Source organism: Balaenoptera musculus, chromosome 8, assembly GCF_009873245.2.
Source record: "Balaenoptera musculus isolate JJ_BM4_2016_0621 chromosome 8, mBalMus1.pri.v3, whole genome shotgun sequence".
Lineage (NCBI taxonomy): Eukaryota > Metazoa > Chordata > Mammalia > Artiodactyla > Balaenopteridae > Balaenoptera > Balaenoptera musculus.
Genome location: NC_045792.1, coordinates 18,324,936 through 18,469,114, shown reverse-complemented (window position 1 = coordinate 18,469,114; position 144,179 = coordinate 18,324,936). Strand labels below are relative to the sequence as shown.

At 39.0% G+C, this 144,179-nt stretch overlaps 3 protein-coding genes and 1 long non-coding RNA gene across 17 annotated transcripts; 2 read left to right on the top strand and 2 right to left on the bottom strand.

Moving 5' to 3' along the window:
* Nucleotides 1-693: 693 nt before the first annotated feature.
* On the bottom strand, nucleotides 694-33,081 carry ZW10 (zw10 kinetochore protein). The gene is made up of 16 exons (XM_036861633.1): nucleotides 32,895-33,081; nucleotides 30,266-30,400; nucleotides 25,575-25,676; nucleotides 25,304-25,381; nucleotides 24,635-24,794; nucleotides 22,982-23,134; nucleotides 22,363-22,554; nucleotides 15,176-15,339; nucleotides 14,089-14,271; nucleotides 11,058-11,296; nucleotides 8,927-8,998; nucleotides 6,678-6,847; nucleotides 5,705-5,835; nucleotides 5,002-5,133; nucleotides 4,002-4,204; nucleotides 694-1,296 (listed from the first exon to the last, which is right to left on the bottom strand). Exons 1-16 carry the CDS (start codon nucleotides 32,997-32,999, stop codon nucleotides 1,176-1,178), a joined length of 2,340 nt encoding a protein of 779 aa, XP_036717528.1. The 5' UTR covers nucleotides 33,000-33,081; the 3' UTR covers nucleotides 694-1,175.
* Nucleotides 33,082-39,123: 6,042 nt separating this feature from the next.
* Nucleotides 39,124-39,798, top strand: CLDN25 (claudin 25). Its single transcript, XM_036859726.1, is given in 3 exon segments — nucleotides 39,124-39,164; nucleotides 39,166-39,466; nucleotides 39,469-39,798. Coding segments are annotated over 3 exon segments (672 nt in total).
* An 11,951-nt stretch (nucleotides 39,799-51,749) lies between these two features.
* USP28 (ubiquitin specific peptidase 28) lies at nucleotides 51,750-108,236 on the bottom strand. Of its 14 annotated transcripts, XM_036860173.1 has the most exons (27): nucleotides 108,124-108,236; nucleotides 96,482-96,574; nucleotides 94,690-94,767; nucleotides 93,571-93,703; nucleotides 86,606-86,711; nucleotides 85,525-85,684; nucleotides 80,242-80,328; nucleotides 79,386-79,523; nucleotides 78,371-78,444; nucleotides 76,751-76,830; nucleotides 75,340-75,488; nucleotides 73,456-73,583; nucleotides 70,770-70,865; nucleotides 67,569-67,748; nucleotides 65,328-65,545; nucleotides 64,294-64,364; nucleotides 62,660-62,888; nucleotides 60,601-60,795; nucleotides 59,869-60,008; nucleotides 59,522-59,707; nucleotides 58,420-58,515; nucleotides 57,547-57,725; nucleotides 57,366-57,444; nucleotides 56,479-56,558; nucleotides 55,789-55,912; nucleotides 54,136-54,331; nucleotides 52,811-52,986 (listed from the first exon to the last, which is right to left on the bottom strand). In XM_036860173.1, the coding sequence occupies exons 3-27, from the start codon at nucleotides 94,756-94,758 to the stop codon at nucleotides 52,811-52,813; spliced, it is 3,369 nt and encodes a 1,122-aa protein (XP_036716068.1). In that variant the 5' UTR covers nucleotides 94,759-94,767; nucleotides 96,482-96,574; nucleotides 108,124-108,236. The 14 variants fall into 14 exon arrangements, with proteins under 14 accessions (XP_036716063.1, XP_036716067.1, XP_036716072.1 ...); XM_036860170.1 differs by lacking the exon at nucleotides 96,482-96,574 and having other exon boundaries at nucleotides 108,124-108,235; XM_036860175.1 differs by lacking the exons at nucleotides 96,482-96,574; nucleotides 108,124-108,236 and adding an exon at nucleotides 107,722-107,874.
* A 924-nt stretch (nucleotides 108,237-109,160) lies between these two features.
* LOC118899445 lies at nucleotides 109,161-114,694 on the top strand. The gene is made up of 3 exons (XR_005020948.1): nucleotides 109,161-109,455; nucleotides 110,589-110,648; nucleotides 113,878-114,694. It is a non-coding gene; the product is annotated as an uncharacterized LOC118899445 (long non-coding RNA).
* The last annotated feature ends 29,485 nt before the right edge of the window (nucleotides 114,695-144,179 follow it).

Here is a 144,179-nt window from a genome sequence, read left to right as displayed (position 1 = left end):
CCAGACAGCATCTCCTCCAAGGCACACAAAGATCCCACTCTTTACCCTCTTTTCACAAGTGGAATTCCACATTTCAGGGTGAAGAGAGACAATCCAGAGTCCTACAGAGAATAATTTTAATAGAATATAAACCTCCAATGGCTGCAAAGAGTTAAAAACACAGAAGGTTGAGCTGAAGGATTACCCACATCCACCAAATAAAAGATTAGGCTACCGAACCCAGACTTAGCATCTCATGGCACATACATACCCAAGGAACACTGCAATTTAAAACCTTTGCCATTTGATAAGGTACAGAAACAGTGGAATTTGAGAAGACAAAAAAAAAAAAAAAAAAATCCAACCAATAAAATAGAATTTAGTCCGGGAATTCCCTGGCAGTCCAGTGGTTAGGACTCCTTGCTTTCACTGCTGAGGGCCCGGGTTCAATCCCTGGTAGGAGAACTAAGATCCTGCAAGCCACGTGGCTCAGCCAGAAAAAATATATAATTTAGTTGAAATAGCAAAAAGTGCCAAAAATTTATACTGAAAGAAATGTTAAATTATCAGATAGTGTCATGAAGAAAGACGGTAAGTCAGTGAGTCCTCTGTGAGGATCATAAATGTCGATAAAAAGAATGGCACAAAAGATAGGAAAACTTGATGGTCTCTTTTGTCAAAGTCCCCATGTTATTAAAGACACTCACCCTTAACTCTGAAAAGCATTATTTATTGGAAAGAAATATTGAAGGAAGTCTTCTTAATTCCTGCAAGACCAATTTATGGTTCCCTTGCCCTCCAAAATATATCTCCCATCTCTCACAAATTCTTTATCCTGACTCTTGGAATGACCCGGATTCCTTGATCCAAGGCCAGGGCTTATATTTTCAATGGATACAGTTCCCAGAGGGCCCTGGAAGCAACATGAAACAACGTCACCCTATAGTTTCTTATCAAGGGAGGGTGGCTAAAAAGACAACAAATTGAGGTGCTTAATTTGACATCTTATCCTAACATCCAGTTCTTCAACAAAACCTCATACAGGCCAGGAGGTAAGGCGTTCTTAGGTGAAATCAAACTTCCATGATATATCAGTTCACCAAAACCAACAGGTAATTCCAAGAAGTCTTTGAAGACTAATTACGCCAAGAAAGGAATCCACCTGCTCAAGACACAGCTTTCTCAGGAAGATGGAGCTATTTAATCTTGGCAAGGGCAGCCGCTCTTCTTTCTGTGTTCTGGAACAAGGCACGAATTAAAGCTTTTACTTCACTGGAAGAGAACGCAGCAGCCAAGGGCCCTTTTCCATCTGCCCACCTGCAAAATGAAAAACACAATTTCTATTTCCTATTAAGTATAAGCCAGATTTTTAAATTGCGTACTTGATCCCAAAAGTGTATTTGCTTAAAATGGAAATAAAACAAATCCTGGCATTCTTCCCCTTCTTTACGAATCTACCAGTCAGTACCTTTGACATCTTCTGCTTCTTGGCTGCATTTTGGTAACAGCATAGACAGACTAAGAGACCAAGTTAGGAAGATAAAACTGTTCTCCCTCATTCTATACTCACTAAGCCCGTTTGAACTTGACAATTATGACCACATCCTCACATGGTTATATAGAGTAATGGGATCTGTAACTACTTTAAAAAGTGAACCACAGGCAACACATTTTAACTGACAAAGGATAGGTATAAAAAATACATATGAAATCACAAACAACCCCGTAGAATAAAGGGTAAAAAATATGAATAGCTCAGAGATACAGAGAACAAACCAGTGGTTACCAGTGGGGAGAGGGAAGCGGGGAGGGGGAATTTAGAGGTAGGGGACTAAGAGGTACAAACTATTGTGTATAAAATAAGCCTCAAGGCTATATTGTACAACATAGGAAATATAGCCAATAATAACTATAAAGAGAGTATAACCTTTAAAAATTGTGAATCACTATATTGTATACCTGTAACCTAATAATACTGTGCATCAACTATACTTCAAAAAAAAAAAAACCACACAGAGTCCCAATATAAAAAAAATATAAACAGGCATTTTACAATAGAAGAAAAATGATCACTAAAAAGATTCTCAATGTCATTAGAATTTAGGGAAATATAAATTAAAATGACAATGAGCTACCATTTCATAGCAACTAGACTAGCAAAAATTTTTAAGTCTGATAATACCAAATACTGGTGAAAATGTGAAGCAACAGGATAAACCATGAAATATGCATCTGTAAAATAAATAAGTCACGGGCAGGGATGTAACATACACATGAGGAATATAGTCAATAATATTGTAACAACTTTGGTGATGGATGGTAACTGATCTTACTGCTGTGATCGTTTCATAATGTATAAAAATATCAAATCACTATGTTGTACACCTGAAACTAATATAATATTGTATGTTAACTATAACTCAGTTTTTTAAAAAACTATGAAATATTTATATAATGGAATATGATACAGCAGTGAAAATGAACTACAGCTACAGATACCTTCACGAAAGAATTTTCTGAACAAAAGAAGCAAGTTATAGAAGACTCCATTTAGGGATATGTGCAAATGTGGTAAAACTATAAAGAAAAGCAAGGAGATAAATAACACAAAATTCAAGATAGTGGTTACCCCTCTGGTGAGGATGATTTGGAAAAGGGTACATAAGGGTCTTCAAAGGTAGTGGTAATATTTTTCTTAAGCTGAGTAATAGGTACATGAACATTTATTTCACTTTTTTTTTTTAAACTGTGAATATATGTTATATATACTGTACTCTTTCATATGTATATTTTATAATCTTTAAATGTTTAAACTACACAGCTGGAGATAGTTTCCTTGGTAAAAAAATTTTTCTCAATTAGTTATTGTCCTTATATTTACTGAAATCTCTAGGAGGAAAAAAAATCTTCCTAGGCAGAAGAAAAGAAGCTGAGATATATCAGTATTGTAATTTTTCTCATAACAAAGAATTAACGATCATTCTTGGGCTGCAAGCGGGCCCTTTAACAGCAGAAAGAAAAATTCTTATCTGCTGCCCTCTGGAGTCTTACCTGAAGACATAACTCACTAAGGACTTGTAAATAACAAATGAATAAATCAAATTTTATACTAAATGTAGTCAGAGGTATTTTGATGTGATTTTTTTTTTCAAGCAAAAAATCTCATTTACCTTGTTTTAGAATGGATAATATTTGCTGGGAACAACTCAGACACATCTAGGACAACTAGTCTAATGTAATTGGGCATCTATAATAAACCAAGCCAAAGTAGATAGACAAGTAGTTATAGGGATGGATATGGACCTTAATGCCTATTCAGTGAGTTCCCTACACAAGGTATGCATGCTTGTTAAAAATATACCAAGACAATAATAAAAGCATCCAAGGATGTATAACTAGCCCACATCTATCCTGTTTTTGCACAGTATTAATGACCTTCACACACTCAGTGTGATACGACATAGCATACAATTACAGAGCACAGCAACATTAACTGATGGTATTGAGAGAAAACATCATCTACTATATTTAAGAAAAGATGAATCCTTTCTACGTGTGTGGTGCTGAATCTCTAAAACTACTTTACTCCCTGCAGAAAAACTGCTGGTCAATCAAACAATGGTTTGATGCTGAATATTCTTACAGATAAGTCACTTCTCTGTTAACATATCAAAGCCAAACTTAAAATGCATCCACTGTTGATTAAAATGGGCAAGAATTTCCATCCAGGTGTCAGATGGCTGTACTCCTTGTAAGTGCAAGAAGTACAAGATCATACGTACAGCATGACAAAACAACATGCTCAAGACCAAAATAATAGAAACAAGAAGTCTTTACGTTATCAAAAGTGGTCACAAGATCCACACTATGACAGACCATGCAAAGGCCCCACCGACTGCTACTCAATATGAAACTTTCCTGAGTAATATTAAGAAACAGAGAGAAGCACTGCTCTTAATGGCACTAATACTCTTTTATAGCTGTGAAGAGATATATAAATCCTATAGAAGGATTTTACCCACCGATCCCCAATTTCTTGCAGGCTGGCTTGTAACATTATCATCAATTCTTTGAATGGCATCCATTTTGGCACGTAGACCGGAACCTCTTCTTGATATTTCTTGTTCTTGTTTTCTTCAGACAGAGGTGCAAATACTTGAGGTCCTTCATCCATCACTGTTTTGCATAAGGAATACAATCTATCACCATCTTCAGTAGAGATGTCCTGATTTTGCACAAAGGGAACACAACAGAACAGAATTGGGCCAGCTTAGTAGTAAGTAAAAAGCACATCTTTGGTGTATACTATTCAGGGGGTCAGCCACAGCAAGATGTTTTCCAACCAATTTAGCACGACTTACTAGACACTAGATTTCATCAGTTCTGACAATACTCCTAAAGCTAGAATGACACAAAATATGTTTCAACAGATTGTCGGTAATTTAGTTTGCCTGCATGAAAAAATCCATTTCTCCAACAGAATGTGGTGCAGTTTGCTGCAAAGCAGGGATTGTTATCACAAGGGTTTAGCCAGTCTATACTTTAGAGGTATCAGTTGGCAGAGTCCAGGCAACTTTCCCGTAGGACCACACATATAGTCCCAACCTCACCAGTGTGTTGGTAACGTGGTACCTGCACAAGGCTGCATTTCACTTTACTAAATTAAATTATTTAGTTCACGTACATGTTACGTATATATGACTTCATACTTTACATTTTGGGAGCACTGCCCCACTTCCAACCTCCTCATTCATAATTTACACAGATGCTAGATGGAGAAGCAGCGTAATCCTACTTTCTCATATAGGTATGAAAGAGAGAGATTAGCAAGTCTCCAGCAAAACAGAATTAAGATAAAAGTGAAAAAAATAACAGTATAATGAGTTAGACATGAAACATGAACAATTTCTTCCACCATCTGTGTTGACTAAAAATGAGACTTCAACATCACTTCCTTAGGAAAGTGACAATCTGGAACAAGAACTGCATCTCAAGTCTGGTGAGACATCTAATGGCCCTTACCTCTAGGGCAGTGATTCTGCCAATGATCTCAGAAATTGTTGTACTGAGTAAAGTCCCCATAGCCTTGCAATATATGTTCACTGGCAGGACATCCTGCCACACAATTCCAAGTCTCTTTAGTTGGTGCAGTACCTGTCAGAAGAATACAGATATTTACATGGAAGAGAGATTGTTACAACTCACATTTTTCTAGATTTACATTTATTGTGTGCATGCTTGTGTGTGTGTGTGTGTGTGTGTATGGGAGAAGAGGTGTTATATCACGGTGAGGTAAAGTAATCAGGAACATGTGCTTCTTGAATATTTCACCCTAGTGATATCTCTGCTAGATGAAAAACTGACTTATTCTGAGGATGGGAAAGCTAGTAGAAAGATAAGTCACTTAGGAGAGAGAGGCATTTTTCTAAGATGAAAGCTAGTATTTCAAATTTCCCAAACCTAAGTTCATGGGTTAAATACTTGCTATGACAGACTTATTATTCCCATCACTAGTGGCTTGATGGGAAGATAGCTTCCTGTTGACTTGGTGGGGTAGGGGAAGGGAAAGATCGTAAACAAGACTGTAAAAGGTAGCCACATTTTCCAATGGGAGTTCTGGGGAATGAACTGAGCTACCTGTTACATACTCTTTGCTGCTTAAAAAACAAGGTGGGGAGCATCTAAAGAAAGAGTACAAATTCCAGAGGGAACAACAGCCTCCCACCTGTCGGACTGCTTTACTTGCTGCAGAATAATTGTCCTCATCGTCCATGTTTGAAAAGTTTCTAGCACTTGATAATCTTTCCAGAAGTTCTCCTTTCTGTGCCCGCATTTGGGCCAAAAAACACTCTGTCCCTATAATAAGAAAAGAGAATAAAGAATTCTAAAAGTTGTTCAATTACACAGTGCAAAACCAGGGTGGAAGAGGAGAGACAAGCATGAACCAAATATCTGATTTTGCCTATTTGAAAACAACTGCTTGTTAGATAACATCATAAGGTTGCCCTAAGGTTACTAGAAACATCACTTCTAATACATTAGCCAGTCCCTCCAAGCCCACCCTCAGGATAGTAAGTCTTTTCCAACAGTTTGTCCAGAGTCAGATAAGAAAAACTGCTTATACAGCAGAAGTAACTGCTTATTTTTCTGATATATCTACACCACCTAAGGGAAAAGTCAGGAATTGAAAAGCTAAGTAAATCATATAGATTCTCTGCTTTTCTTAGGCTATCATTACTGACTTACCCCACATTTCATTTCTTTTGATTTTTAATAATCAGAAGTAAAGCTAAGAGAGGTAGAAGAGAAGGGAGCTAGTTTGAGGTTTTGCAAAAGAATAAGCACTGTCATTAGTGAGCTCTTACCAACAATGCTAACAGAATTGTCACACTACATCTTAGCATGTGTCACTCTACTGACATAACTCTGATTTGGTGAATTCACTGCACACCAGCAATGCAGTCTGGAACACTAATGTACCATGAAATCACATCATGAAAAAGTAATGCTTTCAAAAGACTGCATTCACTTTATAAAACTAAATAACTGGGAACACCTGCAAATTAAATGCCCTCCCACTTTCCAACACAGCTCAGGACCACCACCTAATTTCTAACTGCTACATTCATAAATTACAAAGATACTAGTCTGATAAGCTGCATTATCAATATGATTCCTAAATTTAAAGTATCAGTTACCAAGTCTCCTGAAGCCAGGTACAAGATCCACAAAAGTAGTAGTGCCATCACACAGAATGGGGGCAAGACGTAATCTGAACTGATGCCCGAGGGTCAGCAAGTGGTGAGCAATATACATACAGTTGTTATGGTGAATGGCAGCCAACTGGGGCAGTTTTTGAAGGTTCTCCCTAGGTCAGGAGGAAGAGTAGGAAAAGAAAGAAATCTCCTGTTATTGAAGTTGGGGTTGATGAAAAGTTACTCTTTTAATGTATTTCTAGGTGTTAATCATTGTCTACTGTATAAATGCTGTACATAACAAGGCATAACCTCATCACTCCCACTCCCACTCAGTCACTGAGGTTGTTCTGCCTGCATGGGACCTTATCCTTTAAAACTATCCTAGTGATTAACAAAAAAGAACATGGGAATCAAGATGTTTACCTGTGTCAACTCTTTATACTAGAAACCTGGCATAGCTGTACATCATAATTCCCTTGAAATCTAACACTGATAAGTCTGTGGAAATACAGGTTTGCTTCCCCTTTCTCCAAATTCCCATTTCATTTGTATAATGAAGCACTCAACTATTTTCTAATTCACTAGTTTTCAAAGCTGGCTACAGATTAGGGTCACCTGAGAAATTTTAATATCAAGACACTTAGACTTCACCCCAAACAAATTAAATCACAACCTCTGAGTGAAGCCAGGGCATTTATATGTTTTAAAATCTTCCCATGTGATTTTAAATTTTCATAGAAGATTGAAAATCACTGCTCTAAGTCTTCTGCACATATTAGTCTACCTACCCAGCTTGGGAAGAGATCTTGTCTTATACCTCTGCTACATATCCACTAGCAGTCATTCAATTAATACTTCCTAGTTTGCTGATTCAATGTCAGGCTGGAATATACAAAACTGGAAACTAACAATCTAAGACAGTTGTCCTCACTTTGGGCTACACATCAGAATCACCGTAGGGCTTTAAACAAGAGAGATGTGTTGAATCTTAAACCATACCTATAAATCAAAATCTCTAGGGGTAGGGCCTAAGCAAATATATATTCTTAAAGGTCCATAAAAGACTCTAAAATACTGCCAAAGCTGCGAACTCTAATCTAGAACGGCGGTTCTCAAAGTGTGGTCCCATGACAAACAACATCAGCATCACCTGGAAATTTGTTAAAAATTCTAGGCTTTACCCCAGCCCTACTGATCAGACACCTCAGGCATGGGATCCAGCAGTCTGTAGTTTAACAAGGTTTCCTGGTGATTCTGACACACACTGAAGTTTATAAACCACTGGTCTAGCATAAAGTTCCCAGATCATACAATGCGGAAAAAGAGGGAAATCTAACTCCACACCAGTGTGAACAATGTTTCTAAGCATGAAAACCCCTAAGCCAACTGTCTCTGAATCCCCAAGGACGTGGCTATTAGCTGACCCGAAGATGTTTTTTTTCCTTTACCTAAGTAGAAAGTGAAATAAAAGTTTTAAGCCACAGCAAAGAGAATACAAATAAAAATAATGTTTACAATAAATAAGCTGTCTTTTAGAACAAAAACAATAACTGGTCCTACTTAAAAACATCTCAAATGTTCAAAAATCTGAACTAAAAAATACTACAAACAATAAACTGATTTTTTTCTTTGAAACCAGAGTCCTTGACTAAGGAATAGCTTTGTTGACATATTATTTAAAACATTTGTAAAAGTTATCCAAAACACTTAATTTGGATAACAGAGAGAACTCCTGGAGGCTTAAAGTTATGAGTAACTTCTCAGATTAATGTTAAGAGAAACCTTAAAAAACCAAGACATTAGGTAAATACAGCTTAAGATTGCTAAGAGCGGCTGATCGACAGTTAAATAGCAATCTCTTGTGGTATTAAGTCTGTAAAGCTATGAATGCCAAAGGAAAATGTGGGATGTTTACTGGAAGCAATATGGAGTGATGGATGACCTTTTTGTTTTGTAACCAAATAAAGTGAGGCAGTTCTGCAAGTACCTACCATCAGTAACAGGGTAAAGTCCTTTTGAGTCTTTAAATCTGTGTCACCTACTATACTGCAAGATTATAGTACCCTTATTAATTTATTAATAAATGACCAATGTCCTTTAAACATGTAATGTAAATGTTTAGTGCATTTTATTGTGAATTTTAGTAACCAATTATCTTTGGTGGGAATATAAAATTACTGGTTTTAACCTGACTCACAAACATTTTTGACCTACAATATTACACAGAAGTCAGACACAGTGGCACATACCTGTGATATGTTGGTACAACATCATGGAACAAATGGAAGATATTCCTCACTGAGTAGAAAAGTTGAACAGCACTAAAAGGAAAACACAGTTTCAACAGAAATGCATAAGGATATATTGGCAATGAGAAAAAAAATTCAAACTCAGTGCACCTGAAGTGAGAGTCAGCAGCTAAAACTACAGCTGGAGAGAACAGCTGCCTTGGTCACTGCTGAGAACACCATTCCTCTAGATGGCATAGATTCTCAGCCGGTATTCACAAACTACACTGCAGGTCTAAAAACCTGGACCCATTAATAATATTAAGAATAGCAGCATTCAACCCAAAGCCTCTTTTCCATTTATCAATTTGTGTTCTGCCAGTACCCAGAGTATCCCTTCAGTAACAAATGGAGCTAAGCCTCGAGCAAATGTCACCTACTCACTGACACACTCTGCAAAGGGCAAGGTATCAATAAAGGCACTCACTGGTGCTGTCGGAACCAGTTTGCCTTTCAGCCTCCACCTTCCCTCCTTCTCACCCCAATGTAAGGAGATGAATCAACATTTCTAGGATAGAATCCAACCTCAAGTTTTCTTGCCCTTTAAATCTGGTCTTAGAACACCTAAAGATTATTATTAAACAGCACTTAGGAAGAGCAAATATAAGGTTTGTGTAGCTTACTTCTACATAAGAATATCTTAAACTATGTACCTTGAATACATCACAGGAATTCCACGAATAATTTTTAAAAATTAGTCATGGTCACTATACCCCAAAACACTGTTATAACTTGATTACTATGATACCTGACTAAATTATTTCATGTTATTTTTGTTGCATGTGTTGCTGTTTGAAGTTTGATAATAGGAAAAGTGAGTTGTTATAATGTAGTTGTGTTTTTGTTTATCCTGTTAAAACTATTTTTTTGGTGGGAAGAATGTCCATAGACATTCAGTATACAAAAATATTGTTTGATATTCTCTTAGGAAAAATTGCCTTGCATCCCTAACTTCTGGTCTGGTACATTTCAAGTGAATGCCATGTAATGAAATAGTCACTCCTATATTATTCTGCCAAAGGAGTGCATAATTCCTTTTACATGTATTTTTCTTTCTACTTAGATTTAAAACTGGATGGACTTGTGAATATAATGATTCATTAAAGTCATGGAAGTATCTTAGTGAACATGTTCTTTCTAGAGCAGAATGAAATAAAGGGGTTAGGTTGTACATGGAGATAAAAACTGAAACTCCAGAAGCCCATCGGAAGACGCAATTTAAGTCAAGCCCTAATTGAAACTGTTTTCTACTATGAGGATGAAAAGTAAAAATACTACTACACACAGATCCAAACTAAAGAGGCTTTTGTAAATCTGCTCTATAATCAACTTGGGGTACTGGCTACCGGCTACCATTTTCTCCTCAATTTATAAAGTTTAGGAGTAGGGGAAGAGCCTACTAAACAAAAAGAGATTCAGTACAAATGTGCAAGTATATGGATTGAGTTTGGGTACCTTGAATACAATATTGATTAGAAGAAATCTTCTTGAAAGGGAGAAATCAGAATGTTGGTGCGTTCCATTCTTTTCCTTCTACCTTTGGCTGCCCAACAAACTATTATTGCTTTAAAATTAACATTTAAAATGTAAATTAATTAGGGCCTAGATTTCAAAAGGTAAAATGAACGTCAAGCTAAAGGGCCAGAGCATGCTGAAACAGATGGTACAACTATCACTAAGACCACCACCACCAATACTGATAAACATCTGAGTATTAATTATTTCCCAGGTAGCATTCTAAGTTCTTCACAAGCACTTTCTCATGTAATATCATTGAAGTCAAATAAAGTTAAAAGTAAACAAAAATTAAAGAGCTTTTCGTTAAAAAGTGTTAACAGTTTTTAATGTCAAACCCATTTGTCCATCCATACAATGCTTTTATTTCTTATACCTTGTTGTAAGATTATGTTATTCTAAATAAAAGTTAATTATCAATACATACCTGTGTACTATACTTTTCTCTAGGGAAAAAAATATTAACTAATAAGATAAGAAAACCCAAAGAATTCCAGTTAATTTTCTTAATAAATGTCTAGTTTAGATATACATTTAACCAAGTCATTGACATTTTCAGAGGACTCAGAACTCGTACCATTGATCACTGCTAGTTGTTGCCTCCAGTAAAGTCTGATAGGCGAGTTCCATTAATTTCTTCACAGATTCACTGATGCGGCATGTGGGCAAAGAAAAGGAATGTTGGTCCAACGTATTTTCAGGCTCTAAATTCATCACTTCGTTGTACTGAGTTGTGGACACTTTCTGTACTTGTAGCTTGTCATCCTCAGCAGGACTAGGTAAATCTGGCACACTTATCTTAGAAGCAGGAGTAATCTAAGAGTCAAATACAGAAACAAAGAAAATGCATTGTCCTTAGAATAATCCAAATGCAAGCATACAGTGAGGAATAAGACACCAGTTGCTTCCATGATGATTAAGCTGTGGATCTACAGAATAATTAAAAGATTTGAGTAAACAGGGCAGTACTTTAATGACTACTCAATCTTGGGTGAAAGCACATCATAAGAAATAAGCAATCCCTTTACTGTGCCATTCTTCTAGTTCTTCTGTGCACTCTCACTCTTGGTGGAAACAGCAAAGCTGTGAAACTGGCCCAAGACTTCAGGTAAATGAAAGGACCTTCAAAAATCTTCTTTCTCAGATTAGACTATTAGATTAACACACAACAGTATGACTTGTGTTCCACTGTCATTGAACAAATTATTTCCCACCAGAAACATGTGTTGGCTTACTCAAAGAAACAACACATTCAGGCTAGCTTATACTGCTCTTAAAAACAAAATTCCAAACAAAAACCAAAAAAGCTTCCCTAACATTTATACAGAATGAAAATACCCAGACTTGGTCAAGACTAAAGGAAAGAACACTAGGCTTCTAGCTTGAAAACATCAGTGATATTTTCTACCCTAACTTTTAACAAAGTCATTTAACCTCTCTTGACCTCAATTTTCTCAATGTAATATGAAGAAACTGCACTACAATAATGGTTTTCAAACCTTGCTTCTCAAAGATGCCTCAGGGGCCAATAAAAGGAGAGATTAAGCAGGTGGAAGCAGCAGGTTCCTACTGCAAGAAGAGCAGTTCTGCTCTGCACATACTGGACCTCTACGGAAAATTTCTGACAGAAGAAGTCTAATATTAGACTAATTATTAGTCTAATTCCAAGTCTAAGTAACTTATTAATTAGTTAATAATTACTTAGACTAATTATTAGTCTAATTCCAAGTCTAATAAAAATGTTTAAGTCATCAGACTTGCCATCTGTAAAATGGTATAATAATGTCTACTTCATAGGGCTGTTAACGACATTTAAATGAGAATACAAACATCACAACTGGGAGAGGTGCTGCTGGCATCTAGTGGGTAGAGATTAGGGATGCTACTAAACATCCTACAGGACAGGCCCCCAGAGCAAAGAATTATCTGACCGCAAATGTCAACAGTGGCACTGCTGAGAAGCTCTGATCTAGGGGAAGCTACATCATTAGGATTTGGGTACTTGGGGGGAAAATACAGTCTTATAAAATGTCAGAACTAGTTGAATAGGGAGCTCAGAGATTATCTAGTTCAATTCTGCCATATTACAGAAGAGGAAAATGAGGTCCAACAAGGTTAAAAGATTTAGCCCAGAGTCACAAAGTGATCTAGTAACAATCCTATTTATAACAAGGAGTTATAACAGAGTTAATGGGATATATATTAATTCATTTACCAAATATTTACTAAGTACATAGTAGTATGCACCAGGTATTTTCTTGATGCTACAGATACAACAGTAAACAAAACAGTAAAGAACAAAACAAACAGGAAAAAAAAAACAACCAACCCTGCCCTCATAGAGCTTATTTTCTAGTGGGGGAAAACAATAAATAATTCATATAGAATATTTACTGATAATAAGTGATATGAAGAAAAATAAAGCAAGGAAAGAGTACAGGAAATAGTGGGAGGTCACAATCTTAAAAGAGTGGTCAGGAAAGGGAGGAAGTCTGTGGTAATATTCCAAGCAGAGGGAAGAAGAGGTTCAAAAGTTCTGCAGCCGAGTCGGCCTGGCAAATGAGCAGAGTGACTGAAGAGGAATGCAATAGGAGATGGAGTCAGAGAGGCAAAAAGGGGACAGTTCACAGGAGGCCGTGCAGGCCACTGCAAGGCTACTGGGTCTTTCTCTGAATGAGATGGGAAGCCACTGGATTCTGTGCACAAGAGTGACATAAGTGATATTCATGTGAAAAAAACCTGCAGCCCAGTTCCCGGTACTGAGTGCATTTCGGCTCCCTTAACAACCCAAGATTACATCAAAATGTGTTAATATCTGTGCACCTCAAATGGCTAATTTAATATTTTACTGAAGTGGACACTATAACAGGGTACCTACCCCCAGGAAAGTGGGGGATGACAGAAAGGACAGAGGGAGGAAAAGTGCGGTCCTCTCAGCGATAACAGATAAATGGCTGAGGAATTTTCTATTAAGGGATTACTTTAGTGTAGGTCTTCTTTTAATCTAAGTAACACCTTACATTTGTCAAATATTATTTTATATATGTAAGATGTTAAAAAAAATACACAGAATTATCTAAGGTCAAAGGAGTAAATCACCCTCAATGCAAATTAATTTGTCCACGGATTTTACAGATAATTGTTTATACAATACAAAGAGCACATCTTTTTGTTTGTTTTTATTAACTTCAAAACTAGCACCTCTATTAGCCTAACCGATAAAGTCAACATTTCACAACAGGATATAATCTCTGGATATAACAATACCTGTCACGAAATTGTATACTAAAAATTCAAGTGATAAAGTTGAGAAAACTCTATAGGTTGATATACTCTCTGATTTCAACAACAGTAATCTATTACATTCACGTAGACTTTTTTAATTTATACAATGCTTTTATGTGCATTATCTCATCTGGACCCCGCAATACCCTATAAAAGAGGTAGGAATTAGGGCCCCTTTTAAAGATAAGAAAACTAATGTTTAAGAAGATTAATAACTCGCCTCAATGAGCTCAGCAACGGTCAGTGCTCTTCCACTCTACCATAATCATCTCAAAAATGAGCTGCTTCCTAATACAAGGTAACACCCTGTAACCCCCCAATACCTTCACAGTGTTGTGAATCTCAGAGGTCATTAGGTTTCTAGCTGCCACAATCACATCCTGACACTTCTTGTTAGCAAAATGAGAATTGATGTTACGGGCGTATTTCAGCAAATCAGTAGTGCTTCCTTTTAAAAAACTCATCTCCTTTAAGGCATTTTCAAATTCTTCAGTGGACTGTATGATCTGAGAAAGAAACGCAAGAGAAAAAAAAGGAAAAGAATCAAATACATATGTTCCTTTCCAATACTAAAATTTCAAATCCAATGTATAGGAAAGAACAAGGACCAGCTGGTCATTTAAGTTTTAGAAAAGACCATCAATTACTAGGTATAAAAATATTATTCATTTTTTCTAGCCTTAAATTCATTAGGAAGAGCATCTTCATTAGAAGTTTTGGACTCTGCTTAGTAAAGGTGCAAACATTTTTAAATAAATAGACAGAAGGTCCCCCCTTATCCTTGGCTTCAGTTACCCACAGTCAACCATGGTCTGAAAATATTAAATGGAAAATTCCAGAAACAAACAATTCCTAAGTGTTAAACTGTGTGCTGTTCTGAGTAACATGATGAAATATTGCGCCGTCCTGTTCTGTCTTGCCCAGGATATGAATCATCCTTTTGTCCAGCATATCCATGCTATATACACTACCTGCCCATTAGTATAGGAAAAAACATAGTACATATGTGGTTCAGTACTATCCACAGGTTCAGGCCTTCGCTGGGGGAACTGGAACATAGCCCCAGAGATAAAGGGGGACTATTGTGCTTATTGTAGTGTTTGAGCAAACACTAAAAAGAAGCCAAAAAGTAGTGTCACATAGTGGCTACTACAGCTGACACAAATAGAAAAACAATTGATTTTCAAAAGTATCTTACTAAAGAAAATGTACTTAATAACAAAACATACTTCCCCACCCAATCAAAAGGTAGGAAGCCAGAAGAGACATGAAGTCAGAGGGAATTTGCCTCCACACTTTATGAATAATTTTCTTAAAGATGTCACTAAAGAACAAAAGATCTCCAAGGTAAACAAATGACACCAACAGGAACCTATGGTCTCTTCAAACCTGTGACACCTCTGCTCTTACCTCTTCATACTGCTGTAACTTGCTGCTATTTGTTGGGATAGAATAAACCAAACAATTTTTAATGAGGCACTCGGACAAGTCCTCCCAGATCATGTCACCAAGCATCTCAGCCAATATGATCTTAGATGTTTTTTCATTTTCTACGTCAGCATCAAGAGGCAAATCTGAATTCAAAAGAAAAAGTTTTAAACAAGAAACTATTCACAGTCTGGACATATTCTCAAATTCCCTAGTTTTCTAGAATTCTTTAATTTTAAGATGACAGGGAAGAAAACAGCACGAATAATTCTATAGCTATCTCAACTGACTACATGGGAAAAGCATGACACACAATTATTATTTTATTTTCACTGCTCAAATGAATCATCTGCACTGTATGACTGCCTGTTCTCTGTAACAATAAGGTATTAAGCCATTTACATTATAATCGTCTACTGCTAATCTACAGATCTGATTATATGAAGCACTCAGAAGTTCTGCATACCAAGTTGAAACTAGTTTCGAATAAAGTCCAAGTTCTCTAATAATAAATATCCTTTTTTCATCTCTGCAAAGGATCTGAGTGTTTATCCTAAGTAAAATATCAATAAACACCTTACATTATAGCGTAATATCTAGCCTACCAAACAGAATACTTCGGTATCTCTTCCACGGTATATTTTATGGTGGCTTTTTCTAACACATTTTGAGGGAGTTATATTTAGAATATATCATTAATTAACTAAACAATATATAAGAACCTTAAAAGAAAGTGACCATATTACCTCAGAGCCTTGAGATGTCTTACAATAGCTGAAGTCTAGGCCTGCACTGTCCGATATGAGAGCAAACAGCCACATTTTGCTACTGAGCACTTGAGATGGGGCTGGTGTGACTGACGAACTCAATTTTTTTTTCATTTTAAGCAATTTCAAATTAAGTTTAAAAATGGAAGCAAGGGTGTGTGGTTATAATGGGTAGCACAAGGGAGCCTTGTGGTGATAGAACAGTTCTATATCTTGATTGTGGTGGTAGTTACATGAATCTACACATGTAATAAAATTGCACAGAACTATTCACACACACAAATGAGTGCAAGTAAAACTGGAGAGATCTGAATAAGCTCTGTGAATCATACCAAAGTCCATTTCCTGGTTCTGATACTCTACTATGGTTACACAAGATGCTAACATTGGGGAAAACTGGGTGAAGAGTACATGGGACCTCTGTACGTTTTTTGAATTAAATTTTAAACTAAAAAACAACAGAGGAAGTAGCGTAAAATACTTTTCTGTTAAACACAATTTTGTTGCTTTGAAAAGACTATGTCTCACTTTAACCATCGCATCATGTAAGCTACTATGTATACTGTAGTGCTCACATCAGGCATGTCTATCATTTCTAGTATTTCATATAAACACACCTTCGATGCAGTCAGTGTAAACAGATTCATTCCACTCGAATGACTTTGTTTTCCTATGCACCAATGTAACACTGTAATGCATTTATTTGAATATTTTGCACATACAGCACAGGTTACAGTGATACCTATAATAAACTGAAAACGGTAGTAAAATTGGAATGCTTATTATTTTCACTATGATATATTTTTCTAGCTTAAGAAAATGACTATAAACAAACTTTTAAATTTAAAACTAAGGTACACTATTGATGCAGAATCAAGTGAAGGTGCAGAAGCTAGAAGAACAGTAAAGGAAAATACAGACTGGAAGAAAATATGCCACAAATTTTACAATAAATGGCAGCTGCAGCTTGCTAAAACAGAGCAAAACAAAACTTTTCTTGCTGTGCAAAAAAATTTTTGAGATGATAAAGCAGACAATATTAAGAGAAATTTCAACAAATACATTAGGAATTTGTCAAGTTTCCTCTCAAAGAAGAATTGACAAAATTAGTCACCTGAAATCACAATTAAATGTCCAACCAAAAATGTGATTTTAAGGGGATCTGAGCTTGTAAATTTAGCTAACGATAAAATGACTTGGTAAAATCATTCCATACATTTTCTCTGTGTGTACATTTTGGTAGCAAATTTATGCTGGTTTTTAAAAAATTAATTAGGGCACTTATCCATCTTTTTCTACTGACCAAAAGAGCTTGATTATCTAAGGGATTATCTGTAATTTGAAGACTACCTAGAATGTAGCCATAAACCGTATGTGCCTGATGGTGGCCTTTTTAGTGGAAAATCTTTAACAACCTTTCAAATTTCTTCTACAACTACTTATATGTTCAGAGTCTCTATTTCTTGGTAAATTTTAGTAATGTATACTTTCTAGAAAATCATTCATGGCAAAAGCAAAATATGCTTGTTGTGACAAAGCCAACACCACTGAAGTTTACAAAGAAAAAGCCTAATTTTCCCTCTCCATACCCACAAGCTTATCTCTCTCTCTCTGTGTCCAAGTAACCAGAGTTAAGAGTTTGGTTTGTATTCTTCCTCCCTTACATTAATAATACACACACGCACACATGCACGCACGCAGACACATGATATAGACTAAACTGTGTCTCCCACAATTCATATGTTGAAGCCCTAGTCCCAGTGTGACTGCACTCAGAGACAGTGTTCGCCTTTAAATAGGTCATAACGGTGGAGCCCTAATCCACCATGACTAGTGTCCTTTTAAGAAAAGGAGAGACCCCAGGGATGAGCATACAGAGAGGAAAGGCCATGTGAGGACAGTAAGAAGGCTGTCTGCAAGGCAAGGAGATGGGGCTCAAGAGAAACCAAATCTACTAACACCTTGATCTTGGACTTCCAGCCTCCAAAACTGTGAGAGAATAAATTTCTATTGTTTAAGCCACACAGCCTGTGGAACTTTGTTATGGAAGCCCTAGCAAACTAATATAACATTCATATAAGGGGCTACTTCCTTTTTTATAAAATGGGTTCATGCCATAGATTTTACACGTAACTTTTTTATCCCTTAAAAATAGATCGTGGCCATCTCTGAGGTCACTGTATCTAGCTCCACTTCATTTCTTTTCAATAGCTGCACCATTCTTCAAATGATGCACATTCCAGTATGCAAGTATATACAGTACTCATACATGCAAACATATACACTGTTGATATCACATAGTAAGGAATTAAAAAGTGGGATACCTGGGTCAAAGCGATGTATATTTTAGCATAACTATAGAGCTGCAGATTACTTTCTAAAAAACCCACAGAAGCAATGAAGGAGACTACCTTTCCATTTTCTTACCGTAAGTGTCTTACACAGATCTTTGAATTCTGTCAACCCTAGGGGTGGAAAGTTCTACTCTGATGGTGTGATTTCCATTCCACTATTAGGGAGATTAAGCAATACATATTTTTAGGTTTATTAACAACTTGCACCTTTTCTTCCATAAACTGCCTATTCATATTCTTTACCCTTTTTCTGTTATTATATTCTCTTTTTCTTTGGAAAAAAAATCTTTGTATTAGCTCCTTGTCTGCCAATGTACTGCAAATATTTTCTCCCAGTATAATATTATCTTTTGACTTTGTTTATGGCATTGTTTACCATACAGAATTTAACATTTACATGTAGTCAAATTTATCAATCATTTCCTTTATGCATTCTGAGCTTCCTGAGAATATTCAAGTCTTCTTGTAAATTTTCTTCTAACATTTTTATTGTTCTACCTTTTGCATATAGGGCTTTAATTTATCTGGAATGTATCTCTGTATGAAGTACGAAGCAGGAATCTAACTCTGTCTTATTCCATATAGCCAATTTTGCTAGCACCATTATTTAATAAACTATCTGTCCCACTGAACTGAAATGTGACTTTGATCAAATGGTAAATTCTCATTTATTCTTGGCTCTACTTCTGGACGCTTTTTCATTCCACTGATCTTCTTATGTCAAGAACACAGTTTTAATTATAAAATTCTCCAACTAGTGTTTTGCAAATCTTTATTAGCAAGTCTCATAAATATATTTTTTGATGTAAGCTCTAGAGTAATTAATTTGTCCAGTTGGAAAAATATATAACAAGAATCTGATTGGGAATGTATTAAATTTATACATTGTTTTGGAATGAGTTGACAATTTTTTGAGACTGTCTTCTAATCCACGATAGCCTCCCCTTACTTTACGCCCTCAATAAGTTTTATGCTTTCCTTTACATGTATTCTTCCCATTCTTATTAAACTTATCTTTTAAGAATTTCATAGATTTTGTTGCCATTATAAATAAGATATCATTATATTTTATTTATAACTGATTGTTACTAGTTTGGAGAGAAACTGATTTCTATAGATTTATACTGTACCTAGACAACTTAGCAAATGTCTTACTAATTATGAAAGTTTTAGCAGTCTTTTGTTCTTTTAGGTACACAATTACATCATTTACAAGTAAAGATAAATTCTTCTCCTTACTTTAATATTCATACTTATTTTCTCTTCTTTGCATCAGCCATAACCCCTAAAACAATGTTAACGAATATTAATAATAATGTGCATTCCTGACTTAAAACTGATTTTAATGGAAATAAAGTTTTTAATCCTTTTATAGATGCTTGTTGCTGGCTTTTTAGAAGCAATTAGCTTCAAAATTAATTACTTTAAAAATATCAATAAAGTATAACATAATTATGCAAAGTGGTCTGTTATACAGCTGTATAATTTACTTCATCATTTCCCTATTCTTCAAGATTTTATGACTTTCCAGTATTTCAATATTATAAGTAACATTATAATGAACATCCTTATACATAAATGGTTTTATATATTTAAGATTATTTCTTCAAGGCAGACTCCTAGAAGTTGAAACCTTGGTTTAAAGGATATAAAATTTTAAGGCTTTTTATATAGTTTGCCAAATTATTTCCAAAAGAATTTTTTTTCTCCTCTTTTAAAAGGTCCTTTGCTGTTGGTACAATGATGCTTAGTAATACAGAAAACTTGGGAGAAAAAAATACATATTTAAAAGATGAAAAGAGCATAAAACCAAAGACAAACAAGACGAAAGGCAAAAATCTTTATGAAGTTTCAGAATAACTAAAATCCAAAGAAAGTAGAGGATTCCAAAAAGAACTAAGGCCACAAAATACGATCCTCAGGTTTTATTTAGGGCAAGAAGATGAAGGAAGGGAATACTGACTGAAAGATATTAAAGAGATTAGAAGAGCACCTAGCAACAGTGAGTTGTCTTCTGCTCTGAATATCCTAGGGCTAAGAAAACTGGCAAATAAAACACTAGGTTGAATACTTAAATGGACCAACGTCAAACTGGAAAGAGGTTTCTACTGGAATTCCCCTGAGCGCCCTCTGATCTAGCCCTATCCTAGGTAATAGTACCATCACTGACTCAGATTAAACTGTAAGAAAACATGATTATCAATTATGCATTCGATATGAAGTAGAAAGGACAGTAAACACATTGTAAAATTTTATCAAGTAAAATTTAACAAAGATTAATGTTAATGCCAAAAAATCAAGTACAAGATGGGAAAGCAGCAGTTTGCAGTGAGTATGACATAGGATTTTCACTGACATCAAGCTCAATAAGTTAACTGTGTAATGATAGGCTTTGGCTATACTAACAGAAGCAGGAAACTGAGAATGAGGGTGTGAACACTCCCATACTATTCTGAATTGGTTCGGACTATACTTAGAATACTTTGTTCTGTTTTGAACACCATACTTTAATAATAGGACTAAGGAAGAAATGAAATATATTCACAGAAGATCAGTGAAGATAAGAGGGACTTAAAAAACTATTTCATTAAAAAAATAAAACTAAAGATGTTTTATATTGGTGATAAGATGTAGGCAACATAATAACAGCTACTATAAAGAATCTGAAAGTCCATCATGTGTAATAAGAATTCGACTTCTATACAGCTCCACAGAGTAGAAACAGCATCAGTAAAGCAGATATTACAGGGCATATATTTTGAACATATTTTTTAAACAACTACCCTAAAGATTTAATTTCCAAAATGGTCATTTTGGCAATAGCATTTAAGAAAGAAGATACAGTTTTTTTGAAAAACCAACAAACAAAAACTTCATAGTACTCAGAGTCGCCCAGAGGTAGGATGGAATGCCTCAAGAGGAAGTAAGTTCCCTCTCACTAAAGGCGCTCAGGTTTGTTATATGACCAGTTGATGGGAGAGTTACAGAGGAGAGTCAAGCATCAGAGACATCTGTATTGGGTCACCTTTCTAGTTCCTTCCAATCCTTGGATACTTTGCTTACAACTTGTTTTTATATCTAATAAAAATAAGGGTGTATTATCTCCCTAAGTAAAGGAATAAGAAGAAAACTACCTTGGATTTTTGTAATTTATGCAAGTCTTAAAATTTTTTATTCTCTGCTGTCAAAACTAGAAAGAATTCCTTGCTCTACATATAAATTTATATATAAATAAAGAATGTCTGTATGTATATAACTGAGTCACTTTGCTGTACAGCAGAGATTGGCAAAACATTGTAAATCAACTGTACTTCGATTAAAAAAAATAAATTATTTATATATAAATAAATTATGTGACTGCCAGGAAGGCATACAAACAATAGCAGCATTTCTTTTTCATTTCCTCCACAGCAAGAATGCTTAATTTGACTATTCAATAAGACAACTGAGAATAGCAAAAAGAAGGTAAGTCAAATAGACTAAAAACAACAGTATTATAACCAAACACCAGAAGAAATTTTACTTTTAATAGTGTGACAGCCAAAAAATGACTCAAGCAACACAGAAACTATTTCAAGGGTGAATATATAAAGATCTAACCAGTAGGCTGAGATGGAATGAAATTCATTGCCTATGTTAAACCTATTTTGTTTATATCAATTAGGTTGATGGTGATTTTCCCATCGAAAGACGTAAAACAGCACTTGGTTCATTTCTGCTTCTCCTACAACTAAAGCAAGAGTCCCAAAATGTGATGTTCCTAGAAGTCCCATGAGGGAAATGCATCCCAAAATTCAACTAAATATTACAAACACAGACTCTAGGGCACCACTAAGGACCCTACTTGTCAACACAGGGCAGAGAAGGAATGCAAAATAGAGCAAGAAATAAAAAGGTAACTACTTTGTTCCCATGACATAATTTACTCACGTCTGATCCGCCATTCACTCAGATTGCTGACATTTTTATCCACTTTAAAATAATATTTACTTTCAAAAACCATATCGACTTCTCTAAAATATAAAAGCACTGCCTTGGGGATACATACCTAGAAGTTGTTTCTGGACCACTTCCAGGACCAGTCTGATCTTGGCAAAAACTTCAGATGGCGATGGATGCTCCAAGTCAGTCATCACAGATTCAAAACGAATGATAATGATGTTGGGTTGGCTTTCTATCACAGCAAAAAGGGATGGGCAAGACGCCAGAGGCCTAAGGATATACTTCAGCAGCATCTGACCTGAAAGTTTTATGAACACTCATAAAAAATAAATCACTAGAAGACACTTCAAAAAAAAAAGATCTTCGAGCCTGACAACAAAAATACATACACCATGACATTACACAACACCCATTATGCACTGCAGGTTTTCCCACTGAAGTTTCCCAGATTGTCTACAGATTTTTATTTAAATTATTCAAAAAATCAAATAAAATAAATACCAGCAGCTACTTTAAAAAAATAAAAGAAGAAAAGAAAAAAGGAAAGGATCTAAGCCCTTAATGAAAAGTGTAATATTTATACAATTCCACTTGATAAATCATGAAGCCAAACCCTATGATCCATCATCAATATTATTCAGAGAATACTGATAATTTTTCTGTCATTCCTTTAACAATGGACCTTCTGAAATTTCATGTAAATGAAACAAAGTATTATGCCTTACCAAATGACTTAAGCTTGGTATGTAGCTCCCCAAGAAGAGAAAATGCCAAGAGGACAGAACTGATGGATGGCCCGGGGGTCTTCTCTTCTTTCTGAGATTGTTCAGTGCATAAATGAAGTTCTGTTTGTAGGCAAGATTCCAAGTTGCTGATATCTAAGAAGAAGGGAAAAAATATCAGCTGTCTCAGCAATACAAGATGTTCCCATTTCTATTCCTGAGAGCCCACTGTCTACTAAGAGTCCTAAATATGTGGTTTTACTACAGTACACTTCTAATGCAATCAAATATTAATTACTAAATACATGTCCTTGGCATCACTTTAAAACAGGAAATTACTTCCTTTGATATGTTCAAAGAATCAAACTGAGTGCCAAAGTAAGACGATGTGCATACAATAACTGCTTACTAAATATGTGTTGAGAATGGATAAACAACAAGGTCCTACTGTATAGCATAGGGAACTATATTCAATAGCCTGTGATAAACCATAATGGAACAGAATATAAAAAAGTATGTATTTATATTTATAACTGAATCACTTTGCTGTACAGCAGAAATTAACACAACATTGTAAGTCAACTATACTTCAATTAAAAAAAAGAATGTGTTGAATGACAGAATGAAGGCAAAGAATAAAAAGTGAGATCCTAGTTTCAATTAAAGCCTCCTATTCTATGTTCCCTCTTACGAAGTAAAGAGAACAGCCTGCCAAACAAGTTTAACAGAGTGTGTTACAACAAAGAATTAACACACCTGCCACCTTCTCTTAATTTTACAGTCTGCTTGGAAATAGAATCTAAAATTTTCTCGATGACTTCCTTGAAAATACCTAATACATACAGGGTGGGGTGTGTGTGTGTGTGTGTGTGCACGTGCGTGTGTGTACACACAAACATATACAATGTATTTGAAGGCCACAGTGGATATGGGAAAGGGAGCAAGGGGAGGCTGTGAGGTTTCCCCTGAAACAGACTAAATTTCAAGATTAAATGCTGGAAAATATACCAGGTTTAATGGAATGTCCTTCCCATACACCCTCAGAGGTTTTACTTTGTGTAAACAAGATATCAAAGAGGGCTCACACCCAGAGGTGGGCAGAGGGGCTGAGAGCCCAGCTGTATAAATAAAAGCCAGGGCCACAGTTATCTTATTTCTTCAACTTGCAAAGCATCCCCCATCTCATGATTTTGTCACCATTTTTCTCCAAGGACTGAAAAAAACTGGGCCAAACTCCTATCCCTTTCCTTAGCAAGAGAGAGAGAATGGTTGAACAGCTTCTTTAAGCTTTCTAGAAAAGATAAACTGTTGGGATTAGAGCTTTGGGAATGAGCACATCCTACCATGCAGTGGAAACTGTGTGGTCTTAAAGTGCTACCACCTCCTCTACCACAGCCTCACCACCTGGACCCCTCCCAATCATCATCTCTCTTCTCTGCTCCTTCCCAGTGAGAGGGACAGAAAGAGAAATGTACGGGAAGCAACAAGCATTTTGGTCCTAAAAAGCATTCTGCTTAACATGAGAACTCAATACAGAATTGGGAGATTAATAAAGGAAACCTTCCTCTCTCCCAACATAAAATATTTGGAATATATTCAGAGGCCAAACTGGTTCAGGCAGATTAAGCAAAGCAGTCCACCTGAGGTCAGCAGCACCTTTTGATGGTGGGAACTTCCATCCAATCAGCTTCTGCCACTCTTCTCCAAGGTGATAAAGTATGTTCTGTTTCTGTATTGTAAGCTCCATGCTGAGAGATTTCAGTATTTTTAAATCAAAGCATTTTCTGGATTTTAATAACTTCAAGCATATCTGTGCCTGGTAGTGAAATGGAATCATTGTTAACATTTCATCTGGACTCTAGGCAATTAGAATATATTTGTATAATGATAAGGAATACGTGCAACACAAAATTTACTTAAAACAAGAATAGTACTGGACTTCTCTGGTGGCACAGTGGTTAAGAATCTGCCTGCCGATGCAGGGTACATGGGTTCGAGCCCTGGTCCGGGAAGATGCCACATGCCGTGGAGCAACTAAGCCCGTGCGCTACAACTACCGAGCCTGTGCTCTAAAGCCCGCGTGCCACAACTACTGAAACCCGCGCACCTAGAGCCCATGCTCCACAGCGAGAGAAGCCACTGCAATGAAAAGTAGCCCCCGCTCGCCGCAACTAGAGAAAGCCCGTGTGCTTAATGAATAAATTAATTAATTTAATTAATTAATTAATTTATAAATAAATTAATTTTTAATAAAAAATTAATTAATTAATTTTTTGAAAAAAGAATAGTACTAATTGCTCATGCTTTAGAGAAAGTGTTTAATACCTCTTCTAGACGCTGAGCAGCAGTAACATACTTCTTCTCTGCCAATGCACAATTATATTCCTCAATAGCAGTAGAAAACTGAAAAGATAAGTATAGTTATTAGATATTTTATTTTATACATCCTACTATTTCAAGTCTGTCTGCTTGTTTATTTTTAAACTATGAAAAAACACCACATAGTTAGGGGTTACCCATTGAATGATAAGACAATTGGAAAAAAAAATAACTTTCTCACCACCAAAACACTAAAGTTTGATTTGAGTATACTGACCTCGTGTAGCTGTCTAAGTAAACTTAGGACTACTGAGTCTCTTTCCAACTGTTGCTTCAAGTCTGTAAATTCAGCAGTTGATACGTGAAGATCCCGGCGGACCTAAGTCACACACCAAAGACAAGTACTTTTAAGCTATACTACACTTAAGAAATGAAACATTTACTGTAATCAATAAGCTTTATTAGGTGAATATAATTCATGATGAAATTTAAATGCTGGTTAAGACTGGAACAAAAATCACAGAATGTAGTAGGAAGAGACTTTAAGTGGTCCACTTAGCCCAAACCCTTATCCTATGCAGGAATACCCGTTCCCATCAACATAATATCCTCGTGCCACCATGTATTCTTAGTTTAAGCAGTTATCTTTCATCAAAGAACTCATCCACCTGGATTACTGGTATCCCCACTGCCAAGTGATAATTCATTCTTCAGTTGAATAGTCTTAACTAATAGAAAGATTTCTCTACGTTGAGTGAGAATCCGCCTCCCATTCTGTCCCACCTTTTCAGGGACTTTGCACTATCAATTATTTCCTCTCTTCTCTTTTACTTCTCCCTAAGTCATTCTCCGTTCCAATTATATGAATACCTATTGGAGCATGGCTCCTCCCATCAGATTTAAATATGATTTAAAATTTCCCCCAACTCTATGAAAAAATATCCTCCACCTCAGCAACCGCCCTATTTCTCGGTAGCTACAGGATTTCTCTCCTCCCTCTCACAAACAAGCTTCTTGCAAGAGTGATTCATACTCACTGTCTTTACTTTCTCACTCTGTAACTCACGTGATCTGGTTTCTACCCCCCGCCATGCCACCAAAGCTGTTCCAAAGCAGTTGGTGCCAAAATACCAATCAAATCCTTGTTGCTAAATCCAAAGCATATGTCACCAGTATTACCATGCATCAGTACACTGTTACTTTCCTTCCCTTAGTTCTATGACACCAATATCTACTCATTTTCCTCCTGGTTCTTTGGCCATTCCCTTTCGTCTTCTTTTGGGAGCGAAATTTCCCCTCCGATCACTTCACACACGCTGATATTCCTTTCTCCCTGGCCCTCTCATTACTCTGAACCAATGGTTCTCAAAAAATAAACGTTTTTTTTTTTACCCCATCCCGATCCAGGGACATTTGGCAATGTCTAGAGACGTCTGGCATGCCACGATCGAGGGCGCTCTACTGGCACCTAGTGAGTAGAGGCCAGGGTTACTACTGAACACCTTCCAGTGTACCGGATAGGCCCCCACAGCAAAGAATGTCCGGCCCCAAATACCAGCTGTGCCTGTACTGAAAAGCCCTGCTCTCCACGCTCTCTCTGGGCAATCTCATCCATTCCCATAGCTTCAACTTCTAAGTGCAGCTACCTCATGTCCACACCATTTTCCTAACATCCAAATATGTAAATGGGTAGTGAGACATGCAAACTGTCCTCTAAAATCCATTCCCCCACTCTCCCACAGTAACAGCACAAGGCTATGCAGCTAGACTATAGGTACTAGTGCCCTGCACAGTCAGGTGTGACCACGTGTCTAAGATCCCACCAATGGAATATAAGCAGAAGTGATGTGTACCATTTCCAAGTGTTAAGAAAAAACAGATGTCTCCTCTATTCCCTCTATTTGACCTTAACCTGCAGCTATAACTGGACATGGAGAGAGACCAACTTCAACCATGCAAACAACAAAATCCTAGAGCAGTGTTTCTCAAACTGCAACATGCATACATACATATCGCTTGGTGAATCTTATTAAAGTGCAGATTCTGATTCAGTAGGTCTGGGATGGGGCCTGAGATCCTCCACGTCTAACAAGCCACCAGGTGTTGCCAATTCCGCTGCCCTACAGACCGTTGGAAGACAATTCTTTAGGAGTCTCTCATATTTCTGCACTATCTTGCAAGTGAAGCAACTGACTGTCTTTTGTTCTGGACTATCTTTTCAAAAATGTTTGTGTAGTAAACAGCTTGAAAAACAGAGCTGGCGTTTTCCTCCATAGCAAAAAGCCGGCATGCTCACTACCTGTTAGAAAAGGTTCAGGTTCCCTAAGCACAGAAGTTCTCTTCTATCCATACAGCGCACTGCACACTGCCCTGTAGAAACTGGGGCTTGCAGCACTGTGCAAAAACGTTCATCCTCTGGCCACCACTGTGAGTAATAAACTGTCCTTCACAGTTCTTGACACAGACTACACTACAGTAGCCAGGCCCTGGGTTGTAGAATCAGCCTGCTAGCCTAGACACTACGATTGAAAAATATGTATCTCGTTTGAGCCATTGCATTTCAGTTTCCCGCCCGGCCCCATCTTTCTTTACAACAGTCTAGCCTCCATCTTCATACAATCCAACTGTGCAGCTCCACTTGTATATCCCACAGGCACCCCATATTTAAACTCAACAAAACCTACTCCCCCTCTAGATTCTGTTTCAGTGAATGACACATCAATGACCTAGTTCCTCAGTTATCTTTGACTCCGCAGTCTTTCACCCCCCATATCAACAAATCCCAGAGATCCTATATCTTTTCAAAGTCCCTAGGATTCATCCACTTTTCTCCACCCCCACTGCCACTGACAACGGAGCAGGTTGCATCCTGTCTTGCCTGATTACTTTAACTGCCTCCTAATGCTTTAAGTGCCTTCTCATTTCCCAGTCTCTTTTCCCTCAAGTCCTTTCTTCAAACTGCAAGCAGAATGGGATTCCTAAAACTCAAATCTGACATCACCCCCCTGCTTAAACTCCTCCATGGCTCCTACAGGGCAAGCAAGATAACGTCCTTACTACTTAAACTGATACACACAGTCCTTGCTTACCTTTTTTAATCTCATCTCATGTCTCCTCCCACCACACTTTCTAAACATCTGTCATATGGAATACTTGCAGTTCTCCAAAAGTGACACCTCTCCACTACCTCCATGCCTCTACCATGCTGTCCCCTATGCCTGCCTAAACATTCCTCCTTCATCTTTTGCTTAATTACCTGCCACTTCAGATTTTGGTTTGGACACTACTTCCTACAGAAAGCCATCCTTAGCTATATCTGCTCTCTTTAACTGGATTATTCCAATTTTAGTGTCTATCACACTATTTTATTCATCTATAACAGGCATGAGATTCACATTTTGAAATAAAACACCGTCTAGTTCACCAGCTACCACAGTATCTGGCACCTTGTAGATGCTCAATAAATATATCAAATGACTCAATAAACACCTTTATAATGTCCACCTATTGAATCTAATTCCCCTTCTCTAGCCATAAATTTGAATCTTTCTCCCATATGAAAATACTGGGCTGCAAATATTGAAAGTGTTTTTCATTGAAGCTAAACACTCTGAGTTTCGTCATTGTTCTTCAGATGGTACAGTGTTCAGGTCTGGACCCTCTCATCGAGACCAGTCACCTTTCAAAATGTAACAACCAGAACTGAATAAATTTCACCAGCCATAATCTAGCCAGCAAAACGTACAAAGAGCCCATTACTCTCTTGTTCCAGATACTTCATTTCTAACAGCACAGTCTAAGATTGCACTGTTGACTCATTTGTCTGACAAATACACTTTGAAAATATTACTTGAACTGTGCCAGAGTTGTAGAGTAATGGATTTATTTTTATTAAAACCTCTAACCAGAATGACTGGTAAACTCACCGTTAAATAGATTTTCTAGGTAGCTAGTGGTTTCCCCACTTGTGATTCAAGGTTTTATAGAGAATTTTTAAAAATACATCTGTTCCCTTTCCTTCTTTGGTAACTATCACATAGAGAAGAGACTTGGTGTCTTTCCTTTAGGACCTTGAGAATACCTCAACATCCTGACTTTGGATATCAATGCATCCTGACTGATAATTTAGAAATAGAGGTACAAGACACCTACTTTATTTAAACCTCTAATATCAGCTTAATTTTTTTCAACTGCTTTTTTTTCCTAAAAGGAAACTGCAAGGGAAAAATCCTGGTGAGATAATATATGTGAAAAATATTTTTTAAATTATAAAATGGATATTCCTGTTTCCAGACGGGCTTACTTCTTTGCGATGACAGCGCTCTGGCAAACGTGATGAACATTCTTAAAATCTGTCAGACTTTCCATAAGAAGTATAGCAAGCGCTAGCCCCACAAAGTGACACAGTACAAGACGGGCAGGGATTCTCTGCATGTCCAGAGAAAGTGGCTTTATGACAGGAAGTAGAGTGGTTGTGACTGGCGATCTGAGCCAGTTTTCCAGAAGAAGGCCGAAAGAAAAGATTGTGCTGAAGCTTTAATATGCTGAGGCCAGCTGCAGATATAAGAGAATGCTGGCCATTAAGAGAGATAAGCATTTTAAATAGGAGATGATAAGAGAAAAGGCCAAATTATTCACTTCTATGCTTCATCTGTTTTTGTTTTATTATGAAGACAATCAAATCCTGAGATTATTTTTTAATTTATAAAGTGCTATTAAAATGCAAGACATTATTATTATAGCTTAAAATGTTTTTTTTTACCATAAAAAAGAAATTGTTTAAAGTACACTTTTGGAAAATATTTGTATTTTAAAACTGGACGTTACCCTAAAATCATCTAATTCAACTTCCGTTCGCCAATAAGGAAAGTGAGGTCTTTAAAAGCTGTATAAAACTGAATTGTCTTAGGAATCAGGAAGTTGAACTGCCTCCCTACAAACCTACCCTATATAACAAACTATTCTTACCTCACTCTCTATCCTGGATTTCAGCAGGTCAATGTCATCCGATAGTTTATCCACTTGGGTAACCAGGTCGTGTGCACTTTGCATGCTAGGCAGGAATTCACTGTACTTCTTGCTGATCATACTGCATACCTCGCCCTATTATATAAGATGGAAAAATTACAATGAGATGAGTAGGGAACTCTGTTCAAATACATAGCTCATCTTCTATTAGGGTATCTTCCAAGTTAGGGCCTTCTTGCCAGTTACACACACCCATTCACTTTCCCTCCAAGCCAACGGGTTTCCTCAAAAAAACACATTTCTCCCACCGTTAAGAGTCCCATAACACTACTAGGGTGCAAGAAGACAATGATCACCAAAACCCAACAGTGCCCAAGAGTTGTACAAACACTGAAAAAGATAAATGAAGAGACAAAAATTCTCATTTTGAACTGTATCAGCTCAGACTATAGCCACTAATTTTAATCACACCTAATAGAAAAAAAAGTAAATGGATAAATTAAACCCATAATCTGTATACCTCAATGGATTTATGAATTTCTATTCTCTTGCTTATAAAACTGTAAGGCCGAATCTTAAAACCCTAAATTTTTTTTTTAAGATTTCTTTTTTTGATATGGACCATTTTTAAAGTCTTTATTGAATGTGTTACAATACTGCTTCTGTTTTATGTTTTGGTTTTTTGGCCGTGAGGCATGTGGGATCTTGGCTCCCCAACCAGGGATCGAACCCGCACCCTCTGCATTGGAAGGTGAAGTCTTAACCACTGGACCGCCAGGGAAGTCCCTTAAAACCCTAAACTGATTTGAGTTCCATTATCTCCTTTAATGCAAACTAATTTAATAAACAAATTATTGAATACTTTGCACTGAATTAGTCAATGCTTTGAAAGACACAGGAATAAATTATGCTTGCACACAAATATATTCCTTTTAGGTAGGAAAGACAGTATGCACTTAAGTAATCAGAATACAGAATAGAGAAATGTAATATAGCAACAGAGTTAATGTCTTCCAGGAGCACAACTGGGAAACAGAGCACCTCTGCCTGAGGGAAAATGGGGATATTTTTCATGCGGGGAACTATATTTGAGATGGAACTTGAAAAATGAGTAGAAATACTAATAGGTTAAAGATGGAGAAATGGCAACATAAGTAAAATCTGGGAACTAGGAAAAAAGTGGGCCTGTTTGGAGTATAAAAAGTAATTCTCAACCGTCTGAAGATTCAAGTCAGGGAAAATAAACTAGTGAAAGGAAAGTTAGGTCCAGAACAGGGAGGAGCCTTGAGTGCCACATTAAAGTAGCTTAATAGCCTGCCCTCTTTCCATCACATAAAAAGTGATGAAAAATCCTAAAGCCATATTAAAGAAGAGATGCCAGTGACATGAATACTTAACATTTAGGAAACCATTTTGGTAAAATAAAACCATTTTTGTGCCTTTATGGTGCAGTGCTAAAATTTCTCCCTTAAATCCAGACCTACACGGGTACACATCTTTTTCTTTTTCTTTTATTTTATTTTTTTAACATCTTTATTGGAGTATAATTGCTTTACAATGGTGTGTTAGTTTCTGCTGTATAACAAAGTGAATCAGCTATACATATACATATAACCCCATAACCCCTCCCTCTTGCGTCTCCCTCCCACCTCCCTATCCCACCCCTCTAGGTGGTCACAAAGCACCGAGCTGATCTCCCTGTGCTGAGCTGATCCCCCTGTGCTATGCGGCTGCTTCCCACTAGCTATCTGTTTTACATTTGGTAGTGTATATATGTCCATGCCACTCTCTCACTTTGTCCCAGCTTACATTTCCCCCTCCCCGTGTCCTCAAGTCCATTCTCTACATCTGCGTCTTCATTCCTGTCCTGCTCCTAAGTTTGTGAGACCCTTTTTTTTTTAGATTCCATATATATATGCACATCTTTTTAAATGAAAGTAACAAAGATGTGGGCAAATACAAATGTAAGGTAAAGATAGCAGTACAAGTGGAACTGCGTGTGGTTTGTGCCTTTTGTTTTTGTATCAATCTCAAGACAGCAGGGTCCAAAGAGGTGCTATTCACGAGTTTTATAACACTCATCGTAGTCTCAAGGCCCTGGAGATGGAGAAGAGAGTTTAATAAAATATCGATAGGTTTTAATAACAAAAATTTCAGGGAGGGAGGAGAACGGCACAATCCTGCCAAAGCCATTATATTCATCCACAAATGGGACAGAGGAGGAAATCACACACCGATGAGGGCTGGGCGGGATTGCCCTCATTTCTATCCCGCTCCTATGCTCCCTCCCTAGAAACCTCGGGCTTCCAGTCCCACTTCCCCTGCTCTGGTGGTCTCCTCGGCCTTCGCCCTCGACCCCCCATCCCTCCCCAGCCTAACCCCACTCCCAACGCTGCCCCAGTCACCGCCTCTTCCTCTCCACTGTCCCGCCTCCTCTCCTCCGCAGTCCCCAACCCCCGTCTGGGCTTCCCTCTAAGCCCCCTCCTCGGCCCACATACTTCCCAGCCCTCCCACTCCTCATTCCTCCCACTCGGCTCCCATGCCTGACCGCCGGCATCCACTCTGGCTGCCATGGCTCTACTCCTCCCTCCGTCCCTTTATAGCCAGCCGCCAGCTGCCCCGGCTTCACCTTGATCTCCTCCACCCGCTGGGTCAGGCGGCTGATCCGAGTGCACAGATCCTCCTTCTCCAGCCTCCCCGAGTGTGCCAGGACTTCCGTCACGAACGAGGCCATCGCTACCACAAGAACCAACCCGGACAGGGCCACTCTCTTGTAGCCAGCGCGGCAGCTCCAGTCCCGCCGGAGGCCTTGGCGCGCGGCCTGCCGGGAAACGGAGTCTCGCGGGGCCCAGACCTCCGCACGAAAAGCGAGGCGCGTACTACAACTCCCAGTAGGCACCGCGGCTATCCTAGCGTAGACTTTTCACGGAGTCCCGTAGTTGGCAAACTGTGCGGAGACGCGTTTTCTCCTTGTTCGTTTTCAAATAGCTTGTCTTTTCCCGCAGGGTTTTCACTAGAAGAAAAATGTTTTTATTTAATAACCAGTCACAACTGAACTTTTCTCAGCTTCAAAATGCTTACCTGTGAAATTTATCTAGCCTGAAGACCCAACGAGCCCATCTTGATCTTTTTTCGTTAAATATTCATTCTCATGGGCCTCAGTGGCCATCACAGTTTATATGAATGGTGCCCTCTGCAGTTGTGCAAGGAAGTGGAATCACCTCATTATAAATAAAAGTATGCTTATAATTGCACTCCTTTTATATTACATAGTATATATGTATATACATATATAACATCTATGAAATATATTATAAGTTTATATTATTTATATTACCTAGGTATAAATAACATTAGTACTGTATGGACTGTAACATGATACTTAGCACTTTCTATCAGAGATTACAAATCAATTTTATCAAAACTTTAAAAAAAATTGTTTCATTATTTAAATGTGTTACATACATACTATAAGATATATGTATGTATGTATACATATATGCATATAAATGCGTTACATACTAAAAGATTTTCACAATATACTATGTACAGTATTAAAAAAATAAATAGATATAGATACATATATAGAGGTAAAGGTAAAGGAAGTACACCAATTTAACTCTCTTAGTGGTGAATTTATGGTATTTATTCTCTTCTTTTCCCTGTTTTTTCTATTTTTCTACAGTAAACATGTACTGCCTTGATTAAAATGCTTTTTAAAATTTTTTTAAAGGTACATTGTGAAGGTGGACCCCCAAGTAGATGCTGACCCTAAGGTCCTTGTCAATTTTAAGTGCCTGTGGAACAATCTGCTTGTCCTAGTGACGCAGGGGCAGCTTCCTGTGACATGAGCAAAGGGGGTTGAGATGGGAAGCCATAACATCTTGGGAATCGCCTCTCCCTAGAAAACCAACCAAACTTCTGTTTGGTAGACCTGTCAGCCTCTCTTTGAATTCTAGATGCTACTAATAATAAATGCCCAGTGAGAAAGAAGGACCTGCAGATGAAATTCCTGAAAATTTGTATCACATATTTATTGAGCAACTACTGTATGACGGACACTGTGCTAGGCTGGGAATCCAAAATATGTGAGTAAATAATCTCAGGAAAATATGATCATTACTATCTTCGAGGTAGATGAGGGATTGATCCAGATGTGGTAGGGCCTAAATTTTATAGAGTTGCCAGGAGGGGGAGGACTCTTTAAGGAAAAGAATATAAAATAACAAATACAAAATTAAGTGCAGGCCTTGGAAGGAGTCTGTGCAAGGAACAGGCCTGGAAGCTTAATCCACCTCTAAGGAGGTACAAAGGGCAGAGGAAATATTGGGGGAGGAGCACCCAGTCTCTGATTGAATCAAGGAGGTTCCACAGTAATAAGGAATCTGAACTAAGAATGGAAGGAGGTGTCAGGTGGAGGTTCTGTAATCTTCCTCCAGGAAACTAAGCCATGAATACCCACAAACACAACTGCAGAAGCTCTACCTCTCCCTGAGCACTGGATAAGCTAAGAACTATCCCTCAAGTTTCCAGGAAGAGACAGGGGAGAGCCAGACTTAGGAAGGAGAAAAAGGGCGTAGGGAATGGAGTGGGATTGCTACACACAGACAGACAATGCATGCAGGCATGAATGAACACTTGAGTAAATAAAAAGAAATTAACAGCTCTTGGATTAGAAGAATTAATATTGTTAAAATGGCCATACTACACAAAGCAATCTACAGATTTAATGAGATCACTATCCAATTACCCACGAAATTTTTCACAGAACTAGAACAAATAATGCTAAAGTTTATATGGAACCACAAAAGGCCCAGAATTGCCAAAGCAATCCTGAGGAAAAAGAACAAAGCTGGAGGCATAACCCTCCCAGACTTCAGACAATACTACAAAGCTACAGTAATCAAAACAGCATGGTATTGGCACAAAAAGAGACATATGGATCAATGGAACAGAATAGAGAGCCCAGAAATAAACCCACTCACCTATGGTCAACTAATCTTTGACAAAGAAGGCAGGAATATACAATGGAGAAAAAAAGTCTCTTCAGCAAGTGGTGTTGGGAAAGCTGGACAGCCACATGTAAATCAATGCAGTTAGAACACTCCCTCATACCATACAAAAAATAAACTCAAAATGGCTTAAAGACTTAAATATAAGACATGATGCCATAAAACTCACAGAAGAGAACATAGGCAAAACATTCTCTGACATAAATCATAGCAATATTTTCTTAGGTCAGTCTCCCAAGGCAGTAGAAATAAAAGCAAAAAGAAACAAATGGGACCTAATCAAACTTACAAGTTTTTGCACAGGAAAGTAAACCGTAAACAAAATGAAAAGACAACCTACAGACTCAGAGAAAATATTTGCAAACAATGCAACCAACACGGGCTTAATTTCCAAAGTATACAAACAGCTCATACAACTCAATAACAAGAACAAAAATAACAAGCCAATCGAAAAATGGGCAGAAGACCTAAATAGACATTTCTCCAAAGAAGACATACAGATGGCCAAAAAGCACATCAAAAGATGCTTAGCAACACTAATTATTAGAGAAATGCAAATCAAAACTACAATGAGGTGTCACCTCACACTGGTCAGAATGACCATCATCAAAAAGTCTACAAATAACAAATGCTGGAGAGGATGTGGAGAAAAGGGAACCCTCCTTTACACTGGTGGGAATGTAAATTGGTGCAGCCACTGTGGAGAACAGTATGGACGTTCCTTAAAAACCTAAAACTAGAGTTAACGTATGATCCAGCAGTCCCACTCCTAGGCATATATCTGGAGAAGACACTAATACGAAAAGATACATGCACTCCAATGTTCACAGCAGCACTATTTACAATAGCCAAGACATAGAAGCAACCTAAATGCCCATTGACAGATGAATGGATAAAGAAGATGTGGTATATATATATATATATATATATACACACAGTGGGATAAAAAGCCATAAAAAGGAATGAAATAATGCCTTTTGCAGCAACATGGATGGACCTAGAGATTATCATACTGAGTGAAGGAAGTCAGACAGAGAAAGACAAATATATGATATCACTTATATGTGGAATCTAAAAAAATGTTACAAATGAGCTTATTTACAAGACAGAAACAAACTCACAGACACAGAAAACAAACTCATGGTTACCAAAGGGGAAAGCCATGGAGGGAAAAATTAGGAGTTTGGGTTTAGCGATACAATCTGTGTATAAAATAGATAAACAACAAGGACCTACTGTATAGCACAGGGAACTATATTCAATATCTTGTAATAAACTATAATGGAAAAGAATTAATATATATATTTATATATAGAAATATAGGTAGATAGATAGGTAGATATAAACCTGAATCACTTTGCTGTACACCAGAAACTAACACAACATTGTAAATCAAGTATACTTCAATAAAAAATAAATTAAAATTTTTAAAAAGAAATTAACAAATGAATGGGTTCTGTTTTCCCTCACTAATCTGACGTCCTTCATATTTCACGCTTATCGTGGTTTGTATCTCTCCTGACTTACAGATTTTCATAAATCACCAAGAAAGGGCTCTGAAGAAAAGCCAAAGAAATAAGGAGCAATGTCTGAAAGGATTCCTCCTGACCAATCATGTCTCACACACATGTGGCATGCCTGGATTCAGGAAGCAAAGTATCAAACACAAATCTGGATGGATATAGTACAAGCAGACACTTTCCAGAGATGCATAATATTTTGCCATCGTTTTGATTAGAACATGTGGTTGTTATAAAAGCAGCAGAAGGAGCCTACAATTTAAAAGAGCATCCCATGTGCTTCAAGATAGGATTAAGGGAGGGAGGGGGAGTGGTGGATGCAGGTATGGGTGAAAACAGATCGGTATGAGTGGATAATTTCTGAAGCTGGGTGATAGTACATCAGATTTCTTTATACCATTTGCTCTACTTTCGTATGTGTTTGAAATTTTCTATAATAAAACATGAAAGAAAAAAAGGCATTCCGGAAGTTTCTGCTCACCTCCCTCCACCCCTACAAGACTGATAAGCTAATCAGGCTGCTTAGGTGTTGAGATGTCATACGGGTAAAGTCAAGATAACTGCTTTTTTCAGACGCTTCCTCGTTGCTGACTATCCCACGCCCCTTTTGCACATCGTAGTGTACCACAGGGCAATCAGTAGGTTAAAATATGTATAGGAGAATACATCGGTCAACATCTATGTCTTCAATATAATAAATCCCAATTTTCTTCCGTATTTTGCCATAAAGAGGAGCCCACGCCTGCATACTGTGTCACCAGTGGGCAGGTGCAGCTCAGGAGGCATCTCTGTTGCAGCGCTGGAGACAAGAATAGGAAATGTCACAGTCCGAACCACCTGGCTCAGGACTTGGATCTGTTGCTTGCCAGCTGAGGGACCTTGGCAAGTTACCTAACACGTAACTTCTCACAGCGGTGGTGTGAAAATTAAATAAGGATAAAGAATCTAGCCAAAAGTCTGGTATTTAGCCTCACTCAGTAAATGCAAATTATTGCCTTTCCTGTCGGAACCTGCCTCTTGGCAGCAGCAACAAATACGAATGGAAGCTGGTGTGACTACCATCTATTTATAGCTGCTGTCCCAGCAGCAGCAGGGGACTGGGGAGGAAGGGCTTTCCCTCCTGGTATATTCTGGGTCTGGAGAGGTTCCTTGGATTTGGGAATTTTTTTCTTCTGCTTACAAAAATACTAAATGATAAATTTGTAAAAATGTATAAAATACATAGACAAGCACAAATAAGAAAATAAGAACTATCCATAATCCTTCCACTAAAATAACCATGGTTAACATTTTGTGGTATATGATACATACATACATACACACACATAGATACGGATATATGCGCTTTTTGGTGAAAGTGAAACTGCATTCTGTATACTCTATATACTGTTTGGTCACTGCTTTTCTCACTTAGCAACGTATCAAAAGCATTTTTCATGTCATTAAAATTTCTTCTACATCAATTTAAAACAGCTGCCTAAATTGTACATAATAATATACAATTATTGGGGCTTCCCTGGTGGCGCAGTGGTTGAGAGTCTGCCTGCCAATGCAGGGGACGCGGGCTCGAGCCCTGGTCTGGGAAGATCCCACATGACGCGGAGCAAGTGGGGCCGTGAGCCACAACTGCTGAGCCTGCGCGTCTGGAGCCTGTGCTCCGCAACAAGAGAGGCCGCGATGGTGAGAGACCCGCGCACCGCGATGAAGAGTGGCCCCCGCTTGCCACAACTAGAGAAAGCCCATGCACAGAAACGAAGACCCAACACAACTAAAATAAATAAATAAATAAATAATTTAAAATAATAATAATAGTAGTATACAATTATTAACACTAGTTCAATGGATATTTTCATAAATCTTGGTATATATTCACAGTAAATTAAGGTAAGTTCTTGGACGTAAAGTGCTGGGTCAAAGTATGCAGATATTTAAAAGTGTAAAACATGAAGTCATGTGACCCTCCAGAAAGATTAGTTCAATGTATATTCCCAGAACATCATTCTCGTCTTCTCGGAACTGGGGAGTGATTTAAGTGTATGAATTCCCTCATCAAATATGTATTGATGCTTACTGTCTGGCTTTCTTGCCTCTCATGGGACCCTCCCCCAGGATCCACACCCACATCCAATCTTGGGCACACCCCCTAAACCCAAACTTTGCCAAGTTCCTGGCACCTGCCTCAGCTGCTGCCTAGAAAACTGAAACAGGAACCCCCTCCAAAAGTGAAAGACTTCCACTCAGCTCCCCAAAAGTCCTGCCTGCTTATCAGTCACCAAGCCGCCTGTCCTCCTTTTCTTTCTGCTTTTCTTTTGTGGCGGGAGCAACCATGGCCTGGAGTTTCTGCGGGAAAGCCCAGCTTGGGGGACTGCTCTCTGCTTGGCTGGGTCTGTTCATGTGTCCTGCCCCAATGGAAAACTCTCAATCTGGAGCTGAACGAAATGGAGACCTGGATCAGGGGACTTTGGGAGGTCTGCGTAGATCAGGAGGAAGTTGCCACTGTGTGCAAGGCCTCTGAGTCCTTCTCGTCTCTGCCCCTGGAGCTCCAGGCGTCCCGCATCCTTGTGGTAGCCTCCCATGGACTACTGGGGCTTCTGCTCTCTGGCTTTGGGACCCAATGCTTCCAGTTTCACAGGATCAGATGGGTATTTCAGAGGTGGCTTTGCCTCCTGAGGGGGGGACTTTGGAGGCATCAGCTTCGGTCACTCCCCTCTTTCCAGTCTCCTGGGTGGCCTACGCCACAATCCAAGACTTCTGGGATGACAGCGTCCCTGAGATTGTGCCTCAGTGGGAGTTTGGAGATGCCCTCTATCTGGGCTGGGCTGCTGGTGTTTTCCCGGCCCTTGGTGGGTTACTCCTCATCTTCTCAGCCTGCCTGGGAAAAGAAGATGTGCCCTGTGTCCAGATGGCTGTCCCTACAGCAGCCCCACCAGCCTGTGCTCCAGCGGAAGAGTCCGATCGCTCGTTCTACCTAATGCCAAGACCTAGGATCCTGTTCATCTAGGACAAGCTTTGCCAAGGAATCTATGGAACAGAGGAATGTCAGGAGAATCCTCTCTCTTCCTTATCCGTCATCACTCTATATTTGCTTGCCTCATTTTAGGGGTGGTAGTCACAGTCTCATTTGTTCAAGAATTTGACTATCTTGGTGATATGGTGATCCTAATTTCAGAATGAAAAATCAAGGCACAGTTTCTAAAAACATGTTTATCTGATTTAGATTTTATTTACATAAAATACTTGTAAGCTCATAACATTAATTATATACTTGATTCTTTTATTACTAGGGAAAACATATTACAAAATAGCATTCAACCTAGAAAACCTAGTCTACTGGATATGAAGATAGAAAAACTAAAGATATGCCTTTGCAAATGAAAATGAATTATTGGCCTATAATATCACCTCAGGACAGGGACCCTCCTTGGGTTCATTTTCAGTCTCGGGTGCACGATTTGAAAGGGAGCTTCACAATACATCAGTCCTTGTGGCTGTACCCAAGGACTGCCCAATGTGGGCATACACGTGGAGAGAATTATCAGCTCCTCGGAAATGTCTTTTACCATATGCAAAATCACATTATAAATCCCTTAAATTTTAACCCAAGTGTCAGCAGACCCACCTAGGCTGTGGCAACCAGAAAAGTCCCTTTCACAACAATGACCCAAGTTCCTTTGCTTCCTGACCGCCTGGCCCAGGTCTTCCTCAGGCATTTCTGCAAGTCCTCAAGGAGGAGCCTCCCATTTGCTCATAAACCTGCTCATCAGCTGAAACTACCCTGCGTGTCCACCCTGATCCTCTCGCTACCATCTGCCTCCCACTGCCTTAATCAGTTGAGAGTCACCACTGACCCCATCGACAATTCCCACAGGAGAACAACTAAGGGTGATGGTTCCCAGTGTCCCCAGATATGTCCCTTTTCCAAGTTCGGAGGCACCTTTTGCTCGCAGGACTGAGGAGCTCCCTCCCTCCACACGCTGGTCCTGTGCTTTGCCTTGAGGCTGTACTGCCTGTGCTCAGATGCCTCTCCTTCTCAGTTAAATAACATCGGCATAGCCCTGGCATCTTGAAGTAGCCGCCACAGAATACGCACGCACCGACACAAGAATAAACAAGTTTGCCGGCATAGCCCAGACCAGTTCCCTTCTTTTTTTTCCTGAGGAAGTGAGTCTGCTCAGGTGCAACTTCGTCTTCAGCACCTGACTCAGTTACCTTCTCACCCAGAATAGCATCCTCTAGGAGGCACAGTTTCTCCAGAAAGCTCCTTTCCCAGTATGTCCTTTTGTGTATGTCCACTTGACATACACAAATCCAAGTGACTCTTAGGTAAATAAATTTTTGAGGATAAAAGAGCAGTTTGCATCAGATTTGTATTCTGGCCTTCTCTGGTTCCAATGCCCATTTTATCAACTACCCCTTCTTGATTATATTTCAAGGACCTTTAGGCCAAGTTTCAATCAGGGGTGAAGCTCAAATATCCAAGAGTTATCCTTGGGTCCCATAGGATCTACAAGAAGGACTCATTTTGTTATTCATCCATCTGGCCGCTTATTCACTCTTTGAGCAAATATTTATTGAGCACCTACCACGTGCCAGGCATTGTGCTAGCAACCAGGAATAAAACGGTAGGACAAAGTGTATCCCTGCCCCTCATAAAGGCAATTAGGGGAGACAAATATTAATGGGAAATCACATCAATGCAAATCGTAGTTGTGACAAACTTTACAAATCTGGAAAGGTACACGGTTCTATAAGATCATGCAATAGGAGCAATTTAACCTAGTCAGGTTAAATGAGCGGGTACCCTAAGGAAATGATAACTGCCTACAAGCTAAAGGATGGATAGCAATTCTAGATAGAGTGAAAAAAAAGTAAAAGACAAGGCTGGTGAAGTAGGAAGGAACAGGATCTTGCAGGACCTGTAGGGCCTGTAAGGCCTGTAGAATGTTGTCTCTGTTCTCAGAACCAAGGGAAGCCAAGCATGCGGCCGGGAACAGGAGCTCAGCTGACCGAAACAGTTGCCTGCTCCCCCTTTCCTAACACCTTGTCCCTGGGCCGTATCCCTACCACACAGTTGCGTAGGGTTTAAGAGATGACTATGCACTTTCACATACCTTGTGTTTTATTTACTGTTATATTGAGGGGTGTTTTTTTTTTTTTTTTTTTTTGAGATTGGGAGAACAGATATTATTTGTTTTGCTAATGAGAAAATGAAGAATTTAGGCAACATGCCCACGGTGAGTAATTAGCTGGTTGAGACTTGAATCCAAGGCTTGGATGCCATGGCAGGCTTTTGTCACCCACCCCATCCTGTTGCTTCATGGGGATGGGTTGCTGAGACAATCCACCAGACCAAAGGAAAAACTAGCACCCAAGCAGAAGAAAAAACCAAAGACCTAAAAGAAAAATCTTGTGCTCTGTGCGTTTGTTGAGGTCTAAACAGGATCTTTGTTGCCAGGTGGCTCACCTGGTCCTGCTGGTGACCTGCAGCCCTCATCCTAATCCCATGTGTGCAGGCGCTGATGGTATTTTTCATCAGCATGTGATTATGGCTTCCTCTGCAAAGAAATGGACACAAACTAAAGATTTATTAAGAAAAAAAAATAGCCTGTCTTCCTAACTCTCCTTTATGAAGGACACAAAGGCATTTAAAAAATTTTTTTAAAGGTCTGCATTTTTAAAATATTTACTTATTAATTTATTTTGGCTGCGGCGGGTCTAACTTGCGGCACACAGCATCTTTTAGTTGCAGCATGCAGACTTCTTAGCTTTGGCATGCATGTGGGATCTAGTTCCCGGACCAGGGATTGAACCCGGGCCCCCTGCATTGGGAGCTCAGAGTCTTAGCCACAGGACCACTAAGGAAGTCCCCAAAGGCATTTTTTAAAACGATAGGAGTGGAGCAGGGACTGTTGATTGATTCCCAAGCAGTCAATAGCATGTCATCCCCTGAAGGAAAGGTGATGCATTCTGGCCAGAATCTACTTTTACAGAAAGAGTCTGAGGAATAAGATGCTTTTCACCAAAAACTGCCACTGTTTTTATCTACCTGCCTTGTAGAGAAAATAATGAGAAATAAAAATAGAACTAATTAAATCTTAGTTTCAGTTCAGCCTTTTCTCATACATTTGTGGCAAATTAACATTAAAAACATTTCTTTATTGTGGTTACACATGGAGAGGTGTGTTGTCACATGTATTAGAAACAGAAAGGGACATCAATCAATCGATGTTTCAAGGCAAAAGCTTTTATTATGTGCAAAGCATTGTAAGAAAATAAGCCGGGGGCTCGCCAAACGTGATGCAGTTAGAATTTGATATGTTCGGTGCTATCTTCTCCACCGGCCTTCCTTTGGGTCTGAACGTTTCATCATTAGCAGAGAAGGCATTCCAGAAGGTACCTATCAAAACATTCATCTGTTACCCTTCTGAGCCTCTGAGACTAGCTCTAAGGGAAAAGTCCCAAGGGTTAGACACATTCTGGGATGGGAGGAAAGTAAGAAATAGTTTTATGGGCTTCTGGACAGGAGATGTGTCTTAGCAGCCAGGGAGGGTTAGGGTAATACAAAACTCAGAGTTAGGGAAATGTCTGCAGTCACTGGCCTCTGATATGGAACTGAAAGAAGCTGGGATCACATTCCACTCTACTAACTGATGGATTTCTTTTTTTAAGCCAGTTGTTCTTGCTACCTTGTCCACATTTATAGTATGTGTACAGACTGTTTTGTTGTTGCCCAGAATTTTTTTTTGTTTTTGAATTTTGGTAGGAACTTTATAAATTTATTTATTTATTTATTTATTTGCTGTGTTGGGTCTTCGTTTCTGTGCGAGGGCTTTCTCTAGTTGCGGCGAGTGGGGGCCACTCTTCATCGCAGTGCGCGGGCCTCTCACTATCGCGGCCTCTGTTGTTGCGGAGCACAGGCTCCAGACGCGCAGGCTCAGTAGTTGTGGCTCACGGGCCCAGTTGCTCCGCGGCATGTGGGATCTTCCCAGCCAGGGCTTGAACCCGTGTCCCCTGCATTGGCAGGCAGATTCTCAACCACTGCGCCACCAGAGAAGCCCCCAGAATTTTGAATAGTGCCTCAAAGCCAAATCCCGTGGGTGATACACGCCCTGGATTCTAAAGACAGGGGCTCACCACACTGCTGCTAAGAAGTCACCAAACTGGTGGTCAGCCTTCACACCCAACACCTATATAAGAGAAACACCCAGACTCATTAGGGAGGCTTCCTGGAAGGGAATTCATAACAGTTGGGAGCACGGTGATGTCTCTACCCTCCCCTGTGCGGAGTCGGGTGGAGATGGACCTCAGAAGCACCACTCATGGATGGAGCTGTTCCCAGCAGGGAAGACGGGTATCTGAAACACACCCACCCCACCCGTGCCGAGCTGCAGAAACTCCTGGGCTACGGAGGCATAGACGAGGGTGCCTGACCACCACCGGAGCAGCCTGAAGCAGGGGGCTGGCTCGAGTGGGGCAGAGTGGCAGCACCTGCCCTTCTGCCTTTTACTGGGGCAAGGATGGTAAGCCTTCTGTAGCCCAGATGGGTGCTGGGGCAGGCAGTCTGGGTGACACTGTCCCAGAGCACTGCTGGACGGCGTGAGGGACTCGAGCGGGAGCTGAGAGGGACTGAAAGAGGCCAGCCAGGATGTCCAAAAGCCCTATCAGGGAATGATCTGGAAGTTTTCTACAGAGCTCTCTGAAGAACCCATAAAATACCCCACCCAAGAGCTAGTAATTGGATTCTTGCCATAACAAAGAATAAGAGTGTATTAGAAACAAAACTATTTCTTTAAAAAGTAAACAATGTCCTTTGCCTTCTTCTGCTGTAAACTCTCCTCCCCCAGGCTCTAGGGCTGCCAGGAGCTGGGGGTTAGGAGGGGAACGGAGCAGGGGAGCAGAAAAACATCCTACGGCTCTTTCCTTACTGTTAGTCCCTGAACTTCAGGCCGAGGCCTGGACTAAGATGAGGGGAGAAGCACTGAAGCAAATGCATGAGAGTGAACTTTTGATCTAGACTGGTCCAGACGCTGTAATACATGAAAATTACTCTTTTTGTACTCAAACCTGACAATAAAGTTCTCAGGGAAAGGACAGCCAAAGGATCATACTGGAAGGTAGCCATGGAAACAAAAAGAAAGCTATTGACTCATTGTTCCCTATCAAGTTTAGGCCATTCGATAAAATGATTAAAGAAAAAATATACCCAAAGCAAGAAAAGAATCCGATAGGAGATACTGTGATTTTTCTATCCAGCATAGGCCCGGATCCCTTCAGCATCTCTCTTCCAGTCAGACTGGCTAATATGAGCACATCCGCTTGCCAGAGACCTACAGCACCCTGGATGTCTACATTACATCCCAGTTATTTAGAATCCACCTGTGAGCCCTACATAGGCCAAGGAGAAGCCTTAAAGACCTTGCCCCACAGTACATTTCCACACGAGACCTGCAGCTATCAATACTTTACACCGGGGGCTTCCCTGGTGGCGCAGTGGTTGAGAGTCTGCCTGCCAATGCAGGGGACACGGGTTTGAGCCCTGGTCTGGGAGGATCCCACATGCCGCGGAGCAACTGGGCCCGTGAGCCACAACTACTGAGCCTGCGCGTCTGGAGCCTGTGCTCCGCAACAAGAGAGGCCGCGATAGTGAGAGGCCCGCGCACCGCGATGAAGAGTGGCCCCCGCTTGCCGCAACTAGAGAAAGCCCTAGCACAGAAGCGAGGACCCAACACAGCCAAAAATAAAAATAAATAAATTAATTAAAAAAAAATACTTTACACCGAGTCATTGCTGCATCTATTGTTTCTTTTAACCCTTAGAACATAACTGCAAGGTTAAGGATATTTTTGTTTTATAGACCAGGAAAATAGGTTTAGCCAGTATTTGAACTCAGTTGTTAGATAACGATGCCAATATTCTTTCCATGAACTACATCTTCGTGAGACACATTGATTCAGCAGTGATTTATAAATCAGGAAAGCTGTAAAACTGTTCAACTCATGAATGAGATCTGGCTATTCCCTACGTAGAGACGGTCAAGATGACTTAGTGAACGACGATGCTACTTCCGGCTCATCATTGGGCGTTCTATCCTTGCTGTTAAAATCTAAATGCTAATTTGGGAAGACCATCTTTGGCATGAGTGATATCTCTAGCCCACCGTTTGGGCTCTAGATAGAAAACTGGTCATACCTCCATGAACATGATTAATACCAGGACCAGCAGCACACATTTAATTTTCAAAACTCACTCTTGGCGATCCCTGAGTACTTATGTAGCAGCTTATCAATTCCAAGTGACCTAAATTCTTTTTTTTTTTTTTTTTTTTAATTTATTTTTTCTTTGTCTGCACTGGGTCTTCGCCGCTGTGCGCGGGCTTTCTCTAGTTGTGTCGAGTGGGGGCTACTCTTCGTTGCCCAAGTCACCTAAATTCTTTAGAAGGTTTCTGTCCCCTTGTCCTACTCAAAGTTAATATTCCTGCTTCATTGCTTATTATCACAATTTCCTGTCTTCCTCATAGCAGGAACAATCCAGGCTTATCTGGGAAGGGAAGAGACCAGGTCTCTACCTTATAAGACCCATTCACTTGTCTGTAAATGGCCAATCAGTTACACACAACAAGGAGGTTGTGGGATCAGGTAACTAGCCAACAGCCTATTGGGCAATGCAGCAAACAAGAGGGCTGAAAGGAGGAGGACATGAAAGTGCCCTGAAAATCTCTTAAGGCAGTTCCACTCTGATTTGTAGTAGATTACAATGTCAGTTTAGTGTTTAATAGCCTAAGAGAATGTGGATAATTTCTTTAAAGGTTCAGGGAAAAGCAATGTAATGACTGAATAGCTGAGAAGTTGAGCCTGTGAGCGAACTTTAAGGAACTGGTGTGTTTACGGTAATTAAAAGAAAGGTTAATTACACAGAAAAAAATATATTTTTCTATATCTCCATCAAAGTTGAGTTTCACAACATGAGGAATACACCAAAGTTATAATATATTAATTCAGAAAGCATAAAAGCCTGTAAACTATCATTGCAGAAGATTCTACAGACTTTATGAAACCACAGAACTCAGTGTGTTGAGGACAATGTAAAAGCCACCTTACTAGTAGGCATGGAAGTTCTATGAAGAAATAGTTCTCAGCTGTGACTGTATGTTTATCAGAATCACCAGTGATGCGTTCCAAGCATAAAAGCATCTGGGGTCCAGTGGAAGTCTAATTAGTCCATATCTGCAGGATTGAGGCCTTGGCAACCGGGATTTTTAAAGTGACAGCTGATTCTGGATTGGTGACCAGGGTTAGGAATCACTGCTGAAGAGCTCTGAATTAAAAAGGCAGAAAAGGGAATTCCCTGGCGGTCCAGTGGTTACACTCTGCGCTTCCACTACAGGGGGCACGGGTTCGATCTCTGGTTGGGGAACTAAGATCCCACAAGCTTCATGGCATGGCCAAAAATAAATAAATAAAAAGGCAGGAAAAAACTTACAAAAGAGAAAAATAAATAAAAACAAAATAAAGTTGTTTGAAAAGACCAATAAACCTCTGGAAATACTAACCAAAAAGAAAAGAAGATACGTGTCACCCAGTATCAGTAATGAAAAGGGGGACATCACTAAGATCCTGGAGCCATTAAACACACACACACACGTGCACACACACACACACACGCACACACACACACACACACACACGAGGCGTTATTATAAACTTTTTGCCAAGTAAATTTTAAATTTTAGATGAAACGGACATATTTCTCTTTTTTTTGGACAAATTTCTAATAATTTTCCAAAACTGACACAAGGAATAACCAAAAAAAGTCTGAAAACCCTAAATGTATAAAAGAAGCTGAATCTATAATTAAAAGCATCTTTTCAAAACACACAAAAAACAACTCTGGGATCAGATGGCTTCAACAATGAATTCTGCCAGACATTAAGGAAGAAATAATCCTATCTTATACAAACTCTTTCAGAGCATAGAAAATGAGAGAACATCCCAACTCATGCAATAAGGCCAGAATAATCTACACCAAAACTTTGATAAGAACATTACAAGAAAAGAAAATTAAAGGCCAATCTCTCTCATGAATATACATGTAAAAGTCCTAAATAGAATATGAAAAAATTCCATATGCATATAAAAAATATATCACGATCAAATTCAGTTTCTTCTGGCAACATGGTTGGTTTAAAATTAATAAATGTAATTCACACATGAACAGAGTAAAGGAAAAGATCCATGTAATCATTCCAATAGATAAAGAAAAAGCATTTGATAAATTTCAACACCCATTCATAATTTTAAAAAAACTCAAACTCGGAATAAAAGGAATCTTTCTTTATCTAATAAATGGAATTTATAAAAAGCCTACAGTATGGTGAAATACTGAAAACTTTCCCCCTGATATGGGGGTGGGGATAATGACACCCACTATCACCACTTCTATTCAGCATTGTACCAGAGGTCCAAGTGTGACCAGGCAAGAAAAAGAAATGTTGTAAGGACTTGAAATAAAAGTCATCATTCACAGATAACATAGTGTATAGAGAAGATCTAAAAAAAAACTGATAAACTATTGGAATTAATAAGTAATTCTTACAGGCTTGATATAAAAACATCCATTTGTTTCTAGATGTCAGCAACAAACAATTAAAAATGGAATTTTAAAAAATCACAGCATTTACAATAGGTTGAAAAACATCAAAGATCCAGAAATAAATCTTATGAAAGAGGTGGAAGACCTTTATACAGAAACTGAGGAAAACCTAAATAAAAATTATATACAATGTTCATAGATCAGATGTCAATTCTCTTCAAATTATCTATAGTCACTATAAACCACATCAAAATCCCTGGAGATTTGTGTATGCATGTGTGAAATTGACAAACTGATTCTAAAGTTTATATGGAAATATAAAAAAATCAAGAATAGCCAAGATGATATTGAAGATGTCCAAAACTGGACAATTTATTGTACCAGAAATCAAGACTTATAAAGCTACACTAATTAGGACAATGTGATATTGGTACAAGCAGACAAACAGGCCAATAGAACAGACAAAAGAGCCCAGAAGCAGAACCCTACATAGACACCTTATGACAAAGGCATAGCACTGGGAAACACAAAATGTTTTCAATAAATGGTGAGGGTCAGTCCACTAAATGTGAAGGGTAAAACAGTGAAACTTCTGGAAGATAACACAGAATATCTTTATGACCTTGGAAATAATTTCCTCAGTAGGGCACAGTAGCACTAACCATGAAGGAAAAGACTGATAAACTAGACAACCTTAACATTAAAAACTTGTTTTCACCCAAAGACATCAAATGAAAAGCCAGAGTGGGAGAAGATATAGGCAATGCATATAACCAAAAAAGTTTCCATAACTGGACTATATTTTCAAAAAACTCCTATAAATCACTAAGGAAAAGAAAAAAAAAAAGTGAGCAAAAGACTTAAATACGTATTTCAAAAAAAGAGAATAGCCAAAGGCCAATAAGTATATTAAGAGATGCTGGACATCCTTAGGACACAGATGTGGACAAAAGAATGTTGCCTGCCATCCCAGGAAAAAAACGAATGTTGCCCACCATCAAGCCATCAGCCACTGCAGCCAGCCCTGATGGTGCACCCTGAGGGGAATTCAGGACAGAGAAAAACAGGATACTGGCCCCAGATAGTTAAGATGCATATCTAAGGAATAATTTCAATGAGGCTCGCATCTTCGCATAGGTAGAAAAGCACTAAAATCATTAACTTGAAATGTCTGGTGTTTTTGTGATTAGTAGTAGTCTTTCAATGTTCAACTACATGTTTTTGCCTCCCTTACCTCTTTGGAACAGTTCCTCAGAGCTATCTGAGAGGATGCCCCCAGGGCCACAGTCCTCAGTAAGGTCCCTAAATAAAACATAACTTGCAACTTGTAGGTGGTGCATTTTTCTTCAGCTGACACAGGGAAGTGCAAATCAAAATGAGATCATCACATGTCTACCAGAACGGCTATATTAAAAATACTGACAAAATCAAATCTTGACAAGGATATGGGGCAACCGGAACTCTTGTAAACTGCTGGTAGGAGTTTAAATTGGTATAACTGCTTTGGAAAACTGTTTGGTAGAACCTAATAAAGATACATCTACCTATTCCTATGACCCATATATTCTAATGATCCAGTAATTCCACTCAGAATTACATACCAACAGAAACGCACTCTTGGGTGCATCAAAAGACATGTACGTGAACGTTCCTGGTAGCATTATGGGTAGCAGCCAAAAACTGGAAACACTCAAATGACAATAACATAATTAATTGTAAGATATATTCATTCAATGAAATATAATAAACCAAGCAAGGAAAATGAGTCAACTACGGCTGCAGTTAATTCTCCCTTCTACCCTATCCCTACTACATCCCAGCCCTTCATTCAATCCTTGCCTCTTCTTCATTCATTATTTAAATTGTTCTATGTATCCACTTCACACCTCTTTCTTGAAGTGGGTAGGGTAACAATGAGTTTATATGCTCCACAGTTCTTGAAAGAGCTAATTAACAAATCCAGATGGAAAAGGATTGCAATTCCAGTTAACCAGGGAAAGGCTAAACCCAGGCTCCAGGGAATTTATGCTGAGGTCAAGTACCCTGCCCAAACTCTTGAAATCATTTCTGGGGAAGGGTCACACTGGTTCTTTCTCCCACCCCACCCCCAACATCCCTTCCCCTCATCCTTCTTTTTCACAACCCTTTAAATAAGTAAAGCCATTCTTAGCTTGAGGCAGTTTGCTGACCCTGAAAGAAACTAAGCTGTACCTAAGGCAGCCCCAGCACCCGCCATGGTGGTCTGAGTGGATCCACCACTACAGATGTCCAGCTGTTCCTTTCTTCACCAACTGCAGATTCTCAAAAGCTCATCAGGAAATAACTAATGTGGAAAGGTACAAAGCAAAAGATTTTACAAGACTTCCAAGGGCAGTCAAGCAGTTGTTAATAGCACAGGCTATGAAGTGAGACACACCAGGCGTTAGTGTCTTAGGACACCTATGACCTTGGGCAAACCAGTCCCCATTTTCATCCCAGGGTTGTTATATAACTGTGCACAGTAATCAGTAATGACAGGTATTAAAAGCAGAAGGCAAATGGTGCTACTACCTAGAATTTTAAATAGTAAAAGGTAAATCAATGGGTAGAAAATTGATCAATTTCCCATGAAACAGATCTTTGCAGTGAGCTTTAAAACACAAAAGCACCTCTGAATATCTGTAAAAGATGGCCTAACCATTAATTTAACCAAAATATAAGAATTGGTTTTCAAGAAAATAATTTTTTTGCCTTCTAAATCAGAAAAATTACAAAGTGGATACACTTACATGCAATGCAACTAGCAAATGAGATGAAAAGAGATTAGTCACCACTAGGTGCTGCTCAAGAAGTGACCACAAAAAGGTCATGAAGAACCTAGTGGCAAGATGGGAATAAAGACACAGACCTACCGGAGAATGGACTTGAGGATATGGGGAGGGGGAGGGGTGAGATGTGACAGGGTGAGAGAGTGGCATGGACATATATACACTACCAAACGTAAAATAGATAGCTAGTGGGAAGCAGCTGCATAGCACAGGGAGATCAGCTTGGTGCTTTGTGACCACCTAAAGGGGTGGGATAGGGAGGGTGGGAGATGCAAGAGGGAAGAGATATGGGAACATATGTATATGTATAACTGATTCACTTTGTTATAAAGCAGAAACTAACACACCATTGTAAAGCAATTATACTCCAATAAAGATGTTTTAAAAAAAAAAAAAAAAAAGAAGTGACCACTGCCTTTCATCCCCATCAAGCTTCTCAATGCTCTAATCTGCCCTTTTCTTTTCAAGAAGAAAAACTGAAACATGAGAAATGCTTATTGAGTCCATCCATTTCCAAAATAGAAAATATATATTTAAATAAAGGCCATACTGCATACCAAAGGTAAAACAAATACTTTTATTGCACATTTATAAAATCTGCATTGTTGGAGTTAAGTGTTTTTCCCTCCCACGATTCCCTCATTAATCTTAAAATTTGGATACCCAATTTGGAGCCTTTTAAAAATGATCAACAGGGGATATTTCTCTCTCTACATATACATATATATATAGATTTTTCTTTTCTTTTTACAAACCCACATCCCTTATTTTTTAAAAGCAAAAAAGGGGAGGGGCATCAAAATGTTCTTCTGGGCCAGCAGCAGCCTTAGACATGGGTTTTGACAATTTTCAGACACTAGAAAATTTTACCTAAATGGTTAACTATGAAAACATGATCTTTAGTCAAGTTTCACAATGCTGTTACTCCGTCTGAAGTCCTTAATGCTTTCCTTTCTTTCACTCAGGGCTGAGTATGAGGTTTTCTGGTTTATTTAAAAATATAAAATAAAAGAGAGAGAAGAAAGAAAGGAGAGGCAGCTTTCTTTTGACTTTTGAACATCTTACTGCCACATGCATGACCTTATGTTCTACCCACGTGTGAAAGGGTAGTGGTTCATCAACAACCTATTTTGTCATCTCCTGTCAAGAGCCAGGCAAGGTGTATACTTCTCCTCTCTGCAATTAAGAATTTTTTAATGTCATCTGTATTTGATAAAATAACTAGTAGCTGTTCATATGGTTCAGGTCCTGATGAATCACCCTTCTACTCTGCTGTCAAAAATACTTATGCCTGAAGGATAATTTTAAAAGTGTCAAGAGGCTTAGAAAAGCCCAAGCACGCTTGTAGGTACAAGAGGCATTTCAGGTCTTCTGCCATAAATCAATACCTTAATACACTGGTTCCTGCCTTTTTTAGTGAAATTGCTTTTATGATTCTGTACCTAAAAAGTGCAACTTTATTTTCAATCCTTCTTTACATACACAGCATGGTTGGGGTCTGGATCTGAATCTTACTTTTCCACCTAATCCCTTTCCCAAGGTAAACACTGTGACAACAGACTTTTGTGCAACAGACAGTCAATCAAAGACCAGGATGGGACTTGAACACGTGGGAGCTTATTTCACTGTCACAGTTGACACTCCTTGAATTGACTCCATGACAGCTGCAAACCTGCTACAAAGGTCATAGGGCGAATTGGGTCGAATAGTTGGAGGCTCCTTTAAGACAATGATTTCTGCAGAAGGATCTAGAAGTCTGGGTAGAAACTCCCCTAAGCACAGCTGCAGATTTTCTGTGGAGGAAAAATGGATGGTTACTATACAGCTAAATAAATCTCTGAGTAAAAACTAATAAGTCTGCAATGATAGGAGAAGGTCTTTCATATAGCCATCACCCAACCTGAAAGGTTAAAGCACTGTTCTGGCCAGCTAATGACAAATGATGATTCCTTCAGGTAGCAAAGACCGGTAGCAAAGACCTATTTGCCAAATATACCAAAGTTTTAGGTCACTGTTTTAAGCCATGTGACGTGTGGCAGAATAACACTATATATTCACTTCATTATGGACACGTCTTCCAATCAATCATCCTTTAAAATTTGAGAAAGTACCATAAATATAATGTACTGTAAATATACTATTGCCATAAATATAATGCTGCTCTTTTCTTTCAAGTAATTAAAATATACCAGTGTGTACATGGCATTACGTAAAGCTATATATCACACATGGTCTAAATAAAAACTGAAGACATTAAAACAAAATTCATAGCTACTAATTATTATAGAATTTTTCAATAAATATTATAAACTTGAACACTTTAACAAGTCAGTAGAATATCTCTACATCAGTGAGAAACTAACAAAGAGGATTCGTATTAGGATACATAGCAACTTTCTAAATCTATCAAACTCACCTAAAAATACCTAGTTTTAGGCTCCCTCTCCAAAATGCTTTTGGACATGCACAGACGTTCCATCTACTAATTTGTTAACCTTGAAGGCATCATAGTTAATAATATGTTTATGTCTTGCAACTTCAAGTCACAGGAAAATTTAATTACGGCACCAACAGGCAATCAAGCTGCATAAACAGATTTTTATTTTTAAACTATAAAATTAAAGTTCAGATTTCGGCAGATGAAAAAGTAACAGCAGTCTGACATCCCTGGAGAGCAGTGATTTATTTCAAACAGAGCTGGCTGGCTGGCTGCGGAGGTGATTCAGCAGCCACAGAGGAGGTAAGGGGAGGCCAAGAAGGACAGGGGTTCAGGCTCCCACTCCTTGTTTCAACAGAGTAGGTGTACTTTTGACTCATTTACATTCTAGGGGATTCCAGTCCCTTAAAATGGTTTGACAACCAGTACTACAGACTGAGTCCACTGCAGTTTCTAGAATTCTCAAGGGCCTTAGAAATTACTGGAAGCGGCAACAACATCACACCTGCAATATCTTGCCCAAGGTAAGAGCACCAGTGGTTTCTCATGATCTCAATGGCATCCAAGTCATCCTTGGAGATGTCGTTATTAATGATAAGGTGAATGCAGGGAATGATCAACTCATTCATCACATTAATACCCTCTGTTACAGAGTGCTCATCATTTGTTTCAAAGAGAGAAGCCGCTTTGGCATTCAGCTCCTGCAGATAAAAAACAGTGGAAAAAAAAAAAAAAAAGTCGGAAAGAGAAGATAAATATCTATTTTGGAAGAGCCTAAACAAGTACTTCCCAAACTTCACTGTACACTGGAATTGCCTGGGGATCTTTAAAAACTACTGATGCCCCAACCCAAGCAAGCTTACTGATTGGTATTTGGGTGACCTGGGCACTGGGAATTTTTTTTTTAATGCTCCCAAGGTGATCCGAATGCAGCAAAGTCTCTGACCCAGTGGCCTAAACTTACAAGTCAAGGTCATATTTAACACCCGCTTCTATCAAAAGGCCTATTCAATGGTTCTCAATCTTCACTGAACATCAAAATCACCTGCAGAAGGCAAGCTGGTGCCCAGGCCCCTCCCCAGGAGACTGGTTTAACTGGCTGGGGAGATGCCTGGGTCCCAACCATGTGAAAGCTCCTTAGGCGATTCTGACGCACACGGTGGGGTTGAGAGCCAGAGGTGGAAAGAATCTAAATCCCTAGTACTGTCTCCCTGTGGCAGCTGAGTGGGACATTCAAAATGTAATCTGTATTTGGTGATTTAAAAAATAAAAGCATGTCTTTACTAAAATTTAGGTCCATCAAATCTACAAGGCCCTTTTTTCAGCTTCAAAGTACCCTGCCATACCTATAACTGATGCAGGAACCTAAGTCTAATCAGAAAATGAAGCTTCTGAGATAAATACATGTCATGACTTAACCTCCTCCACTTGGTATTAACAGAAGCAGTGGGAGAATTGCTGGCCTGACTCCTCCCGTGAAGGGTGATCCTGCCGGGTGTCAGAGAGGCTAAAGGCAAGCACATGGGTCTGGGAAAGCCGCCTCTGTAGTTTCTGAAGGACAAGCACCTGCAGGAACCCCTGGGGAGGCAGAGGGGATATGGGTCTCCTCCCCACGTGGCGGCCAAATGCAAAATAGGTCAGGACAGATCTCCAGTGGTGTATGACGAGGATATTAACAGAATGGCAGGACCAATCCTGATGGTTCATACCTTTTTAAAAAAAACTGGAATCTCTTTAGAAGTCACTAAAACTCTCATCTACTAGCTTAGCAGGGAACACAGGAAAAACACACATTTCTTACATGTTTACTCTGGGCCAGACTCCGAGAAAACAGCTGAATAAGAAGAGGATCTGTGCTCAAGATCTCACAATCTAGTAGACAGGCCATGTGATAAAAGCTATAATGCAGTACACATAAAGGGCACCAAAATGGGGATAAGTGATTCTCACCTAACTTCTAACAGGGGTGGAAGAAGAATGACATTCACTGAAGTAACTTAAAATAATTTGTTCCAATGTAAAACTACTCTTCCGAGTTTGGAAAAATCTAAAACCTGTTGGAGATTTTTTAAAGTTGTATTTCTTCACGGCTTCAAGGAGCAGAGGTAAACACAATAAAATAATAAAAAAGTCGTAAGGCTTTACAATCAGTACAAACCAGAAGGCATTTTCTTCGGTATAAGGCGATCACCGACTCTTTCACGCCCCGCCGGGGCCCCTTCATCAGCAGAGCGGCATTGCTCTGGTAGGCGTACACCAGGTAGGAAAGCGCCTCTTGGTACCTTAGAAAGTGGGAGATAAAAAACAGCTCAGTGCTCCTTCCCCACATCCAGGGCTTAGTCCCCACCGTTCCCTAACACAAGAATGCAACTGGCTGAAATGATGGAAAAGTCTTAACGATGGAGGCAGCATGGAGCACCGGGAAAAGCCTGAGGGCCAAAGACCACAGCCAGTCTCAGCTCCTCTGCAAACTGGCCGAGAAACCCAAGGCAAATCATGGAACTTCCCCGGGCTTCTGTTTCTCCCAACTCTAAGACAAAGAAGTGGACGAGAGGCTCACTAAGGTCCATGCCAACTCTTAAAATTCATTTTCTGAGTTCATTTTCATTTATCACAAAGAAAACCTGGCCATTATATCTCTCAACTAAGAAATCTATCATTACGTAAAGGATGAAAAAACATGTGTGATGTTCAGAGCAAAAGTGAAGTGAAACACTGGAAAAAGGGAGAGGCACAGGGTGCATGTGAGAAGTGGGGGTGAAGGGGTTGCGGTCTTCTGAATTCCTGGTAGGCATCAATAAATAAGTGTCCTGACCAGTAATCTCAGTGACATAAGAGGCCAACTTACTTTCCTTTCTGATAGAGCTCCAGGCCTGTCAGGAGATACACAGACACCTTTCGAAACAAACTGTAATCTTCATGCCACTTCTGAAAAGGAATGACAGCCATTCACGATTATGACCACCACTACTTCTACCCTTTCCACCACAGCAAACTTCAAACTCAGTACAAATACTCACTGAGCACATATGGCCAGGCACAAAAACAGGAGACACAAAAGCTTTCAGATAATAAAGTATTCGACATTTAGAATTAACGTCTACCGCTGACCTTAATTTTCCATGCCTTGTTCCTTCCACCAAGGAACAGAAATACTCATTTCATATGACCTTTAGAATTTAGGATCTTAATTTCCAACACCCACGTCAAAGTCATTCAGCTCTGGTCTAAATGAACGGCCTCCCGAGTTCCGACGAAACCATCCAGATGATGGAAGACGGAGGGACACGGCCATCCCAACCTCACAGAACAACACTAAGCTCAGTGGGGGTGGTGACATACCTTAGGTGGCACAGGACAGTGTCTTTCCTACAACACGATGCCTTTTTTGAAAATCTGTAGTCATGCATGCATTTTAATGTCTAAAAATCTAATTTCCGATATAGAAATGTTAGAGAACTAAATTATTTAAAGCAAACCAAAGCCATGAATTCAAGAATTTTATTGCCCAGAACAGAGCTAAAGTGGGTATTTAAGAGAAATGAAGTGCTGATTCAGGCTAACAGAACAATGGAATAAAGAAACTGGCCATTCTAAGGGTAAGAAAAGATCATTCATTCATTCTCACCCAGCTTTTTTTGGGGGGTGGGCGGCGGGTGGTCAGTCTGTGATAATATAAAATTGTTGGTTTGGCCTTAATGTGTTTGCTTTGTAGATGTAAAGAGAAGATCTCACCTTGTACTCCTCCATATTCATGTCATCTGGACCAATCTCCTTCAATTTCGCTTGAGCCACCTTCATAATACTGATTGACCTGTGAACAAAGTTCAGGAAGCAATGAAAGTTCCCCCTTCAGAGGAGTTAGGCAAGCCAGACCCAGAAGGAAGGGTGGTTCACCGAAGTAGCCCCTCCTCACCTTTCATCATAGCTAAGATTTTTGTCTGCAAATTGTTCCAGAAGGGTCCGCTCTACTACCCTTTTAGGCGCTTCATTCTGGAAGAAGTAGACAAGCACATGCTGAAGTCGAGGATCACTGTGAGAGGTGGGGGTCTCCTTGGCGAGCTGATAGAGCCTGGAGTACTCTTCATGGAATGCCTGTTGAAGACAGAACAGGTGGTTAGAAAAGCGCACCCTGTGACCTTCTACACATAGACACTGACACCTAAGCGCTACAGAGGTTTTCATCAGTCTAAGAAGACTTCTGAGAAGTTCTTCTTACTGAGACATGACAGAGGCAACTATGGAATCTGAAAGTTTCTTTCATTTCAGAAGGATAAAACTCCTCTGGCACCAAAGACATACTGTACTCACAAGAAACTCATCTTCCTCATCAAGTTCTCAGAAAAACAAATATTTAGTTTTAATTGTTTCAGGCATATCCTTGAGTACCAAGGACCTGAAATTTAGAAATCCACATGAATGCAATTTCTTCAAGTACCTTAAATTTTATTCAAGTACCTTAAAAAGCATGGCCTTCATTCTTATATTATGGCCCCCAAATTACAAAGGTAAGGTCCCATTCACAGCTTGATGAACAGACGGCTCCTAAGAACAACAACAAGCCCTCCAGGCCAGGTGTAACACAGAACACCAAAGCCGTGTCAGTGCCAAGAGAGGAGAAGCCATCAGTGCTGTGAGGTGGCTGGGTCGTTAGTCGGGGCAGGAAAGGAAGTTCTATGTTTTACTTCGATGAAAACCTTTTAGTCCCATGTTTTAGCATCTAAGGAAATTACTGCCCCGTGTTATGATACCTGTGGTAAAAGGACGAGAATTCAAAAAACAGAGATACCTTAATAAGCCCTGCTTCAGACCCATCTCGGTCAAAGGTCTGACGGGCTTTAGCTATGGCCAGGATGACCCCTTGCATGGCAGGGCTCAGCATCACCTACCGCAGGAGGGCACAAAACAGAGAGAAAAAGGAGAGGAGAAAGGTTCAAAAGAAGACTGTATGAAAGAAAGGTGAACAGACGGCTGCAGGGAAGCATGGCAGCGTGCTCCGTGGCGGGAACCCACGGCGAGGCAAGGCTCACACACCGCGTCCTACACACATTCACAGCCCTGGCCCTCTGCACAATGTCAAGACTTTGCCCGAGACAAGCTATTCCTACATATTCTCTCTGATTTAGCCAATGAATAAAGATGTATGTCTAAAAATACCTGCGATGTGGCACTGCTACAGAATCGAGTTAAATTACAGCTCTCAGAGGGGAAGTGTCTGAGGCGAGAGTTCCAACTGAGTTCTATAATTTGGGTGTATATCCTAAATACACCAGTATTTTAGAGTTTTACTAGGATGAAGAGCACATTTTAAACAGTCTGGAAACTAGGGGATACACAAATAACACTTTACAAAGTGAAACTCTTACAATGATTAAAAAAATACCCCACAGGAAAAAAACAGAAACCTGAGGAGGCAGGATGCCTGACAGTTAGTGTGTGGTGACAACTGTACAGGCGGCAGACAATGAACAACCTGGGATTCTACAGCTTCTCCCTAAAGCTTCAGAATTAAAAACACCTTCAAGTCACATCTGTTTTTTTGCTCACTAGACAACTGAAAACTTTATATTTGGAGGAGACACAATGGACTAATATTACCAAAGACACAGACTCCTAAAGGCAATTTCTTTGCTCATAATACCAAACAAAAAAACTAAATTCTGCCTTTCTGAGCCATCTGGACTCTGCAGCGGCCCTCATAAGGACAGGTCTGGGTAGATATATACTGGCAGCAGTGCACAGTGGTAACTGAGATAGGCCCTCTTGCCCATTATTTGCGTCAAGGAGAAAAGAGTAACTATTGCCAAACACCTTACACAACTATATTCAGTCACGTGAGAAGGAAATACAAGACTGACAACAGACAGCTAAACCCTGACTCATCTCTGTACCTCCTCATCATATCCATCTGCATCAGATCTAACCAGAATCCTTCCCACACTGGGAATCTCGACTTCAGAGACCTCAGCATTAGGCTGGGCAGCAGACTCTGCGTCATGAGCCTGTGCGGGCTGCTCGGGCTGCTCTGCAAGGTCTGTTTCCGGGGACATGGGCTTCTGGGGTTCAGCTTCCTTAAGCTGTGGCAGCAGAATGGAGAGAAAGAGTAAGAAAAAAACAGAAGAAATAAAGAGGGACTGGTTAAATGCAGCAGGCACAGGATAACAGAAATGCGAGAAACTGTGGCCGTCATTGCCAAGAGCCCACCCCTCTTGCACTCGGGCGTCTAAGCCATTCTCACCTCACTCAACGCTGCTTCCACACCACTCTTCTCGTAGGCGCGTGCCGTGTTTGCAATAGCCTGGGCGGTCTGCTCCTTCACGATCACGGCATGCTCGGAGGACAGGCAGCGAGCCCCGTGGGAAGAGGCGACTGAAGATTCTGATAGAGAACCGCACAAGGGAATTAGCATCTGATGAGAAGTCACCTCTAGAACACTCTGTGAAAGGCAAGCAGGACTGATACAAAGTTTCATGTGCAAACCTTCTAACAAACCTTTTTAAAAAACCTATGCAAATTTCCCCTAGAAACTAGTGACTAAAAGAAATGGCTACTTTAGCAAGAAGCCACTGATGACGCTATAAAGTTTAATGTGCTCCTGATGCTGTCATATCTCTTTATGCCAAGAAGCCTTCCTACAAACAACCATCTGTTAGGAAGATCACCTTTGGAGAACAGTTTTCATAAAATCTACCTATTCATCCTACGTAGTTTCTCCTGCAACCTGGGAAATAAGCAAAAAACTAAACAGAGTGAAAGTACAGGTAGCTAGTCTTTCTGCTCTTACTTCCGCTCAGCAGAAATGACAGTCTAGAGCCACAGGCTAGGCTGTCAGGTTGTGTAACACCAACTCTATCCGAACTCCAGTGTGCAGATCGTGGCACGGCTCACTCAGATCAAGTGCACGGGACTGGCTACTGGAGTGCAGCGTGAATCCCACCAGATCACCGGCATAGACGCCCTTCTCAGGTACCTTGTGATGGAGAGAAATCCTGTGATGCTGAGCTGGTGGAAGACTCCATTTGGGGGATTTTGCAAGACTGCTCTTCTTCCCACTCCTCTACTTCCTGCTCAAACCTCCAGTTATCTTCCTGAATGTAATGCTTAAGTTCAACAGAGAGGGCTTCCACTTCTCCTGACATCTGATCTAATTCACTCGGGGCCGCCTCTGAGGAAGAACAAAGACAGAGTTTAAACGAAGTTCCACCAAGCAAAAGGTCTCAAGGAACCCAAAGGTCCTTTCTAGAAAGAAAGAAAATAAGACACTTTGTCTTTTTTTCTTACTCCTAATGAAAAATACATACACACGTACATAATCCATCTGAAGTACTGACAATATCAGGCCAACAGTCACAGCACCCCAGTAACAGTGCCTGGCATATTAGTAGGTAGGCGCATTGAATATTTGTTAAACGAATCAATCGACGATAATGACTAAGGATTTGGAGTAGAGGCCAATCAGTGACAAAGTAGCAAGAAGAAACCAAACACTTCTTGGAAATTGAGAAAATCATTAGATCCAATGGATACTTCAAGGTAGACAGTTTTATCTGTGTAACCAATGCTCCTATTACTGATAAGAATATCCATCTCAAGACGGTTAGAGATGAATGCCAAGGCATTTATACCCCCTTAAGTTTCACACAATCAAATGCTATAAGAAAGGAAACTGATACAAAGTTTAGATGGTCAATAATACCTGGTTCATTAAAGGCTATGATGAAAAATGGCAAGGATATCAAGGACATATTAAATCTCATTTCTAACCCTGTGACCAAAACAAAACATAAAAACCTACAGCAGAATAGAACATCCACGTACTGGTTGCTATTAACTAGTCTTTTCACTAAGCAAATGACAGTTTCCACTTTTTGTCTGTTTCTGTAATATAAAAATGAGCCGTACGTGTAACAACAAGGCTCCTATATACCACCAACAGCCAGCACAATTATTTGTACAGTAACTCCCACAAGCAGCTGTTCCTGCTTTCACACTGCAAACATGCAATTATGAAGATCGGTTACCGTTAAGTGATCATTCTCTCCATCCCTTATCCCTCAAGCACACACTAACAAGTCAGAAAGATCATTTGCTGCCCGGACAAAGTGCCTTATGTGTTTTCTTACTTATGCAACACAGTGAAGTTTGAACACTAAAAGAAGATGCCTTCCATGATCTCAGATGTGAAAGGAAGAAAGAAAGAGAGAGTAATATAAATGGAAAACAGCACAGAACCTGGAATCAGAATATTTACTGGCTATAAGACTCCAGACAAGTGCAGAACCTCAGCTGGAAAATGTGGGTGATAAGAATTCCTGCCCTGCCTACCTCCCTTTTAGAGTTATAAGTTATTAGAGAAATAAAGTTTGAAAGCGTGCAGTAAGGAGTAAAGTACCAACATAAATGATAATTATGATTGCTCTTAGCATTAGCAGTAGTCTTATGAGAAGTATGAAATTGTTCAAGCAAATCCACTTGTAACATCTAGCTATTCTCCAAAGGGTGTAAAAATATGTGTGCAAGAATGTCCCCAAAAGAGAAAAAAAACTAGAGGCAACTTAAAAGTCTATCAATGGGAGGCTGGTTTAATAGATTATATACATATTCCATGCAATGGAATTATTATGCAGTTGTTAAAAAGAATAAGTTGGCTCTATTTATAAAAATATAGAGATCACTAAGAAAAACAATTAATGACAAAGAGGCAGAACAGAATGGAAAAATATCCCCTTTGGGGGGAAAAATGGGGTGTGGGAGAGATATTGATAAATAAAATCTAGCCTCTGCATAGAACATTTCTTGAAGACTACATAGGAAACCTAAGAATGGATACTCGTTGGGCTCAAGGACGGAAGTAGGAAAGCAAATCTATTTTTCCTTTTTAGTCTCCTTTATACTATTTGTATTTTTTAAATACATTATTACTTTATAATAAATCTGAGTTAAAATTTTTATTTTAAACTACAAGATTGTTCCCTTCCCTGAGCAGTACAGATTTCCCCCACCCCTGGCTTCTGTTAAGGTGTTTTTACCTGTACTGAAGTGGGGTAGCTTGTCGTTAATGTACATCAGGCAGTAAGCACTAACATTTCTCAGGCCCCCATAGGAATCTCTTTCAAGTTCTTCCCAGGAAGACTCGGTAACGGAGATGTCGTTGTACTTGAGCCAGACTTGTCGGGGCTGATTATAGATATAGGCCCAGTAGTGTCCTGCATTTGCTTGTCCTTCATGAACAAGAACCGCATGCAAACGATAAGGCACCTGCAAATCACAAAGCAATTCCTGTATCAGGTTAAGCAAAATAATCGGACAAGACTTAGGTTACTACAATTCAAAAGTACACCCAACTATCAGACATCAGAAAACTGCCTGTTTATACATGTGTTGGATGTTAGGTTCACATCAAAACATCTTGTTGATTCAAGATGAACTAACAAAAACACAGCCTTGGAATCTCCTAATTATGTTTTGGTTCCTGAATCTTTAAAATCGGACAGTTGAACTAGATGACCTCGTTGAGGCCTCTTTCAACTCTAAACTCCTATGGTTATAGACCTAAAACGAAAGATAACTGAGACCTATTTATCCCCCCAGTTCCAAACTCAGTTTATCTAAACACAGAATCACCACGACTACTCATGTTGGGAAGATGTTTACCACACTTGGTACCTACAACAAGTTTAGCAGCTATCTTGTTCTATGCCTATTTTATTTGTTAACAAAATCTAAGGTAGCATATTTCATTATGAGTCAGTCTCATGGTCTCTATATTTCTTCTTGCAAGTAATCATCTACTTATCTGGGGGTGAAGACCCTTTTAACGACATACTTGTTTGTTTCAACACGTGAAAAGCCTTTTTCCCCCCAATATGGGGAAAATAGAGCAATGCTTAAGTGTCAAGTAAGAACTGGCGAAAGAAAGGAAAGTCAGCCGTCAAATCAAAGTAACTTACATTTAATCAGTACCGTGACATGTTTGTACTGGTGGTGAAATTTTGTAAATAACAGAAAAGAGAAAATGGGGAACAGCCAAGATTTACATGATGCATTCCTGCCGCGCAACACAACTGTGCCTCCACGCGACCCTGGAAACAGAGCTCTCCTCCCACGGCCTATCGTTCACACAGAAGCCAGTGGAGGGCAGGCCCCTAACGGGAGACTCTTTCCCCTCTATGCCCAGAATGTTACTCTAAACAAAAACATATGTAGAAACTAAAATTTCTGCCCTGCCTACCTCCCTTTTGGAATTACTAGAGATATAAAGCTTGAAAGCACGCTGCTAAACAAAGGATCACGAAGGATCATGGAACTTTGGGGAGGATGGGGAACCAGTCCCTGGTCAGGTTTCCCCCACTGCACTACTTAAATGACCATTTTATGAGAAATTTTTATTAATATTTAACGACGAACCTTTCAAATACATGAAAAAAATACCACGTGGCAGAATCAAAACAAATAAATTTTAGGTTCTGTTGGTGACAGAAGATACATTGCTTTTTTTTAGCCTAAAATATAGAATAATAGCTATTTCTTTCCTAAAGTTATTTTTATATCTCAGGGAAGTTTCCATTCAGTTTCAAAGAAAACCATCAACTTTTTTTTTTGTATCTACCATTAGCACCATTAGAACATGCCTTGACTACCTTCCCATCAATTTTCATTCTACCTGACGGAGGAGAGGATCACAGTACATCTGCTCAATAGTCTGGGTAGTGCTTGCAATACAGTTCTTTAAATCTGTTAAAAAAAAGAATACTTAGTTAAAATGATTTCATTACACGTCACCCAGGCAGCTTTAGCTCTGCAAAGAGTACTGCTTCTCCGTACCTGGGGTTCTGACCAGTTCAACTTCACTCTATGAACCACGAGGAAGGACGTAGTTTTAAAGTAGGTGGAGCTTTAGGTTACAAAGGCTTTTAGTTTAATATAACTACATTAAGATTTTTAAAAAATCACCTCTTATAATTCACACCAGAATTCCTTAGAGAGAAAACAGTTTCTAGAAAAAGACCTTAATGGGGCACTTGGGTGTAAAATATATGTCCCAGAGACAGGACCTGAAAGGAGAAGGCAGAACAAAAGGCAGGGCCAGATTTCTATGAATAAGAACCTGGGAGGAATCTAGGTTTGTATTATTTCTTTATTTACTGCTCCCTAGATAAAAGGAGAAAGAAGGGGAGGAGGGAAAGTCTGAGCAACAAGACAACGAGGCCAAAGGATTTTCGGAACAGAATGCTGAATAATACGATTTTACATTGCGTGCATTACTCAAATATTCTTTGCTTCATTACCCTTCAATAAAGCATACTTCATGTAGAAAAGACTTTAAAAGTGGTAATTCAGGAAAACAAAATTCTAAGTTTGGGTCAACTGAAGCCAGAGTTCAGATAAACTACGGGAAAAGAAAATCAGCAGATGCAGAAAATTCTCAGCCAAAGGTTAAGTGTCATGAGTGTCCAAGCTACCCAGGATTTCCCAGAAATTTTGAGGAGGGAATCCAGGGGGGATCTTTTCATGGTTGTAAAACAGAAGTGTGTGACCCAATCTCACAGGGAACAAAAAGCACCAAAGAGGTCACAATCCCCAAAACTCAACAGTATACATGGCAATGGCAGGACATGTACCCAAGGTAGCTAACTTCCACATATTCAAACAAACAGAAAAGGCAAAGAGTAACTGGGAAGTATTGAAAGAGCCAACCTTGTATATCTTGTTCAATCTCGCTCCTCCACCTCTGAAGGCAGGTCTTAACAAAGTTTATCTCCTCATCTGTGACCGTTCGAGGTGCTGGGTGTGAGGGCATTTCCATGGAAGATCGGGAAGGTGTAAGTGGCTGATTCGCCATCTTAGACTTGTGTAGAGAATCTTCAGAAGAAAAGGTACTTTCAGCATCTTGAGACGTGCTCTCTTTACTTGTACTGAAGGAAGATAAAAAACATGCTCAGATGATGATTTCCAAAATATGCCTTGGCCTAAATTAATGCGCTTTCTAAAGCAAGCTGCTACGTGGAGAAGTACAGCTATAACTTAGCGAGTGTTTACTCTGCAGAGTTACTGAGCCAAACCTTTCCTTTACACGCATCATCTCATTTAACACAACTTGCTCATGAGGCAGGTACTATGACCATCCTTATTTTACCAACTACAAACCTAAGATTTAGAGAAATAAAGCAACTTATCCAAGTTCACCCAGCTAGTAAATGACAGAGAGGGATTTACACCCAGATCCGCCTGGGTTTAAGAGTCTATATGCCTCCTGCTCTCTAACCACTTGCCTTTTCATGAAGAAAGGATGAGAAGGAACATGGAAAAGAGAAGATTGGGACTGGAATAATCAAGGAATCAACTATAGTGTTTCCAAGATGCAACTGACTAAAGTGAGATGGATAGACAGATCCAGGAACAAAACACACAGAAGAAAAATAGTATCAGCTCAACATCCAACTCACAGAAACACAAATAGGTGGCCCCCTGGGAGAGTACAGGGTGCAGGACTTAAAGGCAGACAATCTCAGCTCTACCACGCCTTAGCCAAATACCCAAGGAAAAGTTAGTAGCCTCAGGCAAGTAATCTAATACCTCAGCTATAAAATGTGGGATGTTAACTTCTTTACATCTTGTTGTAAACCAAGAATAAAGTATGTAAAGTAAATGTTAATTTATCTACTAATTAACTAATGCCAAACAAACTGCACATAGACAAACCAGCAGGAATATAAACTAATCCTGTAACTGTACTTAGGTTTCTGTTTCACACCAAAACTGAAGAATATAAACTTCCTACCTCTGACTTAAAAGAAACCCTCTCTCCCTTTCCCACCTGCCTTTCTCCCATACACAGAGTAATGGAGAAAACCTCTTTTCCCGAAGGACCCATACATATGGAAAAATAAGCCCAATATAAGCAAAAGAGCAGACATCTCAATCTCAGAAAAGATTACACACACACACAGAGCACTTTAAAATCTAATATAGGCAGTACTATTTTATGTTATTAAACAGATTAAACCACTTTTAAAAAATTAAAACCATTTATATTTTACAAAGGACATAAAAACATTCTACAAAAATCCAAAGAAATACTCATAGGTAGAGTATAAAAGTAAAAGAACCCCCCCACCCGTTGCCTCATGGCATCCCCTAGAGATAATCACTCCTACCATTTTGTATGTTCTATCCAGATATGCACTTCTGCACACACATGAATGAATGAATATTAATACGTGTGTGTGCGGCGGGGGGAGCTGGAAGGATGATTGTTTTGTTTTGTTTTTTTAACATCAGAGTCTAACCTTTTCTATAGGTTCTAGTGTTTTTGTTAGCCAGGACACACACATCAAATCTGATCCGCGCTGGCCCCAGTGGCTCCTCCAGGCCACAGAGGGTGCTGTACACGGCTGAGCTGCAAGAGAATCAAGGGCTCATGTGACGTGGCCTCCCTGTCTCTTTACTGCATAAACCCCTCTAGGCTGTCCTCTTCAATTTCTAGCCAGTTCTTTTCCATATCTTAATTTTCTATTTGTGAGTAAGTTTCCCTTCCCTTGATGTTTACTTAGTCATGCACACTTCTTCAGCAAACGAGAAAATGAGATGTTTTAGAAGATCAGGGGCTGAGGTTTCCTCTGAGGAAGGCCTTTTGTGGCACCTAGCTTATAGCAAGCTCAAAGCAAGGTGGGCCTGCTGGAGAATGAACACTATTCCAAACAGTTCAAAACGCCTCTGAAATAATCCCAACTATCCTGTGGGCAAGATGAAGGCACCGGTGGGAATTATGAAAAATTCACCCAAGTGACAGTTGGCGAAATCCTTCCCTTTAAGACAAAGAGCTCACGGCCTTTGAGCTCTTACGGGGTGAGTGTTAATCAGGTGGAAAGATGGTGCACAGTTCAAATTAAACCAATAAACCCATTAGATACTATTTTTAAAACTCATTTGCATTACCTTTCCTTGGATATCAGGTCAGAAGCCGGGCAGTGCGCAGAAGAAAGCGGTAACGTCATGCGTGCATCACTTTGAGATGCAGAGTTTTCTGAGGCAGGTTTTGTACTAGCAAACTCAATAACATATTTCAACATGTCCGGGAGTGGGAACCGAGCCGGGCCCGAGCCGTACTTCACATACCTAGGAGGCAGAGACAATGGTACTCTACTGCCAAGGCTGCCGTGCATTTTCAGGCTCGCTGACAAAAGATCTGTTATTTTCTGAAGAGTCAACGGAAAGGCTTATTCCTAAATGCCATACAATATTTAATACGTTAATCTAGAGAGCAAAAAGTTCTCTAACTACAAAAGTGAAAACTGAAAATAACCTAAATTTTTACACCTGGCAAAAAGCATTTAAAATGGGCTCCTACTCAAAGTCACGCCAGTGATGCTTCCTCTCGATTCATATCACATTTAGGCGCTTGTCATAAAAGTAAATTCTGTTTCTTAAAGCAAGAGAGATATATTATCATTACTCAAATCTGAAAATAATGCTGGTGAACTAGTACCCAAGGGTTTCTTCTCTGCTGCCCTTTAGATCAAGTGCTCTGCAATTAGGAAAAATGAGAGAGAGAAATCTGGAAATGGGAAGCAGGTATTGACAAAGGTCAGAGATTAGAAAACGCAAATCTTTCTCCTGTCGAGTCCTACGTACCCTATTATTCACATACTCATTCAACAGCACAGGCCAGGAATAAATTATTGAAGATTTCTTTGGGATTAGTAAATAATAAATGTCTTCAAGATATAACCAAAACAACTAATTAATTATTTTAATAATACCCAATGTTCTGCCATTAGTAGCACATGCTACACTCAGTAAAGAGATTTACTTCAGTGAATTCTACAGTTCACTGCAGAAGACAGTCTAAATGGTACATAATTAAGCTGACTCATTGGTACAGGTAAACTATAATCCAGGGATTCCATTTATAAAAGGATAGAGTCATTTCACATTTCTCTTCTCTAAAGAAAGTGAAAAAAGAAACAGGCATAAAACTAGGAAGAAGGAAAATTGTCTGTTTCTATATCAAAAAGGACATTATGAAACAAAAAAAAATATAATGCGACTCAAAATCAACGTTAGAGGGTATGCAGCAAAGACACTTCAGCTACTCTAATTGAAAGGAGAAATAGAATGATTTCTCCTGTGGATCTGCCTGCCACAGAGAGTTACAGCTTTCACTGAAAAGGATATTAAATATGTAAAACTAGAAGAACTTTGAAGAACTGTTCTATTCCTTACATCTATTTCCTTGGCTTAATTTCAGCTATCAGCTTACCTAAACTCAGCTGGTCTTTCAAGATCTACTTTCTCCATGAAGTCTCCCCTCCATATGCCGTGCCCCCAAATGCCAAAGGAACATCTCCCCTCTCTGAACTCCTACAGTACACGAACTAAACCTCTTGTCTATCCCATAGACATGGTTAACATGTCTTCTTAAGCTTTCAGTGTTTGTTGAAAGAAGTTATTAACACAGCACTGGCTTGGACCAAAGGAAACATCTTCTTACTGGCACTGCAGCATTGATAATCTGTCATAAGATTTTAAGTCATTCTTTTACATCTGTAACTCTTCTCAGGTTTGCTGTATTTTAACGTGATACTTATACAAAATTTCAGGAAAAAATTTTCTCTAAGAAACTTATCTTCAATTTTATGATAATCATTTTTCTGTTCTTCTATTGAATTCCTTTATAACAACTACTTCATACAATGCAGCACTTGTATTAATTTAGTAGAATCAGAGCAAAAGTAGTTTCAAAAAAGATGTCTACACTGTACACAAGAAATCTTATTTTTAATATTAGAGTACCTTATAGAAGAAATGGTGAACATTTTTATTTTTTTAAATAATAAAAGTAATGCATGCACCTGGTAAGAAAACAGATACAAAAAAAAGTGTAAAACAAACCACAAAAGCCATCCATCCCCATCTCACTTCTACCACCTAATGGTATCCATTAACAATGTCTTGTATAGATTCCCAGGATTATGTCACACACAGACAAGCAATTTTTAAAAAAATTACCCAAGTAAAATTATCTGAAATTTTAAAAGTCACTTTATTTTAAAAAGAAAGTAGTTATCATACTATAGAAAATGCTCCTGTACACTATTTTAAAATCTAAATAAGTCAGAATGCCTTGCTGGTTACTGGAAAATTGAGTATTTTTGAGCTATAATGCATCACGTATACCTGGTTGTATAAAAACAGAACTTTCCAATCTTACAAAGTATCACTAAAACCTTAAAAGTAAAATATTGCCACAGGTATAAAGTCCCATAAGTCACTTCCAGGAGTATGTGAGGAATCAATCCCCAGCTTAAGTCTATATTTAGACAACTAGATGATGGATCATAATACCTCTTGGATAAGTTCTTCCTAAGTGAGAGAGATGGAGCTGGGGAGGGGCACCTATAGGTACAGGGTCTTTCTCGGGCTGGTATGAAAGGTTCTGCCCGTCAGGGAAATTACTGAGCTAGCAATGAAGTGGGTAGAGGTGGGGTGGTAGCAGCAAAAATGCTAAGTAGATAAAGGGGGAAAAGCCACTGACAGTGTACTTATGATTTCCTTCCTACACATTAGATCAATGGGCTCTCTTCTACTAGAGAGAAATGACACTGACTCCTCCTTAGGAAGTCACGTGGTGATTCCACAGAAACAGTCCTTGCAGAACAGATGAACAAAAAGGGAAAGATCCCTCCACAGGAGAAAGGACTTGGTATGTGTCACAAATACAAGCCTTCAGTTTGAGTCAGCACCACTCTAGAGAGAACACCATTGTTTTACCTTCCCCAGGCACCTCAAAACTGCTTTCCCAAGACAAAGGGATTAGAGTTTTGTGGCAGTTACCTCTCCTGTGTTTGTGAAAAAGATGGCAAGGAGAGCAGAAAAAGTAAAGAGCTGTGAAATCAGAACTTGGGTGCTCTTCAGTACACTGCCAATTGTGTGACTTGGGTCACTAAGGTTCCCTGGGACTACTATTGCACACCTTAAAGACAGTTTCACACTTAGAAACACATTTTTCTTATCTATTTTATAAAATAACACTAGTTAATACTTAAACTCTGACTTTTTAGATAAAAGCAAATTATCCGTTTTTAATATCCTACTCTATCTTTCACATTTCTAAGTACAAAGGTGCCTATGACTTACCTTTCCAGTTTTTGCTGCAGAACTTTTATTTCCTCTTTCAACTTTCGAATACACTCTCTTTTACTTCGAACAAGCTCTTTGCTCCTGTACATGTACCTAAGCAAATAATAATCCCACAAACACAATTTATGTTTAAAAACATTAATGACACAAAGTTTCAGCAAACTTGGGATACACGGAAACTGCCTTAATCAGACAAAGGATATCTATGAAAACACAGAGCTAACATCACATTTAATGGTGAAAGACTGAAAGCTTTCCCCTAGTATCAGGAACAATCCAAGAATGCCCACTCTTGCCTCTTCTATTCAATGTTTTACTGGAGGCATAGCCAGTGCAGTAAGGTAAAAAAAAAGAAGTAAAAGTCATACAGATAGAAAAGGAAGAAGTAAAGCTGCCTTTAGCTGCAGATAACATGATCATCTACACAGGAAATCTCAAGGAATCTACAAAAATGCATCAGAACTAATAAGTGAATTTATTAGTAAGGTCAAAAGATGCAAAGTCAATTTAAAAAGAAAGAGGAAAAAAATCTACTGCATTTCTGTATACTTGTTAAGAACAAACGAAAAGTAAAGTTTTTTAAAAAGCCTTATAATAACATCAAAAGCAATAATTATTTAGGGATAAACAATCAGATATGTTCAAGAACTGTACACAAAAAATTATAAATCACTGTTCAGAGAAATTAGCAAAGACTCAAGTAAATGGAGCTATACCATATTCATAGATTGAAGGACTAAAAATTGTTAAGATGTCAATTTCCCCAAGTTGATCTACAGGTTCAACACAGTCCCAATCAAAATCCTAATAGCTATTAGGGGTTTTGACAAGCTGCTTCTAATATTTAGATAGAAATGGATCAGAATAGCCCAAACAATTTTTTAAAAAGAATAGCAAAGTGGGAGGTTTACACTATCTGATGTCAAGATTTACAATAAAATCACAGTAGTCAAGACAATGCAGCACTGGCATAAGATTATACAATAGACAGAATAAAACCTCCAGAAAAAGGCCCACAAATATAAGTTCAACTAATTTTTGAAAAAAGTACCAAGGTAATTCAATGGGGGAAAAGAGAGTCTTTTCAGCAAATGATGCTGGAATAATTGGACATCCGCATGCCGCCTCACCCACCCTGCAAAAAAAATCCCCTTACCTCATACCATATATGAAAATAAACTCTAAATGGGTCATAGACATAAATATGAGTTAAAATTACAAAATTTCTAGAAAAATATCGAAGAAAACCTTTGTGACCTTGGGTTGGCAGATTTCTTAATTAGAACACAAAAAACACAAACTATAAAAGGGCACTTGATACATTAGACTTCATCAAAACCAAACACCCCTACGCTTCTAAAAACACCAGTAAAGAAATGGAAGTGACAAGTAGAGTTAGAAAATATTTGGATTTGTATCTAAAATATATAAAGAACCCTTACAACTCAGTATGAACACAACCAACCAAATTAAAAAGTGGAAAAAAGATATGAACAGACACTTCACCTAAGAAAATATACAAATGACCATTAATTAAGCACATGAAAATATGGTCAACATTGTTAGGTATCAGGGAACTATAAATCGAAAGAAAAATAAAATACTCCTACAAACCCAAGAGAATGGCTAAAATTTAAAAGACCGATAATTCCAAGTATTGGTGAGGATTTGGAGCAAATGTAGCTCTCATACACTGCTGACAGGAATGCAAAACTGTATAGCCACTTTAGAAAACAGTTTTGAAATTTCTTATAAAGTTAAAAATATACTTTTCATACAACAGCAATCTCACTCCCAGGTATTTTACCCAGAAGCACTAAAAACCACACCAAGACTTTTATGTGAAAGTTCACAGCAGCTTTATTCATAATAGCCTAAAACTGGATACATCTGAAATGTCCATCAACTAGTTGATGGAAAAAATATTGTGGTACCTCCATACAATGTAATACTACTCAATAATATTAAGAAAGAAATCACTGATATATGCAACAACATGGATGAATTCCAAATACATTATTCTAAGTGAAAGATGATGGCCACAAGAGGGCTCATACTGAATATTAATGTCCCTAATTATGACATTCCAAAATGACAGAAGTACAGGGCCAGAAAACAAGTGGTTGCCTGAAGGTGGAGGGAAGGGACTGACTGCAAAGGGGCATGAGGGAACCTTCCGGGTGATGGAAATGTTCTATTATCTATATCACCTTCCGGGTCATGGTGGTATTACTTGGCTGTATACATTCGTTGAAATTCATCAGCTGTACACCTAAGAATGGTAACATTTCTTTGTATGTAAACTATATGTCAATAAAACAGACTTTAAGAAGATTAAAATTCTATAATGTAAGTCTGTCTAGGATTTTTTTTTTTCAGGAATACAAATAATATTAAGTGAGAAAGAAATACACAGCAGCTACTCCAGATACTGTTCACCAGACAGCAGGGCTTTCACCTAAAGCCTAGCTACTCAAATTGTGGTCCAGAGATCAGAAGCATCAAACAGCATTGCCCTGAGAGCTTCTAAGAAATGCCAACTCTTAGGTCGCAACCTAGATCCACTGAATCCAAATATGCATATTATCAGGAGCTCCAGGTGAGTCCTATGTACAATACACTTAGTATATGCTCACTTCTACTGCTACAACACATTAAGAAGACAATCAACCACAGAACTCACCTGTCCATATAAATGATCTGAGGAAATTCCAGCTTATTGTGAATTTTCTCTGGCTGACCAAGGGACTGATTGAACTCAAATCTTGAGAGTTCAAAGGTCAACACTGGAGGTAGTTTTGTAAACCAACGCTATGTCAGGAGTAGAAATGCGGGAGAGAAAAGTTAATTTTAGGAAATAGTAATAGCCAGATTTAAACTATCCCTCATCAGACTTTCTTCCTTTGGTAATCAAACTCATACTAGAGTTCTTTTTTTTTTTTTTTTTTAATTCCAAACAGTAAAATGACCACTTAGAATCATGCCTTCTTAGAGAATATGGTTAAACACTTCTCAAGACTCCAAATTTACAAGCCAGTGAACAACATTTTAACTCAACTATCATCTTCAGAAATGACGACCCTTAAATACGTGAACTTCACCAAGAATCTACACATCATTCACTGCATCATCAGTATTCAAGAGGTTTAAAACCTGGAGAAAATGGCTAGCCTAACCAAAGAATTAGAAATTGTCCAGAAAGATTAATATGTGTACATATACTATATACTATTTATTTATAGTCTATTAACCATAATTTGAATCCCCTTTATTTCTAAAAAGGAAACTTGAAATAGCTTCATGATTATGAGTTCTGAAGTTTCTGAGAAAATCTCTGAGTTCCAAGAACTTACAGATCTCACAAAGGACTTAGTCAAATCAACCTATAATGTTGCCTTGAGTTTCAAGAACAGAAAGCACTGAATTATAAAGAAGATCTCAACTGCCACTGATGGTAGATGAGGAAAAAGCTAAACCAGGAAAGGCGTTTCTGTTCAATTCACCTGTATGCCAGAGGTCTGTATGAACAGCTTTAAAATGTTCCCTTTACCAAAGGTGCAAACAGCTATATTCCCTCCACATACCCTTGTCAGCATGAGGTGAATCCAGACAGCCTGCCTGACCACCTCAGAGCTATACCTAAATAGGCACTATTTTCTTTTTTTTTTTTAATAGAGAGGTCCCATTCTTGAATAGAGGTCTCCAGAGGTCTAAGTCACTAATGAACAGTCCTTGCCTTTTGTAAGAGCAAGCATCAGCTCTGCACAGATGGCACAGATGACATGCCTCCCAATCAGGAATTAATACTTTCCTTGGAAAGCTAGGGAGGCAGTAGCTCTCTCCCAGTTCCAACACTGCTCTACAGCTAATGCACTTTTGACAAGGCTCATGTCAAGCTCCCTATTTAATTTAAGAAAGATTTTCTTTCTCTTGTAAGTAATTACTGAGTTGGACTCATATAAGGCACAATTCTGTTCAAAATGTATGATGAAAGGAGAATAATCCAAGCTGTGTGGTGTTGGCAATTATGCTACAATGTAACTAATTCTTAATGGGAACTTGGGAGATATTAATTACCCTTGCTTGCCCTGTAATTCCCCCTTTCTTTCCAACCCACAAAAATAAATAAATGAATCTTACATTTAAAAAATTTTAAAGCAAAGGCAGAATTTACAACTGAGAAAAGTAAACACTATAAGAGGGAAAATATTCTAAACGGCATACCATAGGAGTTAATCACTGTACTTTTACCCTCCGAAAATATGGAGGCAGTGGTTCTCCCTACTCAGGTACAGGTAGGCTTCAACAGAAAGAGAGAAACTTGATCATACTTAAAACGTCAGAAGCAGCATACAACCTTTATACGATTAACTCAAATTCATACAAGAATTTATTCATCAAACACTAAGACTCACTAACTCTTATCAACTCATGAGAGACTTCAGACTAGTTCAAGTCCTGTTAGTGTAAAGTTAGTTAATATGTGATGTGAAAACAGTCTGCCCAAAAGCTCAGTCCTATTTAACTGGCTTTGTCTTGGCAAAGCAAATAAAAATATCCAACTCACCTCTTGTCCGTATTTCACTGAATGATCGGAAGGAAGCAGCTCAATGTCACCCTCCACCATGGCCCCTTCCAAACATTCGTCTAAGTTGCGATAACCATTTACCTGAAGGGGATACTGGCCGAAGGTCTCATTGTTACAAAAGGGCTTCCCTAGGCAAAGAAACAGATTGCTTTTTTAAAGACATCACTACTGCTATCGAAAGCTTTTTTCCTGGCACCACAGAGACATTATCTTCTTAATTCAGCAACTTGCTGAGAACTGGTTAGAAGTATACTTAGCCGGGATGGCTACCTCTAACGAACCAGCGGATCCAGGCATAGATCATTAACAACTGCTAACATCACAAAAAGAAAGACAACCAACTATGCCTCCTGATCAAAGACGGTCCCACCACCTGTGAATTAGTCTTGACTAATTAAAAAGCCTTACCTGAATCTGGTCAAACTCTAGATCCAACTATCAAGTTACAAAAAGAGGAGCAAAGAGGAACATGTTAAACTGTATCACAGATACGCAAGCAGCAAAATTTTAGACTGTAGAGAATATAAGAGAACAAACAACCTAATTTCTTAAAAAATATATTTCAAGGAAGAAAGAATGGAGGGAAGGGACAGTCTGTAGATTTTGAAAAGAACTTAAAAGACCAATCATAAATGAACCACATTTGCATCCTGATTAAAACAAACTGTAAAAAAGTATACATATGGGGAAGTGTATTTATTTTTACATATGTAAAATTATATATTTATATACACATGAAATTGTAAAACAAATTGGGCGTTTGAACACTTGACTAGTTATATGATATCAAGAAATGCTGTTTTTTGGGAGTGACAGTGGATTAGATATTTTTTTTTGGCCACATGGCACGGCATGCGGAATCTTAGTTCCCTGACCAGGGATTGAACTGATGCCCCCTGCAGTGGAAGCACAGAGTCTTAACCCCTGGACCACCAGGGAAGTCCCTGGATTAGATTGTTTTACAAAGGCTATCAGAGGGGTAAAAGAAGACAGGTGTTAGATGGAGAATGATTGGCCATGTGTCCAACATGCAGCTTAGATAAGCCCCTAGAGTAGACACACTTTTGGCAGCCTGGCTCAATGAAACCTTGAGATTAGATAAAACAACAGAGAAAACTGATTAACATCAGTGTGTGTCTGACATTAATACCAGATTTAGGCTGTGCAAATATTACAGAATTCAATATAGCAACTCTGAGACGAACACTGTGCCCATTTTACAGATGAAGAGACTGAGGATCCAGGATCTCATGTAATTTGTCCACAATCACACACATACTAAGAGGCAAAACAAGTATTCAGACCTGCATTTGTCTGACTCTCAAGCCATTTCACAGTAATACAGATGTGGTCAGAAGTCTAGAATTAACATTTAGAGCAGAGAATTTACCTTCATGAATCCCTTCAGTGAGGAAAGTACCGTAGAATAGCTGCACCATTGGATTTTCAGATTTGTTCCTGGGATTGCTGCTTTTAAAACAAGGAAACAATTCTGTATCATTTGGATCAGATAAGCAATACATTAAGCCAAACCACCATTCAAAAGCAAAAATAATACATTTTCATCAACCCTCAAAGATCTAAGTATGCTCCAAAATAAGTAACGGATTAGTTCAGTTCAAAAACTCATTGAATAGCCAGGACATGGAAGCAACCTAAGTGTCCATTGACAGATGAATGGATAAAGAAGATGCGGCACATATATACAATGGAATATTACTCAGCCATAAAAAGAAACGAAATTGAGTTATTTGTAGTGAGGTGGATGGACCTAGAGTCTGTCATACAGAGTGAAGCAAGTCGGAAAGAGAAAAACAAATACCGTATGGTAACACATTATATATGGAATCTAAAGAAAAAAATAAAATGGTTATGAAGTACCTAGGGGCAGGACAGGAATAAAGATGCAGATGTAGAGAATGGACTTGAGGACACGGGGAGGGGGAAGGGTAAGCTGGGACGAAGTGACAGAGTGGCATGGACTTATACATACTACCAAAATAGATAGCTAGCAGGAAGCAGCCGCATAGCACAGGGAGATCAGCTCGGTGCTTTGTGACCACCTAGAAGGGTGGGATAGGGAAGGTGGGAGGGAGACGCAAGAGGGAGGAGATATGGGGATATATGTATATGTATAGCTGATTCACTTTGTTGTACAGCAGAAACTAACACACCATTGTAAAGCAATTATACTACAATAAAGATGTTAAAGAAAATTAAAATTAAACAAACAAAAAAACCCCTCATTAAACAAGTGTATGCCCAGCACTGTACCAAATTCTGGAGACACAAAGGCAATACAGGCATGATCCCTGGACTTACAGAACTGAAAGTCTAATAGGGGAGTCATACATGCAAATACATGTGTGTGTGTACATTCAATATATACATCTATATCCAGTGACAGAAATATATAAGGTATAGAAGTCATATAAAAGTAAGAATGAACCCTCTTGTGCAGTTTTCCAAATGAATATGAAAATGTTTTCCTGGTGGCACAATAGAGATGGAATGAAAACAGCTTATTTCTATAAGCCTATCTTAAATTAACTATGTAAGATGTTATTTGGAAAGCTGTTTTATGAGTTTTAAAAAAAAACTTAGGAAGCAAGTATCTCTGCATCTGTATTTGGCAAGGGCTATTTATAGTCTTTGCTTTGAATTTTACTTCTGTCAGTGACAGAAATAATTCAATGTATTCATATTATACCTCCATTCTCACATCAAGGATTGATTTGTATCTTTCAATACTTTTACAGCACAGGTGATGACTTTTAAAAAGTTAATAGTTATGACCCTTTTAGAAAAAAAGTTACAGGTTAATATGATTATCTACAGGGGGAAAACCAAAGGCAAGGGGGATAAACAATGACAAATATGAGTGGTTACCCCACAGGGTTTGGTAAAAATCAGCAATTTCTACTTGAGAAGAATAACTTCCCCCCAAATCATAATTCTTACTGGCCCGCTGTGAGTAGGAAGGATGTACAAACAAATCCTCAACACTCACTTAACATTAACAGCTAGCTGGAATGCGTCCTCTAGCCAATCCAGGAGCTTGTGTGTGAATTCACTCACATCTTGCTGTAACAGACGCACAAATTGCATAAGAGTTAGACCCAACAGTATACTTAGGGAAATGAAAATTTGCCCTTATCCCACCAATGATTAAGATTCTATTACTACAAAGGATTTCTTTCTCAGGTCCAAATATCGTGAAGATACAAGGAATATTGGAACCCAGCTGCTGCAGACAACACACAAGACCCACTGGGCGATTTCTGACTAGGAGGAAATGGGAACACTACCCCTTCCAGCCACATCTATTTGTAACAAACAAAATCTTCCAGTTTGGCCTTTAAAAAAAGGTCCAAAGAACAGACTGAAGTCCTCTAGAACAATATGAGATCTGAATGGAGAAAGGAAACCTTTATGAAATGTTTTGAGAATTTTGTAGAACTGCAGGACCTTTAGACAAATAGAGAAAAAAAGTAATTTTATGAAGAAGAAGCTGCTCTAATAGTGATAGCTTTGATCTGAATAGGAGGTAGGGAAAGGAACGTACTAGAGTCTAGAAGAGAAAGACTGCTCAGAAAAGCTACTGAACTCAGGTTTAGATCGTTTTAAAAATAGGATTTCTATGTGGGCCATTCCAAGACAAAGGTGCAGACAAAGGATAGACTTTCCTTTTCTCGGTGACCCTCTGCCATGATTTACCGAGATATTTTCCAATCTCCTCCTTTCTACTTCAACAGCCCCTGGAAAATTCTATTCTTTCTACTATTTTTTCTTCTTTCCTTTAAAAGAGCCAGCCTCCCCCACACAACATGTACATGCACACACGTTTTTTTTTTTACTTGTTCCTTAGGCATTACAAAGGGCAAAAGCAGGCACCCGGCGTCCTGCATAGTCATGTTCATAGCTCATGACACAGCTGAAACAAGGGTACATCACAGTAGTAGTAACAAGGCATCACTGCAAACTCCAGAGTCGAGGGAAAGAACGAGGACTACGGGCTTCTGTACCTGCTGCTCCTCAGGCGATCGGAATGCTCCCTTTAAGAGGTCCAGGGCTGCTGAAGGGTCTACAAACTTGCGATTTGATCCCATCATCAGAGCAAACAGATACTGAAGCTCCTGCATAAACACGATATTTCTCTTTTCCTGCAGGGAAGATAGTGATGTGTACTCTTATAACCTCATATTTGGAAAATGTGAACACATAAAGAAAAAAGTCGTCAACAATCTCTCCCTAATTTATATTTACAAAGTTCTAGATTGGAATCAGGTCTCAAACTGTTACAGGTACTCTGATAAAGTCTGTGTAGGGGACTGCCCTAAACTCGAGAATATCCATGTAGAAGCCAGAGAGAGAATAATGTCAGAGAGCAAAAGTGTTTATTTTCTAAAACCGCTGCCATCCCTCCTTTTGGGAAAGGCATCACCAAGGGAAATCCTGGGAAGGGTTGGTTAGCTCTCGGCAGGAGGCTATATCCTTTGGCAAGAATGGACTAAAGACTCTTCTAAGAAGGCCCAGGCCTCCCGGCATCAGGTCATCCACTCTGCACCCCTCAGCGCAAGCGACTAAAGGAGCCTGAAGAAGGTGCAAACAGAACAGGGATTTCTAAACCTCCCACCCAGAGGCAGAAAAGCTGAGGCCATCAGGGTGACCTGCCACTTTCTTAGAACTGTTTTCCTAATTTTATTCCTGCTTAACTTTACATTATTCCTTGTCACAAAGAAAGAAAAAGAGCCATTTGGAAATGAAAACAAATGTTGTACAAGCCAAAGAGCGTCACAGTAACCAGCTTTAACCAAAATTAAAAGGCCTTTGGGAAGAATGGGACTAAACAACAGTGAAGATTCCTTGACACCAATTTACCGTGTGACTTGGACAATTTTCAAGTACGTTCTGTGGTAGGCTATAGCTGAGGACAAGTCTTCGGAATTCAGGCAATTGAAACAGAGACTGAAATAAAGAAATGGATTAATAGCCTTTCTTTCAAAATAACTGCAGCAAAAAAATATTTTTTACCTTAAAAGTATGTATAACTGTCAACCTAGTAATTCTACTTCTACTATGTCTAAGGAAATAATAATGGCTACGCATAAAAATTTCGCCGAAAGAATGTTAATCCTTTTCAGGAAAAAAACAGAAAAAACCTAATGGCTAGCAGGAAAAGATTAAATAAACTATAGTACATCTGTATAACAGATTATTATATAGTCATTAAAATAATACTGTAGAAACAATGTTTTCATAAAAGGACAACTACACAGTAAAAATGAATGATCAAGAGCTACATGTATCAAAATAGAGGTATCTCAGAAACATTCTGTGTGAGAAAAAGGTGTAGAAAGATAGAGTATTATATTGTTCATTAGAAGTTTAATCATATAAAACAACATGGTACACTGTTTAGGGTTACATACACCTGTGGTTGTATCTGTGGTGAAGGGGGTGGTATGACGGGCGATGGGTACAATGGGGACTTAACAGTACAGGGATTTGAGACATTTCTTTCTAAAGCTGGTGGTGAGTACAGCGGTGTTTACTATTCGCCACTCTTTGTCTTAAATACCGTATTTTAAGAAATTTTAATAGATATCTCCTGGCTGGCAGAATTAGGGAAAGGAATTCCTTTTTACTGTTTGTAAATCATACATTTTTCCAACTAGGAATATCTTTTGAAAGTTAATGTTTTAAAAAATCTCTTGTATGAATATAACTCCTCATCCCAACATAATGCTCAGATGACAAACCCCTCCAGCCCACAGGCTGGAACTCCTGAAGCAGCATCCTGGGTGGCCTGTAAGCCTCCGACTCCCCTCACTCCACTACAAGCTCTACTGGGATTCAGCCAATACGAGGAGTGTACACCTGGGCTGGGAACTTAAGTCAGGTTAGGATGTGATACCAAAATTCTACCTGGAGCCAGGGCTGGGATGCTCCGCTCTACAGGCAGCCCAGTCTCTTCTCCTCCCACCTCCCAGGTCTACCTAGCGCATCTCCGTTCCTCCTGGTTTCGTCCCTACTCGGCTGACTACCCCATAGCACGTTCCAGGACTTCTGTTCTACCTTGAGAAAAATGGCTTTACGTTCTCAAGTCCCTTCACTCCACCTCCTCACCTTCACCAAAATCTGGCTTTTCCCCAAGACGCTATTATTCTTAAAAACTACAACCGTGTGAGCTAATATTACTCATTTCCCAAACCAATATCAACTTCATCCTCCAACATCTGCTTCTTCTCCTGTAGTCTCTGTATCACTAACGACACCCTCCTCCTCCAGGCATCAGAGTTTAGAACTTCAGAATAATCGTTGACTCCTTTCCCTTTATCAACCACTTACATCCAGGAAGAAGTCCCTTGCACTCCGCCTCTGGGGCGCTGTTTGATTCATAACCACCTCCTCTCTATCAGTCTCTATCACCTGCTCTAATCAGACTCCCATCACTGCTCACCTGGATCACGGCACAGCGCCTCCCAGCCTCTAGAACCTCCTCTGTACCCGCCCACTCTCCACACAGGTCCTTCTAACTATCTTTCTAATGTAACCAAAATAAAGCACCTGATTCACTGAAGACTGTCATACGGTGAGAGCTCTGCCATCCCAAGTCTGTCATCCTTACTAGGTGACTTTGGTCAGTACCCAATCCACAGGACATCCTGTCAGCTCTGCCTTGGGAATAAATCAAGATTCCAACCTCTTCTCTATTTCCAAGGCTACCAGCCTGGTCCAGGGCAGCACGGCCTCTCAGTGATGACTGCAGCGGCCCCCTCCATAGGTCTCTCCACTTTGTATCCACGGCCCTTCCATTCTGCTCTCCTCACAGTGGCCAGAGGGAGCCTTTTAAAACTCGAGTCAGCGTCCATTACTCCTCTGCTCAGAACCCTCATGACTCCCCATCTCACTCAGAGCAAAAGACAAGTTACCTCTCCAACCCCACCTCCAGGGATCCTTGCCTCTGCTCCTAGCGTTCCAGCCACTCGGGACTCTGATGTCCTGTGAACACGCCAAGCTCACTCCCACCTTGTGGCCACTGTTTGGTGCTTTCCCTTCTCTGTGGAATGTTCTCCCCCGACAGCTGCCTGGCTCACTCCCTCGCCTGCTGCGTCCCGGGCATTTGCTCCACTCTCATCCCCTCGCGAGGCCTAACCTCACATCGTAGTTTATGTTGGAACCCGCTCCCGTCCCTGCTGCAGCAATTCCAATCTCCCTTACCCTGCTCTCTTTTCTATCACACTGACCAGAGTTTAACATATTATATAAACATCTATGTAGTTAACTAGTTAGTTTTTCAACTATTTATTGATTCCTATTTCAACTATTTATCTTCTATTTATTGTTCCTTGTCTGCCTTGCCTCACAAGAATCTAAATCCCTAAGGGCAAGGCTCTGTCTTGGTTTGGTTCACTCCTATATCTCAAGGGCTTAGAACAGTGCTAGGCACACAGCAGGAGTCCAATTCACATTTTCTGAGGGAACACAGGTACTTTTGTTCAGCCGAGGGACCCCCCAGCTCCCTGAGCATCTTACCTCTCATGACCTATTCCTCCACTCCATCTCTACATACCCAGGATATGTCAATACCTGGAAACACTGCCACTTCTCAGATCACAAATTCAGAAAAACCTCCTCTTGAACCATAACCTGTCTTCTGGCTCATTTGTTCAATGACCCACAGGACACCTGTGCTTTGATGTCATCAGGAACCCAAGCAAACAGACCTCTTTCCTGTCCTCCCTTCCTGTTTTCATTTCTCCCTCCCCAGCTTTGACTCCGTGGTCTCTACCCATCTTTCATTAAATTCTCAAACTGCTCTTTTTTTTTTTTTAAACAATCTCTTAGTTTTTATTTATTTATGTATTTATTTATTTGGTTGCACCAGGTCTTAGTTGCAGCATGCGGCCTCCTTAGTTATGGTATGCGAACTCCTAGTTGTAGCATGCATGTGGGATCTAGTTCCCCAGACCAGGGATTGAACCCGGACCCCCTGCTTTGGGAGCGTGGCATCTTATCCACTGCGCTGCGCCACCAGGGAAGTCCCTCAAACCGCTCTTTTGTCCTTTCATCATACCCAGCAAATCCTCCAACTTAAATGAATTTAATTTTCCACTGAAGCGTTTTGGAGCACTGCTAAGAGAAAAAGTCCCGATCAAACAGGACATGTGGATACCACTATACATTTAAGGTCTACAACCTCAAGTAGACCTTCACATTTTCAGAAATCCCACCATTGTATTCTGGCGCCAACTGGTTTCCCGCTGTTTACAACAACAATTTTAAACTTTCACTCCCTTTAAAACCTGATTCTGTCACTCTTCCACTCTGCCTCAAAAAATGGCTGCTTATTTCAGAGGAAAAAACGACTACTAGGAACTATTTCAACTTTAATTTGCAGTCATCATTTCCTCCTTGTCCTCTCCCGTTACCCTCTTGCCCTCTTGCTGTTGGAGGCCAAGCCCTCCCCACACGCCCTGCTCTCTGTCCTGTCCTCCCATGCTCTCTCAGAAGCCTTTCTCAGTCATCCCCTCCACAGGCTTGCTCCTTTCGCCAGCTCTCACAGGAGGGAAGTGAATCCAGGGAAGGGTCTCGGTCTCAATCTCAATCTCTCCCTCTCTCGCAAAAGGAAAGAACTGACTCGTGTCCCGCATTCCCCAGGACCTTCCTACATCCTATTCTCAATGCAGAGGCCAGTGGTCCTCTTAAAATGGAAGTAGGATCGCAGCACTTGTCTGCTCCAGACCTTCCAATACTTTCCCACCTCACGTGATTCCTGAACCCTCATCACGACCCCAAGCTCCCCCCGCCACCTCCACCACCTCCCTGCACTCACAGCTGTCTGCTCCCCGTCCTCGATCACTCGATCCAGTTCCAGCCTTCTTCCTATTTCTCAGCTCCTGACCTGAGTCTCTGTACTTGCTGTTCCCCGTCTGCAGTGTCCTCTATATAATTATATGAAACATTCTTCACGGAACTACATGGCTCATTCCCTCGCCTAAGTCAGGCCTCTACTCAGATGCCCACCTTAGCAGAAAGGCCATACCTAACCCCCCTACATAAACAGCACCCCTTCCCGCTCTAGCTGAACCCTTTCTAGCCCCTCTTGCCCTCATTCATTCATCTTTATAGCACTTATCGCCATCTGATATATATTTTGTTTCCCGTCTGTCCCACTCTTTTCCAAGTAAACTCCATGGGAGTGAGGGCTTTGTTTTATCCACTGCTGTTTCCCCAGTGCTAGAACAGTCCAGGCACACGGTAAGCTGAAGGAACCCATGGATTTTATGTGTGGAAACGGAGGGTTCCGTTTCTGGCTAAGTAGCTGGGTCGGTGTCAAGCACTGTGAAGGAGAAGCTTGCAGGGCGGGGTCAAGTGCTGCACCGCAGCCAGGTCAAGTTGAAGAGGCAACACACTCCCCAGGGGAATCCATCCTCCAGCTTGGCTTTATCACCATCTACGTGCTACTGATTCCCCGAACTATATCTGCAGCCCAGATCTTTTTACTGAGCAACAGATTCACATAGATAACTGCCTACACGGTATCTCCACGTGGACCCTCAGACTCAGCATGTATAAAACTAACTGAAATCCCCCGTTTAACACTCAAACAAATTATTCCTCCTCCAGTGTTAAATGGCACCATCGTCCACCTGGTACCTCAAGCTAGAAACCTTGCAGTCTTTCTCAGCCCCTCCTGCACAGATCCCTACCCGGTTGCTTACCAAATCCTACAGATCTGATCTCCTAAATACCTCGTGAACGCTTTGACTCCTCCCTTCCATGGATTATGCCACTTCTCCATTCCAGGCCGCCATCATTTCCTTCCTGCCTGGTCATCTATGATAGCCTCCCAAAGACTGATTTCTCCTTGTTAACTCTTGCTCTGCTGTAATACAGCATTCACTAAATGCTTATCCAAAACACCTCCTCAACCTATTTACAACCACAGAAGATTCTGTTTTCACTACTGACCAATTTAGACACAAGAGCATCTAGGTCCAAAACACAAGAAAGCAACCAAAACATGATAATGCCATGGGGAAAACCCTCCAGTTTTATTTATCTGTTTCCGTTTTTTTAAAGCTATGTTTCTCACATTTCAGTTTAATAAATTACAAAATCGTTTCCAGAAGACACAGTTGTCTCTTAATACCATACCTGAATAACAGCACTAAACCAGCACGTATTGCCAACGTTTTTCAGCCCAACGGGCCAACCATCAACTCGCCTCCAGTCGTTGGGATTGGGATTTTCTCCCCAGACTTCACAGCGTTTTCTCTTTGAGCGTTTAGTTTCTGCAGAGGTTGCCTCGTGCATCCTATATCGTGCCAACATACCACACATCAAAAAGAAAAGAGTTAAACAACAATATACTATATGGAGGATGTAGGTAAGCTGTCATGGGTAATTCAAAATGCCAGATAAACTATTTACTGGGTAACCACTGGCTATATAATAACTAGAAGGTTGCAACGTAAGTGAAAAGGTTTAAACATCGAGTGGTTAATCCTGCCATAACAGAGATTATTACTAACAAGGGCCCTGATGGAACTGAGTTGAGACTCAAGACTATTTATGGCTACCGTATTAAAAGTTTTACATTTCAACAATAGTGCCTTATCTCAGACCTTGCCACTGGAAGAGGCAAGAGAGACACTCAGCTAAAGATAAGAGCCTCGAAATTGCTTAGCACACAAACCATGGCCCTATGTTTCCCTGAAAGAAACAACTTGGCAGTATGAGGGCATAAACGTGTCTGGAAACTGACTGGCCACCACTGGAACTGGATATCTGTGAACAATACCAGACAATCACCAAATCAGTACCAATGCAAAACATATATCCCCCTAGTCCTAGGGGAGCTGAGTGATAACTTTCATTTTCAATAGCCAACAACAAAACATTCAAAGTTTACAAAGGCTCAAAGTTAATAAAGAGAATACATATTTATCAGATATTTGCCCTAGACGGTTTTTTCTCCCCTAGCAAATGTGAACTACAAAACCTTGCAGGCTTCTACTCGACTCAAAGACCACAGGCTGCAATAATACCCTTATCATATTTAGCTTCTTCAAAAGTGAACCAAAGAGTAAGTAAGCTAATGTGAATTTAAATGTTCTCATAAAACAAATTTCATTTAGGTGCAATTAAAGAAGCTTGGCAGAACTGTTTCACAGAGATACTGCCTTTGACCTACACACTAATGTGCAGAGCAAAGATTATAAATTAAATCAATAACCTGTTAAGATCTCGTCCATCAGCTTGAATTTTGGGGGACTCCAGCAGACTCAAAGCAATGGCGGCCTGAAGATCATCTTTGTTATCATGAGTAAGGTCTATTACTTCTGTAAGATAAATAGAAATTTAATTAGTCTACATGCAGGAAACATTGCCTTTCTGTTTGTATTGTAGGAAAAAAGGTAAAAGCATTCACAAAATTAGATACACTCCCTAGCTCTCAATACAATGGCTCATCTGGGTAAAAACAACTTTATTACTCTATGCTAGAGTCAAATGAATAACTTACAGCTACACTGTAACCTTATGATTAGCTAATAGTACAGTAATAACAAGCTGCTAAAATGCAATGAATCAAATACCCCCTTTTGCAGTCTTACTTCACAGAGTCAGAAATATATCCCATACCTGTAGGTTAAATAGTCTCTTTACTTATCATTGTAAAATATCAGCTAAAAGTTGAACATTCAAGGAATGGATATTTTCAATCTCACACAAACTATTCTAGAGAACAGAGAATATACTCCTCAACTCATTTTATGAAGTCAGCATAACACCTTGGTATATCACAAACCAATCAAGAACAGTAAGAGAGAGGAAAAATGACAAACTCACGCATGATCACAGATGCAAAGAGCCTGAATAAAAGCAAATAGAATCCTGCTAACACACCAAAAAAGATTATACAGTAAGACCAAGCTGAATTCACTGTAGGAATGAAAAACTGAGTTAATGTTAGAAAATAGACCAGTAAAATCCACTATCTTAACAGTTAAAGGAAAAAATGATCATCTCAATAGATCCAGAAAAAGTATTTTATAACATTCAACCTCCATTAAGGAATAAAAACTCCAAGCCAAGTAGGAAGAGAAAAGAATATTTTTAGACTGAGAAAGAATATCCATGGAAAGCCCACAGCAAACTTTACACTTAATTGTGAAATGTTAACACACATTTCCTTTAAAACCAAGACTAAGACAAAGCTGTCTGTTGTGAGGGCTTTTATTCACCATGGTTCTGAAAGTTCCAGGCAGTGCAATAAGAAAATAAAATAAATTTAAAAAAATAATAAAGATTGCAAAATAAGAAACAAATCTGTCATAATTCACAGATAATGATCACCTACGAGGGAAACCCAAAATAATCTATGGAAAATAGTTATAATTAATAAGAGATGGTTAACACCATTGTAAAGCAATTATACTCCAATAAAGATGTAAAAAAAAAAATGAGATAGTTAGATAAAAGATCAATCAACAAAAGTTGAATGAATTTCTATACATGAGCAATGAAATACTTAATTTATAAAGAAAAAAACCACAAAGAACACAAAGCTAAAAATCAAGACCTTGTGCTACCGGCATAAGAACAAACATATGGATCGATGGAACAGAATCAGTGGGACTGAATTGACAGTCCAGGAATAAACCTCACAGTTACAGTCAACTGATTTTTAACACAGGTACCAAGACAATTCAATAGGGAAAGAGTGACTTTTAACCCCTCCTTCACATCATTTACAAAAATGAACCCAAAGTGGATCAAGCCCTCAAGATAAGAGCTAAAACTACAAAACTCTTAGAAGTAAACAGGTATATCTTCATGACCTTGGATTAGACAATGGCATCTTCGAGATGACAATCAAAGCACAAGCAGTGAAAGAAAAAATTGGTAAATCTGACATCATCAAATAAAAATCTTTGGGCTTCAAAGGACACCATCAGGATAGTGAAAAGACAACCCACAGAATGAAAGAAAAATTTTGCAAATCATGTATCTAGTAAGGAACCTATATACAGAATACATAAACTCCTGCAACTGAATAATAAAAAGACAAACAGCCCAACTTTCAAAATAGGAAAAGAATTTCATTAGACATTTCTCCAAAGAAGATACACAAATGGCCAATAAGCACATGAAAAGCTGCTCCACATCGTTAGCCATTAAGGAAATGCAAATCAAAACCACAATGAGATTAACATTTCACACCCACTTGGACAGCTAAATAACAAGTGTTGGTGAAGATGTAGAGAAATTAGAACCTTGTGTAGTGCTGGTGGGAATGTAAAATGGTGCAGCTGCTGTGGAAGTTAGAAGAATGGAGGCTGGCAGTTCTTCAAAAAGTTAAGCATAGAAAGTTTCATGACATGGATTTCTTGGACATGACACCAAAAGCACCGACAAAAACAAAAATCAACAAATGGGACTAAACCAAACTTAAAAACTTTAAAGCATGAAAGGACACAATCAAAAGCGTCAAAAGGCAACCTACAGAATAGGAGAAAATATTTGCCAATCATGTATCTGATAAAGGGTTAATATCCAGAGTATATAAAGAACTCCTACAACCCAACAACAACAAAAAATCAACTAATCTGATTTTAAAATGGGCAAAAGACTTGAACAGACATTTCTCCAAAGATGATGTAATATGGATAACAGACATATGAAAACATGCTCAATGTCACTAATCATCAAAGAAAATGCAAATTAAAACCACGATGTGATAATGCCTCCCATCCATTAGAATGGCTATCAAAAAAACAAAAACCAGAAAATAACAAGCATTGGTGAGGATGTGGAGAAATTGGAACCCTTTTGCACTGTTGGCAGGATTATAAAATGGTGCAAGTGCTACGGGAAACAGTGTGGAGGTTCCCGTACTTTTTAAAAAATTAAAAGCAGAACTACCATATCATCGAGCAATCTCACTTCAGGGAATATATCCAAAATGAAAAACCAGGGTCTCAAAGAGCTGTTTGCACATCCACGTTCAAATGGCACTATTCACAAAAGCCAAGAGGTGGAAGCAACCCAAATATCCATTGACGGATAAATGGATAAACAAAATTTGGTATATACATACAATGGAGTATTATTCAACCTTAAATAGGAAGGAACTTCTAACGTGCATCTGAATGAACTTTGAAGACATTATGCTAAGTGAAATAACTAAAGAACAAATACTGTAAGATACCACTTATATAAGGTACTTAGAGTAGTCAAAATCATAGAAAACAGAAAGTAGAATGGTGGTTGCTAGGAGCTGCGGGACGGGGTAATGGGGAGTTACTGTTTAATGGGTAGAGTTTCAGTATTGCAAGACAAAAAAAGAGTTCTGGAGATGAATGGTGGTGATGGTTGCACAATGACATCAATGTACATAATACCACTGAACTTAAGATGGTTATGATAGTAACTTTTATGTGTTGTGTATTTTACCATAATAAAAAAAATTGAAAAGAAAAAAAAAAGGAAATCCTGTCACATGCCATTGCATGGATGAACATTGAGGACATTATGTTAGGTGAAATAAGCTAGTCACAAAAAAATAAATACTGTATGATTCCACTTATATGAGGTATCTAAAGTAGTCAAATTCACAGAAACAGAAAGCAGAAGGTTGTTACTGGGGGCGGGGAGGGAGCAAAGGGTTGTTTAATGGGAATAAAGTTTCAGATTCATAAAATGAAAAAGTTCTAGAGATCTTTTATACAATAATGTGAATATACTTAACACTACTGAACTGTACACTTAAAAATGGTTAAAATGTGGGACTTCCCTAGCAGTCCAGTGGTTAAGACTCTACTTCTACTGCAGGGGGCAGGGTTCAATCCCTGCTCAGGGAACTAAGACCCAGCATGCCACATGGCGTGGCCAATAAATAAATAAATTAATTAATTAAAACTGATGCAAAAAAAAAAATCCATGATGAAAAAATTTTTTAAAAAGGTTAAAATGTAAATTTTATGTTAATGTGTTTTTTTAACTACAATTTAAAAAAAAGAATTCCAACTAATAAATTATGAAGTAATGATAGATAAAATATTGCCATTTTGAAATCTCCAATAAAATAAAGAACCTAAGCAATCATCACCAATAGTGGCTGGAAATACTAGGTGGGGAATTTTATGATAAATTAATCAAACTAACAATCTGAACACACTAACAATTTTAACAACACAAAAAGAGGGTGACCAGACATTATTTTCTTCTTGATACGACAAAATAGAAGAAATACACACAACACTACCTATGACTTTGTCATGCCAGATAAGCATCTAAATTAATAGGAAAGACAGAGGACATAAAAATCCATTAAAGGATACCACAGGAATGCAATCATGTGGTATCATGCAAATCCTGTCATGTGTGAAACATGACAGAACAAAGGACTTTATTTCTTCTAACATTAAACTGCAAGAAAAAAAGAGAGGGGGACTATATAGATAAAAGGGATCTTAAAAAACATTTCAAACATACTTTAATGTTTTCATTTTATGTGGATCATTATTCTCACAAACCAATTACAAACATATTGTTAGTGAGACAATCAGGGAAATTTCTACACTGGTATTTGACGAGATTAAGAAATTGTTATTAATTTTTAAGTGTGATAATATTGTTGCAGTTATGAAAAAAGAGTCCTCCTTTAGAATTTTTTTTTTAAGTTAAACACAGAATTGTTATATGACCTAGCAATTCCACTCCTAGGTATATACCCCAAAGAATTAAAAACAGATACTCAATGAAATAGAATGGAAAACATGAAAATCGGATATAACACAGAGCTAATACTGCAAATCAGTGGGTAAGTATAGCCTATTCAATAAAAGGTCCTGGACCAACTGAATAGCTGGAGGAAGTGGGGGGGTGGATCGAACCATATTTCTATCTTATGCCTTACCAAGATAATTCATTTCAGATGAATTAAAGATTTAAATGTGAAAAGCAAAACATTACAATTTTAGAAGAAAATATAACAGAATATCCTATAACTTCACAATATAGGAGTTCTTAAACAAAAAACACAAACCATAGCAGAAGATTAATAAATGAAAGCTATTTGTTAGTTCGTCACCATAGTGTAAAAACACAAGTCATCAACACGGAGAAGGTATCTGCAACACCCAAGTCCAGAAAAATGGGTTAACATCAAGAATATAAGGTCATTATCAATAAGAACATCAAGAATCAATAAAAAGAGGCAAACAAACAGAAAAACCAGCAGAAGACACGAAGAGAAATTTCACATGAGGAAACATGAATGGTCAAAAGGGAAAAGATGCTCAATCTCATAATTTAATTTTTAAAAATTCTAATTAAAAACAAGATTATCATTTCATATCAAAAAGACAGGCAACAATTTTACAATCTAACAAATTTGAGAGCAAGAGTTACCCTCAAACCCTGTTAGTGGGAGTATAAATATGTAAAAAAATCACTTTGGGGACTTCCCTGGTGGCACAGTGGTTAAGACTCCGCACTCCCAATGCAGGGGGCCCAGGTTCGATCCCTGGCCAGGGAAATAGATCCCACATGCATGCCGCAACTAAGAGTTCGCATGCCACAATTAAGGAGCCCGCCTGCCGCAACTAAAGGAGCCCACGGGCTGCAGCTAAGGAGCCTACATGCCGCGACTAAGACACGGCACAACCAAACAAATAAATAAATACGAAAAAAAAAATCACTTTGGAAAATAATGTCACTAATAATAGCTACTAAGTTGAAGATGAGCACATCTTAATACTCACCAATTACACTGCTAGGCATATACACTAAAGAAACTCTTGCATACATGCACAAGAAACATAAATCAAAATAGCTCACAGCAGCCTTGTTTACAACAGCAAAAAAATTCAAAACAACCCCAAAGTCAATCAACAAATATATCAATTCTGTTGTATATTCAGACTAAGAAATACCACACAACAGTCAAAAGAAATAACTACAGGTACAACCAACATGGATGCGTCTAGAAAAGAAAAATGTAGATTGAAAAAGTCACTACGTGCACCAAAAGACATATACAAGAATATTCACAGCAGCATTATTCAGAATAGCTCAAAATTGCAAACAGCTCAAATATCCATTAACACCACCTTGCACAGCTGATAGATCCCTCCTCCTGGAAGCCTCTTTGGCCTCCAGAGTACCACTCTCCTGGTCTTCCTCCTACTCCCCTGTACGCTCTTCACGAACTCCCACCCCCACCCTGCCCCCGGCCCAGACATCTCAACACTGGAAGCGTCTACTGCTGAACCTTTTCTCTTTTCTATACCCACTCCCTTGGAGAGCTCATCCCTTCTCGTAACTTTAAGTACCATTTACAGGTTTATGACTCCAAGTTTTATCCATCTCCAGCCCAGATCTCTCCCCTGAACTGCACACTTGGACCTCCACTGCCTTTTTGATACTCCACCTGGATGTCTAACAGGCATCTCAAACTTAATATTGCCAAAACCGATCTCCTCATTTTCCACCCCAAATCTGCTCCATCTGCAATTACTCCCATGTCAGTTAAGTGCAACTCCATCCTTTCAGCTCCTTAGGAAAAAAACCTGGAGTCATCTTTAACCCCTCTCTTTCTTTCACAACCCTCAGATCCTTTGTAAGCAAATCCTGTAGAGCAAGCACTTGTCACCCTTCCACCACTGCATCCTGGCCCACACCGCCTTCATCTGCAATAGCTTCCTGAGTCGTCCTGGGCTCCCTGCTCTGCCCCATGCTCACTACTCCCTCCCACACATTCTGTTCTCAACAGAGCAGCCAGAATGATCTTTAGGCAAAGGAGACCAGTTTACAGCATTCCTCTGCACCAAACTCTCCAGTGGCTAGTCCTCTAAGTCAGAGTAAATGCCAAGCAGCTATGAAGGCTCTGCAAGGTCTGCCTCCCATTTGTTCCCTCAATGGCCTCATCTCTCACAGGGCAGCAATTCCTGTTTCTTTTGTTCATCTGCAGTGCCTAAAAGAGTGCCTGGCACATAATAGGGGTTCATTAAATAAGTGCTGAATGAATGGAACCATTTAAGTGCTGAGAACTGTGCCTGGCGCCTAGTAATGGCTCAGTAATTAGCCATTATTACTACTATTTCCGAAGGGTTGAAGTGATGGAAAGGACACTCACGTAAACTCATCTCTTACTCTCTGCTAGTTCAGAGCGGGACCAAGCCAGGATATACCTACTTGCTAATTCTTCTTTGCTGGCAGCGCTGCCCGCTACTTCAGATGGTTCTGTAGCAGCAGTCTCCTGGCTGGGCTCCTTAACTCTTTCGTCAGTGAGAAGGCTGACTGCCCGGGTGATGTCACCATTACTGGCCTGAGGGGAGGAAAAAAAGAGAAATTTCAAAAGTAAAGCATCACAGCATTTAAAATAAGCAGCAAGTTATAACTCTTACTACCCTGGTGACATACTGAATAAGTCTAGGCATAATTCTAGGGTATAAAGGAGGAAACAGAGTACAGTGGAGGACAGTAGGTCTATTATGCTTAAAGCACTGCTATTAAACTCCTAGTTACAGGAAGGAAGTTGCCATGCTCTGATTTCCCACAACATGCAAACAAGAATGAAATCTCACTGCTTTGGCTACTATGCCGCCTGATTTCACAGACTAGCTAAGGCATGATGTATCAAAAAGGGGGCTGGCGAATAACACAGAGATTCTACATGAAGTCAGCACAGTAAAGGTGCCAAACAGGTATCATATTCTGTAGTGATGACCATACTTCTACTTCATTTTAACTTTTTAAACTTTTCTTAGGAAAAAATTCTAACATACACAACAGGAGAGGGAATGTATAATTGAACCCCATGTGCCTATCACTCAGCTTCGATAATTACCGAGCCCTGGTCAGTCTTATTTTACCTATTCTGCCTCTCCTCCCCCAGATACTCTGAAGCAAATTCTAAGTGTCTTATCATTTCATCAGTCAACATTTCAGAATGTATCTTTTTAAAAAAATATAACCCATAATGCTATCCTCACACAAATAACCTGTTCAAATTTCCCTGACCTCAAATACTTTTTAGTTCGAATCAGGATCCACAAAAGGCCCATACAGTGCAGCTAGTTGACAGGTACCTTAAATCTCTGTAGGTTTCCCCCGCACCGTGAGTCTCTCCCCTCCTCAACTTTTTCCTGCTCTTATAATTTACATGTTGAAGATACTGGGTCATCTGACCTTGAGAACTTCTGTCCCTATACGTATGCACTTTCATTTTGGCATAAAAATAGCTTTAACTGACATAACTGATACGAACAACAGTTTTAAAACCTGTTGACTAATAGAGGCCTTGAGACTAACCTTCAGAGCTTCATGAAGAAAAGAAGGGTCCTGAATGCCAGTAATTTCCCTCAGTTGATTTAACAGCATTTGGCAGCTCTACATTTGAGAAACAGAAAGAACACAGACATGTGTCAATTGGAAAGTAAACCTGGATACATTTAAAGAACAGACACCAGCATCTTGGGTAAACAGGTTTGAGACTTGCATTGTTTACTTTAAAAAACCAACAAGCTCCAAGGAACAAGGTACTGACTGTCAGACACATTCTGAAATGCCAAATGTATTGCTCTTTTAAAAGCTTAATCATGGAAAATGCTTTTGGCATTTGTGGACAAAACATGAGTAAATAGCAAAACTACAAATACATAAAACATTTAAATGTAATATTCTAGCCTTAATGGACGCTTCAAGTGCCTCAGGTTTCTCTCTGTGAGCAGTACGTAAGTAGGTCATTATAAGGAGTCCAGGGAATTTGCATGGATGTGAAGATGTGCTATTTTAAGCTTCACTGCACATGCCATTTGTGTGTGTCATTTTTCACTGACATTAAGTTTCCAATCATGTAATTAACAAACAATACCACCAATGTCATATTTGAAACTTTAGGTTTGATTGCTTAAAAAAATGTATAGATAAAGCTAGAATTTTCTGAACTATAAATACAATTGCAGAGGGAATAAAGTATGGAATGTTTTCTCTTCATTAATCTGAATCATGGAAAAACCCTTCTTATTAACTTCCAGCTACAAGATCAGTTTATAACCCTTTTCAGCCTTAAAGTCTTCAACTGACAAGTGAACACAGACAAGTTAACACAGAACACCTATTTACAAGTAAGCTTTTAAACCATTTAAACAATTGGCTGGCCCAAGTGAAGACACAGTGATCTTACAGAAGAATACTGAAAACGAAATAGCTCAGATTTAATCCAGCGAGAAGAAACCTAATTTATTCTTAACATTGTCCTAGAATGAAGCCCCGATTCAATACTTGATGCTTGACCATTAACTGTCTTTCAGTTAGTCCTATGTCTCCAAGAGGCGGTCTAGCTCACTGCCAGCTGTAATAGAAACAGTATCCTCTGTTCTTCAACAGCTGAGGGCCCAATGCAACACTCAAGCAGTACACCACTAGAAATAACGAACTGAAACACCCCTGTACAGTCCTTGGAAAAGCATCAACAGTCTTTCTGTTCTAGTCACAGGTCATCGTCATGGGCTAGAAATGGAACCCTACGCTGCTGAGCCCAGCAGTTCTGGAGGCTGTGAGTCTGTCAAAGGCAGTCACCGCCTGGGCACTGCTAGAGCGACTCTCACACTAAGAGGTATCCAGATTTAACCTTGGAAAACACTGAAAACACAGCATGTGATTTTTAGAAAAATAAAGTATTAAAAAGTTTGTTTCCAAACAAATTCAAATTCCATTGATCGTATTGTGTAAAAGTGTGTGAATCTATATAGGTCAATCATAATCAATTTTCTAAAAAATCCAAATCAATGTACCCAAAAAAGGGTGGAATGAAAGGAAGAGGAAATGGGTAGCCTATCGGCCCTGAACTGGAACCAAGAAGGTAAGAGTGGGAGAGACAATCACATCTTCACCTCAAATTACTCTGTGTACCAACGGATGCAGGAGTCACAGAAGACAATCCCAGTTAAAAAATAGCTCACACCCACTGCTTACTTTTAGCCAGGTGCTGTTCAAAACACCTCATATGTATTAACTCATTTAACACTCCTAACAAACCTGTGAGATAGACACTGCGCCCATTTGACAGAAAACTGAGGCATAGAGAGGTTAAGTAACTTACACAAAGTTATTGCTAGTAAGGGGTGGAGCTGGGATTTGACCCCAGGCTGCCTGACTCCAGAGTCTGCACTCTAACCTCTATGCCATGCTGTATCTGAGAAGACAAAGAAAACAGGCAAGAATACCTATTTAATGCAAAACAATGCAAACATTTTATTCTTATATTTTGACCTTGATCTCTGCATCTTAACAAGTTTCCTATTTTTATTTTAGCTGCCCTTATATAATCACAATTTTGATTACTCAGTAGTACAATCAGTTCCAAATAAGCTATCATTAGGAAGTAGAGAGGTAAACACTATAATGGATGGAATCTAAGGTGCCATCAGTTATAAAAAGCACCATTATTTTATGCACCACCAAAGATAAAAACGGCTGCCACTTAAATGCCTTCATGACAGTGAAGTGTGACGAAGTCCTTCATGACAGTCCTAGGAGACAATGCCTTCATGACAGTCCTAGGAGACACATGAATCGGTCACATCAGCTTCTTGTAGTTCCAAAATGTCTCATTTATGTTGAGAAACAGAGCAATTCACCCTACTTCCAGGTGCACTGCCTGGCATGCAATAGATAATTCTTCGGCATATTTCTCAGCAACAACAACAAAAAGCTTAAAACACCTATAGTATCTTCCTTTCTGAGGTCCCATAATGCACTTGATTGTAGCTTTGCAAGAAAATTTGAAACTGTAATCATTCCTCCAATGACAAGTATTTTACTTCACATGAAATCAAATCTGTACCCTGCTATTCTATTTCTATGCCTTTCTTCATAGTTTTTTCGATCTTTTTAAAGCCCTTTTAAATGGCAAGTAAACTAACCGTGCGGTACCAAGAGTGCATATAATCCGACTGCCATGACGGCAGGAACAGCTATGACTCAGCCCACACATGCGCAGACTATGATAACTGCACCACATGCGCTACTTGGATGACAGTAAATGTAAGGACCATCTCAATTTCAGAGATCTCAGAATGCCAAATAAATGCTAATCAATGAAATACGGTATTGAAATGATAAATAATTTACTAACCATTACATTTGGCTGTAGGTTAAAGTCCCACTCCTCTGTCTCCACTTTGTAACAGGTAGCAGTGGACATTAACACATCTAGAATAATACACTCAGGAAAGGAAAATAAACTCTTAGTTTCCCTTTTTTAAAAGCTATTGGGCAGAGATGACAGCTACATAAAATCATTTTGTACGGTGTCAAGAACGACGTTACATTCATCTTACCTCCTTCAAGAACTCTGGTCCCTTACTATTCTCTCCCTCTCCCATGTTGAGGGAACGAATGAGCCTGCGAAGGAATAGGACTTACTGGCTTTACCTGGTATTTCTCACCCTGTGGTTTCCTAACTGTTTTAAGTGAAATTCCTGCCTCTGTAAAGGCAAGAATCACACAACACACTACCTGATTTGAATTAGCCATAGGACAGTGCTACTAACAATTGTAACTAACACTTACTGAACACCTTTCTGTTAGGAACCTTAGATGCCTCACACACACATGTAATCCTTGGAACAACCCTAAAAAAGTTAAGAATCATTATCTTCATTGTGCAAATTAGAAAACTAAGGTTTACAAAACCTATTTTGTCATCAAATGTCTTGAATTAAAAGATTAATCAAAAATAAGTAAGAGTCTGAATACCAAGTTTCACAAGGATTAAGCTATGCTAGTGATACACATAAACAACTGCTATGATGTGACTCAGTCTTATAAATGTTTAGGTAAACCTAAATTCTCACACAGACAACGCAAATCCTGATCAGTACTATATATGACCTGTTAATTTTACCACAACAGACAAGCTAAGCTCATTAGGATCCTACTGTATTACTAACTCACAGTTTCTTCTGGAACTTCACAGGAAGCTGATTTAAATATTAACTTCACCCTAACTATGATGCTAAATATAAAGTACACACCCAACATGAGACAAGACAAAGCCTGTGCTCCAGTCATAATGAAGTCAAATAACTGGCAAGAGCCAACATGTTTGCATTTCCTTAGCTAAATACACATTATTTTCATAAAACAAAGAGTACTCTCTTTTCTTGCCCAGAGGCAGTGAAAAAAGACAGGCACACAGAAATCTCTAGAAAGAAGGAACTCAAGCTTTCCGACCTCAACTACTCCGTGGTTTTGGTGCAAAACTTCTCAGGACTGAGGTTTTCTTAAAGCAAAGACAATAACTCACCTTACAGTAAGCAATAAACAGGATTAGTCACCCAGTAAAACATTAAACTATGAAGTTTTATAGTCCTAATCCTACTGCAACTAAATTAAAACTCTTTGATCAGCAAATTAGTGAGATTACTAATCTCACAATCTTCAAATACCCAGTTTAGCACTGTGATGAGGCGCTTTCTAGATTATTCCATTCCTTCAAACAGGGATGCTATTTTCATCATTCTGATGCACACATTTCCTGATCTCAACTGTCTATTTTTACAAAGCCATTTCTAAATTTAAAACTAAGTACATAATTGATAAATGTTACTTTACTCCAAAGAACTACCAAGGTGTGCCTAATAAAATTCCCTCCAAAGTTAAAGATCTGGTATTCTAATTTTAAAATTAAACTTAAATACCCAAGGAAAGCAAAGGAATAACTTTAGGAGTCAAAGAAAATATAGAGCAGCAACTCCAGAAACCCAACCTACACAACAGGGTCTTAACAACACAGTCTGAGACTGCCGCTAACCTTTCCAACTTTCACGAAACAAGGAACAAGTCCACAAAAGCCCTGGTATTTTTTCACTTTTTCTCCCAGCAACAACTCCATGTTGGTCCAATTTACTCATAACATAGAAATCTAAAGTGCCTTATGACTCTACAATTGACAAATAACATTTTGTTAGTGGATGAAACTAAATCCCCCGAAATGGGCTACTTGATAACTTATTTTAATGGTGCAAAAATTAGGTACGGGATGAAAATCACTGCTTCAGTTCATCAACTGGCTTAAAGTTTTTAAAAAGCATTAAAAGTTTTTAAAAGTTAGCCAATTCTAAATGGTATAGAGGGGTTTAAACTAAAATTAAAAGCAAGAAAAAAAAGAACTAATCATTATTTACTCAAATTTTTTCATCTTTTTTTTTCACATTAACTGAGCAGGAAATTCTAACAGCACAGAAAGATATAAAATGAAAGGGAAATTTCCCTCTTCCTCCCATCCAGTCCCATTTCCCAGGAGTAACCACTATTAATAGTTTCTGACATATCTTTCCAGAAATGGTCTATGCACACAAATATATTCTTTCATACTATACATCCTGTCCTGCACCTTGTTTTTTTTCTTATTTTTTATTTTTTTTATTTTTTTAATTTTTTTAATTTTTTATTTTTTTTATGGCTGTGTTGGGTCTTCGTTTCTGTGTGAGGGCTTTCTCTAGTCGTGGCAAGCGGGGGCCACTCTTCATCGCGGTGCACGGGCCTCTCACTATCGTGGCCTCTCTTGTTGTGGAGCACAGGCTCCGGACGCGCAGGCTCAGTAATTGTGGCTCACGGGCCTAGTTGCTCCGCGGCATGTGGGATCTTCCCAGACCAGGGCTCGAACCCGTGTCCACTGCATTGGCAGGCAGATTCTCAACCACTGCGCCACCAGGGAAGCCCCTTTTTCTTACTTTTGAATACATTAAGACAATATTTTTTTCATTTCTTTAAATACATATGTGCCCCAACTAAATACAACAAACGAGGCCAGGAAACTGTTACAATAAGGTCTTATGAAATGTGTCTTCAAAAATTAAAGAAAATGCCATTCAGCAATCTACTGCTAAGGTTTATTGAGAAACTAAGAAAATATGGGAAAAGATATAAGCAATCAAGTTTACATGGTTATAGTTTTAGAAACCTAACAGTAAAATTTTAAGTTATTATTAGATGGGCCTCAGTGTGTAGTTTCCATTTTTGATAAATAACAGGGACCAGAGAGGTGATGTGGGATTGGATTATGAAGGGTTCTAAATTTCAGGATGAGTTTAGACTTGATCTAATGAACAATGAAAAATTATTACAGGTTCCTCAGCAGGGAAGAAATATGAGGGGTAAAAAAGGTACTTTAAGGGGATTCATCTAGCACATGTCAACAACTAGTTTAAAGTGGGATGAGCCTAGGGAAAGAAAGCTTAACCATGAGTTACAGGGCTACTGAATAAACCAAGTGTGATGAGAGAGGTAGGAAGCTGGCAGGAGAAATGGAAAGGTAGAGTATACTCTGCACATCTCAAAGAATGAAGAGATAAAGCTTAGCCAAATATTTGAAAATGGATGCCTAAGAGAACGTGATTGATGAAGACATGAAAGGAAACCAGTAAAAACCAACCAATGCAATATGCCACACTAACAAAATGAAGGGGATAAAAGCACAGTTATCTTGGTCGATGCAGAAAAAATCCAACACCCTTTGATGATAAAAACAATCAGGAAACTAGGAAGAGAAGGTCATTTCCTCAACATGATAAAGAGCCTTTATTAAAAAAAACTCACAGTTAACATCATTCACAATGGTGAAAGACTGAAAGAGTTCCCCCTAAAATCAGTATGAATACAAAGAAGCCCACTTTCACCAATGTTATTCAACATTATACTAGAAGTCCTAGCCAGAGCAATTAGGCAAGAAAAATAAATAAAAGGCACCCACACTGGAAAGGAAAAAGTAAAACTATCTCTATTCACAGATGACAATATATAAAATCCCAGAGAATCCACAAAAAAGTCACTAGAGCTAATAAATTAATTCAGCAAAGTTGCAGAGTACAGGATCAACAGGCAAAAATCAGTTGTGTTTCTATATAGCAGCAATGAACAATCTGAAAAGGAAATTTAGAAAACAATTACACTTACAATAATATCCAAAAGAATAAAATACCTAGGAATAAATTTCGCCAAGAAGGTGAAAGACTTGTACACTAAAAACTACGTAACACTGAGAAAGAACTTAAAGGAAACCTTAATGAATGGAAAAACATCCAAGTTCATGGATTGGAAGACTGTATCAGTCAGGGTTCTCCAGAAAAACAGAACCAATAGGGCACATGTGTGTGCAAGCGCGTGAAGAGACCCTGTATTCCTAGTTTCCTGTGTGTGTGAATTAAGAAATTTATTATTAGGAATTGGCTCTTGGGATTATGCAGGCTGAGAAGTCCCAAGATCTGCAGTTGGCAAGCTGGAGAACCAGCCAAGGGTGTCATTCCAGTCAGATCTGGAAAGCCTGAGATCCAGGAGAGCTGATGATATAAGTTCCAGTCTGAGGGCAGGAGAAGACCTGCACCCAGTCAGGTAGGTAAAGTTTCCTCTTACTCAGCCTTTTTGTTCTATTCAGGTTTTCAGCTGAAGGGGTAAGGCCCACAGACACTAGGGAGGGCAATCAGCTTTATTCGGCCTACCAATTCAAATGCTAATCTCATCCAGAAGCACCCTTGCAGACATACCCAGAATAATGTTTGACTAAATGTCTGGGCACCTCCTGATCTAGTCAAGCTGACACATAAAACTAATCATCACAAAGATTTAATATTGTTAAGATATCAATACCACCCAAAGTGATCTACAAATTCAGTGTAATCCCTATCAAAATTCCAATGGCCTTTTTTGCAGAAATGGAAAAGCTGATCCTCAAATTCATATAGAATTTCAATGGACCCTGAATAGCCAAAACAATACTGAAAAAGAACAAAGTTAGAGGACTCACACTTTAAGATTTCAAAACCTACTACAAAACTACAGTAATCATGACAGTGTAGTACTGGCATAAGGACAGGCATATGGACAAATGAATAAGAATTGGGAGTCCAGAAAAAAACCATACATCTATGGTCAACTGATTCTTGACAAGGGTGTCAAAACCATTTGATGGGGAAAAAATATTCTCTTCAAAAAATGGTACTGGGGGTGCTGTAGGGATAAGATTGATGGTGTTTAAGAGTACAAACTTGTAACAAGTACTAAAATAGTCACAGAGATTTAATGTACAGTTTATTGAACGTAGACAATAATATTGTACTATAAGTATGTTATATGATAAATATCATTACAGGAGCAAACATATTATAATATACAAATTTACCAAAGGTAACATGATGTACACCTTAAATTTACACACACCACAAACAAAAATGGTGCTAGGACAACTAGATATCCATTTCCAAAAGAGTAAAGTTTGACCCTTACTTCACACAATATTCAAAAGCTTACTCAAAATGGATTAACAACCTAAATATAAGAGCTAAAACTATAAAACTCTTAGAAGAAAGTTAAAGGTAAATCTTCATTATCTTGAATTTGGCAATGGATTCTTTTTATATTATACCAAAAGCACAAGCAACAGAAGAAAAAATAGGTAAGTGGCACTTCATCAAAACTAAAAACTTTTGTGCATCCAAGGACATTATCAAGAAAGTGAAATGACAACCTACAGGATGGGAGAAAATATTTTCAAATCATAAATCTGATAAGGGTCTAGCATCCAGACTATATTAAAATTCTTACAATTCAAACCACCAAAGACAAACAAACCCAATTCAAAAATGAGCAAAGGACCTGAACAGCCATTTCTCCAAAGAAGAGATACAAATGGCCAATAAGCATAAGAAAAGATGCTTAACAACATTAGCCATTAGGAAAATGCAAATCAAAACTAAATGAGGAAGTGAGAGAGTGGCATGGACTTACATATACTACCAAATGTAAAATAGCTAGCTAGTGGGAAGCAGCTGCATAGCACAGGGAGATCAGCTCAGTGCTTTGTGACCACCTAGAGGGGTGGGGTAGGGAGGGTGGGAGGGAGACACAAGAGGGAGGAGATATGGGGATATATGTATATGTATAGCTGATTCACTTTGTTATAAAGCAGAAACTAACACACCATTGTAAAGCAATTATACTCCAATAAAGATGTTAAAAAAAACAAAAGCAATAATGGACAATAACAAGTGTTTGGGGAGGATGTGGAGAAACTGGAACCCTTGTGCGTTGCTGGTGGGAACATAAAACGGTACAGCTGCTGTGCAAAAGTCTGGCAGTTCCTCAAAACATTAAACATAGAATTACCCTATGATCCAGCAATTCTACTTTTAGGTATATACCCAAAAGAACTGGAAGCAGGACTCAAAATATTCGTACGTGAATGTTCACAGAAGGACTATTCATAAAAAACAAAAGGTGGGAACAACTCAAATGTCCACCAATGGAAAAACAGATGAGATGTAACGGATACATAGAGTTGAATACTAGCCATTATTGAAAGGAATGAAGTACTGATACATGCTATAACTTGGATGAACCTCAAAAACATTAAACTAAGTGAAAGAAGCCAGACACAAAAGGTCACGTACTATACAATTCCATTTACATGAAATATCCAGAACAGGTAAACGCAGAGACAGAAAGCAGATTGGTGTTGTTGCCAGGGGGAGGGGGGAGGGGGAATAGGGAGTGACAGCTTAGCGGGTTTTCTTTTGGGGTGTTAAAAATATTTTGGAACTAGATAGAAGTGGTGGTTGTGTAATACTGTGAATATACTAAATGTACAGTTTAAAATAGTTAATTTTATATTATATGAATTTATTCAACTGAATAAAAAGGGAAAGCTTTGCACCATCACACGCATGCACGTACACACACACACACACACACAAAAGAAGAAAAAAGACACCAGGCAAGTACTAGCTTGGGCTGGAATACTGAAAAAGGAAGTATTTGTTTAGGACATCTCAAGTTTAACCTGACTACCAACCATCATGCAGCAGCTGCCAGCACCTATTCACGCAGATCTTTAATTTGACTTTGAATGTCTGGTATTTTGACCTCCCTTTTGATTATAAAGCCTTGATGGTGGAAATAGCACTAAGTAGCCCAGATTCTTAGCACACATTAGCCTCTAGGCAAATTTCAACTTTCTTGAGCATCAATTTCCACACCTGGAAAATAAAGTATACCATAAGCCTCGACAGCACTGGTGTGACTATGAAATGAAGTAATGCATACAGGAATTGTTACTAAAATGAAAAACTGATTTTTAAATGTAAAATATTGTGACCTGCCCATCTAACAAAACTCATCTAGAGGTTGTAGTAAAAATACTGATATCCTAGGAGAAAACTGCCTGTGCTATGGTTTTGGTTTTATCACTTACTAGCTGTGTCACTTTGCAAATTCTACTTCCTAGTCACACTAAATTTTACTTCATAGGGTTGCTATATGGGTTCAATGAGAATAAATGTTAAAGTGCTTCATAAATTGTCAAAAAAGCCTGGATGCAGGACAAGTACAAGCTGGCTACAGCACACCCAAACTTCTGCATTTCTAACAAACTCCGAGGTGATGTGGATGCTGCTGGTCCGTGGACCATATTCCGAGTCGCAAGGAAGCAGAAGTCAGTGAAGGTGCCTGGGGGTTAGGCTCGGACAAGGAAGCTGTAAGAAAACTTAGGCATGTGAGGAGAGACATCTAAATCAGGGTTTCTTAAGCTCAAAATTATTGACATTTGGGGCCAGACAGCTTTTTGTTTAGGGGGGACTATCCTGTACACTGTAGGATGTTTCGCAGCATCCCTGGCTTCTACTGGAGCATTCTCCCCCAGTAGTCACGATCAAAAAGGTCTCTAGACACCAATGATTTAGATCCATCTCTAAGAAATGAAGGGAGAAGGGAAGGGTACCTCTTCCATTGAGAGAAAAAGAGATGATGAAGAGGGGGGAAAAAAAAACCCCAAATATGAGACAGAGAGCTCTTAAGGTATCAGCAAGCTCAGTTAAGTAGAAAGCAAGGTTATCTATTTAGAAAGAGTGCAGGGAGGACTGAAAGTTTAAAACATCAGGAAGAGAGTTCTAGAGAGTAATAGAAAGGATCTGACCCAAAACAGTGGGTCCACTGACTAAGAAGTAGGATCAGGGATTTCCTGGACTCCTTGGAGTCAGAAGTGCCTGGGTTCAATCCTGGCTGTACCACTGACTAGCTTGGTGACCTTCGGCAAATTATTTAACAAGAAACAAGAAAATTTCCTGGAGTTGTCATAAGTACTGAGATAATATATGTTAAATTCGGAGCACAGAGTGTGGCATATAGTACATGATCAATTAATGTTATCTACTACTATTATCAGCGTCATTATTTTCCTTGAAAAATGTTTCACTTGGCTATTGCTTTAAATTTCTTGGATGAAACAAAACACATGGAAAGATCTTGCCTGGTGAGGTATTACTTGTCAATGTGTTTTATAAATTTCCTGAAAGTACTGTGTGAATAGGAACTGTCTGTAGCTGGAGGCATGAGAGTTGTGGAAGCCAACCAAGCATTGACTTACTGATGTTCCAAAAATCACAATTAATGAGACAAGGTAAAAGAGGGTGTAAAGCCAAAAAATCAAAAGAAAGCATTAAATTTTCACCGAAACGGACAGGTTTTCACAGGGCTTCAGTTAGCAGAATGTGTGATGAGCCCTAGTATAGCTGCCAAGGACCACAGGTTTCTAAGAGCCAAACTGACTTCAAGTTGTTTAACCTACAATAACAGTAAACATTGCTGCTGGTTTTCATCTAAGTCAAGAATTGATTGAAATAGCACTCTCTTTTAGACTCGAGTACATACTGAGAACATATTTCAAGAGTACTACATTTTTCTTGCACTCAAATCTTGTACGGCTATAATGGGTTCTGCCTGTTGCATGTACAAATGACCAATAATGGAAGGGAAGCATTCTAGGTTTTAAATAGATTCTGAGTGTCAGGGGAGGAGCGCTCCCCTCAATTAAGAGCAATTAAAGATCCTTTAAGGGCAACGTAGAATGCTTCAGAGAATTCAAAATAGAGTCCATTCTAACATGAAACTTATGAAGATTAGGAAGAAGATATTAAAATCTTTCCTCTGAGATGTGAAAGGTAATTTCCTCATATAAGACTCCTTCAGCCTAGCCTGCTAACTTCAAGCATTTTACATTAGCAAAAACAAAAAGGGCAAACATTATCAAGCATTCCAAGCTTATCATCTGTCTGTATGGGGCGAATCACTGAGAAGAACAGTAAATGTCATCACTCTGCAGGTTGCCAGGAATCAGGGTCCTCCAGCTAGCCACAGCCACTGGAGTTCCAAAGCTTTCCAAAAATAGCTATGACTTATATACAAGTGTTCATCAAACACCTCACATATGAACTCTTAAACAGAGAGTGCTGAGACAGTGGTCACCTATCAAACTGCGGCAGAGGTAAATGCAGCTGCTGCTGACCAAAAGGCACATGGTGTCAACCAACGAATTTAAATGACTTGCTCTCCCTTAAAATAGTCTCTTCATGACTATATCAACATGACTGTCTCAAAGCTAAGATTTTCCCACCTGTTTTTAACTCACTGTCCTAAAAACAAATAGAACTGATCTCTGAAACCAAAGGAAATCCTGACTCAGGTTCCAACAGGCATTGGTAAACACCTAACAATTTTTCTATTACAAATCAGCACATGAAACACCATCTGCCTATTCTCATTTTGGAGTCCACTACCCGGAGGTATCTTTTACTACAGGAGTTTAAAAAGTAAGTGCGGTCACTTTACACACTATTGGTCTCCCGAGTGCCTGAAGAGGAAAAACAAAAAGGCACAGAAGGTTTCTCACGTGGAAGTCTCTGACAGCTCTGTACTGTAAATATTTTATGAAATTCCTCACTTCCAAACTCGCATTTAAATACTTGGTACAGGGTTCCAATTCTGTCTTGAAACAGCGCAGCACTTGACGGGTGACAGGTAGTCTTAAGTTATAACATTCCAAAGTAACATTAGAAGACTTTCTCAAATTGCCCACTTCCCAAGTTTTTTTCGCACAGACATTAGCCGTTTGATTTTCTCTCAAACCAGTATTCTTTTACTCTCACCACCTTAGCCCAGAAATCCTCGTATTGATTTCAATCTTCTTAGATAACAGAAAAGGGAAAGCATTATCAGCATACCTTGTATTCATCGCGCTGTTCTGTTCCTCCCCCTTCCTTAAAAATCTAGAGTGATGAATGCAGTAATTGGGAAGGCTGCCTTCTGCTTAAAAAAATAGGGGTGTGTGTGGAAGGCATGAAGTGGTAACAAGGACCCCTGGTCTTTCACACGGTGTAGATAAATCCTGGCTTTAACTTAGATAACTTCGGTCTGCTTTAGACTCTTAGAACAGCACTGCCCTAAAACGGATTCGAAAACAAAAACAAAAAACAAAAACCACCAAACCTGCCCCTTTCGGAAGTTTCTCACCCTTGGTGGGGGGCCAGGAGCGCTCTTCTTAGAGATCCCTGATGCAGACAGCCCACGTCCAGCCTTTTATATTTGATTTTCCAAATTAGCTAATCTCCCTCGAACTTCAGCCCGTCCCCGAACCCGAAGAGAGTCCTCAATCTCTGCGACCGAGCCTTGCAGAGACTTCACCCTCCTCCTCGAGCCCCGGGGCTCACCCCGGCCGGCGCGCCGCCCTCTCCCCAGCCGGGCCCGGGCGCCCTCCGCAGACCCCTCCCGCCTGGCCCCGAGCCCGAGCCCCGCAGGCCCGCCCGCCCGCGCCCCGCGCCGCTCCCGCGCCGCTCCCGCCCCGGCCCCGCACCCCCTACTCCCGCGGGACCCGGAGCCAGCCCCCCGGCTCCCGCACGCCGCCGCGGGGCCCACCGAGCCGTGGCGGTCGGCTGCTCCGGCCGCGTCGTCCTGCTGCAGCTCCGCAGTCATGGCCGAGGCGCCCCTCCGCGGGTCACCCGCCTCCCGCCGCCGCGGCCAGCCCAGCCTCGCCGGAGGAGGAGGAGGAGGAGGAGGAGGAGGAGGAGGAGGATGAGGAGGAGGAGGAGGAGGAGGAGGAGGAGGAGGTAGAGAAGGAGGCCCCGCCTCCGCCCTCCACCCCGCTAGGGCCCCGCCTCCGCCCCGCCGCGCGCCGGCGGCTCAGCCCACACGCTCCGCCCCCGGCCTGCGCGCGCACGCCAAGCGCGCGGCCGAGGGACGAGCCGCTCTTTGCGTGCTCCCGCATACGCCGGGATATGACCCGGCGCCGGTCACGTGACCCCGGCCCCGCCCGCGCCTAACGGTCAGCGTGGTTGACGTCCAGGAAATGGTGTTGTGGAGTGTGGAACCTGTTTTCCCAAGTCTCCTTCTCTGCCGTCGTCCCTCAAACCTGCTCATTTCTAGGACTCACCACCGGCTCAAGACTCCTCACAGACGAGTTCAGGCTGCTCCCCATTTGGGGAACCTGTCTAGGGACCGCGTAATAGAGGGTTTTCCACCTGGCGCTGGAGCCATTTCCAAGTCCAGTGACACGAAAGATTTATCATCCTTGAGAAAAGGAAAGGCGGAGGCTGAATGGAGTGGTCTGACGGGTAAAGCTAACCAAACGGACCAGAGCCTGTGTTCACTGATGCTCAGGGAAGTGCCCTAACACTGACCTGGGCAGGGGGAGCAAGAATTGCCCAGCTTTCCCATTTTAGATTTTATGGCGTTCAAACTAAAATTTTATAGTGTTTTAAGTTTGAGCCAGATGCTTATGATGGCACATTAAGAGCTAAGGTGCCGTCAACTGGATTGTGTTTTCAACAATTTGATGGAGGTTGTAACTGCTAAACCCTGTCTCACGTTTATTCACGTGTATCGCAATGACAATCCACTTGGCACACTTTGGGCTGGTCCAAATCTGTGTGGAGGCTGGGGAGGGAAGGGCCTCTTTTAGAGGGTAGTGCTTATCTGGTTGCCCTGCTCTAGCCCTTGGGCAGCACCTTCAGTGTGAATTTTATGTGTATGGTGGCCTTTCCTGTGCTGCTGGCATTGTCCTCCATGTGATTGTGATGTTTTGCCTGCAGGCGTTTCTAGTCTGCATGGGAGCACAGCTTGAGGCATAAGGAAACAGATACAGATCAGGTGCAGCTCCCATGGGAGACCCGATACCTCTCAGGAGCCTAGACAACGACTGCTGCTACTTCCTGCACCTGGAGATTCAGGGGGGTCTCCTTTCCCTGGCAGGTAAACTGGCAGCGTGATCATAATCTTCCACATTCAGCAGGCTGTGTGTTTATGTCTGGTGGTTGTAGGACTCTTTATGCTTGTGGCTTTGACTTTTTTTTTTTTTTTTTTCCTCCTGGGTAATCAAAACGTGTGTTCCTGGCCTCAACCTGGGGGTCATAGCAAAATAAGTTGATTTCCCAGTCCACTTTCTTTGCAGCATTGCATACTTCTACATTGCTAGAAAGCTCTATTTCCGTGTGTCTTTACCATGTCTCTGGAGCAACTCGTTTGCCTTTGCACATTCATTTTAGGAAATTGCTTATTTAATGTGTTTAAATGCGGTGGAAACCTGTAACTTTTGTTTATGAAATTTTCCTTAAAAGACCTCCAGAGACCTTCTACACCCATATATCTGAACGAGGTATGCATAGCCATTTTGTAAATACAGGCCCCTGAGTTTTAAGTGTCTTTCTGCTATATGGTTCTAAACAGGGCTCCAGATCTAATAAATTTGTTATAATGTGAGAGCCGTAGATCTGGTAAATCCTCTTAGCGCCCTTGGGTTTAACTACCACTTGGTCCTGGACGTGGTAATCAGCTAGAGACCCCCTGTCCAACGAGAGTATTTAATGAATACTCTGTGTCATTGCTTGGCCATCAGTTGGCAATCTTCATGGTGACCAAATATCAAAAGTAGGTATCATGGAAAGGCACTACAGAAAACCCCTTCTCAGTTGTCCTTAAAACCATACTTGAAGGCTCCAGAATAATTGCGTTATTAGTTGATAATCATTTCAAGAATATTCAGGAAAAAAAGAAATAATAACAGGCAGTAGCAAATAATTGACTTGTTTAAGAAAGGAATCGTTTCCAGAGTATTTTCCCAAAGAAAAAATTTCCTCTCCTGGAAAACTTCTTGTCCCAATGCTAAATTATTTTCTGAGTCAATGAATTTATATTTCTGCCTCTGATTTACCTCAATTCCAAAGTATAGTTTGTTTTAATGAAATGATCCCATTTCAATGTTATTGAATACTGGTGTGGAGCTTGTGTGGGCTAAATGAGAATAAAGGGGAAATGTTCGGAAAGGAAAAAAGGGAAAAGAAAGCAATGTATACTTATATTTCTTCTCTGCTTCACTCCGTAAATAGTTTTGCCACTGGCTTCGGAGCAACTGGATTTGAAAGCTGATGGCTGAGGCTGACTAACAGGTGTGACTGTTGTTTGAGCTATGGATTCCTTTCCAGGAATGATCTAGACAGGAATGTCCTTAAGAGCCAGATTCTCAGCAGTTAGGAAAATGGCCTTTCTTACTATGGAGGAAAGAATATGGGTATTTCTGTTATAACCCCTAGATGAAAGAGTTAGATGATGTGTAAGGTTAAATATAGGTGTTAAAAAGGTTTCAGAAAAGGCTCTCTTTTGCTAGTTGAAAAACAAATGTGTTTCCAACCTTTCTGAAATGTGTACTATGGGCAATGTAGTTTGTGGAGAATTGAAACAACTTTCAGTAAAGTTAATGAGTTCATTTTAATTTGAGAAATATTTGGCCCTGGTATTCAAAATAACAACATCAGGTTTCCTTCCTTTTGTTTCTCTAGAAAATATAGAGAAACACTAAAAAAAAAAACAAAAAAACCTACTGAAATCTTGGGATTCAATTTTCCTTTTATAAAAAAGTAAAAACAACTTTAGCCTCCAGATGGAAAGGTGAAAATAAACAATTAGAAATAAGTCCATTTTTGCAAACTTGATTTTTGACAACATTGTAACCCAGTGGGGATAAGATGGACTTTTAGTAAATGGTCCTCAGTTCTTCATATAAAAATCAGTTTTGGACTGTTACATTATAAACAAATGTAATGAAAGGCTTAAGTGTAAAAAAGCAAAATTTAAAACTTTTGAGACACTTCATTGGGGAGTCTCTATTCTTAGGGCAGAGGGGAACTTTCTTAAATCAGAGACAAAAGCACAGTCCATAAAAGAAAAGATTGATAACTTAAATTACATTAAAATTAAGAATTTCTCTTCATCAAAAGGTACCACAGGAAAAATGAAAATATCAACAAACTGAGAGAAAATATTTACAATACATATAACTGGTAACATATTAGTATCTAGGACAAACCTCCGGCTTCATCTGGCATGATTAACATATTGGGCCCAATAATTCTTTGTTGTGGAGGCTCAACTTATTAGATGCCAGTAACTCTCCCCTGCCAAGTTGTAGGACCATTAAAAATGTCTCCAGACATTGTTAAATGTTTCCTAAGGGGCAAATTCTCCTCCAGCTGCGAATCACAGATCTAAACTAAGTGAAAAATGAAATAAGTCAGACAAAGACAGATACTGTACGTCAGGGGTCCCCAACCGTTCGCAGCCTGTTAGGAACCCGGCTACGGCAGGAGATGAGTGGCGGGCAAGCGAGTGAAGCTTCATCTGCTCCCTGTTGCTCCCCATCACTTGCATTACCGCCTGAACCAACCCCACCCCCGTCTGTGGAAAAATTGTCTTCCATAAAACCAGTCCCCGGTGCCAAAAAGGTTGGGGACCAGTGCTCTACATTATCACTTATATGTGGAATCTAAAAAATAAAACGAATATAACAAAACAGAAACAGATTCAGGTATAGAGAACAAACTAGTGGTTACTAGTGGGAAGAGTGAAGAGAAGAGGGGCAAAAAAGGGGATTAAGAGATACAAACTACTATGTATAAAATAAATAAGCAACAAGGATATATTGTACAATACAGGGAAATCTAGCCATTATTTAGTAATAACTTTAAATGGAGTACAATCTATTAAAATATTGAATCACAATGTTGCTAAACCTGAAACTAACACAGTATTGTAAATCAACTATACTTCAGTTAAAAATAAAGACATCTCAAGATGATTTTAGTCTTCTTCTAGGTATGGAAAGATGCAAGTCTGGGCTCACTGAAATTATTCCTCTGATATGCATCTTAACTATCTAGGGCCAGTACCCTGTTTTCCTCCATCCTGAATTCCCCTCAGGGCACACCAGCGGGGGCTATAGTGGCTGATGGCTTTATGGCTGCAACATCCTTTGTTTACTGAAATGGCAGGTGGGACCTTCTTTTTCCACATGTGTCAAAGCTGGGGCCTTGCTACAGAAACCAAAAACATGACTTAGTAGAAAAACCAGAAAGCCAACCAGGAAAAGCAAATAGAAACTTGTATAATGCAGCAAGTACTGGGACATAAATTGGGACTTCAGGTGACTTAAATTTTTTTTCACTCAGGACCACCACTGAAGGAAAATATCCTCCTCAAAATATCAGGATTTGAAACAATAGATGAGGCAAAAGTAACTTATACAATTTTGCCTTTAGAAATGCAAATTTTTTAGTGATCTGATACTTGACTCTGGTAGGAAAAATAATATTTTTAGAGGAAGTGATAGCTAACAGTACTGAGCACTTACAGCCTAGGTGGTGTTCTGAGTGCTTTGCATATATGAACTCATTTTATCCTCACAAGTAAGTACTATTATTATTTACTACCTGCTTCACAGATAAGAAAACCACCACAGAAAGGTTAATTTGCCCAAAGTCTCTCTACTAATAAAGGTAGAGCCAGGATTCTAAGCTAAGCAATCTAGCTCTCTTTCTGTAGCCTGGGTAAAGGATAAGATTCTGGCTTAGGGAAACCCAGTCTGGGAAAGATGAATAATTAGAGAAGAAACAGTCTCTAAAGACTTCTCTGAGGAGGTGCTATTTGAGTTGAGAAAGACAGGGAAGGCTGAGAGGAAGACAGTGGGAGTCCAGGCACTCAGAAGACCAGGTATAGTTGGGGTAAGCACAGGTCCCAGTTTGCCTGGTGCAATTCTGATTTACCCCTATTTTCCCCACATGATTATTAGTAGCTCCACCTTCCTCAAACTTCCAGGTTTGGATGATAAATTACGTGTTCACCCTCCTTATGGAGCATTTTATCCTGAACTTAATTTAAGCAATGATCCTAGAGAATTTTACCATAGTATTTCCCAAAGTCTTTCAGACTATCTATGTCTGATAAGCATGCATCATTCACAAGAATTTGTTTCATTTCTAAAGAACACAGCCAGAGGGAATAGAGGGTACCCTAGAGTGAGTGAATTCCCTGCCTTGAGTCCCATGCCCTTAAGGGACTGTAGCTTTTTCACTTTTGTAAGCCAACCTCTACTGGCACTTAAGGCCTAGGTGCCTCAAGGCCATCCCTGAAGAGATGGAGCTTTGTGGAGTTGCGGGGAGTGGGGGGGGGGGCGGGGCGGGCAGGTAATAATTGATGGTCTCTGCCTGAGGGGTAAAAGCTAAGGGCAGAAGTTGAATGGGGCTTTCGTCTCCGTTGGAGGAAGAGTTTAGAATTTCAGACCTGAGGAGACAAAGGTAAGAACTCTGAAGCTCTGAAACAATTGTTGTATTTATTGTCTCTTAGACTTCTCCAGAGTAATCCATAGCAAGCAACTTAAAACCAAAGGAATGGGGTGCTGAATAGACTGTCTGGAATCCAACCATTTTTTGTGAGGAGCTGCAGCCCTATAGAATGGGTGACAGTGTCTTTTGGGAGTACAGGTAAGTATTGCATTACTGGGGCCAGCAGATTAGAGAGTTGGTTTCTGCAAATCAAGGAGCTCTAGTACCAAGGAGTTAAAAAGCTTTGGGAAAGTATCTCAGCTTAAAATTGTTAGTCATGTTATTTGAAGTAGAGGATTCTCAACTTTTGTTCCTTCAGCTTTATGAAAAGATGAGCAGTGACCCCAATGACTATTATTTTATGCTAAATCTCATTATTTCATTGGCAAGACAAAGAGAATGGGCTGAGGGCAAACCAACACTATGACTTGTTTCTGAATGAGCTGGTTCTGAGCTCATCTGATGAACATGAAAATATTGTGACATTATGAACTGACACTTGAATGTTTTGATTTTTACAAATGCTAAATATGCATTGTTCAAACTGGATAGGGTAGTTAAAGAGCCCCTATTCCATCAGCCTGTGGACATTACCAAATAAGCCTACACCTTCAGAGCAAATTCTAGAGATTCCCTGAGGGAGATTTCTTGAAGCAAAAGTTTGTTAAAGTGACATTTTTGTTTACTTTCTTGGTTAGCAGTATTTAGCCATGCTAGAAAAGCTATGATATATCTTTTGCCTTTTCCATCCATGTACACATGTTAGTTTGGAATCTCTCTATTGGTAAAATCTAAAAATCTGAACCATTCAATGGTGTAAGATATCATCTTTGTCTTAAACTAAGCTACTAGAGCTGATTTTCTCTTTTAAAAGTGACAGATTAAAAATAGTTTTTTCTCATAAAGGAATTTATATTTTAAAAATTTATTTCTTATCGTTTTTATCTATTTTTACTTTCAGATTAAAAAATAAATAATAATCATTGTTATTTTTATGCTTATGTTCAGTCCACAGCAAGTGATACTCATTTTCCTTCTATATTACTGATACAGTGTTGACTTTTAAAATAAACCTAAAAAGTGAATCAATCAAGAGTACTGCTTCTGATGTGGAGGAATAAAATCTTAAAAAACCTGTCCTCCAACAGATAACAATTATAAACTCTGGACAAAATAAAAACAACTACTTGAAGTGTCTGAAGATTGAACATAGTTTTTAAAAGGGAATCAAAATGTGAAAGAAAGTTCTGAAAAGGGGCGTGTGCCCCACTTTTGCAGCATTACTCAGACAACAGGCCACAATTTCAGCATGACACAGGGAGGTTGAAGCACTTGTAGAAAACCAACCAGGTTTCTGGACTGATAAACCATAAACTAGAGCTTGGGATATTTAAATACAGCCACTCAAGAGTGAGAAAGGGAATTGTGAAAAGGAGATAAGTAGAGAAGAGGATCCCTGAGTTCTTGTGTAGACTCTGCCCAAGTCTCTGGCTGACTCTTATACCATAGACACAAAGCACCTAAGAAAGGACAAAAGAAATCATCTGAGCTTTGAGTTGTTACCCACCTTAGAAGAAATAGTTTGCAGTTTGAATATAACCAAATTAATTTGCTGCTGAAACAAAAACAACACACACACACACGCACACCTCTCTCCCCTTTAGATATAACAGAATCCAGAGTCTCAACAAAATAACATAATGTGCAACATACAATAAAAAATTACTCAACATATAAAGACCCAGGAAAATGTGACTCATTCTCAAGAGAAAAGACAATCAATAGGCCAGATCAAGATGTTGGAATTATCAGATAAAAACATTAAAGTGTCTAGAGCTACCATATGACCCAGCAATCCCACTCCTGGGCATATACCTAGAGAAAACCATAATTTGAAAAGATGCGTGCGCCCCAATGTTCATTGCAGCACTATTTACAATAGCCAAGACATGGAAGCAACCTAAATGTCCACCAACAGAGGAATTGATAAAGAAATGTGGTACATATATACAATGGAATACTACTCAGCCATATAAAAGAATGAAATAACGCCATTTGCAGCAACATGGATGGACCTAGAGATTGTCATACTGAGTGAAGTAAGTCAGACAGAGAAAGACAAATATCATGTGATATTGCTTATATGTGGAATCTGAAAAAAAAGGGTACAAATGAACTTATTTACAAAACAAGTAGAGTCATGGAGACTCTACTTCTACTTCATATATATTAGTGTGTATATGTCAATCCCAATCTCCCAATTTATCCCTCCTCCCCCTTATCCCCTGACATGGTTGCCAGGGGATAAGGGGGAGGAGGGATAAATTGGGAGATTGGGATTGACATATACACACTAAAATATATAAAATAGATAACTAATAAGAACCTGCTGTATAGCACAGGGAACTCTACTCAATACTCTGTAATGGCCTATATGGGAAAAGAATCTGGAAAAAAAAAAGTGGATATATGTATATGCATAACTGATTCACTTTGCTGTTCACCTGAAACTAAAACAACATTGTAAATCAACTATACTCCAATAAAAATTTTTAAAAAATTAAAGTGTCTATGGTAACTATGCTTGATGAAGTAAAGGAAAACATACATTAATAAATGAAAAACTGGAAAACCTCAACAAATAATTAGAAAATACAAACAAGAACCAAATGAAAAATTTAGAACTTAAAACATTCAGTATTTGAAATAAAGTAATTGAACTGGCTTTATAACAGGCTACATATTTTTATGTAAAGGAAAAACTATAATATTTTCGCATGGAGTATATAAAACAGAATACATAAGACAACAGCAGGGGCTAGTAAATTGAACTAAGTGATTGCAAGATTACTACATTTCATGGGAAGGTACAGTCCTAATGCTAAAAGTAGACTGTGAAAAGTTAAGAATGAATATTTTAATCCCTAGTGTAACCACTAAGAAAATTATGTAAGAGACATAGCTAAAAAGTCAATAGGTAATCTTAAGTGGGAGTTAAAAAAAATCAAAAAGGAGGAACAAAAAAACCAGAAAAATACAGAAAACAAATCATAAAATGGGAGACCTAAATCCAACCATATCAATAATTACTTTAAATGGATCAAACATTCCAATCAAAAGGCACAAATTAACAAAATAAAATTAAAAGCAAGACCCAACTATGTTATACACAAGAGATGCACTTTAAATATAAAAACACATGTAAATGGATTGGAAAAAAGGGGTGGAAAATGAACTGAATGTTTCTGTCCCCCTAAAATTCATATGTTGAAATCTTAACCCCCAATGTGATGGTATTAGGAAATGGGGCCTCTGGGAAAGTAATTAAGTCATGAGGGTAGAGCCCTCATGAATGAAATTAGCGCCCTTATAAAAGAGGCCCTAGAGAGCTTTCTAGTCCTCTTTCTACCATATAAGGATACCAGAGAAGTTGGTATTCTGCCCCCCAGAAGAGGGCCTTCACCAGAACTTGACCATGCTGGCACCCTGATCTTGGACTCGATCCTCTAGAACTGTGAGAAATAAGTTTCTGTTATTTATAAGCCACCTAGTCTTTGGTATTCTGTTTTAGCAGCCCAAAATAATAAAGACATAGTGCAAAATAACCATAGGAAGGCTGGAGTGGCTATTAATATCAGACAAAATAGATCTCATCACACAGAGGGTCATTTTATACTGATGAAAGCATCAACTCATCAGGAAGCCATAATAATCATAAATGTGTATGCACGTAATAACAGAGCTTCAAAAATACATGAAGCAAAAATTGAAAGAATAAAATGGAGAAACAGGCAATTCTACAATAGTGGCAGGAGATTTTAACACCTTTCTGGAAGGGGTAGAACAAGAGACCACCCCCCCAAAAAAAAGTCAGTAAAAATATAATCTGAACATACATACTGTCAACCACCCTAATCTAATTGATATTCACAGAATGCTACATCCAACAATGACAGAATATACAGTCCTTTCAAGTGTACATGGTGCTTTCACAATAATAAATCATATGCTATGCCATAAAACATCTCTCAATCAGAGTGAAATTATTGAAATCATATGTATGTATGTTCTTTGACCAAAACAAGATTAAACTGGAAATCAAAAGCAATACAAAGTTTAGAAAACATCCAAAAATTTAAAACAAACAACTCATTTCTAAATAATACATGGCTCAGGAAAGAAGTCACAAGAGAAATTAGAAAATATTTAAAACTGAAAAATAGTAAATATACAACATATCAAAATTTGTGCAGTGTCACTTATGCAGTGCCTAGAGGAAATGTATGGTTTTAAGTGCTTATGTTAGACAAAGAAGAAGGGTCTTAAATCAATGACCTACTGTTCCACTGTAAGACAATAAACAAAGAAGAGCAAAGTAAAACAGCGTAAGGAAGGAAATAATAAAGATAAGAGGATAAGAGAATGAAATAGAAAACAGACGAAAGAAAGAAAATAACAAAGCCAAAATCTGGCTCATTGAAACATACTTTAGAAAACTGATAACCTCCTATGTTATCAACTGAATTGTGTTCCCTCAAAATTTACACACTGAGGCTCTAATCCCTAATGTGACTATATTTGAAGATAGGGCGTTGAAGGAGATAATTAAGATAAATGAAGTCATAAGAGTGGGGCCCTAATCCTATAGGACCGGTATCCTTATAAGAAGAGGAAGAGACACCAATGATGTATGTGTACAAATTCACATATGTCATGTGAAGACATAGCAAGAAGGAAGCAACCTATAAGCCAAAGAGTGAGGCCTCAGGAGAAACAAACTAGGCATACCTTGATCTTGCACTTCCAGATTACAGAAATATGAGAAAATAAATTTCTGTTGTTTAAGCCACCCAGTCTCTAGTATTTTGTTATGGCAGCCCTACAAGGGCAATATAGGGACAGTGAGAAACTGGCCATCTGCAATCCAGGAAGTGAGCACCAGGAATCAATCACTTTGATCTTGGATTTCCCAGCCTCCAGAATTGTGGGAAATAAATTTCTACTGTTTAAGCCACCAAGTCCCTGCTATTTTTATTATGAGAAATAATAAAAATAGTCAGCCTAATCTGACTAAGACAGATGGGAAGATTCAATAATTGTTATGTTGTTAATTCTTTCCAAATTGATCTACAGATTCAATGTAATTTCATCAAAATCTCAGCAGGTTTTTTTGTAGAAATTGATAAGCTGATTCTAAAGCTTGTACAGGCATACCTCATTTTATTGGACTTCGTTTTATTGTGCTTTGCAGATACTGTGTTTTAATACAAACTGAGTTTGTGGCAACCCTGCATCCAGAAAATCTATTGACACCATTTTTCCAACAGCCTTTGCTCACTTCATCTCTCTGTATCACATTTTGGTAATTCTCACAATATTGCAAATTTTTCATTATTATTATATTTGTTATGGTGATCTCTGATCAGTGATCTTTGATGTTACCATTGCAAAAAGATTACACTCACTAAAGGTTCAAATGATGGTTAGCAATTTTTTTTAGCAATTAAGAATTTTAAAATTAAAGTGTATAAATTGTTTTTATAGACATAATGCTACTGCACACTTAATAGACTACAGTAGAGTGTAAACATAACTTGCATATGCACTAGGAAACCAAAAAATTCATGTGATTTTCTTTATTGTGATAGTCACTTTGTTGCAGTTGTCTGGAACCAAACCCACATATCTCTGAGGTATGCCTGTATAGAAATGTGGAGGAGCTAGAATAACTAATATAATCTTGAAAAAGAATTGGAGACCTTATACTATATAATTTCAAGTCATGTGGTGTTGGCAAAAGGATATGCAGTGGCTCTCCCAGGGACAATTTTGTCCCCTAGGAGACATTTGACATTGTGTGGAGACATTTTTGGTTGTCACAATTAGGGGATGGGTACTACAGGCATCTTATGAGTAGAGGTCAGGGACACTGCTAAATATCCTATAATGCACAGGACAAACTTCCCCACAACAAAGAATTATTTGGCTCAAGATGTCAATAGTGCTGAAATTGAGAAAACTTATGGTAGACAAATATATCAACGCAACAGCATAAGAGAGTCTAGAAACAAATTCACAGAGTCAATTGATTTTCAGAAAAGTGCTGATGCAATTCACTGGGAAAAGAAAAGTCTTTTCAATAAATGGTGATAAACAATGGATATTTGTATAGAAAAAATGAACCTTGACTTTAATTTTATATACAACAACTAATTCCACATCAGCCAAAGATCTAAATGTAATACTAAAATTTTAATGCTTCTAGAGACAAGACAACATAAGGGAATATCTTTTCTACCTAGATATAGGCAAAAATTTGTTTGACAGAACATAAAGTACATTAAACAGAAAAGAAGAAATTGATAAATTGACTTCATCAAAATGAAAAATTTCTGCTCCTCAAAAAACTGTTAAGAAAATGAAAAGGTAAGCCACAGACTGGGAGAACATATTTGCAATACATATATCTTACAAGATTATTCATAATCTGATGTATAAAGAATGCCTACAAATCATTAAGAAAAAGACAGCTCATTTTTAAAAGGGCAAAACACTTGAACAGATACTTTACAATAAGATATATGAATGTCCAATATATCATTAGTCACCAGGGAAATGCAAATTAAAACTACAATGTGATATTACTACACACCCACTAGAATGACTAAAATTTAAAGGACTTTATAAAGTGTTGGAAAAGATTTGAAGCAACCCAAACTCACATATAGATACAAAGTGGGAGTACAAAGTGGTAAAACCACTTTGGAAAACAGAGTTCCTTATATGTTAAACATACACATATCTTAATACCCAGCAATCCATTCCCAGATTTTTACCCAGGAGAAATGAAAAGTGTGCATCCATAAACAGACTTGTACAAGAATGTCCATAGTACCTTTATTCATAATAGTACCAAACTGGAAGTGACTGAAATGTTCATAAACAGGAGATTGGATAAACAAGTTGTGTAATATCCATATGATAAAATATCATTCAGCAATAAAAATCAAAGAATTATTGTTATACATAACAACATATTTGAATTTCAAAAACACTTAATTGTGAAAAAGAAGCCTGGCACAGAAGAGTACATACTGTATATGATTCCAATTATATGAAATTCTAAAGGCAAAGATGCGTTCAACAGAACAGGAAAAGAACATGAAGGAAATTTTTGGAAATGTACTGTATCTTAGTTGGGATGTTGGTTAGGTTACATGAATGTATACATTTTTCAAAATGCATCAGCCTGTACACTTACGATCTGTGCATTTTAGCATATGTAAATTATTATCTCCATTTTACAGTAACAACAAAGCACAAAAAAGAATTTAAAAGTAAAAGAATTAAAAAGTGAGCTGGCCAAACTGAGGGTGAAAACTAGAATAAAAGCCTTTTAAAAAACAGTTTCCATAGGAGTTCCCTGGCGGTCGAGTGGTTAGAACTCCATGCAGAGGCACAGGTTCAATCCCTGGTCAGAGAACTAAGATTCCTGCATGCCAGGCAGCATGGCCAAAAACAAACAAAAAACAAAAACAAAAACAAAACCTGTTTCCAAAAATCACATGATCATATCAATAGATGCAGAAAAGGCATTTGACAAAATCCAACATTCGTTAATGATAAAAACTGTCAGTAAACTTCCTCAACTTGGTAAAGATTATCTACAAAAAACTTACAGTTAACATCATACCAAGTGGTGAGAAACTCTAAACTTTCCCAACAAAATCATGTAGAAGGCAAGGATGTTCTCTGTCACCATTCCTTTCAACAACATACTGGAAGATCTAGCTGATGCAATAAGACAAGAAAAGGAAATAAATGTATATAGGTTGCAAAGGAAGAAATAAATCTGACATGATCATCGATGTAGAATATCCAAAATAATTGTCAAAAATACCTCCTGGAACTAATGTGTGATTATGGCAAGGTTTCAGGACACTTGGTTAATATACAAAAGTTAATTACTTTCCTATATACCAGCAATGAACAAGTGGAATTAGAAGTTATAAGCACAATACTATTTATATTAGCACTCCCTCCCTCCCAAATTAAATACTTAGGTATAAATCTAACAAAATATGTACTAGATTTACATGAGGAAAAATTACAAAACTCTGATGAATTAAATCAAAGAAGATCTAAATAAATGTTGAGATAGTCCATGCTTGTAGAGAGGAATAGTAAATATTGTCAAGATGTCAGTTATCTCCAATTTGATCTATAGGTTCAATGGAATCCCAATCAAAATCCCAGCAAGTTATTTTGTGAATATCAACAAACTGATTATAAAGTTTATATGGAGAGGCAAAAACTCCCCAAATAGCCAATACAATATTGAAAAAGAAAAAGTTGGAAGACTGACACTACCCAACATTAAGACTTAATATAAAGCTACAGTAATGAAGACAGTGTAGATTCAGAAAAAGAATAGACAAATAGATCAATGGAATAAAATAGAGAGTGCAGAAAAAACCCCACATAAATATAGTCAACTGATCTTTGACAAAGGAGTAAAGGCCATACAATGGAGCAAAGGTACTCTTTTCAATAAATAGTGCTGGAACAACTGGACATCCACATGCAAAGAAAAAAAACATCCTAACACATGCCATACACTCTTCACAAAAATATACCAAAAATGGGTCACAGACCTAAATGTAAAACATAAAACTATAAAACTCCTATACAGTAACATAGGAGAAAACACAGATGACCTTGGGTACTTTTTAGATACAACATCAAAGTCACAGTTCATGAAAGAAATAATTGATAAACTGGACTTCATTAAAATTAAAACTGTTCTGTGAAAGACAATGTGAAGAGAATGAGAAGATAGCCACAAACTTGGAGAAAATATTTGCAGAATACACATCTAATAAAGGACTGTTATCCAAAATATGCAAAGAAATATTAAAACCCAACAATAAGAAAACAAACAACCTGACTAAAAATGGGCCAAAGACCTTAACAGAAACCTCATCAGAGATATACAGATGACAAATAGGCATATGAAAACCTGCTCCACTTCATATGTCATCAGGGAAATGCAAATTTAAACAACAATGAGGTGCAGTACCTACCTATTAGAATGGTCAAAATCCAGAATACTGGATCAAGATGGCAGAGTAGGAGGATGCGAAGCTCACCTCCCCCACAAACATAACAAAATATATCTATATGTGGAGCATCTCTTGCTGCAAATAACATGGAGACTGGCAGAAAAGCTCTTCTACAACCAAGGCTATAAAGAAAGATCCACATGTAGTCAGGTAGAAAGGGAGAAGAAGCAATTGGGTCAGGAACCACACTCCTAGCATGGGGACACAGAGGAGGAGGGGAATATCATGGGCTTGGTGATCCTCCCTGGGGAGTGAGGGGTTCAAGTCACATTTTGGGCAGCTCAGCCCTGGGGTCCAACAGCAGGAAGACAAGTTCCCTTAGCTGGTTTGAAAACCAATGGAACTTACAGGAAGGCTGTAAGAAACCAAGACTCTGCTGTTTGGGAGTGCACACACACACACTTGCTTACCCCCAGGAAGAGCATGGAGGCAGCAGGTTGAAAATTGCCTGGGCTCTGACCAGCCTGCTGGGACCACCCCAGCATGCAACCCAGTCTGTATCAGGCACCTGCTCTGGCCCCTCTTGCTCTGGCTCTGCTAGTGTGGAGGTTCTGTTGCCAAGGAGAGTGTGCACACTTAAAGGGAATGGAGCTGGCTCAGACCCAACCCTCAGGACTTCCACTCCAGTCCCTTGAACCCCACTCCCATCCCTGAGAAGGCAGTGACTGCCATTGAGCAGAGGAGAAGCCCTGGCTTACACATGTCTCAGGCCCTAGCCCTTCCATCTCCAGCCCTACCTCCTACCAAGGTGGTAGTTGCCAGCATACCCTGGGGGAAAATTTAGCCCATGATTGCTTCAGATTCAGCTCTTCCACTAAAGCCACTGGGCACAAGCAGACTGTATAAGGATGCTCCCACACAAGGACACCCCTTCAAGACTGGGATAGGTAACCATTTCACCTAATTTCATAGAGACAGAGAAAGATAAGCAAAATGAGAAGACAATGGAATATGTTTCAATTGAACGAACAAGAACCCTCGCCCCCCAAAAGAACTCTAATGAAATAGAGATAAATATTGAATAATTTACCAAATAAAGAGCTCAAAGTAATAGTAATAAGAATGCTAACTGAACTTGGGAAGAGAATATATGAACACAGTGAGAACTTTAACAAGGAACTAAAAAATATAAAAAAGAAACAGAGCTGAAGAATACGATAACTAAAATGAAAAATACAGTAGAAGGAATTAACAGCAAACTAGGTGATACAGAAGAATAAATAAGCAATCTGAAAGAGAATAATGGAAATCATCCAATCAGAATAGCAAAAAAAAAAAAAATTAAAAATGAGGACTTTTAAGGGACCTATGGGACCGTATCAAGCATACTAGAATTTGGATGGAGAAGAGAGAAAAGGATAGAAAATGTATTTGATGAAATCATTGCTGAAAACTTCCTGAAGATGAAGAAGGAAACAGATTTCCAGGTACAGGAAGCACAGTGAGTCCCAAACAAGATGGTCCCAAACAAGATTAACCCAAACAAACTGACACCAAGATGTACCATAATCAAAATGGCAAAAAGTTAATGATAAAGAGAGAATTTTAAATTCAGCAAGAGAAAAAGAGCCACATACAAGGAACCCTCATAAAGCTATCAGCAGATTTTTCTGCAGAAACTTTTCAGGCCAGAAGGGTGTGGCATGATATATTTAGAGTGCTGGAAGGGAAAAACATGAACCCAGGATACTCTACCCAGCAAGGTTATCATTCAGAATTGAAGGAGAGATAAAGAACTTCTCAGACAAGTAAAAACTAAAAGATTCCATCAATACTAAACTGATCTTATAAGACATGTGAAAAGGTCTTCTTTAAGTGGAAAAAGGCTACAAAAAGAAGTAAGAATTTATAGGAAAGAAAAAATACCACTAGTAAAGGCAAATATATGGTAAAGGCTGTGGATCGACCACTTAAATAAGCTAGTATGAAGATTGAAAGACAAAAATTGTAAAATCAACTATAAATACAATAAACAGTTAAGGGAAAGACACAAAGATGTAAACCATGACATCAAAAACACAAAACATGGGGGAGGGGAGTAAAAAATATAGATCTTTAGAATGTGTTTGAACTTAAATGACTGCCAGTTTAAAACAAGTGGATATAGTTATCAGTCAACATACATGAACCTTATGGTAACCACAAATAAAAAACCTTCAATAGATACACCAAAACTAGGGAAAAAGGAACATAAGCATAGTGCTAATGGAAATTGTCATGCCACAAGGAAAAAGACTAAAAAAGAAAATAACAGAAGAACTACAAAAACAACCAGAAAAAAAGTAATAAAATGGCAATAAGTACATACCTGTCAGTAATCACTTTGAATGTCAATGGACTAAATGCTCCAATCAAAAGACAAAGGGTGAGAGACATTAGGAACCAAGATGGCAGAGTAGACGGATGTGCTCTCACTCCCTCTTGCAAGAACACCAGAATCACAACTAGCTGCTGGACAATCATTGACAGGAAGACACTGGAACTCACCAAAAAAGACACCCTACATCCAAAGACAAAGGAGAAGCCACAATGAGATGGTAGGAGGAGCACAATCACAGTAAAAGCAAATCCCATAACTGCTGGGTGGGTGACTCACAGACTGGAGAACACTTATACCACAGAAGTCCAACCACTGGATGAAGGTTCTGAGCCCTACGTCAGGTTCCCAGCCTGGGGGTCCAGCAACGGGAGGAGGAATTCCTAGAGAATCAGACTTTGAAGGCTAGTGGGATTTGATTGCAGGACTTCGACAGGACTGGGGGAAACAGAGACTCCACTCTTGGAGGCCACACACAAAGTAGTGTGCACATCAGGACCCAGGGGAAGGAGCACTGACCCCAGGGGAGACTGAACCAGACCTACCTGCTAGTGTAGGAGGGTCTCCTGCGTAGGGGGGCAGTGGCTGTGGCTCACTGTGGGGACAAGGACACTGGCAGCAGAAGTTCTGGGAAGTACTCCTTGGCGTGAGCCCTCCCAGAGTCTGTCATTAGCCCCACCAAAGAGCCCAGGTAGGCTCCAGTGTTGGGTTGCCTCAGGCCAAACTACCAACAGGGAGGGAACCCAGCCCCACCCATCAGCAGTCAAGCGGATTAAAGTTTCACTGAGCTCTGCCCACCAGAGCAACAGTCAGCTCTACCCACCACCAGTCCCTCCCATCAGGAAGCTTGCACAAGCCTCTTAGATAGCCTCATCCACCAGAGGGCAGACATCAGAAGCAAGAAGAACTACAATCCTGCAGCCTGTGGAACAAGAACCACATTCACAGAAAGATAGACAAGATGAAAAGGCAGAGGGCAATGTACCAGATGAAGGAACAAGATAAAACCCCAGAAAAACAACTAAATGAAGTGGGATAGGCAACCTTCCAGAAAAAGAATTCAGAATAATGATAGTGAAGATGATCCAGGACCTCGGAAAAAGAATGGAGGCAAAGACCGAGAAAATGCAAGAAATGTTTAACAAAGACCTAGAAGAATTAAAGAACAAACAAACAGGTGAACAATACAATAACTGAAATGAAAACTACACTAGAAGGAATCAATAGCAGAATAACTGAGGCAGAAGAACGGATAAGTGACCTGGAAGACAGAATGGTGGATAAGAGGGAAGTTTATAGCTATACAAGCCTACCTGAAGAAACAACAAACAGGTGAACAATACAATAACTGAAATGAAAACTACACTAGAAGGAATCAATAGCAGAATAACTGAGGCAGAAGAACGGATAAGTGACCTGGAAGACAGAATGGTGGATAAGAGGGAAGTTTATAGCTATACAAGCCTACCTGAAGAAACAAGAAAAATCTCAAATAAACAATCTAACCTTACACCTAAATGAATTAGAGAAAGAAGAACAAACAAAACCCAAAGTTAATGGAAGGAAAGAAATCATAAAGATCAGAAGAGAAATAAATGAAATAGAAACAAAGAAAACAATAGCAAAGATCAATAAAACTAAAAGCTGGTTCTTTGAGAAGATAAACAAAATTGATAAACCATTAGCCAGACTCATCAAGAAAAAGAGGGAGAGGACTCAAATCAATAAAATTAGAAATGAAAAAGGAGAAGTTACAACAGACACTGCAGAAATACAAACCATCCTAAGAGACTACTACCAGCAACTCTATGCCAATAAAATGGACAACCTGGAAGAAATGGACAAATTCTTAGAAAGGTATAACCTTCCAAGACTGAACCAGGAAGAAATAGAAAATATGAACAGACCAATCACAAGTAATGAAATTGAAACTGTGATTAAAAATCTTCCAACAAACAAAAGTCCAGGACCAGATGGCTTCACAGGTGAATTCTATCAAACATTTAGAGAAGAGCTAACACCAATCCTTCTCAAACTCTTCCAAAAAATTGCAGAGGAAGGAACACTCCCAAACTCATTCTATGAGGCCACCATCACCCTGATACCAAAACCAGACAAAGATACTACAAAAAAAGAAAATTACAGACCAATATCACTGATGAATATAGATGCAAAAATCCTCAACAAAATACTAGCAAACAGAATCCAACAACACATTAAAAGGATCATACACCATGATCAAGTAGGATTTATTCCAGGGATGCAAAGATTCTTCAATATACGTAAGTCAATCAATGTGATAAACCACATTAACAAATTGAAGAATAAAAACCATATGATCATCTCAATAGATGCAGAAAAAGCTTTTGACAAAATTCAACACCCATTTATGATAAAAACTCTCCAGAAAGTGGGCATAGAGGGAACCTACCTCAACATAATAAAGGCCATATACGACAAACCCACAGCAACCATCATTCTCAATGGTGAAAAACTGAAAGCCCTTCCTTTAAGATCAGGAACAAGACAAGGATGTCCACTCTCACCACTATTATTCAACATAGTTTTGGAAGTCCTAGCCATGGCAATCAGAGAAGAAAAAGAAATAAAAGGAATACAAATTGGAAAAGAAGAAGTAAAACTGTCACTGTTTGCAGATGACATGATACTATACATAGAGAATCCTAAAGATGCCACCAGAAAACTACTAGAGCTAATCAATGAATTTGGTAAAGTTGCAGGATACAAAATTAATGCACAGAAATCTCTTGCATTCCTATACACTAATGATGAAAAATCTGAAAGAGAAATTAAGGAAACACTCCCATTTACCATTGCAACAAAAAGAATAAAATATCTAGGAATAAACCTACCTAGGGAGACAAAAGACCTGTATGCAGAAAACTATGACACTGATGAAAGAAATTAAAGATGATACCAACAGATGGAGAGATATACCATGTTCTTGGATTGGAAGAATGAATATTGTGAAAATGACTATACTACCCAAAGCAATCTACAGATTCAATGCAATCCCTATCAAATTACCAATGGCATTTTTTACGGAACTAAAACAAAAAATCTTAAAATTTGTATGGAGCCACAAAAGACCCCAAGCAGCCAAAGCAGTCTTTAGGGAAAAAAATGGAGCTGGAGGAATCAGACTCCCTGACTTCAGACTATACTACAAAGCTACAGTAATCAAGACAATATGGTACTGGCACAAAAAGAGAAACATAGATCAATGGAACAGATAGAAAGCCCAGAGATAAACCCATGCACCTATGGTCAACTAATCTATGACAAAGGAAGCAAGGATATACAATGGAGAAAAGACAGTCTCTTGAATAAGTGGTGCTGGGAAAACTGGAGAGCTACATGTAAAAGAATGAAATTAGAACACTCCCTAACACCATACACAAAAATAAACTCAAAATGGATTCAAAACCTAAATGTAAGACTGGACACTATAAAACTCATAGAGGAAAATATAGGAAGCACACTCTTTGACATAAATCACAGCAAGATCTTTTTTGATCCACCTCCTAGAGTAATGGAAATAAAAACAAAAATAAACAAATGGGACCTAATGAAACTTCAAAGCTTTTGCACAGCAAGGGAAACCATAAACAAGACGAAAAGACAACCCTCAGAATGGGAGAAAATATTTGCAAACGAATCAACAGACAAAGGATTAATCAACAAAATATGTAAACAGCTCATGCAGCTCAATATTAAAAAAACAAACAACCCAGTCCAAAAATGGGCAGAAGACCTAAATAGACATTTCTCCAAAGAAGATATACAGATGGCCAAGAAGCACATGAAAAGCTGCTCAACATCACTAATTATTAGATAAATGCAAATCAAAACTACAATGAGGTATCACCTCACACCAGTTGGAATGGACATCATCAGAAAATCTACAAACAACAAATGCTGGAGAGGGTGTGAAGAAAAGGGAACCCTCTTGCACTGTTGGTGGGAATGTAAATTGATACAGCCACTATGGAGAACAGTATGGAGGTTCCTTAAAAAGCTAAAAATAGAATTACCATGTGACCCAACAATCCCACTACTGGGCATATACCCAGAGAAAACCATAATTCAAAAAGACACATGCACCCCAATGTTCATTGCAGCCCTATTTACAATAGCCAGGTCATGGAAGCAACCTAAATGCCCATCGACAGGCGAATGGATAAAGATGTGTTACATATATACAATGGAATATTACTCAGCCATAAAAAGGAACGATATTGGGTCATTTGTAGAGACGTGGATGGATCTAGAGACTGTCATACAGAGTGAAGTACGTCAGAAAGAGAAATACAAATATCGTATATTAATGCATATATGTGGAACCTAGAAAAATGGTGCAGATGAACTGGTTTGCAGGGCAGAAATTGAGACACAGATGTAGAGAAGAAACGTATGGACGCCAAGGGGGGAAAGCGGCAAGGGGGTGGGGGTGGGGTTTGATGAATTGGGCGATTGGGATTGACATGTATACACTGATGTGTATAAAATTGATGACTAATAAGGACCTGCTGTATGAAAAAGTAAATAAGATAAAATTCAAAAAAAAATGTGGCTGATTGAATAATAATAATAATAATAAAAGATGAATCTATACACTGCCTACAAGAGACTCACTTTAGAGCTAAAGGCACACACAGACTGAAAGTGAGGTGATAGAAAAAGGTATTCCATGCAAATGGAATTGAAAAGAAAGCTGAGGTAGCGATACTCATATTAGACAAGGTAGACTTTGAAAAAAGTCTATAACAAAGGACAAAGAAGAACATTACATAATGATAGAGGGATCAATACAAGAAGATGACATAACTTTTGTTAACATATATGCACCTAACGTAGGAGCACCTAAACTTACAAAGCAAGTGCTAATAGACATAAAGGGAAAAATAGACAATACAATTCAATTCAATTCAATACAACACAATAATAGTAGGGGATTTTAACACACCACTTACATCAATGGACAGATCATGCAGACAAAAAATCAATAAGGAAACAGTGGCCTTAATTGACACCTTAGAGCAGTTGGACTTAATAGATATCTACAGGACATTCCATCCAAAAACAGCAGAATACACATTCTTTTCAAGTGCACATGGTATGTTCTCTAGGATAGAACACATGCTAAGCTACAAAGAAAAAGTCTCAACAAACTTAAGATGATAGAAATTATACCAAGTATCTTTTCTGACTATAACTATATGAAACTAGAAATCAATTACAGGAAGAAAAAGTGGGGAAAATGCAAACATGTGGAGACTAAACAACATGCTACTAAAAAACTAATAGCTAAATAAAGAAATTAAAAGGAAATCAGAAAATACCTCAAGACAAATGATAATAAACAACTTTCCAAAATCTATGGGACACAGAAAAAGCAGTTCTAAGAGGGAAGTTTATAGTGATACAGGCCTTCCTCAAGAAACAAGAAAAATCTCAAAGAAACAACCTAACCTACCATCTAAAGGAATTAGAAAAAGAAGAACAAAGCCCAACGTTAGCAGAAGGAAGGAAATAATTAAGATCAGAGCAGAAAATCACATGGTAGTATATCTAGAAAACCCTAAAATCTCCACCCCAAAACTATTAGAACTAATAAATGAATTCAGCAAGGTTGATGGATACAAGATTAATATACAGAAATCTGTTGTTTTTCTATACAATAATAATCAACTATTAGAAAAAGAAAGCAAGAAAATAATCCCATTTAAAATTGCATCCAAAAGTATAAAACACTTAGGAATAAATTTAGCCAAAGAGTCAAAAGACTATACTCTGAAAGCCATAAAATGTTAATGAAGGAGATTGAAGATGATACAAAGAATTGGAAAGATATCCCATGTTCATGGATTGTAAGAATGAATATTGTTAAAATATCCATACTAGGGGACTTCCCTGGTGATCCAGTGGTTAAGACTTTGACTTCCAATGCAGGGAGTGCAGGTTTGGTCCGTGGTCTGGGAGGTAAGATCCCACATGCCTCTTGGCCAAAAAAAACCCAAAACATAAAACAGAAGCAATAATTGTAACAAATTCAATTAAAAAAAAACTTTTAAAAAAGTCCATACTACTCAAGGCAATCTACAGATTTAATGCAGTCCCTATCAAAATACCCATGACATTATCCACAAAACTAGAACTAGAAAATTTATATGGAACCACAGAAGACTCTGAATAGCCAAAGCAATATTTGGAAAAAAGAACAGAGCTGAAGTTGTAATGCTCCCTCAATTCAGACTATACTACAAAGTTTCAGTAATCAAAACAGCATGGAACTGGTACGAAACAGATACATTGATCAGTGGAACTGAATAGAGAGCCCAGAAGTAAACCTATGCATATAAGGTCAATTAATCCACAACAAAGGTGGTAAAATATACAATGGGGAAAAGACAATCTCTTCAACAAGTGCTGTTGGGAAAATTGGAGAGCTACATGTAAAAGAATGCAATTAGAACACTTTCTCACACCATATACAAAAATAAACTCAAAATGGATTAAAGACCTAAATGTAAGGCTAGAAACCATAAAACTCCTAGAAGAAAACATAGGCAGAACACTTTTGATATAAGTCATAGCAATATTTTATTTTTTTTGGACTTGACTCCTCAGGCAAAGAAAACAAAAGTAAAAATAAGCAAATGGGACTTAATTAAACTTAAAAGCTTTTGCACAGCAAAGAATACCATCAACAAAATGAAAAGACAACCTACTGAATGGGAGAAAATATTTTCACATGATGTGTCTGTTAAGGGGTTAATATCCAAAATATATAAACAGCTCATACAACTCAATATCAAAAAACAAAGAACCTGATCAGAAAATAGGCAGAAGACCTGAACAGATATTTTTCCAAAGAAGTCATACAGATGGCCAACGAGCACAAGAAAAAATGCTCAGTGCCACCAGTTACCAGGGAAGTGCAAATCAAAATCACAATGAGATATCACCTCACACCTGTCAGAATGGCTATTATCAAAAAGACCACAAATAACAAATGTTGATGAGGATGTGGAGAAAAGAGAACCCTCATAGACCGTTGGTGGGAATATAAATTGATGCAGCCACTATGGAAAACAGTATGGTGGTTCCTCAAAAAACTAAAAATAGAAATACTATATGATCCAGCAATTCCACTCCTGGGTATATATCCAAAAAAGAAAAAAAAGAAAGAAAACACTAATTCGAAAGATGTATGCTTCCCTATGTTCATAGCAGCATTATTTACAATAGCCGAGATATGGAAGCAATTTAAGTGTCCATCAACATATGACTGGATAAGGAAGACATGGTGTATATATACAACAGAATACTTCTCAGCCATGATAATTTGCCATTTGCAACAACATGGATGCACCTGTAGGGTATTATGCTTAGCGAAATAAGTCAGACAGAGAAAGACAAGTACTCTATGTTATCACTTATATGTGAAATCTAAAAAATAGAACAAACAAATAAATACAACAAAACAGAAACAGACTCACAGAACAAACTAGTGGTGACCAGTGTGGAAAGGAATGAGGGGAGGGGCAAGATAGGGGTGAGGGATTAAGAGGTAGAAACTATTAGTTATAAGATAAATAAGATACAAATATATGTTGCACAGCACAGGGAATATAGCCAATATCTTATAATAACATTAAATGCAGTATAATCTATAAAATATTGAATCACTTTGTTTTTCACCTGAAACTAATATTGTAAATCAATGATAAAAAAATATCCAGAATACTGACAGCACCAAATGCTGGTGAGGATGTGGAGCAACAGGAGTTCTCCTTCATTTCTGGTGGGAATGCAAAATAGTACAGCACTTTGGAAGACAGTCTGGCAGTTTCTTATAAAACTAAACATACTCTTATCATGCAATCCAGAAATTGTGTTCCTTGGTATTTATCAAGAGGAGTTGAAAACTATATCCATACTAAAACCTGTACACAATTGTTTATAGTAATAATTATTCATAATTGCCAAAACTTGGAAGCAATTGAACTGTTTTTCAGTAGGTGAATGGATAAATAAACTGTGGTACATCCAGACAATGGAATATTATTCAGCACTAAAAAGCAATGAACTCTCAAGGCATGAAAAGACATGAAGGAACCTTAAATGCATATTCATATGTGAAAAAAGCCAGTCTTAAATGGCTACATACTGTATGATTCAAACAATATGACATTCTGGAATAAAAAAACTATGGAGACAGTAAAAAGATCAGTGGTTGCCAAGGAGTTGGGGGAGGGGGCATAGGGGATAGCAAAGTACAGAGGATTTTTAGGGCAATGTAAATACTCTGTATGGTACCATAATGATTAATACATGTCACTCATTATGCATTTCTCCAAACTCATGGAATGTATAACATCAAGAGTGAAATGTAGTGTTAACTACGGACTTTGGGAAATTATGACATGTCAGTGTAGGTCTATCAATTGCAATAAATGCTCCACTTTGGTGGGGGATGTTGATAATATGGGAGGCTCTGCGTGTGTTGGGTGGGGCAGGGTGTGTGTGAGAAATCTTTGTACCTTCCCCTTAATTTTGTTGGGAACCTAAATCTACTTTAAAAAATAAAGTCTTCATTTAAAAAAATAATGAAGCAAAAATTTAAAAACTCTATCTATACTGGTTTTAATAATAAGATTATGTGCTGGGAACTTACCTATTTTTCTGAAGTTTGTAGCCTTAGATTTCCTCTGAGGGCTAATCATATAATTTGGAGTTAATTCAATCTCTAAGATTCTCTGAGAGCTATAAACTAAGAATATGAAGGAGTTGGCATATTTAGCAATGATGGAGCACCCTAGAGTCTTTAGTTTGAAGGATCACACTTGACCTATTTCATTACAATCAATAAAAGTGAGTTGAATAAATAAATCAGCACACATTGTGATGGGCTGAATTGTGCTCCCACCAAATGTGTATGTTGAAGCCATTACTTCTAGTACCTCAGAATGTTACTATGTGGAGAATATGTGGTCAAGTCCTTTAAAGATGTAATTAAGTTAAAATGGGGTCATTAGGGTGGCCCTTAGTTCAACACGACTGGGATCCTTATAAGAAAAGATTAGGACACAGAAACTTACACAGACCAAGGGGCAACCAGGTGAAGACACAGTGAGAAAGTAGCCACATGCAAGCCAAGGAGAGAGGCCTTAGAAGAAACCAACCCTGTTGATGTCTTGATCTTAGACTTCCAGCTCCAGAAGTGTAAGAAAATAAATTATTTAAGCCCCACAGTCTGTGGTATTGTGTTATGACAGCCCTAGCAGACTAATATATACTATTCTATTTGACAAGCCTCATAGTTGAATTCAACAATCAAGTACTGAACCTTCACTGTACCATTTTACCGTGCTCGATGCCAGCTGGATGATTAAGGCATAGCCTCTCTCCCTTAAGAGCCCTCTAGTTCAGTGAGGCAGACAAACATGGTGATGAAGAATGATTCCACACAGACTCAGAAATGTAGACGCACTATCAGCTCAAATACTTTACCTAACGGAAAGTTATTCTGGGGCACAAACTTAGCACCTGGCCAAACTACCATTGTTTTAACAAAGGCTTTTTAGTTGTAAGCAATAGAAACCAGCACAAAGAAGCTCTAAGTAAAAAGGGGCAAGGAAGGCTTTTTTGGAGGCCACAGGGCAACTTCTTGGTAACATAGCTGGGCCACAGGAGCACTGAAACCAACTCTTGGAGAGTCATCAGGAATCAGTTACTCTTTTCTTTGCTGCCACGTGATTTCTCATCCTTGATCTCTCTAGAGGTCTGTTTTCTTCTCATTCTCTGTCGTCCAGTTGCTTCTCTGTGGAAATGGTGGAAATTGACATTCCCCCGGCCCCAGGTCCATGACACTTTCCCAGCCCCAGCACCACTAACCAACTGGCCAGTGACTTATCCCCCAAGTTCTGGGAGAGAGTCTAGTGGTCCACTTGGACCAGATGTCCACCCCTTGTCCTATTGGCTTTGGTCAGAGTGGTTGGGAAGACAATACACACATGGCCATGGGAACTGGAGAAGGAGGCAATTATCAAAGAAAGGAAGTGTACACAGGGCAAATATCCTGACAGTTTCTTTTTACAAACGTCAAAGTAGAATTCAATAATGAATGAAGCGAAATTCATTCCATCCATCTACAAGTGCATCTATTTGCACTGATTTAAACTTGTGATTTTCAGACCTGGTTGCACATCAGAGTCACCTGTGGAGTTTCAAAAACATGCCAGTGCCTTGTTCCCACCTTTTACCTTAACATCAGAATCTGTGAAGTTGGGGCCCACGTAATTTTTTTAAAGTTTTTAAGCACTCCAATGATCCCAGTGTGCTGCCAGGGTTGCAAACTTCTTGTTTAGACTTCATGCCATTATAATTTAGACTTCCGATTTTATGGTTTCATATCTTTAATACTTAAAAATTTTTATTTATTTATTTATTTGGCTGTGCCAGGTCTTAGTTGCAGCACACGAGATCTTCGTTGCGGCCTGCAGGATCTTTCTTTTTTTTTCGTTGCGACATGCAGGCTCTTAGTTGCAGCATGCAGGCTCTTAGTTGCAGCATGCAGGATCTAGTTCCCTGACCAGGGATCGAACCTGGGCCCCCTGCATTGGGAGCACAGAGTCTTAACCGCTGGACCACCAGGGAAATCCCTTCATATATTATTCTTAAAAGATGTGATCAAGTTAGGAATCATGTGCCTCTGCTAAAATTTATGGCAAAATCATCATTGAGTATTTTGGGGAGAGAAGAGCTTCCTTCAGGGTGGGGTAGTATTAATTTGAAGGTACCTTTTTGTTTTATTTAAAAAAATTTTTTTATTGGAGTGTAGTTGATTTACAATGTTGTGTTAGTTTCAGGTGTGAAAGGTAGCTTTTTATATTTCGGTATGATTAGGCTCTGAAACAAAGTTGATCATCAGGTTCCTTAGAGTGTAACAGTCTTCTGGAAGAATAAGAAACTTAGTATCTCCCACACATCTTTGCTGACTCTTCAGTGGAAACCTTCAGTGATCTTCCCCGCTCTTCTCAGATCCCTTTTTACTGTTTCTGTGCTCCCTTATCTCAACTTCTATGTGCTATTGCTTCCAAATGCCAATACCTAGAACTTTCGTAGAACTTTCCTTGGGCTCCTAAAGTTTTGTCTGCCCAAGAAAAGAGCAGAAGATGCCTGGGAGTTCACTCCCTGTCACCCCTGCCCCCCAGGCCCAAAGCCAATGACGGACAGGTGTGAGTATGCCACCAGGCTCCCTTACTAACGAACAAAGTGTTAGTGTAGCTTTCTGTCAGTTTCCCTGCAGTGTGAGGCTATGACCACTGTTTTTCCTTAGCTATTTCTATTGTGAGTACTTCTACAATAAACACGCGTTCACAAATCCTTATCTCAGGTATGTTTCAGGAAAACCCAATCTAAGACATTCAGCTTTATGGAATTTTATACTTTCTGTCTAATATTAAAATTCTATATGACTTTTAATAATAACTGTTTATAACTTTTCAGATAAGGAGCATCAAGGCTTTACCTATTCCTGCTCTTAGGAACAGAGTAGGGAAGTCACTGAGTCACTGGGAAACTCCCAGAAACAAAGAGTTTGGAGGAACAAAAGTAAGTGAGCAGGGAGGAATTGGTTGACATTTGTAAGCAGCATGGAAATAGATTAGACAGCTTGGTGTGAGTTGATGTTGGGGAATCTAAAGAGGGATAGTCAGAACAAAGAAAAAAGAGTGGTGACACGAATAGAGGTGGGACGTGACTTTCAAGTCACGTAAAAGTGCACCGTGTAATAAAATAGAAAACAGCTTGGCGTTTTCTGGGGCTGCAGGTATGACAGCTGCCACAAGGCAGCGCTCTGATTACATTCACTTTGACTTCCAAGTAGCTTTCCCTTTTCCCACTCTGCAGTCTTTAAGGGCTCTGACTAGAGGTCTGTCACACTCCAGCCATAGTCAGCCAGCCTATTATTAGTGCCAAGCCTTCCTCCTGGAGCAATGACAGTGTAAATTTCAGCAATGGCAGAAAGGGGACAAATACAGCTGTTGTGCATTTTAGAATAATTGCTACAGGCCATTTGGAGACAGGTTTATAACAACAGCACTTATACAGACATACAGTATTTCACTTTTCCGTTTTATTCTCTCTTCAACGCTTTTTAACACGAACTTATTAATCCACTCAACTCATGTGAATCTGGAATTATCTGCCTCCCAATTTTACACAGTGAGGTTTGCAGCCCCCTGGAAGGTACCATGCTCTTTCTTTTCTTTTTTTTTAGTTTTTATTGGAGTATAATTGATTTACAATGTTGTGTTAGTTTCTGCTGTACAGCAAAGTGAATCAGTTATACATACACATATATCTACTCTTTTTTTAGATTCTTTTCCCATATAGGTCATTACAGTGTATTGAGTAGAGTTCTCTGTGCTATACAGTAGGGCCTTATTAGTTATCTATTTTATATATAGTAGTGTGTACATGTCAATCCCAAACTCCCAGTTTATCCCTCCCCCCTGACCTTTCCCCTTTGGTTAACCATAAGTTTGTTTTCTATGTCTGTGACTCTGTTTCTCTTTTGTAAATAAGTTCATTTGTATCATTTTTTTAGACTCCACATATAAGTGATACTATATGATATTTGTCTTTCTCTGTCTGACTTCACTTAGTATGATAATCTCTAGGTCCGTCCATGTTGCTGAAATGGCATCATTTCATTCTATCGTGCTCTTTCATCTCACCATCCAGCCTTTTCACATGCTTTTCCTTTTGCTCTCCTAGTTCTCTCCTCACCTACCTATCTTTACCCAGCACAAATGTCACTTGTGAAAAGCCTCTCCTCACCTCACCCCAAATCTGGGCTCCATTTTTTTTTTACTTCTATTTTCCCCCACTTCACTCATCTGCTGGCATTTATCTCATTGTATTCTAGGTGTTTCTTACCTATTACCTCCACCCCAATTTCCTTGAACTCCCTTATCTTTCTATCCCCAGTGTCTACCACAATTCTCCACAGAGTGAATGAATGAACGAATAAAGGAAGCTCTAAAAGATCAAAGCCCTTGCCCATCTTGAGTCCACAGCAGAGATAGAAATATCCAGAAATTTAGACCATACCAGAATATCTTACTGGTTTCTGTGATTGACCGTATCCAGGCCTCTCCACAGAAGACTCCTAAATGAACCTAAACGGAAAAGTCCTGGGCTCTGCGGTGAGCCACGGGTCACAAGAGATTCCCCAGTGCTGGCACAGCAAGACATGAAGGCTCATGATCTGTGCAGAAGGCCTGACCAGCATGGCATCGTGAGTCAGACTATTTGCTTTACACTGCAGTCTAAGTAGCTTCTGGAACTGCTGTCATTGGAGGAATACACAGAAGCAGCAAGCCCCCAGGTCTACATTCCTCTGGCTTCTGGGGGGACATCTCCCTCCTGGTGATCACAAGACCCCCGAATTTTAGGTACCTTCTGAGAGACTCAAAGAGAGGCATGAACTTCCTGCATTTGTGTCCCATGTTTATCCTTTTCACGGCTTGCTGGCCAGTTCTGGAGCAAACTAAACAAAAGCAGTCTTGATCTGAACCCAAGTCATCATTCTCACCATCCTTTGTGAGATGGGTAGTGAAAAGATAGCATATTATATGTGGTTGTGAAAAAGCTAGGCCCTTCTTGGTGCCATCTTTCCTGCATAAACCAAAATTCTTTTCTGCCTATTTGTTAATTCCTTCCTTCCTCTCCTCTTTCCATCCTTCTCAAACATTTAATGAGCACTCACTAGGTACCAAGCTCTGTGCTGGAGATAGAAGGATGAATAAGATACAGTGCTCTGCCTTCAAGGAACCCACAGAATTCTGAGAGATAGGAAAGTAAACAAATAGTCATAATACACTTGAATTAAGTGCCATAATGGAGGTGTCTATGAAGCCCTGTAAGTTCAAGGGAGTGGGCCCTGGGGTGCTAGTGGGTGTTTAGTAACCAGCTGGTCAGAGGAGACCTGATTTTTGGTGTTTGCTGGTTCCCGTGTGGCAGATACTTCCGTCATGGCTGATTTCAAGCTACTAACCTGAACACGGGGTTGGGAAGGGATGTACACAGTTGCCCCCCCCGCCTTTTTTTTTTTTTTGGCTGTGCAGGGCGGCCTTCGGGATCTTAGTTCCCTGACCAGGGATCGAACCTGTGCCCCCTGCAGTGGAAGCGCAGAGTCCTAACCACTGTACCACCAGGGAAGTCCCCACAGTTGGCCCTTTTGATGTGGTAAGAGCTAGCTCCAGCATACCACCATGATTTCTGCCTTGTGAGATCCTGAGCAGAGAATTTATCCCTGCTGTGCCTGGGTTTCTGACCTACAGAACTTTGAGCTCACAAATAAGCTTTGTTTTAAGCTGCTAAGTGTGTGGTAATTTGTTATGCAACCATAGAAAACTAAACAGAGCCTATTATACCCTTTTTACAGTTGTGAAAACTGAGGCCTAGAAACAGTAAGCAATTTGACCAAGGCCATGAGCAGCTAGCAAGTGATGGAGCTGGGCGGCAAAATGAGGTGTGTCTGACTCCAAAGCCTGGAACCTTAGCTCCTATGTTCTCATGGAAAACAATGTCACATAACCACGAAAGGCCAGGGTCATGGCGGACCATATTTCTTTGTTTATTTGTTTATTTTTAGGGACCAGAAAATGTGCATTATTATTAAAAAATGAAATCCTGTGCCAGAAAAAAAAAGCAAATGTTCAATGTAGCTTTGAACTTGAAGTGGTACCCAAGTGGTTACCTTGATATTTATTTCAGAAGACAATGCTATGGAATAAAAGAAATTTCATATGGGACTCTACTCATTAAATATTTGAGTTTGGCTAGAGTGTCCATTTCTGCTTTTCTCCTCCAGCCTGACCAGATGTGCTCAGAAAATTTCGTTCTCCCTGAATATGTACATCTGTCAAAATTCCTGTCAATTTTAGCACTACTGCCAAGGGAGTGAACAAAGAGAGTTAGCGATTAACTTCAAAGAACTTTGTTGGAGAGGAATAAAGATATTTAAGGCCTATTTTGTCAACTAATTGCATTTGCATATTTATGGGATTTACTGATATAGCAGTAATTAAAAACTATTTAGTAGTCTTAAAGGACACATAACTCAGTTGCTGTTTGCATAATAAACACTTCCTTATTATGTTTGCATAATAAACACTCTCCCACTGCTTCTTCCAAAAAACTGGTCCAAGAGGTGTCATATCTCACTTGGAAATAATGGAAAAACAAAGTGCAAGGGCTCATAGGAATGTGGAGAGGGGACTTCCGAAATAAATATATTTCTAGGTACTCTCTTAATGTTGGGCCTGGCCTGAACTGCTCTCAGAGAATGGCAGATTCAAACTTCAGATTAATAGGTCTTTTTTTCCCCAGGTGATATTTAAGAAGCCTGAATGCTTATCCCCTGACAATTCCATTTTCTTTACTTTAATACCCTGACCTGTTTGAAGGGTCTGAACAGGGTTCACCCTGCATTCATCCTTCCTAAAGAGATGTCTAAGGGGGATGAAATCTTTGACTAATTGATTGCAAGAAACAATGTGAGTAAACAGTATTGAATTTAAGGAGTTGAGAAGAGATGGTTTTCATGGAAAATTAAAGGTTGATCAAGGGACAGATACCAAATGTAAAGGCACTGAGTATATAAACTGAACCTAGACAGGACAGTAAGGTTGGGAAAAGAAAGCTCTGAGCCATCTGGTGGTGCAGAGCAGGGCGATCAAGGGAAGATCAGGAAATATCTGTATATAAACTACTTTGAAGACAAGTCACTCACACAAAACTTTCCTGTCTTTGCAAAATTCATCAGTCAATAAAGAGCTGTAATAGGCAGGATCACCAGACTGTTGTTAAATTAGCTAATGAAGGTCGTAATGTACCTGTATAACACGTCATTAGCAGTGGCCTTCCAGCAACAGATGGGTATATGAGAAAGTGAGCTGGAAGGGAGGGCAAGCGTGTCCCAGGAGGTTTGACTTAGAGCCATGGCTTACTAAAATGTGTGGCAAGAAGATAAAGTTGATTACCATCTCAATTAAACCTTTGCATAAAGGCAAGCTTCTGTGTTCCCTGCCCATAAAAAAAAAAAATGGTCTGCTTCCTGCAGCTTGCCTTTCTCCTGTCCTAATTCATCTCATGGGTAGAAGCCAACAATTCAAAGCATTGATGGGAAGTGATGGAATTTTGATGGCCGGATCAGTCCTTGACGATCTTACCTCTTGATGAAGCCCCATTTATTTTTCTACCCTATCTCAAGGGTATTTCTCAAACTTTCCATAACTTTGTATCCAATTTCCTCTACCAGGTTATATTTCTTTTTTTTACTTTTTCTTCTGAAAAAGTAAAAGTATTTTCAAATGCCCAGCAAAACTGGAAGCACAGGAAGTAGAAAGAACTCTCCACCCCCACCAGCCATGTGAGAGTTTGTTGCCAACATGATGACCCTCCACCTGTGATTACTTAGAGCATTATTCTTACAAACAAGGCCATTATTTTACATAATCTCAATACAATCAAAATTAGGAATTCAACATCGCTATATTACTACCATCTAATCCACAGACCCCATTTGAGTTTCACCAGTTCTCTCCAAAATATTCTTATGACAAAAGGATCCACTGCAGAATCGCACATTGCACTGAGTTGTCATGCCTCTTTAATCTCCTTTTGTTTGATACGGTTTCTCAGTCTTCCTTTAACTTTCATATCCTTGACACTTTTGAAGATTACATGCCTGCTGTTTTGTAGAATGTCCCACAATACGGGGTTTCCTCCTGGATAGATTCAAGTTATGAATTTTTGGCAGGATGACAGCAGAAGGGCTGCTGCATCTTCTCAGATCTTGCGGTGCACAACTCCCATAACTGGTGATGCTAATTTTCATCATTTGATTAAGGTGTTGTCTGCCAGACTTCTCCATTGAAAGATTTTTTTAAAATTAATTAATTAATTAATTTTTGGCTGCGTTGGGTCTTCTCTAGTTGCAGCGAGCGGGGGCTACTCTTTGTTGCGGTGCGCGGGCTTCTCATTGCGGTGGCTTCTCTTGTTGCAAAGCAAGGGCTCTAGGTGCGCGGGCTTTAGTAATTGCGGTGTGAGGGCTCAGTAGTTGCGGCACACGAGCTTAGTTGCTCCGCGGCATGTGGGATCTTCCTGGACCAGTGTTTGAAGCTGTGTCCTCTGCCTTGGCAGGCGGATTCTTAACCACTGCGCCACCAGGGAAGTCCTGAAAGATTTTTTTAAATCTTTGTATTTAATAAGTATTTTGTGTTAATGTCCTGTTCCTCATCAAACTTTTGCCCACTAGTTTTTATCACCCATTGATGTTTCTTTTGTGAATTAATTATCACTATAAAGATTCCATTATTTCTTCTACATTTATTAGTTGGCAATTCTAATTTAAGGGAAAAGTTTTCTCTTCTTCCCATTCATCTCTTTATTTAAATCAGGATGGACTCATGGATTGTTATTCTACTTCATGAGTTATAATTCTTTGCCATCATTATTGATTTTGATGCTTGAATCATCACAGATTTGGCCAGTGGGAGCCCCTTCAAGCTGACTCTGTCCTTTTATCCTGTCCCCATGATTCTTTTAGCACTTTTTTGCTTTGTGATACAAGGAAGCATTCTAGGCTCTTTTTCTACTTTCCTGCCCGCCCTGGCCCTGGCATCAAGCATTTCTCCATTTCTTCCTTGTAGGTATGTATGCTATTTAGAGACCAAGATCTGGGTGTTAGGTGTACTCATTTTCGTTGGGGTGTTCCTGCTCTCAGGTGCTCTAGTGGACAGAGCTAGGAACATATGCATGTATGAACACATGTACACACACGCTTATATTTGTATGTATTTCAATACTTAGCTACATGTATTGAAAACCAAGAGTTCACTCTGATACTTCCAAAACCAGCTCAACACTACATGGTTCATCCTAGTTTTCTCCCTTTCCATATTTGTAACTGCTTTCACCAACATCTATATTTTACTGGTAGATGAAAATTAAAAAGAGAGCTTCATGGATTCTAAACAAAGGGACCAAATAATTAGGAGAACAGGGATCAGGTATATACTTCCCCCCTCCTCAGTTTGTTCTGTGAAAACTTATCTCAGACCTGTGCCTCTACATTCCATCTACAGTAAAAAGCAGGCAGATGTTGGAAATGGTATGAAATTTAATTTTTGTTTCTAGAGCATCTAGGGGTTCTACCAATGCAAGATAGAGTAATGTGGAATGATGCATCTTTTTCCTTAATAATGAAAAGTGAATGGGGCTCAATCAAAAAATGAACAAAAAAAACCCAGTTTTTATTGAGTGATGTTAAACTGTAGTAGTTTTCATCTTCAGTAAGCCTAGACGCATTCTCTCTTACGTAGTTACTTTCTGAATTGTGGGCAGTGAGAATTTAAGAAGCATTTCTATTTATCAAAAATCGATGTTTCTTTTAATGAAAGGGGCTTAGGAGAAACAAAAGGCACTCTTCCCACTGTACTGTTAGCAATTGCTCTTCATTTGACAATACCAGGTTTCCATTAGCTTAGTGTAATTCAAGAGTCCAAAAATCATAGTCAAATGCTGAAGATGTTACTGCATAAGTCTGATTTAGATCAGCTATTTGGATCTCAATTATTAATGAAATTAGTGTCCTAAATGTCAGCAAGAGCACTGCCTTAGGTAAACGCTGTAAAGGAAATCACATTAGTGTGGAATTTCCCCTCCTTAGGGGCTCCTCTTAGATTACATTATTCACTTAGCTATCTTCTGTCAGGGAAATTGAAATGTTGGCCAAGATCTGATCCTGGGGCAGAACAAAACGGAGAAGTTAAGAGGTATTGCAAT

Excerpts from the sequence above, each read along its gene's own strand:
- USP28 (XM_036860170.1), bottom strand. The coding sequence starts at position 108,180 with ATGACTGCGGAGCTGCAGCAGGACGACGCGGCCGGAGCAGCCGACCGC. Across the intron at positions 57,726-58,419 it reads CTGAAGCAGGGCTTATTAAG|GCATTCCATGAAGAGTACTC; the intron begins GTATCTCTGTTT and ends TGTCTTCAACAG. Across the intron at positions 57,445-57,546 it reads AATCTTAGCTATGATGAAAG|GTCAATCAGTATTATGAAGG; the intron begins GTGAGGAGGGGC and ends CTTTGTTCACAG.
- ZW10 (XM_036861633.1), bottom strand. The coding sequence starts at position 32,999 with ATGGCCTCGTTCGTGACGGAAGTCCTGGCACACTCGGGGAGGCTGGAG. Across the intron at positions 6,848-8,926 it reads GTTGTACCAACATATCACAG|GGAGAACCTTCAAAAACTGC; the intron begins GTATGTGCCACT and ends CTCCTGACCTAG. Across the intron at positions 4,205-5,001 it reads GCAGAATCACTGCCCTAGAG|GACATCTCTACTGAAGATGG; the intron begins GTAAGGGCCATT and ends GTGCAAAATCAG.